This window comes from Ambystoma mexicanum, chromosome 3p, assembly GCF_040938575.1.
Source record: "Ambystoma mexicanum isolate Mex_15411 chromosome 3p, UKY_AmexF1_1, whole genome shotgun sequence".
In the NCBI taxonomy this organism is placed as follows: Eukaryota; Metazoa; Chordata; class Amphibia; order Caudata; family Ambystomatidae; genus Ambystoma; species Ambystoma mexicanum.
In genome coordinates, this window is record NC_090925.1 from 1,204,848,051 (window position 1) to 1,204,992,229 (window position 144,179).

A 144,179-nucleotide genomic window follows, 5' to 3' on the forward strand; every position below is an offset into this window, starting at 1 on the left:
AGTAGGCTCGGTGGGTGGGAGAGCATTGGGGAAGCAGTATACATTGTTCGAGCGATGTAAATTTGAAATGTTATAAGATGTACTGCAAGTTTGGTTTGTGTTTGTTGAAAATTAATACATGTTTTTTAAAAAAAACGTTTTTTATCATGATTGCATTGGATTTTTTGATAATTATTTGTGAGGTTAGGTTCAACAGTTTAGGTTACTGTTCGTTTTGCTTTTCACACTGGTTGAAGAGTAGGTTTTGATCGTCATTGCGTTTTCTTGTGATTCAGGCCTAGGGCCCCTGTGTGATGTCATGGTCTGTTCTGGTTTGCAGACTATTGGGACAGGCTGCTGATTCCAGATTGAGTGAGTTCCAGAGTCACTGCAACCGTGATTAATGTGTGCCGCCACATAGCCACGATTAGTGACCTTGGGGATTGTACAGACTGGGGGTCCAAGTGTATTGTCGCATGACTCCCAGAATTGGATGCAGGTTCCGATGCATTTGTTATCTATTAAGAGTTCTTTCTCAGCGGGACGTCACTGTAAGATTGTTGTGCATTTCAGGGGCTGTCATTTCTATGGTCGCTGCTGATGGTGGGGCCTTGTGTGTGTCTAAACGAAGGAAAGAGTGGTGGACACCACACTGTTAATCCATTTATAGTCAATGATAGTGGTTCTTTCAACAATTGTTTTGATTTTTAATTTTTAACCTGGAGCTACCAGTCCAAACTGGTCCCGTTGCACACGGACCACATAAATACCAAAAAAGAACAAATAAGGTGACTACACCTTATTAGAACTGGTGCTTCACAGTTGGCCCCTGATCCAAGGGCTGCAAATTATAAATAAGAATTTCAAAGAAAATGTTTTGCAGTATTACATCTCTTTAAGCAAATGATGAGTCCATATGTGTATAACAGGAAATGTTTATTCACATTTCTTTTATAATTTCTTAAAGTAGCGCCTTGTGTGTGTCTGCCACCGCTGTGTTATTTATGATTTCTCCATGCCATGGTTTGCCTTTGCCACTCAGAGGGTCGCTGTGGCACCCCATTATCACACACATATGCTTGGCCTACGCCAGACGTTTTTCAATTGCTGCCTGCAAGCCTGCCGTGTTTTGGGGATTTCAATATTCTCTTGGGGTTACTGGTCATTGTGATTCTGGTTGATGAATTTACTTTGTGTTGTATTTCTTCATTTATTGTGGGCATTGCCAACATTTTTTTGCTACAATTCCCCAGCGCCCTGTCCATGCTACAGACAACTTAGTGCACAGAAATACATACGCGCTTTACTACCATGCTCGGGGGAGGCCTTGATTGACAAAAACAAAACAAATGTAATCATAACAAAATGTTTCTGATTGGCCGCCCTTTCATTCTACTCCAACACTCAGAGCCTTGCATTCTATATCTGTGTTCTAGTTTCTGCTAAAGAGGCGATGCTGATGACATTTGGCCATTTTGGAGTAAGTGCCAAATATTGATTGCTGAGTTCCTCTAGTACATCTTGTGTCTTACTTTATCGTTATATTAAGCAACCTCTATCAATCCTTGCTTGCTCCTATCTCCCCTTCTGTACTACCTCTCTAGTTTGTCTTTACGCTGTCACCACCGCTAAGTACCAATTGCCGGTAGGTTGTTTACTTCACCCCTCTTGACCTACACTAGCTGCAGGCCCATCTCCCTTTGTGTCTCCCAGCTCTTTTAAATTCCTAGACTTAGCCATGGGCTCTAGGCTATCCACAACAACACTTACACCTGCAGGAGGGACCAATGTCTTCTTCGTGTTTTCAATGTATGGGGCATTCACCTGTAAATATTTGAAAGAGTGGCATTTTTTGACTCTAGTTCAAAAGGAGTTTCAGTGGCCACTTCGGGGCTCATTTCATGCGGATTACCTTGTTGTCTTGTGTGTGGCTTTGGAACAAAGAAAGTGTAAGGTGTCTGATGGCCATTGGTCAGCTTATTTCACCTGCTACAAAGTGTCTACAGACAGATTGCTTGACAGTCATACTAGATCACTGAGGAACTATCAGGCTAATCTAGAGAAGGAATTGGAACAATACAAAAATCCCCCCAAGGCCAGCCAGCCAAACAGTAAGCACACACACAGAACAGGCCTCTACCCAAGTGTTTCTGCAGACACAGTTACAGATTCCCCTTCAGAAGCACCTACAGTGCCACCTATTAGGAGAGGTGAAAAAGGAGGTAGTTTGTCTGAGTACCTGCACACCACCTACTCCGCACCAGGGGGACGCAACACCCCCTATGCCACAGTGAGCTGAACTGCCAGCCCAGCTACCAGCCGTACTACCCCATCACCCTCCCCTGCCTCTCACACACCCACCTGCATCCCCTGCTGCCCCATCTTCCTCTACCACCATGACCTCTCCATCCACTACTCAAGGAGGCTTAACAACATCTCCTCCCCCTGCCCCGCCTACAATTCCACTGCCAACGGCCTCTACCTACACATCACCCTGCACTTGCTCCCACCTCAATCTGCATCTACTCCCCTGCTTACCCCCCCAGTCCTACAGGTGCATAACTCAATCTGCCACAAATACATTGATGACTTACAGGCACTGTCCAATTCTTACGCTTTTAACTCCAGGCCAGGACAACTTACCAGGCAAGATATTCAATTATCACATTCATCCATGTCTGAGCCACCCTCACTACACACTATGGACCGCTCAGTATCCTTCACTGCTGCCACCACCCTTCTGCCTATGCGCACCTACCCTGAGGCTAATACTGATGCTGTACCTATGAGAATTCACACTCCCTGGAGCTCCACTGACGTATACCATATGGCGCAACAATGTCCAACATTGCCTGACAACCCCACTTTTTTCATGGAACATTTGAACACAGTGATTGCCTGTTAGAATCCCACCATTGGGGACCTTAAACAACTCCTACAAGCTGTGCTCAAAGACACGCTATAGACACAGAATATGGACAAACTGCAATGGCCTGAAACACTGGCAGAAGATGAGACTATTACTGCTAATATTACTGCATTTACTGCCCTCATCAAAGAAAAATACCCTGTCAAATCTGACTGGTCAAAGATTGCCGTTTGCAAGCAAAACTAGTCTGAATCTCCCTCTGACTACCTATCTAGATTGACTGACTATGTCACTAAATACGCCGGTATTGCAAATGCTAGGGAACAAGCTAAACCTTTTCTTTTTGTGAATGGTCTCCTTCCTGAAATTTCAAACAATATTCAAAATGTTCGGATTAGGTGGCAAGCTGAATCTATTGAAAAAGCACTTCAAGCAACTCAACATTTTTTTGACAAAAACAAACGCCATGAGCAAAATGGCCTCGTGACTTTGCAGATACAGCATGCTCAACAAAGGACTTCCTCTGGGGGCCGTAGAAGCCTGGGTACCACACGCCAAGCATACGCCCAACCAGCTCCTCCCACTTTTCACCAGGGCCACCAGCCACAACAGACTTTTGCACCCCTATTTTGCCTGCCCAGCAATTACCTGTTCAACAATTCCCTACCAAACCTGCCAGACTACAGCAATATGGTCCCTCTACTCCTCGCAATGATTTCATTCCTCCTGACAATTCTAGGTTCCACAATCTAGGCAAGCTGAATGTTTTTCACCTCCAACAACCCACTCACCCGGAGCCTCCTACAGAGCCTCCTTCACTCCTCACATCTGCACAAGCTACAGAGGTACAACACCTTATTGACTCAGTGCCAGTGGCCCTCTGGGCAGCACATGCCAATGGGGTAGGACACATTCTCTCTGTTGCATCACTCTCAATCCGGAAGTCCCTCTCCCACATGTGCCCCAATACAGAATATCCCCTTGGGCAGCGGAGGGTATCAAGCCTGTCATCTCTTCCCTCTCTGATCAGGGTATCCTCTTTTACACAACTAGCCCTTGCAACACTCAGGTGCTCCCAATTGAGAAAAAGGGCAAGGCAAATTCCATTTTGCTCACGATTTGCGCACCCATAATAAGGCGGTAATACCCTCATATCCCGTGGTCCCGGACCCCCTGACAATTCTCTTCTGTATCCCGCCCCACGCCACATTTTTCACTTGCATTGACCTTGCCTCTGCCTTCTTATCTGTCCCCATCCACTATGACTCTAACTATCTCTGCATTCACTTACAAGGGATGTCCGCTCACTTACAGGTCCCTTGCTTTATTGGCTCCACATCTCTCTTATCCCAGATTCTACAAGAAGACCACCAGTATGTCACCTTCCCAGAGGGCTCCACCAGGATCCAATACATGGATGATCTACTGTTAGCATCACCTTCATTTCAGGTCTCCCTCGCCAACACTGAAGTGCTCCTCACGGCTCTAGCAGCAAAAGGTCACAAAGTGAACAAGGCAAAATTGCAGCTCTGCCTACCCGCTGTCCGTTATATAGGACACAACATTTCCCGTGGCATTAGGTACCTTGCCCCCTCTCATGTGTCCTGCATCTTACAATGTCCCATGTCCACCATTAAAAGACAGTTACACTCCTTTTTTCCCGTCACTGGATCCTTGATAATGCCCCTGCTGTACCACCTTGGCAAAATATGCCCAGCCTGACAAACTCACATGGTCTCCAGACACTTCCAGAGCCTTTTCTAAGATCAAGACTGCACTTTCCATTGCCCCTGCCCTTCCTCACTACTCTAAATCATTCACCCTGTTCTGTGACGAGAAAGAAGGGTATGCCTTAGGCATACTCATACATCATGGGGACCTACAACGCCCTTTAGCCTATTTTAGCTCACAGTCAGACCCTGTTGCTTCCGCGTTTCCCAAATGTTTAAGAGCGGTAGCTGCCGCTGCACTTCTCCTTACAAAAGCTGACATTTCCCTAGCACACCACATAAACATAGCAGGACCCCACTCTGTATTGGCACTCCTCCTCAGCGGTAAAACACAACACCTATCTGCTGCACGTCTCACCAAATATGAAAAACTGCTCTTCTCTGCCACCAACATCACTCATCAGATGCGCCCCACTCAACCCTGCTTCCCTCCTACCCACACTGGATGACGGTCACCCACACGACTGCCTTGCAGCAGTTGACGTTGTATCATCACCAAGAACCGACCTCACAAATATTCCCCTCCCCAATCCAGATTTCATTCTCTTTGTTGACGGTTCTTGTCTTAGAGATTTAACAGGTAGTCTCCAGTTTTGCTGTTTGCACCTCCTTTGAAGTAGTAGAAGTTTTTCAGCTCCCATCAGTACAATCAGCACAGGTTGCTGAACTCATTTCCCTCTCATGGGCTTGCACGATCACCACACAACGCACAGCCACTATATACACTGATTCATGTTACGCTTTTGGTATCTCACATCACTACGGGACCCTCTGGAAACAGAGAGGTTACCTCACTGCACAACGTACTCCCATTCTCAATACACCCTATGTAGAAGCCCTGCTTAATGCGATTCTGCTACCCACTGAGTTGGCAAATGTGAAATGTAAGGCCCACACTCACCATTCTTAGAACACCTTGCAGGGTAACGCGCTGGCTGATGGCCATGTGAAAAATGAACCCCTCCATGGCCCTCAGGCTCCTGATCATGTGCCACTGTTTGTCCTGTCATTTGAGGACCCTCTAGCATCTCTTTCCGTCCTGGTGGGCCTCCAAGATGCAGCCCCCTAAGCCGACAAACAAGGCTGAAAAAAATCACAAATGTGTTTGTTGCTCTAATCGCCTATGGCATGATAACGTGGGCCGGTTAGTGGCCCCACTAGCTTCATTTCAGGATCTTGCATGTGTTGCTCACTCTGTGTCGCATTCAAGCAAGGGAAAGATGTCCTCAGAGGTCAAGAGACATTGGTTCTCACCTAAGTTCCCCTCCATTACTCGGAAATACTGTGCTCACTGTCCAACATGTCTCAAGTTCAACCCTGAAAAGCCTGTGAAAACCCCTCCAGGGGCACATGAAGTCCCTTATGGCCTTTTTGTGGATCTCCAAATAGACTTCATTAGCATACCGAAGCGTGCCTCCTTGGAGTACGTCCTGGTCATCATTGACACATTTTCTCGATGGACTGAGGCCTACCCCTGTAAATATGCTGATCCCATTAAAGTGGCCAAGAAACTGCTCAAAGAGTTCATCCCACGCTTTGGCCTTCCAGTTTCCATAAACTCTGACAGAGGCACCCATTTCACTGGACAGATTCTACAAAACATTTGCAGTGCCCTGGGGATCCTTCAGCACTTCCATTTTAGTTTTCACTCACAATTGGTAGAGGCAGTGGAACGCCTAAACGTCAACGTTAAGCTCCACCTTGTCAAGGTCTGCCAGGAAACCGGCCTTAAGTGGCCTGATGCCCTTCCTCTTGTCCTCATGCTATGATGTGGCATTTACAATGCGCCTGTACACATGCTTTTCTAGGCGCCACAAGACAAGGCAGGGAAGACAGTGAGGGGACAAGAAAAATGATCCTACTAAGTCTTGTGTCATTCGCAACGTGCAAGTGCAACAACGCGAGTTACAGGGACAGGAGGGGGGAAATGCAGGGGAGAGGGAATGGGGAAGTGCAGCCAGGGCAGTGTGGTTCTGGGTAAGTGTAGGAGGCAGGGGGGGCTGTAGGGGTTACAACTACAGCCCCTAAGTGTGTGGCAGGCCTAGAAGCAGTGCAGGGAAGACTGGTCATAGAGGAGCCTGGTATCCGGTGAACTTGGGGGTACCAACCAACCAGTCAGTGCAGCAGAACAGGTACATTAGCAAGGAAGCAATAGAGAGAAGGCAGAGGAGAAAATGAACTTCTTGGGCTGCATCTGGAACTTTAGGTGGTCTGGCTCAAGTCTGAGAGGGGCAGGGAGGCCAATCCAGAGGGAGACACCTGCAGAGGAGAAAGATATCTACCCCCACTCTCTGCTTGGAGAGCGTCTGTCCCTCAGAGTTGGACGTAGCTGAGGGAAGGGCTCTAGCAGGAAGATATTTCGAAACAGAGAGTTGGATGTAGTGCGGGCCCCAGACCCAGGACCCACAAAGCCTTGTGGACGTTGCAGAGGGTCTTGAACTTGATCCTTGCAGCCACCGGGAGCCAGTGGAGAGATTTCAGGGCTGGAGAGATACGGTCCCTGGGCTTGAGGCTTGAAGGATAATTCTTGCAGTTCTGTTCTGGATTAGTTGCAAAGGGCGAAGAGTAGAGGTAGACAGATTGAGAAAGAGGCTGTTGCAGTAGTCTAGCCTGGAGAGAAGCAGTGCTCTGGAGACAGTGAGCTTCTAGGGGAAAGTGAGAAAAGGTAGGATACCTCTGAGGAGGTGCTGCTGGAAGTAGGCCTCCCTGACAAGGTCTGTGATGTGAGGAGAGAGTGGAGTCGAAGACTATACCAATGTTTATTGCCTCACAGGAAGGCGCAGTTAGAGGGCCCAAGGAGGACGGCCAGGGTGAGAGAGAGAAAGCTGGCGCAGGAGTCGCAATGAGAAGGATCTCTGTCTTACTGGCATTAAGGCAGAGGCCGTTGGAGGAGAACCAGGCCTGAATCGCGGATAGACAGTCAGGCATGAGCGAGGGAGGAGAGGAGGCTGAGGGGAGACTGAAAGAGAGCTGAGTGTCATCTGCAGAACACTGAAAGTTACAGGAGAATGTGGAGATTAAGCGGGCCAAAGGGGCCAGATAGACATTGAAGAGCCAGGATGAGAGGATAGAGCCCTGGGGGACACCACTAGTGGAGAGAGTGGTGGTGGAGAGAAAGGACCCAAGTTGGACCTGGGAGGGATGGTGGAGGAGGAAGGTCAGCCACGCCAAGACCTGATTCGTGATGCCCAGGTTCTCGCAGAGTCAATTGATCAGGGTGGCTTGATTGACTGTGTCGAAGGCAGAGGAAAGATCAAGGGAGGTGAAGATAGAGCGAGAGCTGGAGTCCAGATCTGAGAGCAGATCTTCACGGATGCTCAGGCGAGCAGTTTGCTCTGAAGCCAGACTGATGGTCATGGAGACAACCAACAGATTCAGTGTGGAGAGTAAGCTGGGAGATGGCCAGCTTTTCCAGGAGTTTGCCAAGGAAAGGGTGATAGAAATCAGACGATAGTGCGCCATACTGGTAGGATTGGCAGAAGGCTTTTTAGGATGGGATGCACAAGGGAGTGCTTGAGGAGAGAGGGGAAAGACCCAGTGGCGAAATAGTGATTTCAGAAATCGGCTAAGACTGAAGCGAGGGAGGCAATGTGGTGCTTGATGGTTCTGGAGGAGCAGGGGAGCACCTGTTTAAATGACACTTTCATAGATCGGACTTGTTTAGAAACATCGTCAGGTGTTGTCTGTGAGAAGGAGGAGGAGAGGGAGAGGCTGGCCAAAGCGGGCCTGAGCGAGTTAGAGGGAGAGGAAGAGGAGAGTGAAGACTGGTTGTCCTGAGTTTTAGTGGTGAAATGAGAAGCAAGAGCCATACAAAGGGCCTGGGAGGGAACAGGAGAGGTGGAGACTGCAGTAGGATGGGCCAGCTCCTTGAAGATTTGAAAGAATTTGGCTATGATGTTAGAGGCCGCAGAGACACGAGCTTGGTTATGGACCCTCTTCTCACAGAGATCAGAGAGTCTGTATTACCTTTGGGGCAGGCGGCAGAGGATGCATCGAAGCCCTTCACTTCCTCTCAGCCAACCTGAACTTGCTTTTCAGGGCGGCGAAGTTAGAGGCATACCAAAAGTTGCACTTGGAGGTAGGCTTCAAACGGATTCTCTTGACAGGGGCAAGGATGTACAGAGTGTTGGATATAGAAAGATGCAGGTTAGAGAGGGCTGTATCAGCGTGTGAGTCAGCCAAAGGAGTATGAGGAGCAGAGAAGGTAGAGGCAAAGGTGTCCACTGACACTCGCTTCATTGGTTGAATGACTGAGAAGGAAGGTGACAGTGCTGGGGTAGGCTTTGCCTGAGGGACAAGACATTTCAGGTGATAGGAGAGCAGAAAGTGCACCGTCCAAGAGAGAGGATTGATGAGAGGGTTAGGGAGGGGGATGTCTGAGGAGATGAGAACATCCAGGGTGTGTCTGGCTGAGTGAGATGGGCCAGAGGGAAGAATGGAGAGGGAGAGGGAGTCGCAGAGGTTGTGGAAGAGCTCAGAGGGGGGATTAGAGGCATCCAGGTGGATTTTGAGATCTCTGAGGAGGATAAGTTGAGATGCAGAGGCAAGGAGAGCGAAGAGCAGAGCTCAGCCCACTCTGAGAGGAAGAGGACGACCTGGCCAGGTGGCCTGTAGATGATGCCAACAGTCAGAGAGAGGTCAGGAGAGACAGAGAGCCTGCAGACAAGGCATACAAAGGAGGAGTAGGCCTGCGTGGGAATGACAGATGCAGGGACCCACTCTGGAAAGATCAGGGACCCTCTATACCTCTGGGTTGGTTGGTCCTGGGCTCGTAGAGGATCTTGTAGCCCTCACGGAGGAGAGTGTCATAATTTGTGACAGAGCTGGCCCTGATCCATGTCTCGGTGAGAGCAAGGACATCCAGGTCAAGGTCTTCTAGGAGGTAACAGATGTCAAAGGAGTGTTTTTACAGAACAAGAATTGAAAGTAGCGACGTGCAGCCGGTTGCCCCATTTGAAAGACTTCCGGGGAGGAGTACAGGTGTGAGGTACACCCAGCGGAGGTGCAGAGAAACCTGAGAGTCGGTGGAGGCAGTAGCAGGAGGCCGCATAGGTGCCAGAGAAGACGAGGTGGGTGCTAGGGAGGCAGAGGAGACAGAGAGGTGTAAGAAGGAGTAGTAGGAGAAGGGGTGACATTTATAAGACAAAGGAGATGTCTATCAAGGAGGAGGAGGTTGGGCTGAGAACCCTGGAACATGACGGTGCCATTCAGATAGACATTGATGATGGTCTTGAAGGAATGGAAGGGGACCACAAGAACCTCCCACTAGGGGCCACCATTAATGGAAGAGGAGGAGAAAGGAGAGAGAACAGACACCATGTGAGGAGTCCATAGGTCCGGAGACGGAACGACAAAGAGGATGTCGGTGAGAATCTGTCTGGAGGAAGCGCTGATGTGGGTATCGGCAATAGGGAGGCCTGGGTTGGAGACCAGGATGTCCCTCTTGATCTTTTTCCTTCCAGACTTAGTGAGAGGGCTAGGATAAGTAGAAGTTCACGCAAAGGCCAGGCAGTTTAGTGGGGAGCAGTAGTGGCTGCTCCCACTGCCCGCACCTTTCTTACTTTACGGCCATTACTGGTCGACGTCCAAAACTGTGGCCTTGTCCTGCGCAGGCTTTGTGGCAGAGGGTCCAATCCGCAGCTCTTCATCGGTAGCATGTACATAGCGGCAACATGCTACGTGTTGACGGGCAGCGTCTCCTCCGGACCTGCAGCGCACCACACTGCAGCCTTGTCCTGTACGGGCTTTGCCGCAGAGGGTCCAACATGGACATTAGAAACACTGTAAATGGAGTATACAGCCTCTACCCCCACGAGATACTCATGGGGAGGTCCATGAGACTGCCAGTTACTCCGCCACCTTCCTCTGAACTCGGTGATTTGTAACTGAATGATGATCTTGTTGTTTCCTATTGCAAAAGACTGATGCTCGTTGCCAGTTCTTTCTTCTAGCAAATCCAAGAAGCTCTGCCTTAACCGCCTGAAACGCTTTGCCACAGCCTCCTGCTGGTAGACTGGGTTGTCCTGAAAGTGCAACAGCGAAAATCATCCCTGCATCCTTGCTGGAAGGTCTGTTCCAGGTCCTGCTAACAATCCACACTGTTATCCGCTGTAAAGGCCATGACTCCTGGATCCACGCCAGACAGTGTGTGCAAACAGTGCCTCCAATCAATGACGAAAAACAGCAAGAGGTCCAGGACAAAGATAATCCACCAGCACCAAAGACACAGCAAAGCTGCAATCAGCAGGGGTACAGGAGAAAAACACCCCTCTTTAGTTGCCCACTGGGGTCCCAGAAGTTAAAACCCCAGTGACTGCATCCAGCACTCCTTGACAACGAAGTTCTGCTACCGGTCTTGAGGTACAACTTGCAGTGGGCGGCCACCATCTCACCTGACATCAACAGGTGAACCACGCCTACCGAAAGCACGCCACTGCTACTTCTGTCTCCTACAGGTGGCACATCGCTCTCAAATGTTTTTGTCACCAAGCAGCTACAATAACGCTGCGTACCTGGAGTGTAGGTGTCTACATCCTCCATCCCAAAGGGGTTGGGAGGCCAGCTGAATGTGTCCAGCACCTCAGCTGTTTTATTACAGCTCTATGCCTTTGTCATCGTTATGCTTGCAGGGATCCTGAGCTTTTGTATCATCTCTCCTGTCTACCGGGTCCTGTAACAACTAACACTCTTTGGAACGTTTGGGCACAAAGCCCACAATCTCCGTAGGGTTGGACTGCTAAAGCTAGGAATAATGCTGCTATTGCACTATTGAGGCATTCACCTTTTACTGTCTGAATAGTTTCCCACCTGTTGCTGTTCTTTACCATGGTATTTGTGCTGCCTGACCCTACATCCGCCATCCTACACCCAGACACCAATACCTTCCTCAACATCTGTCGGGCCTATGCTGACATAATGAATGCCTTTGATTGCTATGTATGCTCCCACACTCCTATGTACACCAGTGGGGGGATTCCCTTCATCCCCATCCCGTTCAATCTTGCTGAATGGTGTTATAACCTCCTGATCAATGACTCTTCTTGTCCCGATTTGACCCACCCCTTCCCCTAGGGATTCTTCTACCCTAGCTACTCCAGTTCGTTACCTCCCAAAATGCTGACTGCATTTATTCAACATGCTTATCTATTTCACTGCGATAGGCACCCTACCTTCAATGGGTATCATACCAGCCACCCATGTCCTTAACAGAATTGCTACCACCACCTATAACGACACAGCTGTCGGTCGAATAGGACAATTTCATAGTAATGGTACACCTTGCACCGCAATAGCCCTCTTCACCCACAGAGGGTTATATTTCCTTTGTGGGGCTAGTGCCTACCAATGTTTACCAGGGTGTCCAGACATTTGGTCGACCGAAAACTGGTCGAAAGACATTTGGTCGACGCAATTTTGTCGAAAACCAAATGGTCGAATTTTTTTTTTAATTATATATTTATTTTTCGGGTTTTCGTTTTTTGAAAAAAAAGGTTTTTTAGAAAAAAATGGGGGTTGGGGGGCACCCCCCCCAAAAAAAAGGGTGAAAATAACAAATAAAAAAAATTCGACCATTTGGTTTTCGACCAAATTGGTTCGACCATTTGTCTGGTCGACCAATTTTTTTCGACCAAATGTCTGGTAACCGTTTACCAGCTACCCGGACTGGTTAGTGCACCATTGGGTTCATTCGCATGGCAATCCGCCATTTGTCAATTTTTTCAGATGCTCACTACACACCCCAACAGTCCAAACGACAGTCCAAACGTGACGCCTGGACATGGTTCAAAGGCCTCAGGATTCCTAATCCCGGGCATTCTCACTACAACCAACAGGGCAAATCTTCATTCCCTATCACTCCTCCTATAACAGGATGGAGGAGGGAGTTTTCCACAAGGTAGGGCGCTGCTGCTGCACAATAATACCAGCCAACGATGCAGCTAATGGAATTTTGATGGAGGCCATAGAGGAAATTCGTACACTCCATGAGACTATGACCAAGGAAACACATGCAATTTCATCAGACAGCTGGTGTGATTCTCTTTTTGCTTGGGTCCCGACATGGTTGGCAAACATTTTCAAAGTAACTGTCCCAGTGCTCGTTGTGGTCCTCATCACCTTCTGGGCAGGTCAGCTAATATTAAGGCACTTCAAGAACAAAGGGGGGGATATATGATGTCCTTGAATCTTGACGGGATGGGGGATAAGGCACATGGGTTAAACACAGTCTGGAGAAAATGAGCATAATGCACAAGGGGTGCTTACAATGCCACCTGCAAACGTGGAGGAGTATGATGCCTTTTGGTTGGCATGCTCAGATGAGGGGCAAGAGTGCGTGATAATAGAGTCTTGATTGGGGGAGTATGTGGACCAATGGGGAAGTATGGATAGGGTAACTAGGCTGGAGATCCCCAAGGTGGTAAGTAAAAACATGACAAGCAAGGTGGTATCAATCAAAGAGGGGAAAGCAGTAAAGGTGCTAATTCAGCACTGCCAAGTTGGGTGCACCTATCAATTACGATGAGGGGACGCAGCAGGGAGCGGAAGGGGGCACTTCCGGGGGTCATGACCTCATTGATCGCTGCACTGTGTCATTTATGTGCAGGTGCAGCCAGAGAAGTTTGTGGGGGAAGAGTAGGATTAGGGGTATATAGTGAGGCATGGGAGAGAGGGGCACACACGGTATAGTGTTAAGGAGCGCATGGGGGTGTGTAGAAAAGATAGTGTAGCACAGTGGGAACAGTACAATAGCCATTTTGGAGTATAGGCCTCTGGTAAGAAAAACGTTTGTCTTTTCACAGCCATAGACCTCATGTCCTAGGTAACCATGAATTTCTTGAGTGTTCAGCTACAGCAGAGTGCTAGAGAAATGTTGCAAGTTGGCAGTTCCCAGGTAAACGTAGCCGCAGGGGAATGCGACCAGTAGATACTGTCGAGGCCAGCAAGCATCCATGTTCCAGGGTACTCAGTGGGAATTTGTGGTGAATAAGAAATTAAAGGCAGTCAAATAAAATCCAACCATGGTGGTGGTAAGCAGTTTCAAATTACCCTTTAACAGATGATCATGGGAAGAGGGCTGTGGGTCGAGGGGATGAGCAATGACAAAATAATCACAAGGAGAGGTTTCAGTGTCCTTAGGGTGCAACAGTGTTTTGAGTCCTTGCTGATGTCCGTAGGGCACCTCATTTGGTTGCATGGTATGTGAATGTTTCCCCTTTGCCAAGCTCAGGTTGTCTAGTGGGTATTAAGTTCATTCATCCTCGTTTTTTATCTTCTCTGCTCTTTTTGCCGAAAAATACATCAACAAATAATGTGGGGGGAAGGTACCTAAGGGGTAGGGTTCGGGTGGTGTATAGGGATACATAATAGGGGAGGATTGAAAAACAGGCAAAGAATGTACACAGAACCATCTAGTGCGTTTGTTGGGGGCTGACCAATGGCAGATGAATAGCACAATGAAGTAATGCTTTGAAACATAATTGTGGGGCAGTGCGGGAAGGTGCGTGACCTCACGATGGGTGGTGTTGGACAATGGGGGCCAGAATGGCATGAGCCAATTACAATAATTTAATTTATGTGTGGATGTATGGGACTGATGTCCCACCAATCAGCTTTTGTAAGATGTTTCAAAATGTTGTGCATGCAAACTGTCGTTTTTCTATAAAAGTGCTGCCTCACTGTGGGCGGCGTTTACAGCTCACTTCACTCAGTTCATTTCCACAGGGCTGTTAGAACCGTGCTTTCCCAGCTGTGTTCTGGGCCTAAATAAATTGCCTTATTTCCTGCTTGATGTACACTCCTTTTTGGAATTATTTGGTGTTCCAGTCATTACTTGCCTTGCAGGACCCCTGACAGACCTACATTACAGAAAACACATCTATGGTCTGATAAATATCAAAATCATATGAACTTCTTGAAATCGTGCTGCACCCCAAAAATATGTTTGCAGCTGTACTAAACTTGGTGGGAAGTTCCCACCAGGGCAGCCCTAACATCTATCTTAGAACTCAAATTAGTTATTTGTAACGTTAACAGCTATGTGGCAACTAGCACAGTCATTTTGAATTTCAGCTAGACTGGGAGCAGATGCAGGACCCTCCCAATCTATGTTAATACTTAAAATATCAGAGTTTTGAGACCCTGCTTCTGAATTGAGAGAGGTCTGCAAATGACAGGTTTATGTTGCAGGTCACCTCTGCCAGATTTCCCAAATGTTTTTAACTGTGCATGTCATCCCACAACACAATTTAGGAATGCTGGTTTATGAGCCTGCAGCAAAAAAAAGTGAAAAATCAAGAAGTACATCTTATGCTTGGCAAAGGAGAAGCTTATTAGAAATGTTTGGTACAATTTAATATTTCATGCTTCTTTTTAAATCTGCAGGTTTTCACCTGCACTGCATTTGTTTGCTCATTCTCTTGCCTGCGTGCTGTGTCATACAGACCAGCTTTGTTGAAACGATTATCCAAAGTGAGCTCTTCAGAGGCCCGATTCTCTGGTCTAAAGGCAGCCCTTCTGTGTGTTGCAGGTCAGACCCGTGATTCAGGAGCCATTTGGCAGCCATTCATCACTGGCTGTCACTCACCACACAGGAATCCCGGTGGTGTTACATTCTTGGGACCAGTGAAATTGTCAACTCTTTCAAGTTCTTCCTCAGATTCTACATCAGAAACCTCCTCCTCACCTGAAGAACTGCAGATGCCCGCGGGTTCCGTTTGTCTTACTTGTCTGTGACAGCCCTTTTTTTTAATGGAGATAGGGCCTTCCTCTGAGAGAAGCCACTATGCCTGAGATGAGAACTGAGAGGCAAGTGGCTTCCTGACCGGAACAGCCATAAACGAGGGAAAAAGCCAGGCTTGACATAAAAAACACAGACCGTAGAGTGGTACGTGTCCGTGCTCCTCAAGATTGTAGGAGGGTGCAGGTAAGTTGTGTAGATACAATGTTCCAAGGTAGTATTCCACAGAGGATCCAGCAGCAAGTGCACCGATGGAAAAAGGAAGCGCAATGGATGCACGGAGGACTTGAGTAATTCCAGGTAAGCAGAGTGAACCACTGAAAGCCGAGCAGAATGCAAAGAAATCTAGGGAGAGAGCAAAAGAAGATGGAGCCTCTGAAAGAGAGAGAGAGAGCAGGAGAGATCCAGGTGGGATATGACAGAGGGAGTCTGTGAGAAGGGAGGTGGCCTATAGAGAATGGACCGAAGCGGGAGGCCGCTCCTCAGAAGAGGTCAGCAGAAAGGCTGTAAATGGAGAGAAGCCGGCAGCGGGCAGAGCGAGAGGCAAGGAAAGCGTTCGGAAAGCCGAACGGTATGCAAGAAAAACTTGAGAAGCGAAGATCCAAACAGGCTAACTGGCTTGCAACGCAACGGGCTGATGGAAGAGGAGGACTAAATAGTTCTGGCAGCCGTGAAGGAGAAAGAAAAGACTAGACTGCTATGATCCATACAGATGGAACGTAGCGGCCTGTTAATGGCAGAACCAACCCCACCTCTTCCACAAGCGTTAAAACGGGCAAGTGACCGTATGCCCCTTTCCCCTCGGGGTCTACCCGGCTTCCTCGGGTGCAAGCAGTGGAAACTCCTCACCAATCTAGGTGGATGAACAAGAGACCAGGGTTCCCATGAATCCTCCGAAGCCGGATAACCCTTCGAGCCCACTAGGTATTCAAGGTGTCTCTTCCTGTAGCGAGAGTCTTCAATTCCAAAGTGTTGGGCCGACACAGGCGTTGGACTGGCACGGGTCGAGAGGTCTCAGTAGTAGACACCGGCCAGACCAGGGAGGTGCGAAATACTGGATTTATCCAACTAAGCGCTTTGGGAAGTTTTAGTTGGAAGGTCACAGGATTGATCCGGGACAATACAGTGTATGGTCCTAAAAAATGAGGCGACAACTTGGACGGTTGCACCCACTGGGGAACATACTTGGTATAGAGCCACACCTTAGAACCAGGTACCCAATCGTGTCCCTTCTGGCGGTGGCGATCTGCCTGCCTCTTGTAGGTTTCTTGGCTGTCCAGAATAAGCTGTTTGGCAAGCTTTTGGGCTGCAGAGAGGTTGGACACAGTAGAGTCTATCGCAGGCAAGTTAGAGGAGGCCTGCGTAACAGGAAACAAACCCCTAGGGTGCTGCCCGTAGGAACAGTAGAACAGGCTCATTCCCATGACGGTGTGCGTGGTATTATTGTAACTAAACTCTGCCGTGGGGAGGAGAGATACCCAATTGTCTTGCTGTTGGTTGGTGTAACAACATAGATATTGCTCCAATGTTCCATTTAAACGCTCGGTCTGTCCATTGGTATAGGGGTGAAAGCCAGAGGATAGGGCTCTTTCAATTCCCAATAGGTTACAAAGGGACTTCCAAAACCGGGAGGTGTATTGACTACCTCTGTCTGAAATAATCCTGTCCAGTAGGTGGAAAATGTCCCATATGAACACAGTTGCCATCCCAGAAGCAGATGGTATGGGGGGCAAGGGAGAGAAATGGGCCAATTTGGAAAGGGAGTCGACAGTGACCATTATACAAGTACAACCTTCGGAGGCGGGAAGGTCCACTATAAAGTCTGTGGACACCTGGCTCCATGGCATTTGAGGTACAGTATCCTGGCATAACACGCTGATGGGTTTTTGATAACAGTACTTACTTTGAGCACACGTACAGCAGGCCTTAGTATGCTCTTCCACATCCCACCACATCTTTGGCCAGAAAAAAAGACCTCTGACCAGGTCCAATGTATTATAACAACCACAGTGACCTGCGATCTTGCTGTCGTGACACCATGATACAACTTGACGTTGGAGACCCCCCTCAGGGATGAATAGGTGATGTCTGAGAAAACATAGCCCATCTTTCCTGGACATCTGGTTCTAGTTCCTTGGTAGAAAAGCCAGAGGGTCTCTGATGATAGCCTCCTTGACTCCCTGAAGAAAAGAAGACACCTGTGATACTATCCGGGTTCTTGGGAAGAGATGGTCAGGTCGGATATCTGATGTCTGTCTGGAAACACTGCAACGGGGCAAGGCATCCGCAAGAGTGTTTTGGCTACCCGGGAGGTAGGTGATTGTAACATCATATTAGCCAAAAAAATGGGCCCATCTAGCTTGGCGAGAATTAACACATCCCATTTGGTCTAACACTCAGGTTCTTATGGTCCATCCTGATAAGGAAAGGATGGGAGCTGCCCTGTAACAGATGTCTCCACTCCTCACAGGCGAGCTTCATGGCCAGTAATTTTTTTTTGATGACAGAATAGTTCTTCTGGCTCGGGGTGAGGGTCTTTGACAAATAAGCCACTGGATGTTCAACTCCTGTGTGTTCCTGCAGGAGGGCAGCTCCTACCCCTGCAGATGAAGCGTCAGACTCCACTATGAATGGCAGCTTCTGATCCAGCTGTCGCAGGACCGGAGCTGTACAGAACAGTTTCTTGAGATGAGAGAAACCCTTCTCAGCCTTGTTGGACCACCAAAACGGAGCTGCGACTTTCTTTAGTAGGTTGGTCAAAGGCAACACAACTGCAGAGAAATCATGAATACATTTGCTATAGAAATGAGTAAGTCCAAGGAATCTCTGGACGTCTTTGACTGAACCCAGCGTGGGCCAGTCCAGGATGGCAGACACCTTTTTGGGATCCATCTTGACTCCTTGTTTTGAGAGTATAAACCCCAGGTAGGAGACAGACTCTACCATGAACTGGCACTTCTCTGGCTTAACAAGAAGGTGAGAGGTTTGGAGACGGAATAAGACTTCTGTTAGATGATTCTGGTGGTTGGAGGGAGAGGCAGAGAACACTAGTATATCGTCCAAGTATACTATAGTTGAGTGAAACTATAGATCTGAGAACAAACGGTCCATGAACCTCTGAAAGATGGCAGGGGCGTTTACCAACCCGAATGGCAAAACCCTGTATCCGAAATGACCGCATGAGGTCTGGAAAGCCGTCCTCCATTCATCTCCCTCGCAGATTCTGAGAAGGTGGTACGCGCTCCTCGGGTCCAACTTAGTGAACATCACTTCGCCTTGCACTGCTTACACGATGTCCTTAATGAGAGGCATAGGAAACCCTGATGGTCACTTTGTTAAGGCCGCAGAAATCTATGCAAGGCCGAAGTTCAGAGCAGCTTGTCTTGGGGATGAAACATAGAGAGGCCCTGGCTGGGGAACGAGATGGCTGGATGAGGCTATTCTGAAGATTAGCATCTAGGTAGCCAAACGTTATGCAAGAAAAACTTGCGAAGCACAGACCCGAACAGGCTAACTAGGTTGCAACGTAACAGGCGCCCGGAAGAGGAGGACTAAATAGTTCCAGCAGCCGTGAAGGAGAAGGAAAATACTAGACCGCTACAATCCATACTGACGGAACGTAGCAGCCCGTTTATAGCGGAACCAACCCCACCTCTTCCACAAGCACCAGAACGGGTTTGTGACAGAAATTCAGACATCACCTTGGTAAGGAAGATATAGTGAGAGGATTGCAGGTTCGTTTTCCTGCAAACCGCCCTTCGTGGTCTTTTAAAAAAATAAGGTCATGCTCAGAAAATTCCCTGTGTGCAGATTTAATTGCTGCCAGAAATAGTCTTTCATGTGAGGATTCTAAGCGGGCAAGAATCTGCTTGAAAGGTGCTCCCTTTAGCTACTAAGACAGGATTTAGGTTCAGGGTCGGCAGTATAAATGGGGAGAGGGAAATGTATTGGCAAGTCTTTCAGAAATTGTATCATAATTGCCGTAGTGAAATGAGCCTTGCTCAGCCGTGCACTTGAAAATGGAGAGTGCAACCAGGTATCTTTTTACACTGTAGCCGCTTGTAATCCCTGTTGGGTAAGGTGTGAAAGGGTGGACAGTAGACATATTGCACAGCTAAGGGTCTACGTCCTTGGCTCTGGACGAGTTGAAAACAGTTCTTGGAGTGGTACAGGGCGTTAGCCGCTGGCTTTCGGGCCAAAAACAACATCTCATGACGTTTTCGGGGTGGTCCCGTCCCAGCCACTGTATCTTAACCTTTAAGTAACAAAGCATGAAGATTGTGGGTGTTGATGCTCAAGTGGAGAATCAGGCCTCCCACTTGCCAGACCAAGTCCGTTGTCTGCTGGGGACCACAACCCGTTCACCATCAGCTTCTTCCGCTACATGCCCCAGCCCTTCAAGGACGCGTCAGTTACCACAGTTGCCTCCAGACACAGTTGCCAAAGAGTTCTTATGCTCTAAAGTGCTCTAAAGTTCTCTCTGGGCTCCACCACAGGAGGTCCTGTGAGACCCTTTTCAGGGCCTGAAGTAGGTCTATCATACTGCTAGTTATCTATGACCACTGAGATCTGAGGGCCCACTAAAGTGATCTCATTATCAGCGGGGATTCCAGCACCAGAGAAATGCAGGATGGCATGATGGGACCCAGCAAACGCAGGAAGTCTAGGGGCAGCATTGTGGGGGCTTTCTGCAACTTTGATCATCTCATGAATGTACAAAGGCCTTACCTCTGCGGTAGAAGGGGCAGGGGATCCATTCCTGAGGAGTCAGGGAAGCGTGCTCCAAAAAAGAGGCAAAGCATGGGGCTTACCACGTGTGCAGAAAAACAGACCGGGTAAACATGAAGTTGACTTCATTTATCTTATTTCTCCAATTAATAAAAGCAGATAAAACAATACCCCTGCTTTTATTCCCACTTTTACAATGAACATATGTAAAAAAAAAGAAAAGAAAAGAAAAAAATAGACTCTGGTGTCTCTTGAAGTGATGCGAGAGAAAGGGGTCCCCCCACCATGCTGGAGCAGTTAGCTATGGTGGTACTATACAAAAGAACTCCCAGGAACCAGCATTTACGGTTATTTAAAACAGGTAGAGATATGGGTCAAGCCTGGGCTCCCATAACATAATAATTTGACAAGAAAATGAATAAACACCATGAATTACACTTAATTTAACAAATTGACAATAATACCTGTCTGCAGGGATTGCCCGCCCAAACATACAAGAAAACAGGAGGCTAAAATGAGGCAACACCTTTTCTGGGAAGTGTGAAGAATTTGTTTTATATACAAAAGGGGACATGCATGCCTTTTGTGAGAGGCTATAGTAAGATGTTAATAGGAGATGAGCACTAGAGCAAATTGAGTCACCCGATTAGGAGAAAACATTAATTGTTTGCAGCATTGCATTCTTCTACTTGTTGGGCACAATGCCTGCATTTTCCGTACTCCTTGGGAACCTTACTAAGTTACTCTAATGCAACCCTTTTTGATGTATAAAGTGGCATGGCTAAGGTACCTTTAATACTCTAATGGTTTACGAAGACAATACCAATGGCGCTACCCTTTGATACTGTCCAGGGGCCCAGGTGTACATGAGTTCTAATGGACTGTCTCTAACCGGATGTGTGGGTAACCATTAAGATACTTAATAAAACTGTGTATCTTTCACTTAATTTTATAAATGATCCTGTGCCTCCATCTGCCAGGGTATAACAGGACAGGCAGGTACTGCAAGTTAATTATCCATTGTGTATACAGTTGCTGGCTCGGCGGCAAACCCCTGCTTGGAGTCCACCCGAAATAACGTTTATTTGTTTTACAAAAACATTTTTAATTTTGGGTGCCCAGATGCGCTTAACTGAGTAAATAAGTACAGAACACTATGTTCGTGAATCCAAATCAGTGTTAACACGTGGACCTCCATTATTCATTAGAAAGTAGAAAGATCACACATGTTGGTACAGATGAATGATGATTTTACATACCCTCCAAGCAAGACTGTGTTTGAGACCCTTAAATGTATAGGCAGGGTTATGGGGAGCAGCAAGTAGTGGCGCTAGCCTAGACTGATGAGGCATGTTCCTCTACTTCATAGTTCCTTCTAGAGACCGCATAATACAGTGTGACTAAGTACCCTGCCTGATAGAGGTTAGGCTGGTCAAAGGGGACATAGGCCACCCACGCCAGTGGGTCCCGGAGGTGGTGAACACGGGTTCCTCAGACCACCCCACCTGAATCCCCACACTAAAGCCGGGGGAAGTCACAGTGGCAGTCAAACCATTGCCACTTCTGATGATAGGCAGGATGGTCAGAGCGGCAGTCCCAGCAATGATCACCCTCCTCCCAACCCTTCAGCAGTGCATGGACCCCAAGAGAACAGTAACTGAGGCATTTACCCCCACACCACCCATACTCTTACCACTGAACAGAAACAGATACAGAGTTTGCCCATGCACCCTATAGAAACTCCTTTCAATAAAGTGAATACTTTCAGAATGCTAGACAAGCTCATTAGCCAGACTTAAAACTCCAGCATAAGAAGGGAAGCCTTTCCCTTTAAGGATACAATGTTACAGCACTTCAAAATCCCTTTTTGAGGGATGAAATAAATGTTTCACTTTGACATGGTAGGTGGAGGAATTAGTTTCCATTTTGACTCATACTCTTGCAGCCAGAAAAGTCCCCGAGTTTACAAAGTCACATCTGAACAAGGGAAGAGTTATTCACGTGCAATGATCAAGCAGAGAAATAAATAAGAAATAAACTCACCCTTCTCTCTGCACCACAGGGATTACACATTTGCAAATTCCCCATGGTGAAGGAAGATTAAATATAGCGAACAGCCTCAACTACTAACCAAGAGATTTTATGAATTCAGATGTATATGCTAGGTGAGTAAAAGGGTTCCATGTGATTTTATCGCGGGATGTTTTTCTGCAGGTTTTTTTTACCGCAAATTATTTAACGAAATAACCCATCACATTTTTTTGTAATTTTTTTTTGAGGGGTTTCCCCCAAAACCCCCACAAACGACCCATTCCCTTACATTTTTTTATCTATTCCCAAACACCCACATCACCAATATATAGAATTTTCTAAACCCCCCAAAAAAATCGATGGTTTTTTTTAGTCAAAAATGTTGCTGTAAAAAACCCTGGCGAAAAAACGTCCCGCGATGAAAGGACTCAGACCTGTGCAGGTAATGACACCCAGGCTTGTAGTGGAGGGACGGAAATCTACACACCTACCCATGGCCTTTGTATAATCCATGATGGCAACAGGCCATCAGGTAATCTCAGACTAGCCCTCTTCCACACCACAGGGTCCAAACACAAACAAGCACAGGCCTCTGCACTCAAGTGCCCTCAAAAGGACAGAGCATACTAATCAATGCAGCCAGCTCATGTGGCAGGGTAGGGAGCTAGAAATGGAGGAAGGAGTTTGGTGGAGGGTGTTGCGAAAGAGGATTACTGATCAGAGAGCAGGAGGGGAGAGCTGTAGTTTGGAAGGAAAGTGTGCAGTAGGTTGGAAGAGGAGGCAGGTATCATCGGATGGAGGACAGGTTTTGGAGAGTGGAGTACACGAGAAAAAGTGAGAATCATCAGGGCGAGAGGAGCTGGTGGGGAGTGGAGGAGGCAGCCGATCAGAGACAGGGTGAGAGTCAAGAGTTTGGAGAAAGCAAATCAAGGTGGTTGGAAGAAGAAGTTTATATCGAGGATAAGGGAAGTCACCCTAAGGTGGAGGAGAGCTGCAAGGAGATTGTGGAGGAGTTGATCCCACCACGAAAGAATGAATTGGAGGAGGCCCCTCCAAGAAATCATAGAGCAGGAAGGAGAGAGTGTTTAAGAATAGTGGCCAGGAGAGAATATCTAGTATTGTAGACAAGTACAGCAAGGTGGTGTCCGAGGAATCAAATCCCTGGAGCAGGGAGCTGACTGGTGGATAATCGCTTCCCTGGGCTGAGCCGGAGCTACAGAGTCTGCATCACCTTCACCTTATGGCAGAGTTCACACCCTCCAAGGTCGAGATGTGTTGACTGCAGAGTATCAGAACAGGATCTTCTACTGATAAGGGTTTGGGAAACCCATGAGACCCGCAACTCAAAGACAAAGACCAGTAGCGCAGGCATCTTTTGGTGCTGGGGGCGGATAATAGGGCACCAGCAGGAGGCTGGGGGGCACATTGGGCACCAGGGGGATTCTAGGGGGGCAGCTGCCCCCCGTCTCCCTAATGTGACTCTGACAAAGACAATGGTCATCAACCGAATATCCGAACAAAGTCAGTCAAAGGACAATTCCTGGACCTTCATAAGAGGCTCTATATTGCATTATCACTTTCCTTTTCTTTTGACACTCGCATTGGGCCTTACCCTCATCATGCTATGCTCTGAACACCAATAAATCTCTTAATTTTATAGCTAAAACTTTTCTCTTCTTGTGTACCCTAGTCGGCACATTCTATAACAGGAACCCTCGGTCGTCCTGCACAGAGGAGCCAGTGCAAGGGAACAGTGCTTAGAAATCTAGTACTGGCACCGCTCTCCGAGAGGGAAACGGTCTCGGAACACCTGCAGAATCGCTGCAGCCCAATCCGAACAGCTTTCCGATCATGTCTCTCTATAGATGAATGAACACTTATGCAGGTTGGGGTTGCAAAGAATGACAAACACGCAGCAGAACACATTCACAGATCACTGTAGAGCATCAGACCATATTGTATTTAGATGGCTCTATGCCCAACCCATTCCTGGGCACCAGTTGGCCACTCCATAGGAGCAAAGAATGTAACATAATGCAGGGGTTATTGATAAGGAGCCGCAAGGTGGGTAAGAAAGTACTTTATTGGTAGCCCGCAGAGCGCAGCACTTCTGCTGCTGGGTCACATCACAACTGACTACATTTCAAAGCAGCACAATTACAGAACAAGAATAAACTATGTCACGTTGCATAGAATACAGACATAACATATCTTCCCCCAAATGAAATAACCACACAAATAAAGCAGAGGTAAAGATAAACTAACGAGAACATTTGAGCAAATGACCAACAGAAAAGAAAAACAGACAAGAACGATAGGCAATGATGATTAACACGCACAAAACAAAGGGTCCACGAAACCAAAGGGGCCATGGTGCATAAAAAATGAAAGACAGATAGATAATCAACATTGCATAGCAGTATTCGGAATTCTCAACAACATTAACATTGGACAAAATCCCTCAAGTGGCCCGGAGCCCTCCTCACCCTTCTGCTGGTTCTAACCCCAAACTGCTCATAGCCATCTTCCAACACCAGACAATTCTTGATTGGGACACCACTGTCTCCAGCATCACTTCCCTCCACAGCATCACTCCCCACCGTCACTCCTTTACAAGGTGCCAATCTGCCCACGGAGCACACCTCACCTCCTTCCACAATCGCGACTCCTCCCCTCACCACGGTAATCTTTTTGTGGCCCAAGAACTTGCTTTCAAGACATTTGAGTCCCAATCTGGGATCCTTTACCAACACCAAATCACCAACATCCCACACACGACCTTTCACTCCATGACAGTCATCAACATGTTTCTTAAAGTGCTCTTGCCCCTTCTCCACCACTTTTATGATCTCTTCACGGTCCACACAAACTGACACTGCTGTGCCCATCAACTCAGGGCATAATCTGGTACTCGGCTAACGACCCTTCAAAGAAACAAAAGGGGACACCTGCGTTACTGTGTGTGGGGTAGTGCAGTACCCCCAAAGCATCTATCTCAAGACGGTCCACCAGGATAAACAAGACATCAGTGCTGATTGAATACCAACCTTGATAAACCTGTTGACCCATTTCACTAGTCCATTAGCCCTGGGATGATATAAGGCTGTTTGCACATATGAGATGGAATATTCTTTGAAGAACTTCATATCAGAAACAAACTGGACCCCATTGTCGGTAACTAACACTCTGGGAAATCCCTCTCAGAAAAACACATTTTCCAGAAACCTAATCAATTCAGTGGCGATTGCTTCTCTTGAGACTTCCCACTCCAACCATTTCGATTGGTAGTCTACCAGAACAAACCAGTACTTGAAATCATCACCTATTCCTTGACTCCACCCCATTACGACCACAGCAATTTTCTGCCAGGGTTGGTCAGAAGTCTTCACAGGAATTAAAGGCATCTCACGCACCACCTTACTTTTGTCGCTTATCAATCATTCTACGCACTGTCCCACTTGCATCTCCACTGCTCCATCCATGGTAGGCCACCAATAGTTCTGGCGCAACCTTGTTTTTGTGCCATTAACACCCAAATTACCTTGATGAGCCAGCTCTATTAGCTTTCCCCTGACATTCTCCAGAGACACACATTTGGTACCTCTTCTCACACTCGTCCATACTAAGGATAATTCATCTTTGATCACAAAGTAAGGTTCAAACTTCCTTTCCAACACATCTCTGCTGGGCCAACCAATAATAGTCCATTCAAGAATCGCACTCAACACCTCATCTTCCACAGCCGCACGTTCCCATTCTTCCTCATTAATTGCTCCCATCTCAATGTTCGCCACTACCAACTCTTCCCCCTTGTTACATTTTTCTTGATCAGAAGAGCCAACAGGCAACCTAGATAAGCTGTATGCTGCTGATTCTTTTTCCAGGCAGATAGCACACACAAAAACCATATCCATTTTGAAATCCTGGGAGAGCCATTGCTCCACCCTACACTAGGCATCATCTGTACAAGAGGTTTGTGTCTGACCTTACAATAAAGCGCTGGCCCCACAAGAAACATTTTAAATTGCCCATTATACAACCAATACTTCCCTCTCAACTACAGAATAGTTTCCTTCTGCACCCCTTGAAGGTTTGGAGGCAAATGCCACCACCCGTTCTTCTCCCTTGCAGTTCCTCTGAGACAAAGGGGCACATAAACCTAAAATACTGACGTCAACAGTAAGGAAGGTTCTACTCGTGGAGCAAAATCCTCCCAGACGGGGCGTAAGCAATGCTCTCCTTAATCTTCTCAAAAGCCTCCTTCCAACCATTCATCCACACATACCGAATACCCTTTTTGAGTAAAGAACTGAGGGGCGTCGACAGCACTGCAAAATGTGCCACAAATGTATGGTAGTATTCAGCTAATCCCAAGAAAGAACGTAAATGTTCTCTATCTTTGGGCTCAGTGTCTAGACTAATCACCTCAACCAAACTATGTTTTGGCACAATTCCTTTGGCAGAAGCACAATGGGCCAAATACTCCACACTTTGCACACCCATTTTACATTTGCCTCTTTGGACGGTAAGACCGGGTCTCTTCAACCGGCACAACATTTCCCTTAGTCATATCATGCTCGTCGACAGAGCTAGCGTGACCGCTTCATCACGAGTTGGGCGGTAGGAATTAGCGGCACCAATACCGCTCTGCCAGATTACGAGTCAGTGCAAATACCGCTGTATACAAAAATAGCGCTGACAACACAAAACGTGTTAGTGATGAAAACCAGCGCTAATTCAGCCGAGAAATACCTCCAGCCGGAGGTAAATGAACCCAGGTGCCAGAAATGAAGCCACAGGTGCACACAATGCACACCAAAGGGCTACGTACGATACACCCAGGCCCCAAAACTGTTTCCAACACCATGCTGCCATTGTTTTCTGCAAGCTTGGACAGGCAGCTGCTCATGCTGCCCTGCACCTTGAGATGCAGGCCAGCCAGGCCAGGGCACAGGGAGTACAGGGGGTGAGGGGTGAGGAGCAGGAGCCGGCCGGTCCAAGTAAGCCGAGCACCCATACCCAAGGTCAGGCCATCACCTGGGCCCTCAGCGACACCCCGTTGGTTACTGATTACTGCCTGAACAGGAAGACCATCACCGAGCTGCTGGCCACAATCCAGGAAGACACAGGGAGCAAGATCAATATCTGTACAGCTGTGCCCCCACTGGTGAAGCTGGTGGAAGTCCTGCAGTTCCTGGGGACAGGCACCATCCTGCACTCTGTGGCCATGATGCACGGCATGGAACAGCCCATATTCTGTGCAGTACTGGGACAGGTTTGCCTGTTTGTTTGTTTTATTATTTATAATGCGCGCCAGACCCGAAGGTATCCGGGCTCAGAAAGGCATAAGAGGGATGTTCAGCTTAGGTTACATTGCTGTGAAATAATATACAGTATATACATAGTAGGCAATAAGGGTTGTTCAGCATTGGTTACATTGCTGAAAGTGGCATGTGTTAAGTACAAGATTAAGGCAATATTACATCAAAAAAGCAAGTATGTACAGTCTATACAAATAGGGCAAGTAAAGTAGTCTGAAGGTATTGAAGTGTGAAATATCATTTTTGTTAATCCAGTTGATAAGGTTGGATCTAAATTGACGATAGGGTGAGTCTTCCCTAAGTGTCGGTGGGAGTGAGTTCCAGTATTGGGCAGCTTTGACCGGGAAACTGCTTCCGCCCGTCTTGGTGCGATTAAATCTTGGCACTAGTAGGAGGTTGGCGTTGGCTGTCCTCGAAGGCTGATTGGATGATTGTCTGGCGAATCTGGCAATGAGATATTGTGGGGCAGCATGGTGTATACATTTGTGTGTCAAGTATGCCGTTTTGAGAAGAATTGTATCTTTTGTAGAGAGCCAGTTATTGGCTCTTCTGAGGTCAGATAGGTGGGCTTTCTTGGGGATGCTTAGGGCTGCTCTCAAGGCATTATTTTGTAGAATCTGGATCTTATTGGCAATGTATTTATTACTCCCCACATATAAAGCATTACAATAATCCAGTTTGGATAATACAAGGGCTCTTGCTAGGGTAATGCAGTTTTTAGATGAGAGGAAGGGTTTAGCTGCTCTAAATAGCTTACAGGTGTATGCTGTAGCTGAGGCCATGGAGTTGACTTGTTTTTAGAAGTTTAAAGCAGAGTCTAGATAGAATCCAAGGGTTTTGACTTCCTTGGCTACTGTAATGTCATTAGTGTCTATTTTGAAATTCTAGCAGAGATGGCCTAATTTGTGGAGGTTGGCAGGGGTGCCAAGAATGAGGAGTTCCATTTTGTCATCATTCAGGCATAGACCGTGGGAGGCCATCCATGCCTGGATGATGAGGTACACTCTGTTCGATCATCAAAATGGGCTTGCTTCGTGAAGATGTTATACAGGGTGGGAGAGACGCAGGAGCCCTGGGGCACACCACATGTAATGAGTATGGGGTCGGCGGCTGCCGAAGGTGAGAAGACCTGCATTGTTCTATTGTCTAGGAAGGATTGAATCCAACCTATAGCTTCTTGTGAGAAGTGAGCAGCAGAGTCCAGATGGTTACAGAGAATCTTGTGGTCGACCAGGTCGAAGGCCGCCGAAAGATCTAGTAACAGTAGTAGTGCTGTTTTACCATTGTCTCCCAAGGCGTCTATTTGTGCTTTGAGATCGATGAGCGCAGTTTCCGTTCCATGTTGTGGTCTAAAACCCGACTGGTGCACTCCTAGGAGGTGGTTGCATTCCAGATATTGTTGGATCTGGAGGTACGCCACCTTGTCTAAGATTTTAAGCAGGAACGGGACTGTGGTGATGGGATGATAATTTGTGGGTTTGGAGGGTTCAAGTGTTTGTTTTCTGAGGAGCGGGAGGACCCAAGACTGTTTCAGGTTCTGGGGAATAGTGCCAGTGGAGAAGGAAGCATTTATGAGTTTGGTGATAAATGGGGAGAGGTCACGTGCAGCATCTTTTATGATTTGTGCTGGGCATGGATCGCCGTGATAATTGGAAGGTTTAAGGGTGAGAATGACTTTTTCCACTTCAAGGATGTATACTTTCTTGAAGTGGAAGTGGGTTGTGAGTGTAGTATGATGAGTGTTAGGCAGGGTGGTCAAAGGCACAGAAGTGGAGATTTTATTTGGGTTAGGTGCGAGGAGAAGGGTTTCTTTTTTATTATTGATATTGGCTTGGAGAGTTGATATTTTGCTTTTTGTCTTTAAGGGAGGAGTCGGGGGCTTCAATGGGCGTTTCTATCTCTTTGAGGATGGTGAATAGTTCTTTGGTATTGGAGTTAGCTTGGGTGATGCGCAAGTTGTATGATTCTTGTTTGGCAAGGATAATCTCCTTTTTGTAAAGGGGGTCTAGTTTGTTAAGGTTGTTTTTATTGGTGTCAGAAGGCTCTAGTCTCCAGATTTGTTCACATTTACCTTTCTCCAGTCTGATTGCTTTCAGGTGGGGAGAGAACCAAGTATTCACATGATTTTTCTGTTTACTCTTTCTAACTTTCAAAGGCGCTATGGTGTCTAGGGCAGATAACAATACTTTGTTGTATTCTTCTACTATGATGAGTGGATCTGTGAGGGTGGGAAGAGAGTTCAAAGTAGATATAATCAACGTGATGATTTTGTCGGCAGTGATATTTTTCTTGTTTCTGGTGGGAATGGCAGGAGCTATGCTAGTGGTTTGTGTGGGGGCTGTTGTCGCTACAGAGAAGGAGATCAGGTAGTGGTCAGTCCAGGGCAACAGTGTTGAAGAAGTGATGGAGGTCTGGCAGTTGTACTCTGCTATCCAGTCAAGGGTTCTACCTTTAGTGTGTGGGTGGCACCCAACATCTTTTGGGTGAACCCTAATTCCTTAAGGGAGTCGTTAATCTGGAGAGCGTTATGGTCTGAGTGGTCTTTGAAGCCGAGGTTAAGGTCTCCTAAAAGAAGGCACCGAGAGGAGTTTTTAAGGTTGTCAGACAAAATATTGGTAAGATCTTCTTCAAAGGAACCTAGAGGTCCTGGAGGTCTATATATGAGGTGGATGGATAGAGTTTGTGTATCAGAAATGGTCAGCTTGGCGGTGAGGGATTCACAGGAATCTATATTTAGTGGTGGTGTGAGTCTCAGTGCTAAGCTAGATTTGGCAATTATGGCCAGTCCTCCGCCTCTAGATGTGGTGCGATCTATTCTTAGAAGAGTGTAATCCTTAGATATGACAAGCATGATTGCTGGGCCGGCTGCTGGGTGCAGGCAGGATTCAGTGATAGCAAGGAAATCCATTTTTTCCGTAAGGAGAAGGTCAGCTATTTTGGTTGCGTGGGCCACCATAGAACGGGCGTTGATTAGAACTCCTTTTATGTTAGTCTGTGTAGGCTCTAAAGGTGGTGTCTGGGTGTTGGGGTAGCGCCTAGGGTGGGTATTGTGGTCTCGATTAATACGACTATTAAGTTGGAGTGGGTGCTGCATGTTGGTAACTTTGTGAGAAGGGGCTTTGGAGTGGGGCTGGACGCCCTCCTGTGCAATGTCAACCAACATATTGCACTGCCCACCACCCAGGCCAACGACATGAATGCAAGGTTCTATGCCACCGCACAACTGCCGAATGTCATAGCAGCCATTGACTGCACCCATGTTGAGTTGGCGGTGCCACCGGCCATGAGGGTGTATACAGGAACCGGAGGCACTACCACTCCCTGAACGTGCAGGTGATTTGTGGGCCTGACCTCATCATCCGCTGTTGTGCCCGCTACCCAGGTTCCACCCACAACTCCATGGTCCTATGCAACAGCACACTTCCAGGATACATGGAGAGGCACAGAGGGCAACAGACCTGGATAGTGGGTGAGTACAATCCCTGCCACATATGCACAGTGAAGCACCAGACCAAAAAGTGGGGGGGGGTGGCTGCACTGAAACGAAGCATGGCATGACAAGTGGATGCACTGGCAGCACCCAGGCAACACCCGGGCAGCACCTACACCAACGACATGGGGCATCCAAGGGAGCATGCACACGTCGGACACACCTGTAGACACACACTGATGTAAACACACCGCTGCCATCACAACACATTACACCACATGTAGCACAATGCACCAGGAATAAAGCACTGCACAGATCCACACAGCAGCACCCAACAGTATGTCCACCCCTGCCACAGCCATGTGCCCATGTGCAGTCACCTGGGAAACGCCACAGAACACTCACCCCATTGACACAGGGTGCATGTACAGGCAAAGGTATGCATGTCACCATTTACAAAGGCTGCACAGACATCACATCACACATGCACATTACATAGGCAGGATGCACACATGCATGCATATGGCTAACAATGCCACGATAAATTGTGATAGCAGACCCATGTATGAGGCAACTGACTGATTGTGTGGAACCTATGTGTGGCATGTCTGTCCCTTTGCGGTGGGTGGTGGTGTCTGTGTAGCGGGATGGTGCACTCACAGATGGGCCAGGTGCCTCTTTGTCCTCAGATGCCTCTGGCGTTGCTTGTATGTCTGTAGGGAACATAGGTGATGGCGTTAGGTCTCATTCCACCACGTGTTTTGGCATGCATGGCATTGAATACATGGTGAAGAGTGGGGCACTATGCTATTTGGATTCACAATGATGGAAACAGGTGCAGGTATGTGGGGGGAGCACATGGGGGTTTTGCATTTGGCTAGTGTGGGGATGGCAATATGTTGGTGCTGGAGCATCTCGTATCTGGCTTGCATGCTTCTGTTCCTCGTGCTCCCACGTTGCCTCCGTGGGTGTTATTTGGTTGTGGGGGTGTCGGGTACATGGTACTGGCAGGTTTCTGTGGGGCACTGTTGTGTCCTGCCATGGGTGTGTGGTGCATGGCACTTGGATGGGTCCCTTGGCTGCCCTCAACACTGCTCTGACTCACAGGGGTGGCATTGGTGCACTGGCACATGGATGCTGCGGTACGTGGCTGATGTGACACCCACTCACTGCACCCTGTCGCAATGCAGACTCATGGGTCTGTCCACTGGGGCATACTGTGCTAGGCCATTGTTGCATGCGCATGGGTTGGGGGGTTGACTCACCTGCTTCCTGGCTGCCGGCACCGGCCTCCGCACCTTCAACACCCTCAATGCCGTCCATGTCTAGCACAGAGCTGCAGTTCTCCCATGCCATTAGTGCAAGTGGCGGCACAGTCACTCCACCCGTGGTCATGCTCTCCTGCCAGTGCTGAGACAGCACTCCCTGGACCCGCAGGTCGTTCCAGTGTTTCCTGCAGTCCGGGGGACGCTGGGCACTGCTGTAACCTTCTGGCTCATTATGTGCCAGATGGTTGTGCAGCACGTTTCCACTGCCTCGACCTGTATAGCTTGTCGTGTGCCACCTCCTCATCGGCAAGCACCACAAGCTCACCCTCACTAAAGTTTGGCTTTTTAATGCGATCTTGGGCTGCCTTGCCCCTGACCCTTTCCTATGACATTCTACCTGGTTTGCTGGTGTGGATGGCTGCAGTGGGCTCTGATTTTTAATGGATTGTGATTTTCAAAATGGTTGCAGCAGTTCAGTTTCCCACTGGTGCTGATTACGCCATCAACGGGCGATAGCGCTGTAAGCGTTTTTTTTTCCGGCGGTAGCCAGTTTTTGGATGCTATTTCCGCCGGGCACAATTAGCGTTACCGCCAGCGCCTGATGCGCATGCTCACATTGTTGTGATGCAGTGCTATTTGCACCACGGGTCACGGCAGTAACGCTATTTCCACTCAGCAGAATTAGTGCGCTTTTAACGCCCAACTCATGATGAGGCCCGATCCAATCGTCTTGGAAAATATTGACTTTCTTTAAGCCTTTGAATACTTTTTCCATAACTCACTGGAACACGACAGCTGCTGAAGCCAGTCCGGAAGGCATCTTACAGTATTTAAAAGTTCCCTTGGGTTTGACAAAGGACATCGATTCTTGGCATTCTTGTGCCAGGGGCAGTTAATGGTAGGCTGACGAAAGATCAATCATTGTGAAAAGCCTTGTGTCTCCCAACACAGCCAAAAAATCTGAGATCATGGGTAGGGGATGGCGGTCAAATAAAATATTTCTGTTGAGGTCCCTGAGATCTACACAGAGCCTCAAGTTGCCCTTTGCTCTGTTTTTTCTAGCACACCTTTCTGTAGATGTCCATCAAATTCATCTCTCAACTGCTCCCGTAGATGGTGGGGAACTGGACCACTTTGGTACCACTGCGGTGGCGTTCTTCTTTAGCCTAATAAGATGCTCAAAATCCTTTAGCTTGCCCAGATTCTCAGAGAATACTTCGGGAAACTCAATGGCCCATCCATGTTGGACTTCCGTGATAGACAATGGCTCCTCCAGACTAACGTGGATGCAAATTCCGAGTATAGCCTGTTCATCCCACCCCAAAAGAGACAAACCTTTCTTTGCCACGAACACTTCAGCTGTAGAACTCCTGCCCTTGTACTGTATGATGGTGTGGAATTTCCCCAGCATCTCTATTTCAACTTCGCCATAACCATGAGGGCGACTGTTGTGTTCCAGCATAGCATATCCTGTACTCTTCTCCAAATAACATTCGTGAAAGTCTCGTCAGGGCTGATGGTCCAAGAAGAGGCACTGTCTACCTTCATTTTCAGCATTCTCCGATTGACAGTGAACTCATCCTAAGGCCCTCTCTTGCCTCCATAAAGTGAAGATATTTCAAATACATGTCTGATACTGCTTCTGTTGCTCTCTGTTTGGGACAGCTGGGCCACTTCATGTCGGACCTTGCTTCCCCTGGCCGCTGCCTGGGACGGCTATGTCACTTCTTTTTCTACTCTGGAAGGAGCCTGTTCCATAGAGCTCACTGCTCCTTCTCTACAAACTCGAGCAAAGTGACCTTTACACTTGCATTTCATACAGATCACATTTCGGGCCAGAGCGAATAAGTTCGAGGATAGATGTCTGGTACTGCCACACCTGAAGCATCTTCCCTGCTGGCTTCATTTGTGTTCCTGTTCCTTACAGCACACACTTCGTTGTTGGGTAACTCAATCTTCAAATTTCTCATACAGTGAGCTGTCTGCTCCATACTGCGGGCCAATTCTACAGCCTGCTCTAGTGAGAGATCTTTTGTCAACAGCTTTTCCTTAACCTTAACGTTACTGGTGCACCTTACGAGTTGGTCTCTAATCAAACTCGCAAGTATGACTGATGGTGCCAAGGACAGCTATATAACTCTCAACTGGCTTTAGCGGCTCTTGACCCCTCTGGACAAACTGGTGGCATTTGAAAGTTACATTCTTTTTTGGCTCATAATGTTATTGCAACTTCCTGATTGCCACAGCAAAGTCCTCAAGGTCACCAGCGCCTTCCGAATCCGGCAACCCATCAAACACACTGCTGGAAACCTGTTCTGTCTTATCATCAAAGGAAATCTGAGGAGGAGAGACGGTCAGCAGTAGAGAAGCGGGGAAGGCTCTGCTCCATAGGGAGCTCTCTCTCTCTGTGTTGTCATCCCTCTGCAGACTTGGCCCCTTTTGATCACCTAATTGCTCTTCCCTTCAGGACCAGCTTCGCTGCTTTGAGCCTCACCGCCATCCCCATGTTCCCAGGTCCAGCTCCATGCACCCTCTTCATCGATCTGGGCTCTTTCTTAGCTCCTTTGAGCACCTTACTCTTTGTGTTTACTGCCAGATGTTTCACCACCTTCCACACTTTTGTCACAGGGGGGGTCTTTCGAAGGACAACTGCAGGAGTCTCCCCTAACGGATTCTGAAATGGGACAGCATGAGAGGCAGGTGCACAACTAGACCGAAACTTCACGGGGCATGGGGCTAATGCTTCAAATCATGTGGGAGGAGCTACCCGTTGAGACTTTTCTGGACAGGACAAACTTACTTGCATGGAGAATCCCTCTTGTTCACCCCAAGAATGTTTGGGGACAGCAGTGTCAAATTACAACCAAAAGGTGCAATTTACAGAACACCAGGCCATTGGCACTGCCCAAAACATGGTACATTTTAAAGGTACAATGCCCATTTATATTCATGGTAATGTTGCGATGTGTATTTTGCCATAAGCCCATGCAAACCTGATTGGTGAGACGGTCTGAGTGTCTTTGAGTTGCCAGTGGGCACTCAGAGCGGAGGCCTCTGCCAACTGACTACAAATTATGGGCCCTAAACCTGTGCCCTGGCATAGAATAATAGATCTAGCATGATTTATCCAAACATCACATCATGAAGCACACACAACAAGGTATAAAGAGGAAAACATGTTTTGTATGGATATAAACAAATGTGAATGAATTAATATTTTCAAAGTCAAAAGCTGGGTTGGTCTGCTCGCATGTATGGCAAAAATAACTTGCTCTAAACCATCCTATCTCCGACCCTAATTGACAGCACTTCTCTTCACAGATGCAAAATGGGCCAACCAATGGCATGTGCCTATATTAAATTCCCCTAACCACCAAAGATAGACCATCACAACTCTGAGCACTCCCCTTAAACACCACTCTGCAGACATCCATACAATTTACATCACCAGTTTGGAGTGCGCATTAACCAGTACACAGGACCACTGGCAAAATATTTCAAACTTGCACACCACACAGAGTTAAACCTTTTTAAATCTGCACACATCAACATTGCAAAAAAGCAACCTCGCTCTGCCCTCTCTCCTCTTACGTTATCACCCCACCTCTTGCAGCTGCTGAAGCACCAAGTGACCATGAACATGTCAGAGGTTGTGTGGTAGAAGGCTAAATGACATATATCAGGTCATGAGTTGCTTAGGCCAGGCAGATCCATCAGAAATCGGCATGGCCCAAGCGACTTCATTGATAGGTAGCAGCCTTAATTCTGGGTGGGATTTCCAAAGTATAGGGTTGTGTGAATTAGTGGAGGCAGCAAAGACATGGACAGGACTAAGTGGCATGAAGCTAAAAGCTGTTAGGGGCGTGCCACTTGATTGCCACCATGTTCTTTAGTGTACATATGATGTTGTGTACACTGTTATCTGAAACCTTCAAGACGTCATGGAATTCTTGTAAATGGTACTTCCACTAAGATGCTTATTCAGAGGGAAGCCAGACTGGAGAAGGAGCACCTTCAACGGGCAGTGTACAATATTTGGTGACAAGCCCCCTCCCCCTCTTGCCAATGCTCCTTGCCCAGCAAGAGCCTTGATCCCCAAATCAAGCTCTCTAACAGGAACAAATTGCCTGCCATGCACCTCAGGGTACAGTCAGGCAAGTAAGCAACTCCAGCAGATGTTGAGGCCCGGGGCAGGTGGGTGAAAAGTAAATATGAAAGCACTAATTGGTCCGTGTGCTTAGCCTCAGCATGCAGCCATCATACCCACTGTGGACCAATATGCAGCAACCCACTGTGACTATGCTCCAATGTTTAGGGTTAGTAGATGAGCCTGGTGAAGCCATGGGACCACACATTGTTGTTGATGTAGTGCCAGGGAGCGACAAATGGAGGATGAGCCATACTCCCTAGCCCATCGTTGACCTGTGATGTGATAACTGTTGTCCTAGCACCCTTCCCTGCTATACCCGAGCTCACTATGTCTACAGGTGAACCCTATGGTCTGACCATGACACCCGTTCCCTACCAAAAGTCTGTTGATGATATGCCTCTTTGAAGAACTGGTACATAGGATTGCTTAAACTTGCACCAATGAATCCCAAGCAGGATCTGCTTGGCATGCATCGGTTCAGAGGAGCCAAGTGAGCGAGACATGTGGTAGAAAGGAGGAGCACAGAGTCCCACCTCTTTGCCTCAACTGGCATTAGTGCATTACTCAAAGAGATTCATCTCCTACTGAGAACCCGCATGCAAGCTTGTAGGAGAGACGTCCCGGCTGGAAAGAAGCGTTTAACTGACAGTAATAGAGGGAGGAGCTGGTGGCAAGCCATGCAAGAATGTTCTGGGATTCACAATTGTGAACCCGGACCAAAGAGATTGTTTGCGCGAACCAATCAGACAATGGGAAATGATCATTAAAATCTTACAAGCCTTTCTGAGGCACCAGAGCAGAGCATGGTTCAGTGTTTATGGTTCCCAGAGGTTGGCCTATGCTATTATTTACACAGACTTCAGATTATGCAGATTGTGGGTGCAGGAAGGTTCTAGTATGGCAGAAAGTGGAGAAAGGGCGAGCAAGTAGAGGAGAGCCAGCATGAAGGGAGCAGGGGTATACACATTTCAAGAGAAGAAGGGAAGGTGGAGGTGAAAGGACAAGAAAAGGGAGTGCAAGGAGGGGTGCTGCAAGTGACAGACTTGAAAACAGAGGGAAGAGACCTGGAGAGGGGGCCAGTGAGCAGAAGAAGTGGAAAAGTGGTAGAGGAGGAAAAAGGCTGAAGAATGTGGAGGAGGGCAGTGGAAGTAGAGAAAGACACGGAAAAGGTGGAGGAGCAGGAAGAGCCCAAAGAGTTTAAAGGCAGCAGTCTGGGATAGCAGATGTAAGGAGGGTTGAGGAAAGAGTCAGAGGAGCCAATTGATGCAGACCATCAGATACCTCAGAAGAAGAGGCAGAAGGAACGTTATAGAAGGAGAAGAGGCTAACAAGAGAGGTGACGTGACAGTCTGGGATAGCAGATGTAAGGAGGGTTGAGGAAAGAGTCAGAGGAGCCAATTGATGCAGACCATCAGATACCTCAGAAGAAGAGGCAGAAGGAACGTTATAGAAGGAGAAGAGGCTAACAAGAGAGGTGACGTGGGTCAGTTTGTTGTGGGGCGTAGAAGAGGAAAGCAGAGGAGATATGAGTGGGGCCTAGAGAAGAGTGGAGAAGATCCGGAGGTTGTTTCAAAGAGAGAGGATGGTTCAAGAGGTGCCTTGTGGAGGCGACATCTGACCAACATGGGTTGGCTACCACTGGGACAGAGTTAGATGCTAGCACCACAGAGATCCCAGCATAGCTCCCCAGAGGCAGCTCTCACAAAGCACCCTCCATGTGTGGCATCTCGTGAGATGGGCCAGGGCCGCTCGCAGCAAATAAGGACCACCTAGCAACTCAGCATCCTGACTAAAATGAGGAGCGAGGAACAATTTACAAGCCAAGAAAGAAGGTCAGGTGACACTAAAACCCCTTTAGTCTGCATGTGACTTTCATTTTGACTGCCAGGAAGCAGCACCCAAGGGAAGTGAGGTATTGTCTAAAGGACTACGATCCTTTGGTAATCTGGAACTGCTCCTCTGGTGTATTTTTAATCCCCTACATTTTTGTTCAGTCTATCCCATGACCTTGTTTCAATTGTGATGTTTAAAAAAATAAACATTTTTGTATCCCACCTTACAAGTCCTCAATAATCTGTTGATCCCCTGGATGTGGCACTACGCACATGGCCTACCTCAACCCTATCAGCTGGGCGTTCTTGTGAATGTGGCGCGCAGCAGGCATCTGCTCTCCCTTTGCACTCATCTCGATTCATGTCACGTCACATCCTACATAGAACTCTCAGAAGGGTCATCGTTCCAAAGGAAACAGAATTGACATACACCTGCATCTTTTCACTTCAATGAGCCCATGCAAGACTCACCATAGCAGTGCACATTGTCACCAGAGTAATCGGGGACGCCAACAAAGAGGTCTGAAATTGAATTATACAGTCAAAGACTCTGGCCACGTGCCTTGTCATCTAGAAAAAGTGCCACGCAGTGTGAACAAATATCTACGCGCATTTCCTGACATAAAAAGGCAACAATATCAGGAGGAAAGCATCACATGAAAAGACAAGATGAACTCAATTACATCAGGAGAAATGTACCACTCAGTGTAACAGTGTGGAAGACGAACTGTGCACCGGTCTGCTTCCAAGAGTACCCCAACACTATGCAGAGGGTGGAGCCATGAATCACAAAGCCTCTCTCACGAAGATTCTACAAAGACCTGACTGACAACCAATCCTGTGGAAAAGGTGGAAACAAGGGTCTGACAACTACTTTTAAGAAATGGATTGCAGCAATGTTCCTGCAGCATTGAAAAGGGCAATGTTCCTACACAGTTTTGGGTCTGAGGGGCAAAATGTGTGCAGACCTTCCAACCACGCAAACAGCATAGGTTAGGGGGATACATTAATTTGTGGAACTCTTAGATCGAATTTACAAACACTTCTCTTCCGAAAGAGAACCTATTTACAAAGAAGTATAATTTTTAAATGAGGGAACAATGCCCAAACAAAACAGTGAACTGATACATCACAAGTGTAGAGGAAGAGCCAAATACCCCTACCAGAAGCTCTACCCCCATGTTGTCTATATGTTGGGAACCCGAAAATTCCAACATGCGCAGTACCAGTGACGATGCCTATACCACAAAGAATTCTTGAAACAAGGTATCCACTGAGAAAACCGTATATGCATTCACAAAGAAATAATGGTCTTCTGGAAAAGGTCCCGGAAGAAGTATGAAAGCGGATGAGAAAGAGGACTTGTGACATCACGCAAGACAGAACTGATGCACCCAGAAAAGACACAAATGAAGAAGGAACATAAACATTCTATAAGATCTGAAGAGGAGGTGTCAAAGTTAAACAACAGTTCGAGATCGAAATGAAGATGCTTGTGCGAAGAAACACTGAAGAAAATGCAGTCATTTTACACTTGTACAGATGCTGTAACACAAGCAGACAATGTAATCCTGAGGCTGGCTGCTTAGTGAATAGATTGCAGCGATGCACCAATGTATACTCATAGGAATGTATAGAATCTGGATGTTCTACAATGCACTTTAGCAAAATTGAACCCCGTGAATGGAAAGGGCTTGAGTGTGGCGCAGTTGGAAAATAACTGATGGCAAAGGCGAATTCAAGAAAGGCTGGCTGGCCCAGCACCAAGAGTCGATTCCACCGTGAGCCTCGTTGTCTGTCAAGAAGCTACATGAACGTGAGAAACAAACAAACTTCTGTTTGAGGTGGAATGAAACAACAATGAAGGCGTCAAGAGTTCATCATTTAATAGTATTATATGCAACAAAGAGCTTGAAAACGTGGTCTCTAGTCACATGGTCAGTTCAAAATAGACTCTGGATCGAGCTACACTGAAACAGAAGATAAGACCATGCCACTCTCCCTTTTATTCTCAGGCACAGTGAGCTTCTACAAAGCCAAGTTCAAAGCTTAATTGAATGGCAGACCGCAGGACTGATGATTGATGTTGGGCTAATTGGGTGGGGAGACATGACCAGGCCAACCCTCCTAGTACCTGGGGTAACCAACTTGCATGCTGGTAGAATGTGGAATATTCCAGAAGGGTACAAGCGTGCCAACCAATGATAGAGAGCCACGTATCAAAAAGCCCTATAGTTTGTGTAGCCAATAGATCGTCGTGTATTTTGTGACGATAAAGATGACTTGCACTAGAGAAGGGCTTCTCTGCTGATTTTCCTTCACTTTTCCTTTTCTATTACCTTTCGCTCCACTCGTTTCTACCTCCTGTTTTTTATCATACTTCATTTGCCTCCTCATATTTCTTTTATCCCCTTCCACTTAGATCCTGCCTGCCTTTCCATTCTTCCCGGTTACGCCCTACCTCTCCTCCTTTGGTTTCTTCTCTAGGCTAGACTACTGCAATAGCGTTCTTTTGAATCTACCCTCTTCCTCTCTACAACCCCTCCAGCTAATCCAGAATAGGGCAGCGAGACTTATCTTTGGCCTCAAGCCCAGGCACCACACTGCCTCTCCCCTGCCCTAAAAACTCTTCACTGGATCCCGTTTGCTGCAAGGACCAAGTTCAAATCCCTCTGAATCATCCATAAGGCTGTCTGGGGCCCGCAACCAAGTTATCTGCAACTTGCTCTTACTAAATACTCTCCCTCTAGACCTCTACGTTCCTCTGGGACCAACTCTCTGTGTGTCAAGCGTTTTCGCTAAAGAGAGGGCCGGAGGCCGATCCCTTTCTTCAGCTGGCTCCCTTTTATGGAACAGCCTCTCCCTTCCTCTTCGTCTTGAGCTGGACCGCCTCAAATTTCGGAAGCTCAAGACTTTCCTTTCCACCTCCTTCTTCCCTTCTTCCCTCCTCTGCTAATCTGCTAATCTCACAGTCACTGTGATTGATGACCAGGACCCTTATGTGTCCTTCGGGGCCCTGGCCTCCCATATCCAATCACCTTCAGCCTCTGCCTACACACAGCACTTGCCTTGGCACTAACTGGCCTCGCCATTGAAGGCCTGCACTTACACATGTACTTTTTACAGACGAAGGTTCCCTCGCACTTCCTACACTGGGCACTTACACCTGCTGCTCACTCAAGAGCATGGGTACTCCAGCACTTACTCACTCTCCCTCTTCCCCTTTTCTCTCTCTGCACTTGCACGCTCTGAATGCTCACAAGGCCTAGTAGGTTCGTCTTTATCCTCCTGTGTATTAAATAGTTTCTATCCCATGTTCCCTCCCTGCTGCCCTGGCACAATTCACCTGCCCTGGCACAATTCACCTTTTGTATAAGCGCCTAACAAATGCACAATTAATAAATACATTTCCTTTGCCTCCTCTCTTCCTGTCCATCCTTTCATTTTCTTCCCTGCACCTCCAGTTGGGTTTTCTTTTTTGCCTTCTCTTCCCTTTCCGTATTCTTTCTTGCATCAACACCTTGCTGCATTCCTGTTATTATTATTTGCCTCCATTATTTTTCTTACCTTCTTCTCTGATCCTCTCCACCCACTTTTGTTCTCATCCCTTTCTTTTGTTCTTACCATTTAGTCCCCCTCCACCTTTCCGCCCAAGGATACTTTCTTTCTTTCTTTCTTTCTTTCTTTCTTTCTTTCTTTCTTTCTTTCTTTCTTTCTTTCTTTCTTTCTTTCTTTCTTTCTTTCTTTCTTTCTTTCTTTCTTTCTTTCTTTCTTTCTTTCTTCCTTTCTCTCTTTCTTTTTTCTTTATCCCCCTTCACTTTCGTTCGCTGATGCTTATCTCTTCCTCGTCTTCCTAGCTCTGTCCTTTGTACTTCTTTCCCAGTGGCCGGTTCTCTTCTGAGGCCTCTATGCTCCAGAGAGCTTCCCTCCCACCCACCCTCTCCCTTGTGATGCACACACAGCAAGAAGGCTTGCATTCTGCTCGGTCTGTCGCCCCTCTCCTCACCCAAGGCTTTCAGGGGGCTGGGGCCAGCCATGGCCGAGCCCCAGCAGTCCCCGAAAAGTGGGACTCAGCCAGGTCCCCCAAGTCCCACAAAACAACTTTATAGTCTTTCGTATTTTTTTTTATAATATGATGATATATTAACATAAGCTATGAAGTGAATCAGAATCACTTACAGGGCTGCAGATAAGATACAGTGCAATTAAACGATTTGCCCAGGATCCTACACTTTGGTTGTACCAAGCAGACAGTGTTGCAATATGCACTTAGTTATGTGGGCCAGACCATGCCGGTGCATTTTTACATTTTCTTCTTTAGGCCTCGGCCATCAAGGCTTAGACCACACCCATCATGCGAGCCACACCCTCAAATGATCCACCCCCTCTCCTCAATTTATTATCCCACTAAAAGCAGTGTGTATATGGGAACAGCAACAGACCACCTTAAGAGGAGAACATCCTCAAGAGAGGAGAGGAGAAGAACGTGAGTAGCACAAGATATCAGGTGAGGGGAAGAGCAGGGTCGGACTGGGCCATACAATTTGTCTTGAGCACCAATGAAAAAGTGGCCCACAGTTGCAAATAGCTATTCATTTGTTTTGTGACACTGTTTGAATAGTAATCAAGAGAGACTTTTTTGATAAAATGTGTTGCAAATTGAAGGCATTTCAGTAGACAAATAGGCCTATTTGCTGAATGAAGCAAAACAGAATGCCATATACCCGCGGAGATCAGTCGTGATCATCTTGCAAACGCTGTCAAAGTCATGTGCCTTTGAATTAATAAGGGAGACAGCATGCTTCAAGTATTCTATCTTCATCTGAATAGGATGCAGAACGTCTTTGGATGTACCCTCTGATACCCAAGAACTGGTATGTGCCAACTACCAATGAACAACTTAACAAATGCAAAAACAAGCACATTGTTCTAACAGTCCATGGCTGTCATCATGAAACAACAGTGTACGGCTACTTGCTTCTCACCACACTGACCTTATGACCACTTGCACTCACTCCGGCGTTTACAGGGCTTCCAGGAGTGGGGAAAGGATACATCCATTAGTGAATAAAGGAGGAAGGTGCCAAAGTACTCCAAGGACTGTTTTGTACACATAGTTACAGGGGGACAAAAAATCCCAAAAGGTGCGCGATTGGCGATTTAGAATCCCCTCCCCACCTGCAATGTTATCTTGATGGGCATCTGGATCCTATCAATGCTGGAGGGGTTCTGCCTTCCTCTTGCCTCCATCTACCTACTTCCTACTCTATCTTTGTTTGCAGATCTGGAACAGGGAGTGGGGTAGATGAGGGTGAGGAGGGTAACATAATACGTTCCTTTTTCAGAGATCCACCAGGGCTCAAATTCAAATGTCCTTGTAGTCTTAAAAAAAACAGGGGGCTCTGCACTATCCTATCCAAGTTAAGTTCAATATGGTTACCCCAGCACAAATGTCACCCCCCCTGCAGACATGCATTTAGCATACCTTAAAGACACATGCTTCCACATTCTGATTTGGACTCCCTACCAGTTGTATACAGAGTACACAAGTCCTCCCATTTGGCCAGCACTGTCTCACAAATATTCACCTAGCTTATCACATCAATCACAGGGTTTCTGAGAATAGACAGATTTAATTTATTTCTGTACCCAGAGGACTGACTTCTCAGAGTCCCTACCAGGCGAATCTTCATATGAATCTAACAAGATTGCTGACCCAAATGTTCTGCTGGGTCTGTCTATCAATACTCTGAAGTCGACCCTCCTTGCTGCTCAGAGGATCGTTGTGCTTGTTTATGGATTCTCTCATAGGAAAATATTTTTTTACCCTGTAGAGGCATCTATCCGGTCAAAAGGCCTAAACATCTCTCACAAGCCCTGCTCCTGCACCACCTCTGAATGCCAGCAGACCCTGGGCCATCTCCCCTCTTGCGTCCAAGTATTGCTATCCGCATGTCTAAAAAATGTGCTCATTTCCGCTTCGCCTAGTATGACAGTGGGACCAAGAGGAGTGATTCAAATGTCTGCACAGTACACAAGGGGAGTAATACACCCAAGAAACATGGTAAACTGCTCGAAGCGCCTCTTTGCTTCCAGAAGCTGGGTTTGTGATAGAAAAACAACCAAAATAAAATCAATACATTAATTGAGCTAATTGTAGAAGGATATGTAGAACAGTCAACATATAAAGGAGACCAGAAACCTATGTACATCCCTTTTCTCAACTGATCGATTGTTGAAATCTGGATTCATCTATGACCAGAAAGGGGTGAATGAGTTCCATAATGATACAGGGCTGTAACTAGTCATCCCTCCTGATATAAATGCAAAATTGTCAAATGGAGTCGATTTAATTAATAGAATAAATAACAGGTATTGAGTACTTGCTCTAATTTAGCACATTTTCACAAGCAATTACTTTTTGCATGTTGGAAAAGATAAAAACGTACCCCAACTTGAGGGTTATCAAGTAGTCGAAATGATTGTAGGTAAGCGACACACAGGAAGACAACTGTCTTTTGTAAATGTATTTCATATTCACACAATGGTCCTTTACATATCTTGGTTTTGGGGGACGTTATGAAGGAACTGAACTTGTGGCTTCAGGACTGCAATTTCCTTATTGCCACCCTGATCACAAATCCAACTGCTTAGGTGTTAATCACCATAGACACGTCTGAATGCAAAGAAGACATCACGCTGGAAAACCTGCATGTTCACAATTCCGGGTCGGACCGATCTTCTTGTGCACATCGACGTCCTAAAATTAAACTCTCTTTTGTTGAGTTTTAAGGCCTTAATCCCTTCAATTAGCAACTGCAGTCCTCATCACAGAAACTCAAATGTTCTATAGTTTGTGAACAAGTAAAAAGGCATGCCTTCCCCTTCCCTTTAAGTGACAGACCTTCGAGTCGGTGTTATGACAAATTTCCAACATTCAGGAGGATTATTTCAACAGGATGAGACATGAGCTTCAGGAAGGGAAGCTCCACCCAGATGTTGCACTGCAAATTATCAAAATCTTGTTTCATCCCTTTAAACCTTTGAACTTTTTTCAATTCTTCACAACAGCAATGCCTTCAAATTGGAATATAGATAGACCAGGATACAAACTCTCTCAGGATGCCTTTCTACCCCCATGAGACATTAAATTATGCTGTGCCTTCTGTGTGGAACCAGGAATGAGACACAGACACAGAGACTTATGGTTTTGCCCATAAACAATTATTAATAAAAGAAAAGGGGGTTACGAAATGTCTCTCTGCCCCTACTCCAAGAGGTGTTTCCCTACCTCAAACAAAGCTAAGGTGTCTGTCAAATGTCAGAATGTCCAAAGCAAAGCGTCCTGTGTCCAAAGTACTATTCTGGCCCTCACATTCTAAAAATTAACTCTAAGGTGAAAGGGGAAATGTCTTTGGCTTGGAGTAGTGTACAAATGTTCAAAAATGAAACGTGTAACACCAACACAAACGTTCCAGAAGGATAGTGTTCCTTGTTCCAGAGTGTGGTCCCCTTTTCCCTAGATTTCTCTTCACTCTGTTTTATACTTTCAAGAGTATTTGTTACTTAAATCTCTCTTATTCCACAACACAACTGGTACACAAAACAACTTGACTGTTAGTGTGTATCTTGGCAGGATACCTAGTGTACTCTCCTGCCAGGTTTTCACCCCTTTTCAATATGTTTTAACACCGCCTCTTTCCTAATCCTGATGTATCCTTCTCAGGACTTCCTTCGGTAATGTATTTCACACACTGTTAAACTTGACCTTGCCTGGTATGCTTCCTTCCAGGGTTTTCTCATATGAACAAACTTGCAACTTGCATCTGCCTAGTATACTTTGCTGCCAGGGCGTTTCTCTTGTGACTTGAGTCTGCATGGTAGGGCTTTCTTATATGTGCACTGTGCACATTTACAAACTTGATAGTATCTTAGGTTTATTCTGTTCTGTCTTGAGTCTGCCCGGTATACAGGGATTCTCGTATAGGTATACGGCATAAACTTACAAACTTGACAGTTTCTTATATTTACTTTGTCCTGTCTCTCTAAGTGATATTCACTTGCTCCCCTTTTCTTATATACTGCATTCACTGTTATTTGCTTTCGGCAGGGTTGCAAATACGCCCCAGTGTCCCAGCTTCCTTTGGGTGGACTCACCGGCTCTTGAAGGCGTGTGTAGCATCTACTGCAGCAAGCCTGTGGTGGCTCTTGGGCATTCTGCTCCCATTTGCCACCTGTGTGATAACTTCTGTGTCTCTCGTGGCTCCCGTTTGTCTGTTCGGCGTCTTTCTGGGATGGGGCGGTGTGGAGGCTGCCTTGCGGTACCTACGAACGCTCTTAAGCCTTTCTCCTGCTTCGGGCGTCCTTGCAGCATACCCCTCAGTCATCTCTCCTCTGCCTCTTCGGTGAGCCGGTTGGCCCCACAGACCTCGCACCAGCCCTGCCGTCCCTTGGTCGAAATCAAGATGACTATAGTTCTCAGCCAGCGTTCCCTTGTCAGCTGGTTGGCCGGTTTACATTTCCCAGCCTCAGGCATGTCCCTGCAACAACTAGAGCACAGCTTGTGCTCTTGGCCTCTATTAACCTTCATTACTTGGCTCATATTCTTCGTCACAGTATTTTCGCATTAGGGAAATAGAAGTTAGTTCTAGAGAACTTGTCTGCAACGTCTGGAACAGTGTTCTCAGTGATCTTGAAAGCCAAGTTAGTTCTTGATGACTTGTATGCAGAGTATGGGAAGGTGTTTTCAAGATTATTGAAAGGCAAGTCAGGTTTTGATGACTTGTATACAGATCCTGTGAAAGTGTTTTCAGTACTCTTCCTATGTGGGTGAGGGGAGGTATGACAATATGCCATTAAGGCTTGGGGTATGGAAGGGGCATCCTCAAAAGAAAATGGGGATACCATGTATCGTCTGATGATGTCATGACATCTCCCCGAGGGCTGCCTCCCCCATGTGATCCTCCCTCATATAGCCGCCCCCAGGGTCAGGATCAGGTAGCGGCTGCCATCCCCTGGCCACATGGTGAGAGGTCACCGCCAGGAAAGAAGTCATGACACCATCCGGTACATCACACTTCCCTTCCATCCTTAGTTGTTGATATAAGTACTGTGATGACAGAGGGAAAAAATTACTCAAAAACAACTTGAGGTTCTCGCCTTTTTTTTTTACCACTACAGGGATTCAGGATATGGATAGGGATTAACAATTAAGTTGACTAAAATGCCATTGTTGGAAAGGGCAACAATGGATGAAACAGTACCATGACCCTCAATATTTCCCTCTCTCCCTTATTCTGAAGCTGCCTCTTAGGTGGTTTGAAACTTCTCTTGGATTTTAAAGTGCCCCACAAAATATTTCTTGGCTTTTTTGGCAGATGCAGGGGTCTACTAGCATTGTGTTTCTGTGTTGGTCGTCTTGGACCAAGCACCACCATCCAATGCCTTTACCGTGTCTGATGGGGGTCAGGTGTCAAATACAGCATCAACAGTTAGACCCCAAGGTATTCTGCCTTTCCCATCATTATTTCTGTCATACAAGTCCTTTCTTAACTAAGGATATCTCAAAGGTCACACCTCTCAGACGCTTGTCTTTGGCTTTATTCTGCCTATCATCCCTTCTATTCCCCTCACCTCTCTTTAATTGATGGTACATTTCTTTCTCTCCCTCTCTCTCCTTGGCCCCACACATTCCTTTTCCTCTTTGGTGTCACACCCTCCTCCATTCCACACTGTTGGTAATTCCCATCTGTTCTCCTTACAGCTTTTCCCCACTCCCTTCTGCTATCTACAGATGTCTCATCCATACTTTCTCTCCTTCCCTTCTCTTCAGTATTCTGCCTTCTCCTTATCCACCTCCTCCTTTCTGTCTCTCACTCTCTCTGCTCGAACCTTGCCCTCTCTTCTCTCCACTTTCTGTTGGTTGTTCTCCTCCTTCTCCTTCCTCACCTCTCTCGTGTTACGTTCCTGTACCACTTCTTTCTCTCCACTCTCTATTGTCTTCTCCTCCTCTCCTTCCATAAGCACTATTTGATCCTTCTCCTCCTATGCTCCACTCTGTCTCTTCCTTCCTCCACTCCAACCTCTTGTTCCTCTCGCCTTCACGTCTTGATCTGTTTTCTTTTCTCCATGCAAACAACCAGACTCCTAACTCCCAAATCCTCCCCCTTAGCTAGATTTCCTTTTATATTATTGCAGGGCTGTTAATTGGGCCTGATTGTGGGAGATACATAGCAGCTGTGGGCAGGCCCAGAGCAGGCTGACCTCTACCCAAGCACCCAGAAGACTGCTCGCCAGCGCTGCACTTACCGGTGAGTTTCATGAAGACAAGAGAGAGAAACTTGGTAGCGTGCAGGTGGCTGGAGAGAGGGAAAGATTGTTGCAAGTGGCACGAAAGTAAAGAGACAGAAGAGAAATCCGAATGACGGGGAGCTACATGTAGAAAACGAAGTGGGAGCAAAACCCCTAACAAAGTTAGATAAAGAAATCAATAGGAAAGAAGGTGCAAGAGTGCACTGCAAGGTGAAAAGAGTGTGCCAAGATACACAGGAAAGAAAAAGGAACGTGCAAAAGGCACGAGCATGAACGTGCCAAGGAGAAAGAGAGAAAGAAGGAGAGGGGTCAGAAGTCAGAGTGGTCGTGCTTGGGAAAAGTAAAGAGCCCAGTGTTCTCGAAAGTCTCTGAGACCGCCCCAGCGAAGTACTTACTGTGACTTGAGAAGAAGGAAGAGAAGGGTTCATCCTGACAAACTGAACCTGTATGAAGAGCTGAGAAGGGGCCTGAGCTTGGGGAAGGGAACCCTGAGTGGTGAAAAGAACCGTTACATTTCTTTTGTTGCATTTGAAGAGTTGAAACTTGGGGAAGAGAACCCCAAGAGCCTAACACAGGGAAAGCAAGAGAGACTGTTGTAAGGAACCGGTGGCAAAGGTCTTGCAAGCAACCCAGTTTGATTGAACTCATTCTTGTGAGCTTAAAACCACGCCCAGCAAGAAGGCCACTGGAAACCAAACCTGGTTTCCTATTTTTCTGTTGAACCACTACTTTCCGTTTTTGACAAAAGACTCCCTAACACATTTTTTTCTATAGAGTAAGGACAAGCATTGGTGTAGACCCAGACGGACTATTATTTTGGGCTTCCAAACATCGACGGCCCTTAGAAAACTCATTTGAGGGAACCATCCCTTTAGAGTTAGGGCCAGTTTGGTATTACACCAACCCCAAAACTTTAAGAAATACAGGTTTTAAAATTGTATTTACGAGCCTGTGTCTCTCTTGATACCATGCCTGTCTCACAATATGCATGATGTATGTGGGGTACATTATGTGAAACTGCTAGTGGGCGTGTTAGGCCAGTGCTGGAGTGTAGAGCGCATTAAGACGGGGTTCCTCGATTCGAAATTGGATAGTAGTTGTGTAATAATAAAGAGTGGTGCTAGTCCTACAGGAGCGTGGTGCCATGCAAGAACTAGATATAGGGGGTGGTATATTGTCCTTTCCCCAGCGTGCTTTACATCGTGGAGTGCATGCATGCAGTTTGTGTTCTAGGTAAGTTATTACTGTGGTTGGGTTGTGGCTATTGTGGTTAAGTGGCTGTATGGGGTCTTTCCCCTTCTTACCATGAGGGTATGTCTTTTGGGGTCCACTGCTTTGAGATGATCCAGGGGGTCAGGAGACCACGAATGACATGCAATATTGTTTTATGAAAATCTAAGTTAGGACAAGGTAGTGTTTTTTCGAAATTATTAAATGAACAAAGTGTTCATTACATCCGGATTCATTAGCATTAGTGGGGTGATCTGGGTCAATCAGGGGGTCAATGACCAGCCCTGCCGATGGCCACAGTTTGAATAAGACTGAGGAGGAAATAATAATTCAGTTACCAGTATGGTTACTGATGGTTACACATTTCTGTATGAATAACAGGAGTTCGCTGCAGGTGCAGCCAGGCTTTATACTGCATTTCATAACGTTCATAATGTTTGTCTGTTGTTAAGCAAACTGCTGTCTGCAGATATAAATAGAGGGAATGCACCGTGCTTGATTTACTAAGGCAGTGTTAGTGGCTGCCCAATTTGGCAATTGTTTCCATGCCTCTAAAATATCTGACTAGTTGCTGTGATTACTACAGGGCCGAGAGCTTGCAGTTTCAATGTCACATTGAATCATGTTCTGACAACTACTCTTGATGGCTGAGATGGAGTAAATTATAGATTGTAATGTGTGCTATGTTTCCTAGTGGGCTACCAGTTTACTTATTTCAGAACCAGGTTGCATTTTATAATTCAGATTGAGGGAGGGGTTGCAACCCTAACCCGCTCTGTGGAGTGGAGTGTGAGTGGCATTTCAGGGGCTGGACCGACATTGATTCCCGCACCGTCCACCACCACACAGGGGATGTCCATGTTGGGCTCTTTTTCACTTTCTGTAGCAGTCTATCACCCACGGTGGTCGGACTGAGATGATCCTCCTCGCAGGTCCAAAACTCAAGCTGGCGGATCGCCTCCACGAGTAGCTGTTCCTCTGCACCTGCATCATTGGATCTTATCTGAGGCGAATGTTGAGCCTGTTCTGCCCCCTACAGGAATGATGGTAGGGCCTGCCTGGTACCTCTGTTCAGCGAACCCCCTTTCCCCCACAGGCTTCTCTCCTCGAGCTGTTGCTGGGATGGGCAGAGGAGACACACCTTTTGCTCCCCTGGCGCAGATTACCTTTGGCTTCTGTGGGCTGAGAGGCAGGGACCCCAGGCTGATGTTGCCTGCTGCTGCTGGGCATGCCTCCTGTTGGTCCAGAGCTAGCGGCCAGCGGGGAGGAAATTACTTGCACCCTTGCATGGTGCACCCTTCGCCTGCCACCCCATCTGAGCTGTTCTCTATGGTACTCCATTCCCTTAAGCGCTGTAAATAACTCATGGTGACAACAGTAAAGACAGACACAAGTGATCACAATTCAAGCATGTTTATTAAACTCTATGCAGGTTGGAAAAACATCTAATCTAAACTTAAATCTGAGATGGGAGCAAGCGTTGACCATCAAATGAAAAATAAGGCAGTCCTAGTGGCGTTGTGTCCAATACAAGGGCCTATACTAAGAAAAACCTATTGCTAAACCTTACAACTAATACAAAAAGGGTGTGGGATAGTTTTCAAGAAAAGGAAGAAGTGTTCACAAATAATATGTCAGGATGCGTTAGCCTCAGTCTCCCTTCTCCACGTTTTGAGCACGGGGTAAGGTAGGATCTTGGAGCACAGTACACTGTCGAGCTTCCGCAGCACGAGACAACAGTTCTGCTTTCAGCTATCAGGGCCGTCGATGGCCAAGTCTCATTTCTCTTGAAAGTCTTTTGCCTTCGAGGACCTGATGTATTTGCGATAACCAAAACAAAAGTTCCTTTAACAAATGATAGTTTGTTTCTTTATGTAACTTATGGTGATGATTCATCGCCCCTGGCTCCCCCTCTTCCGGGCACTGACCCTGCTGCACTTTTAGCCTCCCTCCGACGGGTTCACTATGGCTTTTCCTTAATTCATAAATCTTAAAATCTTTAGGCATCCGAAATGGAAAATTCACTATGCATGCTGGTCTCTGGAGGGCGCAGCTATTCCACGGGTGGATGAACTAATCTATTTGGGTTATAAAATCTATGCCTCCCCAGCAATCCATAAAGTGGAGACAGAGCCAAAAGGGAAAATTCTGCAGATTATATCCCAGATGTTGAATTTGTATGCCACATACTGACATTTTCTATTCTCCCCTTAATTAGATTCTATATGGCAAAAGCAGTTCCAGTGATCTTATGCGGCCTAGAAGCAAAGCCGCTGCTCTGGAATACAAACTGGACCAAATTGGAGGGCTGTTTATGGAAGAAGGTCCTAGTACTTCCATCAAGTACTCCATCTTGGAGTCTAAGATTTGAGTTTATCACTGGGCTGCATGGCAGATTGGAAACTGGTTTCACTCTATCGGGCGATTATTACAGAACAGAATGGTACGCTCTATGGGAATATTAATGCACACTCTGATAATTCTAGGTTCAAGATCCTTGCGGTATTGGAATTCAGAGTAAAGGAGAATTTAGTAAAGGTTGATTCAAACCTACAAACATAAATTAAAAATCCCCAGAAAATAAAAGGGACGTTGGAACAGAATGATTGGATTGAAACAATTGCAAGACTGCGGGACTCGGCACGGCCAAATCAATTTCTTTCAGTTGACAAAAAATGAGCTGTCTTTTGCAGTACCTAATAAAGTTCCCGGATAGACAAACCAGAAATGACTTTCTTAGAATAAGACTAAATTTGATACATACTCGGGAAGTCTTGGCAAAGCAAAATCAAGGGGACGAAGCATGCAAACTCTGCAAAATATGTACTACTCCCTCTAATCAATCGTTAAGACATCTGTTGATGGACTGTGAGGCTACCTGGGAAGTGAGAGCAGTTCTATTTAGGAAATATGTGGTTCGGGAGGAGGGGCTGAATTCGGAATTTCTGTGGGGCAGATTGATTTCTGGTCATGAAATAGGTTTAACATCTACTGTAGTGAAAGTGTTGAAAGGATGTAACATCATCACATAAAGGAATAAGCTCTGATAAGTGGAAACAATATGTGAGAGGTTAAATCTCAGTTGAAAGATGGTTTATCATAATAGGTGGAAAGGAGATAATGGTCTATGATGGTCAAAGCTGAGTTGAATTAATATTTTAGTTATTGGATATTGGAATATATATATTGTAAAAGGGAATACGGACGTGTGGTACTGGTCAGTATAGAAATGAATACCTACGCCTGTGACCTTTGTTTCTTTTATGATATTGTAGTAAATTTATTGTATGTCTCTTTTTTACTTGTTATATTTTTTGTAAAGGTTTTCATTAACCAAATACAAATGTAAACATTTTAAAAATCTTAATGTCTTTATAAACAGTTCACCATGGACATCCCTCTGCCGGGTTCACATTTGGCAACACACTGTTCCTTGGGACTTTAGACTTTGCCCCTCTTTACTGGCATCCCTCCACCGGGTTCACTCTTGCCACTTAACAATTTGTTTTGCTTGTAATGATTGCGGGATTCACTTCTCTTGCTTTCTCAACACGCTGGATTCACTTCCCTTGCTTTCTCTAAAGTTCTTAGGTCAAAGGCTTTCGACTGTACATGGATTTTGCTAGACCTCCTGTATGACCACTTTGACCTGTCTCGGCGACTCTCCTATGGCCTTCTGGAACCAGTAGTTTCACTCAACATGGGATCAACCAGTCTCTCGAGTTCGCACCCACATGGTGCTGGTTCCCTCTGCAGCTGGTCTTCCCTTTACACTTTATAGTTCTTGGAACTCTTCTCAATATTTCACTTTGTGACTTTCATATAACACAGTTCGGGTTTTCCCTCGCTCCTGCTTATCAGCGCAGCCAGTGCTCTAGAGAGGATTTTGGAGTGAGAGTATTTCACTCCCAATTTTTACAATTAGAGAGTAAATCCAATTTCAAGAGAGTAAACATGTTTTTCCTCCACAAGTGAGTAAAAAGTGTCTGACAACTATCCAATCTGTGCATAAAATTAAAACTTTATTAGAAAACATAAGTGACAAAATAGATGTATTTCAAAGTGGTTCTAAATAAATTATTGCACCTGTGGAAAACATTTTCCCCACACAAGAACTTTGTAGATGCATACTAGCCAGCTTCATCTTCATGATACTTGGGCACAAACTCTGTTACGAGTTACTACAGATGCCAGCTAGTTAAATCGGGTGAATCATAAATCAAGTCCCTCACTCTACCATCATCACTTCTCTGCCTCTCAAGCCTACTATGTGCTGCGTAGCGCTACCCGCTTGCCAGCCACTCCATGTTTTTGCTCCATCTCCCCTTCCCTTTGCTACTTTGTTTGACCTATCTCTCACTTTCTGTCACTCTGCCTCGCACCCTTAAGTGGTGCGATGCCACCTTTTGCGGTCTGTTTCTCTGTCACTCTGCCTCTCCCATCTCTGCATTCTATTGTTGCTTTTTCCCCTCCTATATCTCGCTGTATTGGTTGATATAACTCCTCTTCCTTTCTCGTGTCATTACTCTGGCTATATCTGTTTTTTCATTTTCTCGGTTGTGGTTGCTACTCCTTTTGATTTTCTTTCTTGCACTGTCTCTTATGTTATTGGCCTGCCCTTCTGTAGTCTTGCTTTTCTATTTCCATCCCTCCCCACCTGCTGTTGATCTGTGTTTTATTTTACTGTCTCCAAATGTCTTGTTTGCTCTGCTTATATCCCTCACTACTATTATGTGTTTGTCCTATTATTAACTCTGTTTCCCTTCACACTTTCTTTGTTGGCCTATCGTGTAGCTCTTTGCTCTCCCTTCCTGTTACTCGAATTCCTGTTTTGGATTGTCTAGTATGTTCTCTGTCCCTTTGCCCCCCCCCCCCTCCCTGCCACACGCTTGTTCTTCTGTATTGCTTAGGTTCAGAGTTGCTCTTCCTCTCCTGTTTTTTTGTTTGTCTTTTACCATAGCACCAATAAATATCCAAAAAGCTGAAAATCCCTTTTGTATTTAAAAATCTAGTGCAACTTTACCATTGGGTGCTCCTTTTTAGATGTGTGCACACCTTCTTTTGGCCATTAGGCTGGGAATTATAGAGTTAGATGTTTGTCTGACCAGATGCACCACTTGCTTGAATACAGATGCTTTACCAACACTGTATGCCATTGCAAGTACAAGAACCCATATGCTATTACAGGTATAGCAGCCTTAATGAGGTGTGTATTCTGAGCCATTACAAGTATAGCAGCCCTGAAGAGTTGTGTGTTCTAAGCCATCACAGGTATAGCAGCGTTGATGAGGTGTGTGTTCTGAGCCATTACAAGCATAGCCGCCCTGAAGAGTTGTGTGTTATGAGCCATTACAAGTAGAGCATCCCAGATGAATTGTTTGTGTTCTGAATCACTGAACATTTAGTAGTCCTTTTGATAAGTCAAAAGTTAAGTCAACTGTGTTACGATTAAATGTCCCCTGCATCTTAAATGCATATCTCTGAAGAAGAGTCATTAACTCACCTATTACCAGGATTTGAACTAACATGTTACACAATCTCTGCAGCAGGGTTATTGACCCACTGAACTGCCTTTCCCAACAGACTGCTGACACTGAAAGGCACATAGGGTTAGGCCATGGCAGTTCTATGTGAGGCTTGCCTGACATAAATGGCTTGTCAAAAGCTCTAAGCCTGTTTGGACCATCCTACATTAGTCAGAAGATTAATAATCAGGCTTTGAAATGTGGTAGATTTTTGGCAGTTGGACTCAGTAATCTGACATGGGAGAAGCAGAAGCTTTGAAAAGACTGAGTAGAAGGGATTGAAGTATATGACAGCAATGCCATCTTCTCACACTGTCAGAGGTTGGTGGGAAGAGCTCAGACACTGTTCTTGCTCTGTACTTTAGCTCACTGCAGAAAATGCCAACACATGTTTGTGCTTTCTTAATAGCAGCTCTGTTAAGAAATTCAGGTAACGTCCCAAAACATAGCAGTCCTGCTAAGAAATGTGGGCATGATGCAATCAGCCCTCCTGTGAATACTTGGCATTGTTCCATGACATGCGTACGGTATAGTAGCTCTGTGGATACATTAGGCTACTTTGCCTGAATATAAAGCAGTCCTGTTGAGAGGTAGAGGTACAATCTTTGCTACTGAAAATATATACAGCACTGCTTCTACCTGTCTACCTGTATCCATTATACCTTCTTTTTTTTATAAAAACATTTTTATTGAATTTTACACATATTCATAAAATAAATATACATTTGAGTGAGTAAATGAAAGGCAGCAGGGTCAAACGTTGTAATCAGCATATCAACAGTGAGGGATATTACACAGGGACACCGAGACTCGCCATTATACCTTCTTGCAGTGGGTGGTCAGAAAAGGAGGTAACGTTCAGATCACAAGCCTAGCTATGCAATTGGTGTGCTTCTTTGATGAAAAGAAGACAAAGTATGAAATGTCCATGCTGCTGCAACTGTGCTGCCTCAATAAAGCCATTTAAGCAGATATGAAGCACTTGTTTAAGACAAGTTTCATTTGACACAATACTACCTGTGTCCTAAAGCAGAGTGAAAAGCATGTTCATGATTCAAGATGCTTTAATAACACTGTAACCTCCAAAATGCAGGCAGTTGAACAAAGTTCACAAAACACAAATTCCCTTTTACAGTACTCAGAAAGTATTAGCTTGATAGAATCATTAACATAGGAGAGTGTTAAAAAAATTAAACAGACCAGGACTCGTCCCAGTTGCTTCTTTCAATGAACTGTGTCGATTACTAAAGTAAAGAGTGAATTTGCAAGCTGCTGCTAGCCAGGCTGACGCCAGAGAGCTCCATGATTTATGGGGGTGCTGCCATAAATTGCCTGTGTAAGTGGTACGCAAGGAATAATTAAAAGGGCCGTATTGACAACATTTCTGTGCATAAAAAGGCCTCATACACACCTTATCTGGAGGGCTGAGCATAGCCACGCTCTGTGTACCGTCGGCATCTGCTGAAAAACACTTGGGCTATTGTCTTTGGTCTTACGATTCCTTCTGCAGGGTTTTCCCGGGTCTGTGTCGAAAAGGGCAAGGTCGTGTCTTTCCTTGTCAGCCTCTTGATATCCGCTGCTTTTCTCCTCCTCTTGAACTGCCGTACCTGGATAGCTTTGTCGTTGTGTGTTCTGCCTTGCTTGTACTGTGCTCTCTTGCTCCATTGTTTATCCCTGTGGGGGAAAGGGAAGGGCCGTCAGCTGTGTGTGATTTAGGTCAATTGCCCGACTCTGTCTGACCCTTGTATTAGGACATGTCGGGTAAACGACTCTGGAGTTAGTCTGTTCTCTTGCGTGTTGTGCGAAAGTTTTCATGTCGGAAAAGGGAGAGTGGGGGTTGAATGTGCTACGTGAGAGGATGGGGAAAAGGTGTTGAAGGAAGGGGGATACCGTATCTCACCCGTCGGTGTCCAACTCCCTGAGGACCCCCCATCCAGGTGATCCTCCCTCACTGGTCCACCCCCAGTAACTGGATCAAATAGCAATGGCCGCATGCTGGCCACCTAGATGACAGATCCCAGGGGACTAGCTAGGGAGACAACTTCAGGTTTCTCACAGCACCCAGACTTTGCCTACTACGATTTATCCTGTCTTCGCCTGGGGGCTCCACCGACAAGGGCAGTGACTCAGTGGGCGCCTGCTGCTGGGGACCATCGTCAGGAGCTCCATTTTTCACTGCCATGGCTGGAAAGGGGTGAAAGAGTGGCAAAAGCAGCAACAGAGAAATCTAGACCCATGGAAATTTCAACAGACGCGCATGTGCACGCAGCATGCCATGGCAATTAGGGGGGTGATTCGCCGGTCCTAGTGATCAGAGCGGATATTAAGAAGGAGATTCACAGCGCTATCGGGGAGCTTGCACAGAAGCGCTTGGAAGTTGAGTCGAGTGTCGAGGAGCTGGAGACAGGGACTTGCGAATACACCTACAATCTTTCTCAGCTGACGGGCAGGGTGGAGGGATTGGAGTCCAATAGTGAGTGCTTACTTCAGCAGTCCGAGCACCAGTAGAATCGCTCCCAGAGAAACATCAGGCTCTGGAGAATAATGTGCCGGATTTCTGACACAGAGCTTGCAGAGTATGTTGAAGCCTTGTTCAAAGACCTGCTTCAGTGGCCTACAGGGAAGGCGCTTGAGCTGGATCAGACACACAGGGTTTTTTCGTCGATACAGATTTGGAACCACATGGTGCCCAATGTCTTGTTCAGGGTCCACTTCTACAAACACAAAGAGGAAATCCTGTGTGCAACTCTCTCCCGCACAGATTTCATGTCCAGATGCTCCTTGATTGCACTCCTGTAAGACCTTGCCCCCTCCACCCTGGCCAAGAGGTGGTCATTTTGAGACTTTACCCAATGACTGTGAAATCAAATAAGACATCAAATATTGCTGGTGGTTCCCCTTCGGGGTGATCCTCACCTGGCTAATATCTCAGGGCTGTTCTCATGTGCAGGGACCGAGGGGGCTTTTCTCTGGGTAGGCATGGAGCAATCAGTAACGGAATTCCCCTTGGCAACCCTCCCATACTTGGCCAGGGCAGACAGGTCCAGCAGAGGTCTATTCTCCACTAGGTCTATGCTCTCTTATTGGGACAGTGCGTTCGGGTGGAGGGGGGTCCGAGGAGGCTTGCCCCCTTTTTCTCTGGTGGTGGGTAACCCCAGGTTCTCCCTGGGAATGGAACGTGGAGCTTTTTCACAGTGGGCGGAGGGTGGTTTAAAGCACCTGGCGCAGATTATCAAGAGGGTCCCCGTTGACCTTTGTTGAATGCAAGAACAAATTATGCCTTGCAAAGGTCTGAACACTTGAGGTACTACCAGCTGCACCACTGGATTTCCGACTCTAAGACCTGTGCAGAGGGAACACAATCCCCTCCTGGGCTTGAAACTGTCCCTTCGGGATGGCGCCTTTGCCAAGACAGTCTAACAGGTTTATAGACTACTCGACACCTCAGACTCCTACACCAAGCAGGCGTATATGGCACGGTGGGAGGGCGATCTGGGGTGCCCCATCCCCGTGGAGAAATGGATACACATCTGGAGGGCGATGACAACCTCCTCCCAGTGCATGACCAACAAAGTACAACGGTACAATGTATCCCCTCTGCTGGCGGGGTTGCGGGGAGGAGGGCAGTTTCATTCACATGTGGTGGGCCTACCGTCTGGTCAGTCCTTTTGGCGGGAGGTGGTAACTCTTACAGCAGAGATTACGGGGGAGGCTTTACTGATGGAACCAGGGACCATGCTTTTGGGGGACCCAGTGGAGTCCATCTACCCATTGAGTGGCAGTAGGGACTCCCTGGTCTCTCACCTGCTTTTGGCTGGCTGCATAGCTTTGGCCATATACTGGAAATGCCCGCAGGGCCCCCAAGTGAACATATGGTGGTACAAAATCTGGGAGGTGGCAGTGGCTGAGTAGGTGGTGCCCCTACTCCATAATAGGTACGCCACACATGTCTCCACCTGGCTCCCCCTGTATGGATTTTGCTAAAAGTATCCAGCATGCTCAGTTAATCCATAAATGCTGCGTCACTTCTCCCTGATCTAGGCTGCATGCACCCACCGTTTCTGCTAAAAGAAGAGTCTATTGCATAAGAGTGGTCCTCTGAAGTTTATTGATTCCACTGTCAACCTACTCACATCTCACGTGTCTTTGTTATGTACTCCTTCTTGTAAGCGCGTCTGTGTCATTGTTTTTAATTCTTTCTGGTTTTATATTGTTCATCTGAAAAAATTAGAAATTAAGCCTTTCAAAAAGTCAGATTGAATCATGTTCTGGACAACTACTCTTGATGGTTGAGCTTGAGGAAATTATGGATTCTAATGTTTGCTATGTTTCATAGCGGCTGCCAGTCTATGCGTTACCGAATCCGGTTTGGCGATTTGCTGCCCGAACTAATAATTCTTACTGAATCTGGCCGCTCATACTGATAATGCTAAATGCGCACACATGGGAAATTCCTTACCTTATAGTGCTGTGTGGTCATTGACCCCCTGATTGACCCAGATCACCCTACTACTACTAATCAATCAGGATGTAATGATCAGTTTGTTCATTTTATAATTTCTAAAAAACGCTTTCTTGTCCTGACTTCTGGTTTTCGCGAAGCAATATTGCATGCCATTCGTGGTCCCCCGACTCCCGGGATCATTTCAACACAGTGGACCCCAAAAGACATACCCTCATGGTAAGAAGGGGCAAGACCCCATTCAGCCCCTTAACCACAATAGCCACAACCCAACCCCGGCAATAATTTACCTAGAACACAAACTGCATACAGGCACTCCATGATATAAAGCACGCTGGGGAAAGGACCATATACCAGCCCCTGTATCTACTTCTTACATGGCACCACGCTCCGGTAGGACTAGCACCACTCTTAAATATTATGCAATTACTATCCAATTTCGAATTGAGCAGCCCCGCCTTGGTGCACTCTACACTCCAGCACCGGCCTAACATGCCCAAGTGCATTTTCACATTATTTAGCCCACATACATCATGCATATACAGGGCCCTCTACTTCCCATGCTTTGGGTCAGTCACTAAACAGCATTAACTCGTTGCTATACCTTTTTCATCCTGTTTTATTTCTCTTTTCCCCTCTCTCCCCTCTGGTATTACCTTGCTATTCCGCTACTTGCTTATGATTAATGTATCATGAATGGATATATATGTCCATGACTTGTGGAAACTCAATAACATGTATTTCATATCAATTTTCACTTTGCTTTGTAGGTTGCATGTGTTAAAATCGCGGCGAAAATGGCAGTTTATACAAGAATTGCAGCAAAAAGGCAGTGGTTTTACCGCAGTAATCCATGTAATGAATGTGGGGAACACCCCTGCAACTCCCGGACCGATTATACCATTTAAGGGGAGCAGGGGACACTCCCGCAACCCCCGCTCCTCTTAAATGGTATAATGGGTAGACCTTTAACGGGTCAAACCCTGGTCGTGATTTCTTTTACAGACGGCTCTTTTGCTGCAATTTTATTATTGCATACCGCTTTGTATCCTGTCACCAGTGCTTTAAGTGGGCCGGGGCCTGCTGGGGCCAGGCCCCACCAGTCTCCAAAAAGTAGGGCTGAGCCGGGGCCCTGCCGGGGCCCCCCAGTCCCACCACGCCATGGCAGGACGCATTATACCGCCACGGCCGCAGCCGCGACAGGAAATGCGCCCGCCAGTTTAACGTTAAGCAAGTGGACAGAAGTGCCAGCCAGCCACAGCGTCGCTGAGGCTGGCTGGCACTTCTGTCAGTCACTGTAACTTCCCTGATGACCCCCCATCTGAGGGTGAAAGACGCCTTGGGCTCTGTGATCTCTGCTCAGAGCAGCGATTACTGAGCCCGAGGTGCCTGTCTCCTTTGGCAAATCTTTATAAAAGATGCCTTGAACTGTGTACGTTTCAAGCCATCTTTTATAAACGTAGAAATATGTTACCAATGTCTATGTTTATAAATGGTGGCATGAAAAGTACACAAACCATAGTAAGGGAAGCACACAAGTGTGCGTAACTTACTATGGTTTGTACACTTTCAAGCCACCTTTTATAAACATAGAAATATGTAACATTGCTATGTTTATAAAAGAAGGCTTGAAAAATACACAAACCATAGTAGTACGCATACAAACATATAAATGCTCACATACATTTATATATTAGTTTGCGCACCCTACTATGATTTGTGCACTTTTAGGCCACGCCCACAGTGGATGCCACGCCCCCAAACGAGCCCCCACCCCTCAATTTCTTAAAGCACTGCCTGTCACTTACATTATTAAAACAATATGTCACTAAATGCTGCAGCCTTCATAAAGGCCTTCTTCGTCGCAACACATGTTGGCTGTTCTACCCTTTAAAATGTTGCTCATTATGGCTCACCCTACAAGAATTCCAACTCCTTGTGAAAGCATGAGGTCTGTCTTCACTTCTCATTGCTGGGGGAGGTGAATTGAACAGAGCACCAGTGGTGAGAGTTCGGCTGATTCTTGTTTCAGGTTGGTTTAGCCAGTTTTAAAGTTCAATTTTTCTGTGCCCCTAGATTTCACATTTTCACCAAAAACACAGCACTTTATTGCACTGTCCTATCAAACTCCCATCAAAGGTCCACATTTTCAACATCTGTAGGTTTCATAACCATTACCCCTGATTTCCTCAATGGAGAATAAACACACACAGCTGTAAAAATACCAATCTGTTTTTTTCTATCTCAATGTGGCAATGTTCTCCTCAGATTCATCAGTTCTCCACTTTAATAAGTCATTCAGTTTTGTGCTGCCGTTTGTGTCAGGCTACCACAATGTTTGTAACCTGCCTGGACTGCAATCCCCAGAAGGCTGTTTGGTAGTGACGGCTGAGTGGTGACCCATTGAGCTGCCAATTGAAATCGGATTAAGTGGGGAGACAGCGCTAAGTGTGTCACCGATCACCGTCAGGAAACACGGCAAAGATGGCAGAAACCACAGAAATGTGCTCTTTCACACTATTGTCAATGCATCTTTAGGTACTTTTATCTGCCTTTCAGGTGACTTCTCAGTTTCCCAGTTGCTTTAAAGGAGCAGCTATCTGTCTGGTATAGCAGTGGCAAGTATTGTTGTCCACAAAACGAGGGATTTGGGGGACAAAGTGTGGGATGGAGTGAACACAGCCTTTGCTGCGTGGGCGTGTATAGGGGCCATCCCTCCGTGACTGTTTAGGTCGGCTCGAACAAACCACTGGGCTTATAACAGAGGCACACTTTACGAATACTGATGCCAGTACTGGTGAGCTCCAAATTGTTTCTGCCCTCAGCTGTACTACAAACAATGTATTAACCAAACACATTGGGAACATTATGAGGTCAGGAGCTGCTCTAGTCTGTGCTGAAGCCCACAACTTCCCAAAGGATCACCTGGTGACCATCTGTGGTGATGTTGCACCAACCATGGCTGCGTGATCTTAGCAGTAATTCTGGAGTACCAGCAGAACCTTGGCCATAGGAGAAGATTATGGAGGCATAGCAGGTGGAGATGACTAGAAAAGCTGTGCACCTTTCAAGGAAGGGACCAATCCGTGCCACGTGGGCCCTGCCAAATCAGATTTTACCACTCAGTTGGCCATACTGCAACTGTAATTGGTGACAAAATGTGCTGTGTGGGAGTTTAAGCCGGCGGGACACCCGAGCACATTGCATAATGAGAACACCGGGACTAAACCCAGATCTATGGGCAGGGTTGGGCACCAATTTGTTATTGTGGCCCCTTTCAGTAAGTTATTCAAAGGCTAGGATGTGTTAGTAGGTAACAGAATATGTTGGGAAAGGTCTGCAGTAGCCACGACGATGCAGGGTATGGTTCTGTCCACTACCAACAGCTGCATAGGCACAGCAGGTATACCATCCACAGATATACATTTCTTGCTTAAGACCAGTTCACAATGTGTTTTGGCCAGCTGAGAAGGTCGAGGTGGTAAGTCTACAACCAGAAATACTGTCAAACTGGACACAGGCGGTTATGCATAGGTTCAAGAATCTTTTGGAGGTGTTGCCACGTGTGCAAAAGGAAGTGAGAACGCAACTGCATGTCATAGGAGAATGTGTATTTAATGAAGAAAAGCAAGCTTTTGAAATTGCACACCAGCATGCCACCTTATGAGCTGCTTCCGATTGATTATGTGTAGGGACCGGAACTGCAAAGGATTCGCCGATACTCGCCATCGCCTTAAGCCAAATGACCTTTATTTTACACAGGTGTTTTATTATGCGGTTTCAGATGTAAACATTGTGGCAATGCCGTCAGTGTTTATGCCTCCAAGTCACCCCAAACTGAGGAAACTGGTATTTTCTTGTCTTAGAGTTGATAGTGTTTTATATGCGCACAAAGTTTACATTTTAAAGAGATTGACGCCCTGATGAAAATGTACTTTTAGTTCGTGTTGTAACGGAATAAATAAAGGTCTGTAGACCCTCTTTCCATGGAAACCTGGTAAACATCTGAAGGACCCTTCAATAGGAACACAGGGTCTTCCTGAGAACTACTCTATTGTAAACCTTGGGGTAAGGCTTATTAACAGTTGTGGAAGCAATTTTATTTTCTATAGCTTATGATTAACAGAGTTCTATTCATGTCTTGCAAATGCCATCTTGTGTTCAATCTAACAGACCCTTTATTTCAGCGGACTTTGTTCTCATTAGACATCTAGTTTTCCTTTAGGCAATGCTTGTTTTTTTCCAAACTCACCAGGGGGCATGCCCAGAGAACTACTTGCAAAACTGATGTCTGGCGGTTTTTTCGAGCCAAGGTCTTCAAAGGAACTGTTGAATGTACAAGGGGAGTTATCTCAATGTAAGGGGTGGAATAGCTTCTCAGCGAGACGACAACAGAAGACATTTGTCACGCGATACTTCCTCCGAATGTTTGTGTCAATGACAGATTCATTTCTATAAAGGTTTATAATTTGTTTTTATGGGCTGGGAGGCTCTTCTCCACTGGAAAAAAGTGATTCTGCAATGTTCTGAAAGTCTGGTTTGGAGTTGGTCACCTTACTAGTAACCTATGCAGTGGGGGATGGAGGGAGGATTAGGGTGTTGCAGTCAGGTCTTGTTACATACAGTCAGCTGTTTCTGGTCTTTGTCTTGCAAGACAAAGTTGTCTCTGAATTGTCACTACTCTAAATCGAGAGTATTCATGTTTTTTTTTTAAAACAGTAAAGGCTTGAACTGACAAAAAGGCATGAACTTCGATGTCTGCTATGTGCAGTATGACACATCAATTTTACCAGACCACACTTCAGCTCCCAGGCTAGAGGGATTTATTTCCCCAATGGCCTTAACTTGCAGAAACAATTACTTTTTGATGATCAGATCTAACGACGGAAAATATGTCCTTTGAATTCTTCTACATAAGCCTGTGAAAAAAGATGTATTAATTTTAATAGGTTTGGAAGGACCTGATGAGTTTGAAGCGAGAAAGGATTGAAGTTCGCTTCTCCGTGGCTACATCCTAAAGGCTTACACTGCTTCACATATACTGGAGGAGACAACCTTGTATCTACATATCTATGTGTTGGGTTTTATCTGGTTGTAGGTGAAAGGGTCGAATGCAATTGTTTCAAAATCAATAGTTTCGAGGCAAAAGGACCAAAGAAAAAAAAATTCGAATGTACTTTTTTTTGGTTTTCTTTTGGGGGGGGTCCCCCCAAACCCACGTTTTTAGTGTAAGAACCATTTTCTTTCCTATACGAAAGCAACAGCAACAAAAAATACATTGAAAAAAAGGCATTCGAATTTTTTTTTTCACTCCTTTTGTTTCAAAACTATTGGAATTCAAACCAATGTATTCGACCCTTTGACCGACACAGTTTTGTTTTATATACCATGAATCGAGCTGTGAAGCAACACAGTGATCTACAACAAGGTGATGCAGTAATGGAATGCACTAGTATGCTTACAATTATAAGGATAGAATCCTAGGTTTACAGTTGGAACGATATGGAGGGGATTTACAGGGTTACTGGCAGGTGATATAGGTTAGAGAGAGAAAGGCGGCCCAGTCTGGCCTGGGAAGTTTATACGTCTGTGCTCCCATTGAGAATATATTTCTGAGTTTCCACCAATCTGACATTTCTAACGGCACAGATAATTCCCTGGGTTTACATCAGTGAATCCCTTGCTTGCCTCCTTCTGCTGTGAGAGAGGAACTAAAGGTGTTACCTTTTAATTCCCCAACAAGATACCAAACGTCACAAACCACTATTCGGCTCCGCCCACATTTTGCCACCTTTTCCTATGCCGATGTTTAAAGGCTTTAAAAAGGCAAAGCTGAATTTAACATTTCGGTTTTTCTGTCAGGATGCCACACTTCTACCTTAAGCTACTTGCTTGGATTTCAAATCCATTTTTAGATTTAATCAGGAGAAAATATCAAGAAATGTCCGCTCTATGACGTCTAGGGCATGTGGGAAGGGGTTTGCTCTTACTGATGTCCTCAAGAACCCATCAACTCGAAGACATTTCGAGGGTTTTTAATTTTAATTTTCATTGGGATCCAACTATGGGCTGTCCCACTCTCTCGTCTTACCAGGGGCTTCCCCACTCTCGCCCAAACTATCTAAAATCTTACTGTCTAGAGGTGAGATCCCAAAGACAACAGCGTTATCTATATCACTCCCACCGGGTTCTTCTAGGTGGAACCTAGCCTGGTGTCCCACAAGAATTATGATGGCCTTCAAAACAGGGAATGATGCCTTCCAGCAGCCCAGGTCTCGCTCACTCTTACCCCTCTCACTCTCTCGTGTTCCTCTCCCTGATGCTCTTTCCTTCCTTTCCCTTACTTCTACTCTTCTTCTTCTCCCACACTCTATTTTCACTCCCTCTCATCTGTCCCTCTGATGTTATTCCGTTTCATGTCTTTTACTTACTTGTACCCTCCACTCTACTCTCAACTACTCTCCACTCCTGCTTCCACTACTCTCCACTTTACAATAGGCTCCACTTCGCCTTCTCTCGCACTCACCGACCCAGTCAGCTTTCTCACTTAACCTCACATATTCCCCTCTTCTCTGACCTAGTCTCACTCACCATACAGGTACCCTTATACCCTTGTGCCACTTTCTCTCACCAACCAACACCTCATCATCAATACTCTCTCTACTAGTCTCCTCCTTGTTCCGCTCCACCGTCGTCTCTTGTTCCGTCTCCTCACCCATAGAACACAACCAAACAACCCACAATCAGCCCTTTCACCTTTCTCCTTTTATATTGCTCAGTATGGGATGTAGCCATCTTCTACCCCTCCCCTCTGATCCCCCTGTTGGTTGGATTGCTCACCTGCTCCTGTGGGCTAATCTGTAACAGAATATTACCCCAGGGGTTGGGTTGTACTGGGAAACGTGCATAAAATGTCTATTAGCCCCACCCCCTTTTCCAATACAGAGCCGCCAGGACTTTGTGATGGCAGCCAGATGCCAGGATCATCGGTCTTGGTATCCCTGGTACGCTGTGGCAAGTGCTGCCCATGCACGATAAGATGGATGCTTCATAGCTTTGGTGTCTCTCTTGTTGGTTGGATAGTTTTTTGTTCGCCACCTGGATTTCTGTTCACTGGAGTTCTTGGAGCATCTCCCACTCTCTCTCTTTCTCGTGGGTCAGGTAATGTCTGGTTCACTGCACCATTTCTGAAAGAAAACAGAGCGTACTGGCCAGCATATTGTATGGCAGGCATGGAGTGATTCAAAGTGGTACTGAAACCAGGCACTTAAGAGACTGGAGCCCTCCCAACTCCATCACCCCAACTGTGGGGCAGGACTGGCTCTGGCAAATACCCTGGTAGGCCTCTTGCCCCACAGAGAGAGAGAGAGAGAGAGAGAGAGAGAGAGAGAGAGAGAGAGAGAGAGAGAGAGAGAGAGAGAGAGAGAGCGAGAGAGGCAGAGAAACAGAGAGAGAGAGAGAGAGAGAGAGAGAGAGACAGAGAGAGAGACAGAGAGAGACAGAGAGACACACACACACTTGGGGCTGGGCTGCACCACCTGCTCCATTATGTGGGGCCCATATGTGCTATGAGGGGATACCCTGGTTCCCCTACAGCACCAGGGGACTGGAACAACAGAACAGAATGGCACATGATCCATTGAAAACTCACCTGGATCGGCTATTGTGTAAGAGACGTATAATCCCAGTGGCCTGTAATTTAGCAGACTTGCAAGATCGGGGAATGTGAACTACTGAGGGGATATGATGGCCCACCGCCCAAGATACTGGCCTGAGTGAAGCAAGGGTCCCTTAATGTGGGCTGCAGTGTCATAACCGACATGGTCGGTCCGCCGCCTCCGCCATATGGCCTTTAGCACCAGCAAGTGGGTGCTAAAGGCAAAGTAAAAAGAAAAAAAAGGAAAAAGGTAACTTTATTCCATCCTGTGACACCACGTCAGGAGTACGTTATTCCTTTTTAATATACATAACAAGATACATAACCTTCTGACCATCACAAAGGGGATTTTCTCAACAAGGTTTTACCCGGATATCAACAAAACCATCACGTGCACTCATGAACGCTTTGCACGTCCTGTGCACGAACCCGGAACTAGCGCGACCCTCGTGCCACCCGGGAGATTTACCTGTACGAACCTTCCTGTTTTTTGTTTTCTCCCGGCCGTTGTTTTCAAACTATTGCATTTCTTCATAACTCAGTTCCATCACCTCTGTAGTAAGCCAGCTTTCCTTTTTTCTTGTCCTGTAACTGTTCTCAGAACCCAAGATATAGGGGGAGTAAGTCTTACCCTTGGTTTTCCTTAGGTCCATACTCCATACACCTTATTCACCAAAAACCAAGGTATTATCAGGGTACATCTGGGAACGAACTATACTACTTTTTCCTCTGTTTAAGTTAACTTGTTTCTTGTTCTTTCTTTCAGCCTTGGTTTGGTGGTGCGTGTGTTCCCCGCTCTTTTGTGTGATTTACCCTTCTGTCTGTCCAATAATAAACATCAGAGGCTCTTATCATAAAGAAGAGTTTCCTCAAGTAGAGGAGGCCTAGGTTCTGGATGAACCCCAGTTTACAAGTGGATTCCCGAGGGATTGCTATCTTACCTCTTTCCATCCCGTCGACTCGAAGTCCACGTCCTCAACGCCCGGCCAGCACGGTGGTGAGTAACAGCTCCCCGATTGGCTGGTGCCCCCGGCCCAGGGAGCTAATGGCCCAGAAAATCAATTCTTGTCTGAAGGAAAACCAACTTCCATGGTCTGTGGTTATGTGGAAACACAATAGGGGAAAAATGACAAGGTAAGTGTGAACTGCCAACTAGATATTTGGAATCTGATCTCTGGAAAGTTATGCTCAGAGTCAATACCACATTTGCATCCTACAGCACATGCATAGGATTGGAAATGAAATTCTAAGGTGGTGGACTGGCCTATTGACTGCTGGTCTGAAGGACAGACCACACAGACATTTTCCAGTGCAAGTCTTCTTTATACACATAGGGAGTGTCAGTGTTTGAAGCAGTGAAGTGAGCAGGTGAGGGGAGAAAATAAGTGCAGAGAGAGCTGAAGGTGGAGGAGGAGGTGTAGAGGGAGTGGCAGGTGCACTGAGTGTGTTTACAGAGCAGGAAGTGAAGGAGGTTGAGAGAGAGTTAAAGTGATAGGCACCACCATAGGAGGATGATGTCATTGACGTAGGGAAGGAGAAATTGAAAGGAGGAAATGTGGAGAGTGGGGTGCTCATGGAGATGTAAGGGGATGTCACAAACAGACACTAAGACAACAACTAGCTTGTGACGGACTGGCATGGGATGGGAACTAGCTGACACACAGCCAGAGGGACAGCTTCTAGGCAGGTCCCCAGAAATATGTGAGTGTCAGTCCAATGAGGAGGCAAGTAAGCTCAGGATCATGGCCCCTAGGCCAGAAATGCACTGTAACAGCTACCCAGGAAGATGGAGCCTGTCCTGGCCTATCTCACCTTTGGGAGACGATGTTGAAACAGTGCTTGGTCCTGCAATGGGAGTACTTTTTGTACCTCAAAGATGTTACATATTGTATATGGCCACAGGCAGAAATCTACTGGAATGCAGGTTGACATCCATTTTAACAAAGTTGCACCAAAAGACTGAGTGTCACCAGGGGAATACCGAAGGTGCCGCTCTTTTTCACCACTTAGCAAACCCCGCCCATCTGGTGCCTTCCTGCTTGCCGTTATGTTTCCTTACCAGCCTCTTTTCCTTTGCAGATGGGGAGCAGGTGCAAGTGGATCTAGGTCACCTGGTCTAAGCACCACCCACCTTCTTAGCCCTGCCTCTTCCTTCCTGCTCTTACCTATGAGATCAAGGGCGTCTCTCGCCCGGGCGTCTGCAGTGAAGGGCAGACGAAGAAAAGGGCAATTCCTGTTTGGACCTGTTCGGACCAGGAGGACCCAGGGCCCGACCCCCTGCTCAGACAGCAGGTAAGCATGCACCAACATGTGTTACCCCCTCTGTCCCCAGAGGCCATCCCCACCCCCTCTGGTCCAGCCGTGATGTTCACTTTTGCGCCCCCCACTTCTCGCACACAGGTGTGGCCTGCTTTGCCTGATTCTTCTACCCTGCTCCCCCTCAACCTCCTCCAGCCTACTTCTGCAGGAGTCTGTCCTGATACATTCTGGTTTCACCATCACGGTCTTGTGGCCAATGCAGGATTTGACTTTTATGGACTTCATTCATTCACGGTGCGTCACTCTTTCTCAACTCTCATGCTGGACTTCCTTTGCATCTTGTACTCATGGTGGCCCTGAATCATGCTGTTCCCATCTTCATCTTGTATCCCGACTTGCACCATTATGTGTTATTACTGACTTCTGCAATTGTATTCCCCTCCAGCACTATCTGAAATGTCATCAGGCCTAGTATGATAGTCGCTTGTTTTGTTCCTCCCCTCCCTTTCTGCACCCCTCTCCCTCACCTTTTGTTTTTCTCCGACTCTACCAGAAATGTCATCAGGCCTCGTACGGTAGTTGGCTGCCTGTTTCCATTTCCTTCCCACTCTCCCCTTCCCTTCCTTATCTATGTCTTAGCTCTTGCACTATCTGAAATGTCGTCAGGCCGAGTACGATAGTTAATTTCACATCCTTACTGTTCATGGCCTGTAAGAATGTCATTGTATTTTCCCTTGTTCCCTCACTTGCCTTAAAGCGCTTTGAAACACATTGTGTATAGGCGCTATATAAATAAACTATCATATAATATCATATTTGTGGAGAAGATACTTTTGTGACATAGAAACGACCACGATAGACTTTATTTTATGGGGAAACACATTTTTCTCTGTGGCCATCATCGTCTGCTTCCTGGAGCAGGAAGAAGAGACAGGCCAGTTGTTTAATGCCTTTGTAAGAAAATAACAACCTTCCTGTCACACACGAGAGGAAATATGACCCTTAGGGAAACAACACCAAGACTTCTACTTGCCTGGGGAATAAATTGGGAGAGTTCATCTAAATGAATCCCCAGCTGGGTAACATTGGTTGAAAGAGAGGCCAGAAAAATGTTGCCACGCACCGGGAGTGGACTCGGGAGACATACCCCGTTTATTATCAGTTGGCCATCCATATTATTGTATCTTGATAGGAAGATTCTGCATTGTTTGTTAGAGACCTAAATACAGTAAGAACTTGAATAAAAACATATCAAAACCCAAATGTGACTTGTTCTGTTTTCCCATGTGTTTGTCAGAAGTTGAGTTACAGAGCTGGACTTGTGGTCAACCCTTTTTACCTGCTTGTTGCTTCCCCAATACAACTTCTCACATACACTGCTGCTTCCACTCCCCCATCCCTTTTGAGAGTGACCCTTCTAATACCTCAATAGGCGCTGCTGTCTCTGACCAGTCCAGAGAGAATACGTCTGATAATGAAAGTTGGGGTACAGAGAAATACTATCCAGAGCCGACCCTATCAATGTTATGTCTGGAGGAGTCCCATCACCCAGAACAATCAGCCAGAAAAACCAAGTCTCTTACCTCCCCCAGAGATGGACTGCCCCACAGGGAACTCTGGAGAATTCCCAGTCGGCATCTGCACCCTGGGCCTATTATGTGTGGTAACCTATTTTATTTCCAAATGTTCTCATAGGAAAAGGGTTAGGCTTGCTGAAAATGAGTAATATGGGGGCCACTTTGAAAATTGTTTCCGGGGCCTCTTTTGGTTCACAATCTGCCCCTGACCTCCCCCCAGCTATCTCGGTCTCATTTGACTACAGACAAGACAAGAAATTCTGAAACAGATCGAGAGCCACCCACCACAGAATCGCAACCATTGGATTCGGAGGAATTTATTTTGGAAAACGGATTTCCAGGTGCCCTCTAATGGAGTCATCTCAGCCAGTGGCTGGGAAGAGCCAGCAACACTGGGTACCAACCGGAGCAAGTTTGTGACTGGACATCGGAGCATCGTACAGATCCCTCGATACTCTCCAACATGGTGTCAGGATTACGCTGCTGCCCACAGGCTGTAAGTAATCTGCAAAGCATACATGATCATTAAGAAGGCATGAGGTCATAGGTGTATCACATACTTGCAGCATACAGAGAAAGGACACGAAAAAAACAGGGGACTATTACAAAATAAATTATCTCAACAGGCATGTTTTTGCCAAGAGAGATACATTTCGCACAAGGCTTTCTGCCTCAATAAAGGCCAAGCATTGTTTAACCGAATTCCTTGCAATGATCACAGCGGATCATCAAGCTGAGCAGTGATTACACTCAAGACAATGCAAAGGTTAAAGATCTATACAAAACCATCGAAACATTGATGACCAACACTTGGTTGTGTCTGAATGCAAAAAAACCAGAACTGATGATCTCCGGATCAAACCATGTCCGAGCCAAACTAAGCCAACAATATGAGCTCCTACAGACAAATGACGTACAGATAAAGGTAGCAAACAAAGTCAAGGCGTTAGTAATCTATCTCGAGGCCTCCTTAAGTGCAGAGGCACATGTCCTACAGCTTAAAATAATTTGTTCCTATTACCTCAGACTACTTCACAAAATCCGACCCTACCTGAATTAAGCTAATTGCGCCACAGTTGCAAGAGCAACCATTCTCTCCAGGTTAGATTAAGGGAATGCACTCCTACTGGTAGCCAACAAGGGCCATACAGCAAAATGTCATAAAATACAGAATCATACAGTTAGAATCATAAAAGGCAAAAAGAAATCAGACCACATCAGCGAGGACAGAAAAAATCTCCATTGGTTTACAATAGAGGATAGAATAAAATTCAAGGCACTGGCCCTGTCCCATCGCTGTATTTACGGCTGTGCACCTGCATACCTCAAATCCAAACTGACCTTGTATGTACCAAAATGATCCCTTAAATCCTAAACAGAGGTTCAGCTCGAAATTACCAAACACAAAAAAGCAAACGGACTCTGCTCTGCTTTCCATACGATTGCGGCCACAATATGGAACGACCTCCCACTGACTGTCAGACTTGAGACCTTCTATAGCTTATTTCAAAAGAAGATCAAAACACTGCTCTTTCCATAAAGTTTCACCTGACTAAGACTAGACCAGTCCTGACCAGAACATACATGTTAAGTGTTTCTTGTAGCCTTTATGTCTGTTTGCTTCCTGTGTCCATGTTGTGCGCCCTGAAACCTGCGGGCTACGGCGCAATACAAATAAATAAATAAAATAAATAAACTGCATTCTTTTGTAGAAAAAAGATAATCACAGCCATCATTTAGAGGAAGATTGCTATATAAAGCCATGGCCAAGGAAGGACTAAGCTTGGCATTCGCCTCCTTTGGCAATATCGACTTAACCATCTCTTCCATTTTCAAGTCTGCAAACGACCACTTCTAGCTGGATTCCAATCCCAAGGAGAAGATTCAGACTTGCAAAAGAAGAACACACAAGTAAGAGTAGCCCACTATTCCCAAAACCACTAACCAAATCAAGATAGCTCACCTAGTAATCGCCAAGTTCTAAGAACCTGATTCTGCATGAAGAAAAGCACGGTCCCAAGAACTCTGAAAACCTGATAGTGCATGCAATAGTGAACAGTTTCAGTTCACCCCGCTATCATACCTGTGCATGGAAATAACTTGGGAAGAGCTTTAACCCAATGCTCAGGGATCCCACGCTTGGACATTTGTATAACAGCCCCAGAACCCCGCTATTGAACATTTGTTTACCCTTCCATTAAGACTATGGGTGGGTTTTCAGGGTAGTCTTCAATGAGTGAAGGAACTCATCCTGCATTATGCCTATACCACACTGGACCTTTTACTACACATATGGGATTGGTTAATACAAGATAATTCAGGGACGGTTGGGACAGTCTAAGATACAGGTCCTTTTCCCACCATCTCTTTACAGGGTACATGTTGAAGCTGAGAATACATGCAACATAGGTACAGAAGCAACCATTATATGGGGAAGGCACTCCAAATAACACACTCCTTTTGGGAGGTTCCACTGAATAGTAATTCTTCTTGGGAGGTCGAGGTGGCCTCACAAAGGTGCATGGATAATCCTTCGGAGACAGAGAGTGGCTTCACTGTGTCCTTTGGGAGACAAAGCCCTATAAGGTTAAGACATTGCAGGATGCCATGCCCACATGTGTCCATCCACCAGACGCTGTGGGCCATGGAGGCATTAGCTACTGTGTTCAGCGAATTAAAGGCTGAGCGATAGGCAAACCGCTGAAATCAATGCATAAGGGTGTAGTTAACACCAGGAAAACAAGCAATGCTTTAGGGGTCCGTATGAGTTTCCTTTATTCCCAAATTATTGTCACTCCGTTGAACACAGCGGGGGATGGGGCTTGGGCACCGAAGGAAGGTCAGGCCCACACTATCCAGGTGGTTACCCCAGTAAGTAACTTGTTATCATCCTAGATATGTTTTTTGGGGACCCCACTAAGTATGGTATATACTTCAACCAACATTAACTTAATTTCCTGTGTTGACTCTGGGCCTTCATTTGTTTATTTATTTATTGTTAGCTTATCAGGCGCTTATACATCAAGTAAAATACAGTTTCATAGCGCCCACAGGGCGGGTGGGGGTCGACAAGGGAGTGAAATATATTACAAAACCAAATAATTTATAAAAGCAATGGAGGGAAAGGGAGGAAGGGCCAACCTACTATGCCTTGTGAGTATTCAGAACATGCAAGTGCACCAAGGAAAAGGACAGAGGGTGTAAGTACTAGGGAGTGCGTGTTCAGGGGTAAGCCACAGATGAAGTGCTAGGGTTGTTGAGTGCTACATGGCCAAGGGGCACGTTAGGAGTAAGTGCGATCCTCCAGGAGGGAGGGTGTGCCTAGGCAAGTGCTGAGGGAAGGGAGGAGCTAGGCCGATTGGGTGTGGGAGGTCAGGGGCCCCGAGGATGCATAAGGACCTCTGAACACCAATCACAGCAACTGTGGGATTAGCAGAGAAGAGAAGAAGGGAAGGAGGAGGGGAAGAGGAAGGTCTTGAGGAGCTTCCGGAATTTAAGAAAGTCATGCACAAGGCACAGAGGCAAGCAGAGGCTGTTTCATAGGAGGTAGCCAGCTGAGGAAAGTGATCGACCACCTACCCTCTGTTTAGCAAAATGCTTTACACACAAAGAGTTGGTGTCAGAGGAACGTAGTGATCTAGAGGGAGAGTATTTAGTAAGATAAATTTGAGGATAGTGTGGTCCCCGGGCCCCGAAAGCCTTGTAGATGATGCAGAGGGATTTGAATTTAATCCTTGCAGAAACTGGGAGCCAATAAAGTATTTTTAGGGCAGGAGAGATGCGGTCCCTGGGCTTAAGGCCAAGGATAAGTCTTGCTGCCCTATTCTGAATTAGCTGGAGGGGTCGCAGAAGGTAGATTCAGGAGGAGGCTATTACAATAGTCAAGCCTAAAGAGAACCAGGGCTCGTATAACATTGAGCCTCTGGGAGAAAGTGAGAAAGGGGAGAATTCCTTTGAGAAGGAAGAGATGAAAGTGGACTTCTTGCCAATGCCCTGCGTCTGAGGGAGGAAGGAGAGAGAGGAGTTGAAGATTACTCCAAGGTTTCTGGCTTCAGAAGAAGGAGCATGGTGAGGGTTCAAGGAGGAAGGCCAAAGTGAGGGGAAGAAGGAGGGAGCAGGGGTCCAGATGGGAAGGATATCAGTTTTGCAGGCGTTGAGGCAGAGTTTGTTGGAAGTGCATCAGGACTGGATGGCAGATAGGCAGTGTAGGATGGTGGAGGATGCAAGAGGGTCAGCAGGAAGTTTGAAAAAGAGTGGTGCGTTGACTGCTTAACACTGGAAGTTGGAGGAGAAGGAGGCATGCAAGCAGAGCGATGTAGATGTTAAAGAGCCAAGGGGAGAGGATAGAACCCTGGTGGACACCACAGGTGGAGAGGGAAGTAGGAGAAGGTGCCCAAGATGATGTGAGAAGAGCGGTCAGAAAGGAAGGATGTCAGCCAGTCCAGTGCCTGTTCCGAGATACCAAGGGTATTGTGGAGCCTTTGTATGAGGATGGAATGGTTGACTCTGTCAAAGGCAGAGGAGAGATCGAGAAGGATGAGGACAGCAGGGGAGTTGGAGTCCAGAGATGCCAGCAGTTCTTCACGGGTGTTCAGAAGAGCCGTTTCCGTGCCTCTGGATGCTCAGAATCCAGATTGACAGTCGTGGAGACCATCAACAAGTTCGGTGTGTGAGTTGAGTTGGGATAATGTCAACTTCTCCAACAGCTTTCCCAGGAAGGGGGTGATGGAAATAGGGCATTAGTTGGCAAGGCAGGTACGGTCTGCTGAAAGTTTTTTCAGGAGTGGGTGCACAAGGGTGTGCTTAAGGGAGGAGGGGAAGATCCAGTGTCAAGAGTGTTTACAGAATTCAGCGAGTGCAGGGGCAAGGGAGCCAATGTTATCCTTGATGGTTCTGGATGAGCAAGGGGAAACCTGTTTACAAGAGACTTTCATGGAGCCGATAACTCTGGTAACTTCTTCAGGTGTGACAGGGGAGAAGGAGGAAGGAGGAGGATGAGGGGTCAAGGGAGGCAAGGGGTGATGGATGGGTTGGGAGGGTGGCTTGCAAGGGTGTTCAGGATGTCTTGAGTTTTGGTGGTGAAGTGAGTGGCCAATGTGTTGCAGAGAGCATGGGAAGGAGAAGTGGAGGAGGAGACTGCAGAAGGTTTAACTAGTTCCCTGCAGACCTTGAAAAGTTCAGCTGTGTTGTTGGATGCACTGGAAACCTGTGCCTGTATGTGGGCTCTTTTCTTGGCACGGATGGAGAGTCTGTATTGCCTTTAGAGCAGGAGCAAATGATAGTGCCAAGGATACACATGTTATGTCATACTCGGAAGGAAACGCAGCCAACTGATGAGTCCCTACAGTAGAGAAAGACAACCTCTTTCTACACTAATATCAGGGTCTCATGGGAGAACTTGAAAATCTGTTTGCAAGACAGGCACATGCCCAGGCTTTAGATAAGAAATGGTGCACTATGAGGCAGGGTAGCAAGGAGTTGATAACATACATACAACTTTAATCGCCTCATTGAAGAGAAAAAGTGGGCCAAATGCAAACAGACATCCAGGCCCGGCTGAAGATGTGCGGAGGCCCATTTCAACATGATGGTTGGGGACCCCCCTTGCTTAAAGTGGAAAACAGTCTGAGGTACCCATGGGACGCATACAAGAAATACACCCAGCAGTTAATAGCCGCCGATTATAAAGGGACAGCCAGCCAGCAGGGAGCTGAAACACTAAATGCACACTGATTATCACCTTGTTGCCTTTTAACACTGGTTTCTCATCAGACCCCTGCTGACAAAGAAGGATGTATGGTTTTTCAGTGGGCATTTAGTGTTTCAGCTCCCTGCTGGCTGGCCGTCTAGTGATAATCAGTGGCTATTAACGCCTGCGTGTTTTTGTTAGCTTTAAATGTGTGCTTTGCAGCGCTCGCATTACAAGCTTGATTTTCTGGAGCCCTTTAGTCTGCCACTTCCAAGTGAGGGCCAAAAAGGCTCCAGCAAATGAAGCTTTTAGTGTGAGCGTTGCAAACACACATTTAAACCGACCGGACAAAAATAATTTTGAAAGGAATCTTTTGCAGCATTAGACGACTAACGACTGGTAGCATGGGGCCAGTTGCTGGGGGCCTTTCAATTGAAATGGTCGAAAGGCCCTGACGGCGTCCCTGCAGACATCATTGTTCTATCGAGGTCTGAGAAGCAAATTGAGGGATATACTAGCACAAGTGGTTAACCCACCAACTACCTGTGTAGAATGTATTGAATTAGTGGTCCAATTAGATCATCAGTTCTCTGAAAGGAAGGGGGACAGACCTCAAGACCACAGAATTCTCTTCATGGTTAGGTGTAACAGAGCCCTTATAGACCCAACAGGTGAGAACCCTGGGGATCCTATGCAGTTAGGAGGGATCTGAGTTGCTATCAGTAAAACAGAGCGAAAGAGATATAGATAGAAACAGCAGTGCCTGTATTGGCGATCTCTGTGATTTCCTCACAGCCATTTCCTCGCATTTTTTACCACTATTTCCTGAACAAAATTCGAGGGGAGATGTGGGGCACAGTTCGCACCTTTTAAAATATTTATATCGAGCCACCCATCTATATTTTGCAGTAAAATGTGGTCAAATGGGCTGCAAACAAACTGGCCTGCGAGGAAATGGGGTATTCACCCTGTATTGTGGGCACGCTGGGCATTTCATCCGGCAATGTCCCTCATAGCCTGCAACTCTATAAGCCCTCTAGCATTCTCCAATGAAAAACCTGACCTAACTTAAAACGATAATGCTCGATAGTTCAAGAGGCCAGGCTCTCTAGTGTATGCCCCATAGAGACCCCAGGGGAAAAGCTTAATTTCTCATATACACCTCACAATCCCAGTTACATTCCAGACTGAATAAGGGCCCACCGATTGTTAGCAAAGTCTTCACAGACTGTGGGGCTACTGGGAACATTCTTGACATGTGACATACTCAGAGATTGAATCTGCCAACACATGATAAAACACACACAGACAGAACATGCTAGGGCGGTGGATGGTTTCGATTTAACCTCCGGGACATTTGGCCACCAAACTCTGCCTCTAATCGTAACATGCCCGGGTGGCGGGGGTGGCACAAGGAATAAATAATCCTTGTTTTTATTGTCGCCCTTCAGTTCAGAGTTATGCTCGGAATGCCCTGGGCCACGAAGGACAACCCATAAACTGATAGGGCCAAACGTATGCAATCATTCACTTACGATGATTGCGAACTGCTTCCCTGAAGCCCAGATAATCATTCAATAAAGGGAGGCAGCACCAGATTCAGCCGATCGAAGCATCACAGGAGCAGTATGAATATGAAAAGGAAAGGGAGGAATCGAGATGGAGGCCAAGATTTCGAGCATGATCAGAGATAGGGAGATTAGAGTTAGCTTTGGCAATCATGATTGGTGGGGCGGCAGGGACTTAGCCATCTCTTCACTAATGCTTCACAGAAATTCTGGTATTCAAGTGACAAAGTCCCTGCCGCCCCACCAATCATGATTGCCAAAGTTAACTCTAATCTCCCTATCTCTGATCATGCTCGAAATCTTGGCCTCCATCTCGATTCCTCCCTTTCCTTTTCCCACCATAGTTCCCTGACCTGCCGCACCTGTCGGACCTGTCGCTTCCCCCTCTTTAACATTCACAAAATCTGTCCCTCTATCACCTTCTATGCCACCAAACTCTTAATCTCCTCCCTCATCTTCTCTCGCCTTTTCTATTGCTCCACTCTCCTCTTTGGCCTCCCTACCTCTCATCTTGCTCCTCTTAAATCTCTCTATCATTCTGCCATTCGTACCCTTTGCCTCCTCTCTCCTCTTGACTCTATTTCTTCTTCCCTCTCTCAACTTGGCTGGCTTCCCTTCCACTCTCAACTTAAATTTAACTTCCTTTGTCTCATCTTTAAATCTCTTCATGATCTCGCTCCTCCCTACCTTTCTTCTCTTCTCTCATTCTACTCCCCTCCTTGCCCCCTCCAATCTGCTGATCTCTTCCTACTCACTGTTCCCCCACCTCCTTGTGCCCCTTCTTGTTTCCGTTCCTTTCAGCTCCTTGCCCCCCTACACTAGAACTCTCTACCTCTCTCTATCAGCTCCATTTCCTCCTACCCCTGCTTTCGTTCCTACTTGAAACCCTATTTCCTTCATTCCCCGTCCTGTTAACCTCCTCACTTTTCTCTCATTCTCCCTGCTCCCTTCTTTCATTCACAGCCCTAGGTAAATTGTTCTTTATATTGTTTTGATGTTTTGCATTATGCTTCCATTTATTCAATGTACTTAATTGTTGTAATGTAAAGTGCTTTGGAGTAAAGCGCTCTATAAATTCAATAAATAAATAACTAATTCCAGAAGCTCCCATACCATGTAACCAGATACTCTCCCTTACAGGACCTGAGAATTAACACTTAAGAACATAGTTAGACCATTACTTAATGATTGGACTATTCAGCCATTCAAGTCACTGCAGCTTCACCCCTCTTCTTCGTACCCAGGAAGAAGGGGGGTCATCTTACCTGTATAGATTACCACACACAACAAAATCACTATCAAAAAATGTATCTCATGTCTCTAATTCTGGTATTTTTGGACCAGGTTAAGGAAGCCCAGGTATATACTATGCTGGACCTCTGTCTGGGGGCATGCACCTTGGTGCAGGTTGACTGGGCAATGAGTTCAAGATGGCCTTTTCGACCTGATATGGTTTGATTAAATATCAAAAGATGCCCTATGGGCTCTATAATGCCCCCGCTGTGTTCCAGTACTTCATGAACAAAGTACTGAGGGAAAACCCGAACGTGCACATGGTGGTTTACATCAACAATGTTCCCATGTATACCAAGACTTTGGAAGAACACATAAAAGATGTGTAATCAATCCTTTACGAACTCCACAAAAATAAGTTGTTACATAACTAGAGAAATGCTCTTTTCAAGTGTCCCGAGTATAATTCCTAGGGTTTATTCTAACTCCCTAAAGTATTGAGATGGACAAAAAGTAAACTGATGCAATGACTGTCATCAACTACCATAAATGAAATTCAGAGTTTCCTTGGATTCGCAAATTCGGATGACTGATTCAATGGGGGAGTCTCCGAAATTGTTGATCCTATACCCAGCTTGCTGAAAGAAGGGTAGAAGTTCAATTGGAAAGCAGATGCAGAACAGGCTTTTTGGATTCGCAAATTCGGATCACTGAGGGAGTCTCTGAAATTGTTGATCCTATCTGCAGCCTGCTGAAAGAAGGGCAGAAGTTCAATTGGAGAGCAGATGTAGAACACGCTTTTTATGATCAAAAGAGGAGCGTTAACCGAGCACCCACTCCGCACCGTTCAAAAATCGGCACTGCCAAACCTCGTTGAAACAGATGCATCCATCCTTGCCATGAGAATAGTGCTTTCCCAACGAGATCCCGAGACATTGGAGATGCATGCAGACACTTTTTGGTCAAAGAAATTCTATCCTGCTGAATGAAATTATTCAGGTATGGACCAATAACTTCTAACAATCAAACAATCCTTTTGTGAGGGGTGTCACTCTCTATTTGGGGCACAAAATATAATGACCATTTTTACAGATTACTGCAACTTAAAGTTCTTGGAATCTATAGGGATTTGGCAGTAAGACAACTAGGGAATACCATTTTGTGATTACATACAGGCTTGGTGTGCAAAACAATAAAGCAAATACCTTATCATGACTAGGCAACTACAACTCTCGGTTTGAAAAGACCAAAGGACCACACACATTTCTCCCCTGGCAGATGGGCTTTCTGGACTTGAGAACAACCAAAACAAATGGTTTTGCCAAAGATTACCCTATTAAGGTTCTCAATTATACCTTCCCACAAAGGAAATGCAAATACATTCCTTGCAAGAACCACATGACTCTCTCCTGGCAGGCCATCCTGGTATCAGAAAAACAATCCTACTAATCCAGCGCTCCTATTGGTGGCACACCATAGCACAAGATGCTCAGAAGTATGTCAAAACCTGTAGGGTCTGTGCTCAGAATAAAATATCAAACACCTCCTGGCAGGTCTATTACAACCACTACATATGCCACCTCGACCATGGCATACATGAGATTCAACTCCCAAAGTACTATGGTTTTGACACAATCTTGGTCGTTGTGGGTCATCTGAGATGGCTAATTTCTTTCCTCTAATGTTCTTCCAGCAGCTAGGACACTGGTAATAGTGATAGTCCAACATGTAGTAAAGTTGTGGGTGCTACCTACCATAGTGGTTAATGACCCTGGAACTCAATTTGTGTCCAAATACTGGCAGGCCTTCTGTAAACTATATGGTATAGAGATTCTTCTGTCCACCAGCTGTCGGCCCTAAACAGATGGACAGACAGAGCTCACTAATCGGGCCCTTCAGCATTACCTGCATTGTCTGTTATCCTACAAAGGGAAAGACTGGCTAGATTTCTTATGGCAGCAGAATTTGCCTATAACAGTGCTACACATTCATCCTTAGGATATTGCCATTTGTATGTCTTGTCTGGTTTCCACTCAACAGGCTCTGCGCTGGAATTCCACAACAAGACCAATGTGGCCTTCTTCCAAGAACACTATACACACCTAAGCGACACTTTGCAAACTGCTAAGAAAACCCTGAGTCATGCCAGGGTTTGTTACAAACATTACACAAACAAACACCACATGGCGGCACCTGAGTACCAAGCTAGCCACACAAAGTTTGCACATTAAAGAGGAGTGCAAATTCCTACGCAAGTACATTGGCCCATACGTCTTATTGACTTGGTTGGGTTCCACAGAAGTCGGTCTAGTTCTGTAAAATAACAAGGTGCTCTACATGTTTCATGTTCCCACCCTCGAACCTGAGCATCTTGGCCTAAGACACTCTATACCACCACCAAACCCAATCAACTTCGAGGGGGAACTGGAGTATACGATTTGTAAAATCCTGGACTCCAAGTGGGTTAGCAGCGACTATTCTACTTAGTAGATTGGAAAGGCCACAAGATTGGTTTTGGGATTCAGAATCACAGGTCCATGCCTCCAGACTAGTGAGATAATTCAGTCACCAGTACTCACATAAACCGGGGAGGGAAGGTCAACCCTGAAGGGTGTAAGGAGAATATTAGACCCCTCCCCACAGGCAGTAAGTCATCTGCAAAGCAAAAATTAACACAAAGAAGACATGAGGGTTACAGGTATCGCGCACACAGCATACAGGGAAAGCAAACAAAAAGAACAAGTGGACTATTGTAATGTGAAAGTGTCTCAAAAGGCATGTATCTGCTAAGTGGTCTACATTTCCCATATGGCTATCTGCCTAGAGAATGTCCAAGGATCTTCAAGCCAAGTTCTGCAAGATTCCAATCCCTCACAGGAACGATGTAATCTCAGCTGCCATTTTGAGGGTGATTCGTATTGTCTCAGACGGCACAGAACACACTCAGAATCACAAGAACAGTTCAAGGAGTTGTATTAAGGTATTTGTGGGGCATATGGCCATCCCTCATTCTCTCGTTTTGCCACAATCCTCCTCCATAACCCAGGCATCCGTAACCCTGGCTAGGGCTATTGAATGTTGACCCTTACTGTCTAATCTCGGTCTTCTCTCTGTCCTCTACTAATGATGGTACCCTGAATGCTGGTTATCTACCTCCCCCAGGGACTTCGTAGTTTTCTTTCATCTAATCAAAGGTTAGTGTTCTAATGGGAATTGGGGTAGTGCCTTGCCTTGCACTCACTCTGTTGGATTCAGGTTATTCCAATCGTGCCCACGTTCAGCTCTTCCTTTCTACTGTTATTACTACCGCTCCTCCTGACTCCTCACACCAAACTTCTGTCTCTGTGCTGACTCGCTGCGTAATGAACATGGCGGCATTGGAAGTTCAATTTTAAAGTTGGTGTTTCTGGGTCCGCTTCCGCGGACTGTCTTAGTAAGTTTGGTGAATGGTCGTTTTTCCTCTCTTAGTCCTGGTGGTCTATGTGTCTGTTCCTTTCTGTTGCAAGATTGCCTATCGACTGTGCCAGTCCCACGTGGTGGCTTCCCCCACTATAGCGGTGCGCGGCTGCAGCCTGTATCCCTATCTCTCTCTCTCGATCGTCGGCTGCTGCGATCCGGTCTCTGCACCGCTGTGGCCGTACTTGGTGTTTCGTTCTGTTTGTGACCAGCTGATCTTGGTTTTCTGGTTTTCTCTTCTCTGGCTTCCGTGAGTGAAGGAGCTCATCTGCATTAAGCCTATACCGTAACCTGACTGAACCTTTCACTACACCCATCAGATTGGGAAACACAAGGTTGCAGGGAAGTGTGGGACAATCTAAAATGCAAGTCCTTATTTGTTGTACCATCTCGTTACAGTGCTGAGGTAGAGACACACAGGGAGGTCACTCCAAAGAAGACCATCCCTATGTGGGGCACCCGTTAATACCCAGTCTCCTTGGGTGATCAGCTTCACTGTGTCCCTTGGGAGACAAAGCACTATGCAGGTAAAGAGTGTCCCTGATTCAGAAAGTTTTAACTGGCAATAACCCAAAGCATTCTTTCAAAACTACCAGCGCCTTGCTGAAGTAGCACATTGTAGGAAGACTTTCTACTCCAGTATATAGTTCTGCATGTGATGGGGGAACTACAGGCCTTGTAGCCTTGTACCAGGTTATGAACGCCGAAGAAAAGACCAATTATGACACCATCAGAGATACCATCCAGGAGTGCCTGAATTTCATCAGAGGCAACTGTGGGAGATAAAATGACTTTCCTCAGAAATCCTCAGCCAGATGATACAGAGAATCCAATCTCGACTTGAAAAATGTCTGGAAAGAAAAGTTTGGCCGAACTAAAGGAACATGCTCTTTCCCCTTCCCTAAAAAGATCCTTGAGACAGCTTCACCAGCCGGATGTGGATCTAGCCGGCCAAACAGCCAAGGTTTCCAGAAACCCCAGCGGCGCCATCAATTTACCGACAGTCAACCCACCGAAAATCTTCTTATTGTGCCCCCAATGAGAACCCGAAGTTACTCAGAAGAAACTTGAAGGAGACAAAGTGCAAGGATGAAGAAGAATTCCATTACGTCCGGTCTGTTTTTTCACAGGGCCTTCGGTGTTGATAGTAAGAAGGTGCTGGAGCTGGGAAAGGCCTGATCTACTACTTTGCCTGTGGGAAAGAGGACATCTAGTGAACACTGCCAATCAGTGCCAGAAGCCGAGCCAATGGATATCGGCTACTGTGTCCCTCTCCTGGAGGACCAGGAATAGGGAGATAAAGAACCTCAACCCCAACTCCTTGACAATGTCCAAGCTATGTTAGCCCAGGGGGAGAACTATCAAAGATGTTATGTCCCGTTGGAGACTGCTGGAAAAACCACAAGAGCCTTACTGGATTCTGGGAACTGACAGTCTGTAGTTTGAGCAGATTTGGTATACACTGAAGAATGTATCCCAAATAAATATGCAGCTATCACTTTCGTACACAAAGACCGAGAGGTCTAATCTAAAACCTGCATCAATCTGAAAATCCGGTGGAGAACCAATGCAAATATAAATGTGTATCGTGCAGGGACTCCCAGGAACAGATGTGACAAGTTTCAGGATTGGTTTTAGCAATCCAGACAAGAGGACACCATGCCAGTGAACTTGAAGGAATTGCATTCTGGTCTATGGCAACAAAGGGGTAACCATTGGGAGGCGATGTGCGTGGCTCAGAAATTTCAGTTAGGAGGTACCCCAATTCCCCAAGCCCCTACCTGTGACATCCCTAGATGAAGAGAATGGTGGTGGGGAGGAAGTGTCAGAATTACCACACCCCAACACCATGAACTTCCCAAAGGGAAGCCTGAATGAAGGGGGTGGTATTTAATGATGCCCACTGTTTGGCACTGAAGATTTGTAGGGGTGATCCACCTGCTCTGTTATTTGGGGCCAGCAGCAGGTGGTATAGCGTCCCTCTGCCCCCAAAACACCAGGGGCCTTGAACAGGGATTTGCTACATGAATGCTCCAACTCCTGAATTCCCCCTAAATCAGACCATCTGTAAGATAAGGACAATCGGCCATGGCAGGAGGTTACACAGAACTTACAGATCATGAAATGGGAACGAATGCCCATTTCAATAGATCCTTGCTTGAAGAAAAAGCACCTGCTGCAGTCAGTGGTATATGGACCTGCAAGAGGGGAAGAATGATAGGGGAAGTACAAAATTACCAACCAGAACCCTTCCCAGCGCACTGCTGCAGCAGTTGATATTTAGGTGCGAGTGCGTCTTTAACCATTTTATAAAGCGCGCATCAATTACAGAATGGTCTGTTACAAATTTTAAGAAACGTTTCCATTTGTGCCCATCCAAATTAATCTCATACAAGCATGAACGTTTAAAGCCTAGTTTAGGCACATCAAGATGGTCCTTCCCAATCACAACCAACCCTTTGGATAATGATTTGCTTAACAAGGGCGCGACAACAAAGATAAAATTGGGAGCTTTAAAAACAGTCCAGTATCTGTGAAAGGCTAGGAGGAACTGGGAGAAGTCAGTAAACCCGACTCAGCCTCTTATCTCATCTGAAAAAAAACCAAATACGATTCTGGTGGAAAATATTGTTTTATTTCAGATGAGATAAGAGGCTGAGTCGGGTTTACTGGCTTCTCCCAGTTCCTCCTAGCCTTTCACAGATACTGGACTGTTTTTAAAGCTCCTGATTTTATCTTTGTTGTCGCGCCCTTGTTAAGCAAATCATTATCTGCATTTTCCAAATAATTTAAAACTAGTCACCATATAAGTGGAGCAGTCGGCCAGATGGGAGCAGGGGGCCAGAGGGGAGCAGGGGGCCAGAGGGGAATGCTGAGCCAGAGGGGGAGCAGTGGGCTAGAAGGGAGCAGTGTGCCAGAGGGGGTGCAGAAGGGAGCAGTGAGCCAAAGGGGGAGCAGGGGGCCAGAGGGGAGTGGTGAGCCAAAGGGGGAGCAGTGGGCTAGAAGGGAGCAGTGTGCCAGAGGGGGAACAGGGGGGCATAAGGGAGCAGTGAGCCAGAGGGTTGAGCAGGGGGCCAGAAAGCAGGGTCGGGTGGGCCTGAGGGAGAGTGAGGGGGGATACAAGAAAAGGGAGCAGTGGGCTGGAAAGAGATGGAGCGGTGGGGCAGAAAGAGGGAGCAAGCTGCAGATTGAATGAAAGGATGAGGGACGAGCATGATAGACTGAGAGAAAAGTTGTGAGATGGAGGAGTGAGAAAGATTGGTAAACTGTAGACTGCAGGAGGAACAGAAGTGTGTAATGTGTGAGTTTAGGGCACAGTTTAGAGTGTAGCAGGTACTAGAGAGTGTGATGTGTGGCTTGGCCGTGTGACTGAGCATGGAAGCATGCACATGATTGACAGAGTGAGTGGTTTGCAAGTGTAAGTTATGGTGGGAAATTGGTGTGGGTGTGCGTCAGTGCTTGGGGGTTTGGAGAATATACATGGGAAATATGTGCAGCATTACAAATGATAACGATCAATAAAGTTATTAATATAAAATGGCTTGTACAATACACCATGAAAGCAGAGCCAAACAAACACTGTTCGGTCAAGCTGGGCCATCTGGGACGCTATTAACTTGATAGAATTTAGCTACATACAAAAGGGGCAACTAATGAAAATCTGGCTCTTTTGCAACCCCACACACACACTACCTCTTTTGCAATTGAGTTCTCTAGCACCCTTCAATACACAATGAGAAGCAAAAATGCTTCAACAAATACACATTTGTTTTTATGTCGTAAAAGGTTTAATTTCATGCCAAAGAATCCTGGCGGGTCTGAATAATTAATTTACATTTTTCCCAGTGGAAATGCAGATCTACTAATACCAGGCTTGAAGGTTAATGTGGCCCTGGAGGCCGTGAATGGTGTACCCTCATTTGAAATTGGCATTGGTGAAAATGAAAAACACAGACCACTAGTAAGCTTTTTTTCCCAGCACTTCCTCCTTCCCCTATTTGATGGCTCTGGAGTAGAAAGTCCCTGTCTCCATGTTGGTCAGGTGTGAGTGGTTCATCCTGTGCGTCAGCTAGAGTTTCGCTTCATTCTGCTATTCATAGTGTTGCTTCAGCGCGGCAGAGCTTTAAGCGATAGAATGCAAAGAAGGAGGCAGGCCTGGATGCACTATTCACACGTGACACTGCAACAATGAAATGTGTCTTTAATCAACATTGCTTGCGTTTTTCTTTGTTGAAAACAGGCATCCGCCGCTTTGTTGCGTGTAGGTGTACATAAAATGTGCAGTTTTGCCAAAAAGCATACTTTTTTTTTTAGCTTTCAAACAAGCAGGCACCTTTGTAAATTTCTTCAAAAAACTGTTCACATTTTCTTTCACAAATACACCAAATAGCTGGTGAGACTGTTTTCTGGGCTTTACTTTAAAATGCATATGACCCATCAAAATTAACAGCCCCCAACATTGGCCCTTCACATGAAGAGTAGGAATTTTGCAAATGAAAGGGACACTGAAGGTGAACTTGCCACCATGACCCATTTCCCATTAATTGCTGCCTACAGGGAAGCCTTTATCTGACAAAGGAGTTGTAAATCACAGGTCCAAGGAGAACACCACACAATTCATATGCAATTGACAGCCTGGCTGCCTAAGACACGCCCCTTAAAACTCCAAAGTCTGCCTTTAATTGCTGCTACGCCTAAAGCGTTCTTTAAACTGAGACTGGGCAACGGGAGAGATGTATTTATTGTTTACAAACCGCCACAGATCTAAAAATACGGGCAATCCGGATGTGTGACAACTTTGCCGACAACGGCTCCTTAATATAATAACCTCTCACATAATTTGGGAGAACCAGTGGGCCAGTACCGTGCCTCGTTCCCAGGATACTTAGGGATCACTGCACTCATTGCCGCACCTGTGACCTGAGGCTAAGCCCGGAGGTCTTACTCTCCATGGCACCATCACAGCAGAGACTCCGGAAGTAGGCTTCAGGGTGCCACGCTCTCTTTAGCATTGCAATGGCGGCTGCGCGGCGGCGGCAGGCAGGCATGCTGCAGCTACTCGTCGACTTGTTACCAGGCCCCAAAGGAACGCCAGAGAGTGGACACCCCCGAGCCGCCTCGACCAGTACTTTTGAGTGCTGAACCTGGGTCCAAAGTTTCCACTTTACCGAGTAGGGATTGTACGCTGGCCTGTCCTGTACCGAACGGTGGCTGCCTCTCCTCTGCTGGTAGCAGTTTCTTTCTAGCGAAATAAAGCTGCGTGCCACATGCTTTTATTTTTGCTTTATTCCCCGCTTGTCGGAGCTTCAGGGCACCACGGCCACCTAAGCTGGGCTCCACACTGGCACTTTTCCATTAAGTACCTAACGGACACCAGACCCTCACAGGTGCATCTAGGTCTCTTCCTTTTAGGAAAGTGTGCTCCCTCCCAGATCCCACTGCAAACAAAAATTACTTCCTCCAAAACGCACTCACAGATAATGGGCCTCATCACGAGTTTGGGATACCGCCCAACTGTATTTGTGCTACCGCCCAGTGGCGCCCACCCATCCGTGTCAGTATTACCACCGGGTCACGGGTTGGCCGGTAAACGTTATTCCCCATTGGGAATTTTCGGGGCAATTACTTAATTGTGCCGAAAATCGACATTTTTCCAGCGTGTTTATCTCCAGTTCTGAGCGGGGGTAAACATGCCATACTCATGATTGGGCGGACCCTTAAATGTGGCGGTAACCCTGTGGGCGGATCCTTAAATGTGGCGGTAACCCTGTTACCACCGCATTTAAGGGCTACCGCCCAACTCGTGATTAGGCCCAAAGTCAAAAGATATGTGGGTGTCCTATAGGGTATACAGGTGAGAGTTATTTCGTAGCCACAGTAAACAATTGCAAACATTACAAAAAGTACCAGACATAGCAGGCCAATGCAAGGATTATAAAAACGTTCTAAACGTTGCATCACGTTTAAAACGTGGCATGATATAACACAACAAAGCTAAGAATTGCATATGAGATGACAGATGGTGGCAAGGAAGCTCTCTGTGCACATACACGCCCTTCCTCCCTCCCTTCTCTGTGTCTCCAGCAAGTAAATGCATTTGTTCCTCCCCTCCCTTTCTGCACCCCTCTCCCTCAACTTTTGTTTTTCTCTGGCTCTACCAGAAATGTTGTCAGGCCTAGTACGGTAGTCGCCAGTCTGTTTCCATTTCCTTCCCACTCTCCCCCTAACTTCCCTATCTATGTCTTAGCTCTTGCACTATCTGAAATGTCGTCAGGCCGAGTACGATAGTTAATTTCACATCCTTACTGTTCATGGCCTGTAAGAATGTGGTTGTATTTTCCCTTGTTCCCTCCCTTGCCTTGAAGTGCTTTGAAACACATTGTGTATAGGTACTATATCAATAAACTATCATATCATTGTACTAGAAGACACAATTCGTTGACATGTTGGGGTCTAAAGGTATGGCAATCCTGTTCTGGATCTGTGGTGGCGCTTAGGCACAGACTGGAGCTCTCAAGAACATTTCCAACAGATCCCTTCATTGGAAGAGACTTATATTTGAGATCAGAGAATCTGAAAATGCTTTCTAAAGATTTCCCTGATGAGAAGGACCGGCATTTGCAGCTCTGGTGATTTGTGACTATCTTAAGCCTTTTTTTTTAACCAGAAATGATGTTCTCCAGTTTGGCTTGTCCCTTGTTGCCTGTTGTGACCTCCCTACAGAGAATGATGCCCACTCTGCCATTGATTACTCTGGCATATCACTCATCATGACCATGGCAGCAGGGCTCTGGAAAGTACTAATGACTTGGTAGTGCCTTCTTTTCTTATGTAAACCATACCTGCCTACATTTGAAAATCAATATTCCTGAGATGTATGCCCCGCCCACAGCCACACAAGACTCTGCCCATTTGCACACGGCTCCGCCCACCTGTCAGTGGAATGCCCTCTTATATTGAATACTGCACTTTGGGCAGATATTTGAAAAGTACTGCACTGTTGGGAAGATAACTTTTGCCACGGCTCTGTATTCAGAAGGGAAATTAGCTATTATCTCGAACAGCTTAAAGTTTGCCAACTGAAACACGAGTGGACAAAATAAAGCATGGCAATTTCTTCACACGTTCTACTTCTATCACCTCGTAAAAAGAACACCAAAATTCCTAAGATTCCAGGGTCTTTCCCGGAGACCCAGAGAAATGATTTAAATTCCTGAGTCTCTGGGAAAAATCCAGAGGTTAGGCAGATATGATGTAAACCACCATCATACGATACTGTCAAAACCCTCATACTTTCGTTGGTGATTTGATTAGAAAGATTGTAGGGCTCGTCTCTCAGAGCATTTATGTGGAAAGGGTTTCTTATTTCTGCCCAATCGCCTTTGTTGAGAAGATCAGTTAGATAGATTGCCCAACATTGAATCTGTCCACAGCCTTGCTTTGCTTCTTGAAAATGAACTCCCTACAACAGATGGTTGTACATTTTAAACTTAGAATTGCCTTTACACTGCATACCTAATTCACTGAAAACCCACACAACCATTTCTCGCCCAGCAAACCGCACACACTTCACCACACCGGAACACCAACAAACAACACATAAACTGCATCAACAGCACACAGTCTTGCTCCGATCCAATACTTACACCAAAGCTCAGCGCACGGTGGAAACCGAACTGTAGCCGCCAACAGCACACCACTTTTCTCACTTTCCTACTCCCTCTTCACCCGACTAACCTTACCCCCCGCCCCACCCTCTTGTTACAGATCCGCCTGAGCGCCTGGGGACCAACTCCGTTGGTGACGATACGCAATATAAATACCTTTAACATTAACATTAAGTCTGATTACAGTGAGGTTGGACTGTCACAAAGGTCAGTGCCCGGAAGGCTGGAACCAAAGGCCATTGTGGGGGTGGTTTTGTGCTCGTGTGGACCAAGTTGATAATTTGGTGCTGTGTGAAGTTAATAGTTTTCACAATTTCTACTGGCCCAATATTCTTTCAAATGTCTAATTTGCCACATATTGTCCCACATATTCATCCTCAGGCATAACTTGAAATTTCAGGAATTGCTTTTTGCCTTGGTCGCTCACCTAGGACAGTGTTTCAGAGTGTCTGTTGTTTTGCAGAGCGAGAAGTAGGAAAAGAACTAGAGACCCAAGACCTGCATTGGCCAAACTTACTAGGCCTTTTGTAGGGAAGAAACAAAGAAACAGAGCAGAAGGTGACTAAGCCAAGTGAACCACACTGTAGAACCGGCCAGGATTAGAGGGAAGTCTAAACAAGAAAGCCTGTTAGAAGCCTGGGACAAAGACTGCCAGGGGCCAGGGCTTGATAGGAGAAGCTTGAGAATACGAGCCTGCTTGAGATCTATACAACATACTGGTGATAGCTGCTAAGCCACCAGCACCAAGTAAAGTAGTTTCAATTATAAGAGATACCCTTGACTGGAGGAGGGGTGGATCATAATCACTGCAGCAAGATAAATACTTAGTTGCGGGGGAGAGAGCATCCTACACAAAATAACCTTTAGGGCAAGAGGCGAAGGGACAGTTCTTGCACCTGGAACACATCAGACAACCTCAACGGCAAGAGGGGGAACTACAAGTATTTCCTTGGTAAAGCCTATTAAGTCCCATAGGGATAATGATGCAGGGATTGCCCAGAGGTTCAAGGCTACAGCATCCCATGAGGATAGACAGCATTGGGATCATCTGAGAAGTCCAACGACAAAAATTTGTTTTCTTTTAAATCTCTTTATCACATTATGACAAGCAAATAACATAAGGAACTACCTTCTATCCCCCTCCACCTCATCCCCCACCCGGATCCAGCCCATCCCTTGCCAAATGAACAATGAAGTCCACTCCACCCGCGCGTGTCTGCCATTGTCTACCGAACCATGTCTCCGAGCCGCCGGCGGTCTGACCATTATTCCCATCCCCTCCCCAGTGCGTGATGCTTCCTGTGCTTCAGGGGGGTAGATCATCCTGAGAGGTTTGTAAATCATTCAGAAGCATGTTCCATGCAAGTCCTTTGCTCTCACTCCCGTCCCTCCTCCCCAGGGCTTGCACTAACCGCTGTTCTGCTGCTACCCATTGCTGTGCGTCGGCCAGCCACTGTGTCAGCACAGGACCTCGAGGATTTTTCCATGCAATTGCCAACCTACGTTTCGCCAGTAGCAATAGGAAGGTGACCATCTTTTTCCTCTGACTTCCTCGGTTTCCCCATGGCACCACCCCCATCAGACATGTTCTGGGGGAGCAGTCTAGTCGGCCTCCCACTAGGGCATTAATCCTCGCCACCACCTCTTGCCAGTACTGTATTTTTGGGCACATCCACCATGTGCCAGTAACCTGCTGAGTCTTGATTGCACCTGCGGCAGTTATGCGGGTGGTCTGGGCATATAATGTGTAGTTTCTGCGGGGTCATATGGACCCTATGCAGGAAGTAAAATTGGATCAGCTCAAACTGCGCGTTTCTGGATATCTTGCTAATTTGCATGCATATTTTCCCCCAATCCGACTCCTCAAAAGTTACCACCATGTCCCTTTCCCGTTTGTTTCTAGCTTTGAGCTTTGGTAGGGAGCCGCTGTCCGGCAGTGCCGCGTAATCCTAGGTATGATGTGCCTATCGTTCCCGATGGTGAGGAGAGTATGTAAAATCAGGGTAGTCGGTGGCTCCTCGGGTATCGTGCCCCATTTGTTTGTGAGCGCACTGGTTAGTCTGGCATAATTAAGGAACTGCCCCCTGGGCATCTGAAACTTCCCCGCCCATGCATCAAATGGCATTAATGTTCCTACCTCAAAGAAGTCACCTTGCACCTGGTGTTCACTTCGCATCCCCTATGTCCCTTACTATCTCTGCCACCTTGAAATCGGCCCTCAAGGGAATCTCAGGGCTGTAGCCTAGTGCATGCCCTTTTCAATGCCTGCCTCACCACTTTGCTTAGGAAATATCCTTCGGATTTCCCCATTTCCCACCATAACAGCTACATGCCCATATGATGCCCCTTCACCCCCCCCCACCAGTAATTGGCGGTGCAGTCCCCCCTCTCCTACCTCCCATCTAGTAGTGTGCTGTAATTGGGGCACTAGGTATAACTCGAAATCAGGGAGAGCCAACCCCCCCTTCCCGGTGTCTCCTGCGTAGTGTGGCCAGTGACACCCTGTGCTAGTGCCCACCCCGCAATAAGTCTGCAATGTTATTGTTTAGCAGCTTGAAGAATAGGTCCTTGGCCATGTAGGGAATATTCGCGAAGAAATAGAGCATTATGGGTAGTATAAGCATCTTGCAAATAGCTATCTTGCCCATTAAGGAGAGAGGCAGTCTATTCCAGAATGCATTCCTGTCGTCTATCCCTGTGAGTGCACTTCCCACATCATGCTGAAAGTTGTCCGCTGTAGAGTGGTGTACCTGGACGCCCAAATAACTGAAGGACTCCTCCTCCCAGCGCAGCCCAACCTCCGTAAGTCTTGTAGCGCCCTGCCCCTCAGGGAGCCCAGTGGAAGCACCAATGATTTTTCCACATTTACTTGGAATCCTGTTAAAAAACCACCGTGTTCTGCAGCACCTCCATAATGTAGGGGATATGTACCCTTTGGCTATGCACATAGAATAGGACGTAGTCAGCATACAACAAAGTTTTGCATTTATGTTATGTATTTATTTATTGGTCACTTGTTAGGCGTTTATACAATTAGCAACAACTGTTTCAATGCGCCCACAGGGCAACAGGGTGGGCACAGGGGAAGGTAGACAATGAATTACAACAGGATAAATAATTGAATTAATAGTACAAACAAATAATGAGAATAACAGGGAGGGAAGACAAACCTACTATGCCTTGTAATCTTCAGAACGTGCAAGTGCAGGGTGGAGGGGGGTAAGGGATAGGTGCTGAAGTGCTCATGGCGGAGTGTTTAGGGGGAAGTGCTAATAAGAAAAGAACCTAAGTGCAACCTCCTGTGGGGAGGGTGAACCTAAGTAAGTGAAGTAAATAGGCAGTGGCTGGGATGAGAAATATGGGGGGTCAGGGCCCCGAGGATGCATAAGGTCCCCGTCACGCTACTGTATGATTAGCAGGGAAGAGAGGAGGCGACGAGAGAGGAAAAGAGAAAGGACTTGAGGCTTTTTTGGAACTTAAGGAGGTCCTGCTCAAGACGCAGAGGGAGAGGGAAACTATTCCACAGGAAGGAACCCGCCGAGGAAAGTGATCGACCACCAGATCTCTGTTTAGCAAACCATTTCACACGCAGGGAGTTGGTGCCAGAGGAACACAGGAGTCTAGAAGGGGAGTATTTGGTCAAGAACCATTGAAGATAGAGTGGTCCCCAGCCCCAGATAGCCTTGTGGATGATACAGAGGGATTTGAATTTAATCCGTGCTGAGACCGGGAGCCAGTGAAGGTCTTTGTAGGGCAGGAGAGATATGGTCCCAGGGATTGAGGCCAAGGATAAATCTTGCTGCCCTATTCTGGGTTTGCTGGAGGGGTTGCAGGGTGGACGAAGGAAGATTGAGGAGGAGGCTGTTGCAACAGTCTAGCCTGGAGAGAACCAGAGCACGGGTAACATTGAGTCTCTGGGGGAAGGTGAGGAAGGGTAGAGTTCCTTTGAGAAGCAAGAGCTGAAAGTGGGACTTATTGACAATGTCCTGAATATGAGGGATGAAGGAAAGGGAGGAATTGAAGATGACTCTGAGATTCCTAGCTTCAGAGGATGGGGTGGGGGTGGGCCATGGGGGAAGGCCAGAGTGAAGGGAAGAAGTAGGGTGCAGGGGATCCAATAGGGATAATCTCTGTTTTGCTGGCATTGGGGCAGGATAGGTGATGGCGTAGCAGTTGGAGTAGATTGGGGAGATGGAGAGGGCCATCTTAGAGCGAGAGGAGAAAGTGAGAGGCAGAGAAAAAGCGAGGCGGTGGTGTGAGTGTTGCAATGTACCGTTCTGAACCTGAAACAGAGTTGGCCAAGTGGATGATAAGAGTTCACAGCAAAATGGCACACCAAAATTCGATTTTTTCACTTACAGACACAAACTATGGAGGATAAAGGCACACCTAAAATCGAGTTTTACACTTACAGACACAAACTATGGAGGATAAAGGCACACCTCAGTACAATTTTTGCCCTAACAGACACAAGCTATAGAGGATGACACAGGAATTGCAGCACAGCAGAACAGAGATGGGGTCAGTGGAAATGTAGTTCAGAGAGTGAAAGCCGAGTGAAGTGTCACCATAGTTCAGGGGACAGCTGCAATGTGAATGACCGGAGAGGCAGAGGGAATGAATGAAGCAGCCACCAAGCAATAGACAGTACTCACATGATGGCCAGCAGAGGATGTCAGGGTCTAGAAGTGCGTGGAAGGAGTATCCTACATGATGGGGCATCATCGGCTGTTGGTAAGAAAGTGGGGCCCGGAAGCCTGGCCAGGCACTGACAGGAACAGATAGGGCCTTCGATGCGGGCCTTAGATGAAAGGGCTGGCTCCCACCTCCCGGTTGCTGTAACTGGCTAAATAGAAGTAAGCCAGCCAATGGGAGGCGAGCAGGCTTAGGCCACATGGGGCTTCAAGAGGTCCATAAACTGCAAGCAAAGCAGTAAAAAAGATTATGATTTTCTTTTTTTAAAGATGCGTGGCAAGGATACATTCAGAATAAATGCTGGTGGAATGCTGGTTTCTTCGTAGATGCAAAATAAAAGAGATTAGCCTCTGTGAAGCGTGCCACTTCTGGAATTACAAGTATGCTTACCACAAACAAAATAGCCACAGGTGGGTCAGGCCAGGAAGACAACACAGGGTTGCTGGAGCGCGGTCGTCAGCTGTTTTTCATGCTGCAGCTGCTAAAGAGAGACCACATTCCCCGTCTTCACCCACGCCAACGGTTCTTGGTACAGCAGTTGGATCCACTTCAGCATATTCAGCCCTAACCCATTTCTCTCCAGGACTTGGAAGAGACACTCTCAGTTAACAGAGTCGAAGGCCTTGACCGCGTCCAAAGAGACCCCTGCCAACTCCTCCCCCAACCCTTGCACCTTTTCAATAAAGTATTGTAGCCTCCTGAGGTTCATCGTTGTGTTTGTACCCCAAACGAATCCGCATTTGGTCTTGATGGACCAAGCGAGAGACCTCCTTGGCCACCAGCACCGTACCTAGCATTTTGATGCCCATGTTGAGCAACAAGATGGGTCGATATGATCCGCTGTGGCACATATCCCTGCCTGGTTTGAGCAGGACTACAATGACGGCTTCCTGCATATTTGCCGGGAGCCTCCCCTCTTGAAAGACGCAATCATAAAGTTATTGGAGACACGGAACAACCAGGGCAGCATATGCCTTAAAAAAATTTGGCTGGGAGGCCATTGCCTCCAGGCGTCTTCCCATGACCTAATCACTATATGGCGCTTCTAATCTCATTTTCTGTGAGGAGGTCCTCACTCAGCCTAGGAAGGGGTGCCTGATCGAATACCTCTTCCATATCCTGGGTGTGCCCTGTCTCTCTCTGCTCTTGTACAGCTGTTCATAATATCTTTGGAACACTGCATTAATGTCCTCCTGTGTGGTGGCTGCAACCCCATTCTCGGCCTCCACCTGGGTGATCAAATTCTGGGGTTGGTCCTGCCTAAGAAGCCAGGCCAGGAGCCGGCCTGCCTTGTCCCTCTCCCCATGGATCCTCGTTAGATGGTGCGCATAGTCATGTTTGGCCAGGCGCTCTAGCACCTGCCGTCTGTGCACCCTACCCCAAAGAAACTCTGCACCACAAGATGACGCCTTTGCCATGTCTCCCTCTAACACCATAAAGGGTGGACAGCAATGTTGAGAGGACCCCATGTGTGGTGGCTATACACTTGCCCCTCACTCACACCTCCCACGCCTCCCACATAACACCATAATCACTGACCGAACCTTAATTAATCTCAAAGTAGTCCCCTACGGCTCGCCTATGCTGTTCTGCATACGCCACAACTGTTAAGGCCCCGGCCCACAACCGCCAGGTAGGGGACTCCCCGCACCTCCTCCCCATACCTTGGTGGCTCTTAAGGGGCCATGGTCCGATACTACCCTCACCATGCATTCAACCTCCCGTAACTGGCCGAACTGTTCCCTCCCCACGAAGATATAATCTAGCAGCAAATATGTTCTGTGTGGATCGGAATAGAAGAAATAGCCCCTCTCATCATCCTTCCTCTCCCGCCAAAGATCAACAATATCTAGGTCAGCCAGCATGCGTCCTCGGGATTTAGAGGCCAATGGCTTATTGTGTTCCTTGGGGTACGACCTATGTAACTGCGGTTGGAGTGCACAATTAAAGTTCCCCCCCATATCTGCTCCCTATGCATGTTACCCCCTATCATGCCTACTTCTCTAGGAAAATAGGTGTCATTGTTGGTGTTAAAGGCATACAAGTTTGTTAAGCATAATTCCCTCCTGTCAAGCAGCCCTAGTACGATGAGAGTCCTACCTTCTTCATCGCGCTGAACTTTAGTTTCCTTCAAGGGGACCCCTCCTGCGATCCAAGTTAGCACCCCCCTAGAGTAGGTGGAGTAGGTCATGCCATGTTTTTCGCCTCCTCAGCTTGCCTTCACCTTCTCGAGTTCTGACCTATTGAGGTGAGTTTCTTGGAGCAGAGCCACCTGTACCCACACCTCTTGAGCAACCCCAGTACGTCCCTTCGCTTGGCCCCAACCCTCTCACATTCCATGTGAGGATCGTCAGTGACCTTATGGTTCCCATTGTGGATTCCCCTTCTCAGATGCTCCCAGAAAATGCTGTTGTCCTGCATGCCAACTGGCTTGGTTCTTAAGCTGGACTCCACCCACCCTCCCCAAAACGCCCCCCTGAACAACTACAAAACCATCAACAATAAACCTGGTAAACACATAAACCTCCCAGTTGGAATACCTGCAATGTGGGTACCCTGCATCGGCCCACCTCCCCATCAACAGGGAGCCAAACTCCATGCTTGTGCCGGGGGCGTGTGGACACATACAATTCTACAGGGGTAGCGAGTCTCTAATATGCGCCCTGGGGGTCCAAGGTGTAGAACGCTCACTCGTTCTGACACCTCCGTACACCCCCACTGTCCAAGTTCTTGTTGCAGCAAATACGCTGTCCTGTTAGTTAGGGCCCGCGCGGTCATCTTGAGCATCAAGGGCCGGGGTGGTGTTCTCATTTTGCGGGGTTGGTCCGCGCGAAGCCCCTACAGGGTCCTCCACTGTGTTCTCAATCTCTCTGCATAGTTGGAAGGATCTGTCCTCTGATACTGTGAATCTGTTGACTCCCATGCCGTTGGCCCAGGCCGACTCACTTCTGTCCCCGGCTGTCTCGTACCTCCACGCCGACCTCTTCTCCCCGACCGCGAATTTGTGGACAAGCTACCCTCTGCCTCCCACCATGCCCACGCCTCCTGTGATTTTAAGTCTGGTGGGGTACAGCAGGATATAGTGGATATAATTGTCGCCGAGGACCCGTTTTATCTCCTCGAAGATCTGTCGCTGTTGCTGGACCTATCTCGTATAGTTCAGGAAAACCATTATTGATGAATTGGAAAATCCAATCGAGCCCCTTCTTCCGGCTGCCTGTAGGAGGACATTGCAGTCTCGGTAGTTAAATATCCTGGCTACCACCAGTCTAGGGCTGGCCTCAGGTACTGGCTTTGGTGCTCGGACCATGTGTGCAAGCTCCACTACAAACCACTGTGAGAGGCCATTCTCGCCCAGATTTACTGGCAGCCACTTCTCTAGGAACAGCGCCATGGAGTCGCTTTCTGCGGATACCGGGAGGCCCACTAGGCGTATATATATTGTTCCTTCTCAAGTATCCCTATGTGTCCTCCGCCGAGCCTCCAGGACCTTGGTTGTTTGCAGAGTTGTGGCCACATGCATCTTGAGGGTGTGCACCTCCACCTCCGTTGCCGTGACTCTTACTTTGGTTGCCTTTTGCCTCTCTGTCGACATTTGCATGTCGGCCCTCAGGAGGTTCAATTCCTCCCCAATGATTCTAATCTTGGATTCCAGAGCTGTCCTGGAACTCTATACCGCCTTCAGGACTTCAGCAATTTTCTCCTCCAGTTTGGTTGTCTGCACCTCTTGCTGTTGGAGGGATGGCAAGACCCCTGGAGGCTGTGGCTGCATGACTGGGGCTGTGTATTTGTCCATCTTCTGCTGCCTACTTTTCCCTTCCATAATGGTGCGCTCACACGCCTGGACTTCTGATGTGGGTCGATCGGTCTGGGTTGTGGTCCCCTCCAGCTGGGTGGTCCCACCTTCGCTGCCTCAAGAAGGGTAGTGTCACAGGCCTGGCCTGGTTGGGGAAGCTCCAGCAATCCCTTATTCTTTAGGTGCCTGCAGACGTCCGTGGGGTCCTCGCTGCCTTCCGGTTCACCCGGTCAGCACCGGCACCCCACAACGGAGACCACTAAATTGCCAAGGATCGTATTGTCCCCAGTTGCCTGCCTGCGCCCCCAGACTTCTCATACCGCCCTCTATGGGGCCTCCTGACCTTAGCTCCAAGCCCCACCATGTGTGGGGCTCCTTGCCTGCAGCGGTGTTCTCGTGGGGTTGCCCACGTCCGTCCTCCAGTTGCCACCTTGCACCTCCGGCTTGCGGGGTGCAACCTCTCAGTGGCCACTTAGGGTGTTTGCCCCCCTCCTGGTGTCCATATGCTTTCAGTCCTCCTCCAAACCTCCACCCCTAAGAGGGCCTTGGGCTCCAGGCATGCTGTGTGACAGGGCTGCCTGCTTGTGATCTGCTTTTGATCTCACTGTCGGGGCTGCCATCCAGTTATGCAGCCTGCTCCGCCCCTGCTCCTTCATAAGTGCATCCCTCTCTTGCCGCTCCGGATTCTGACAGCCGGCCTGCTGTCTGCATGCGTGTGCAGGCGAGTCCTCCCAGGGCCTGGGTGTCTCGCCAGTCAGCCAGCATTCTGAGCTGTGGAGGCTCGTGCACAGAAGCTCGTGGGGGACGGGGCACCCACTCTCGTTCACCAGCTCTCAGGGCAGTGATACGGTGCCCGTTCTGACACCACCCTGAAGTACCCCACCAGTAGTGCTGCTCCTTACTGACCCCAGCCTCTGTCTCTCCCATTGAGTGGGCTGCGTGGCTTGCGCCCTTCTATAGGGCACCCTTTGATGCAAGGCTGCAGCCAGCGGATTATGGGCACTACAGCGCGGCAACTGCTCCCTTCTGAGTTCCCTGTCCTTTAGGCTCCACCAGCGACCATCCAATGTGGGTCTGCTCTGTGCCACCTGTCCCTGCCAGGGCTGCCACTCTACGCTCTCTGGAATTGTTTCGGCAGGGTTAGCTTCTCCAGACAGCTATCTGGGTTTGCCTCCAGTGCTCCACATGCCTTTCCCTTTTGCTGAATTCTCCTTCAAATCATAGGTCCCGGCTGGAGTGGGTGGCCCCTCCGGGTGGAGCCAGATTTCCACTGTACAAATCTGGTGCTTGGGCTGGTAATTAGCACTGCAACCAGGATATCTTCAGGATGATGTCGGGCAGTGGCAGGAGTTGCAGGATTCTCCCGCTACATCAGACGCCCACCGGCCACGCCCACAAGCTAATGACAAAGATAAAGAAGTATGCTGGGGCACTTACAACTGCCCTAAGATTGTGTGTGACCCATAGAATACTTCCCTGGATGCAGATGCCCGGGGCACTTGTAATTTTGTTTAGGGATGAGTCATTGGACACAGAGCACTAGGTTCTCCAGCATTGGATGTTTCATAGATTCACATGCTGTGCATATTCCCCGTCGTCAGGCTGAGAATCCTCAGTAACAGGGCAGTTTAAACTTAAACTGAAGCTTCAGTCACTTTAGTGCTCTAGTACAGTCATGTTGGGTCATACTGCCCACAGCCAATTGGAAGAGCTCCCTTTATTTGCACTCCTGGAGGCCATCTTCAGATTTTATTACTGCGCGGTTCGTGTTGGGAGTCCTCTGGAAAATCTCTGTTCATTACTCAATGTTTTTTCACTGTGTTATATGAAATTTCTACCTACCAGCGACTACCTGAGAATCGTGTATTCCGGCGACACCTGAGGTCTCACTCGGGTTGAATAATATTGACCCATGGTAGCACAATGGCAGAGTTTGTTTGTTTGTTTGTTTGTTTTGTTTTTATTACTTATATTGCAGACCCAGGGGTAACCGGGCGCATTTTATAAGACAACTTAAAGCTTAGTTACAAGATCACATGGCAAATAGAGTAACAAGAGACATATAAAGTAATAATATACAACAAAATATACAGGAATATACAACAGGTGAAAATGAGGGAGCATGTATTTATAGTCCTAAACAGAAACTCCTAGGGATTGAATAAGTCCAGGCAGTGGATGATCTATTGTGTGTCTACATTTTTGATCCACGTTATGAGGTTGTGTCGGAAAGTGAGGTAGGGTTGGTCACTCTTCAGGGAGGATGGTAGGGATTTCCAGAGTTGAGCTGCTTTCACCTGAAAGCTGCAGCCACCGACTTTAGTCAATTTAACTCTGGGTATAGATATGTTGTTGGAGTTAGCAGATCTGGTAAGTCTTGTTGGTTTTAATCTCGTGAATCTCGCAGATAGGTGCTGCGGTGCGGCGTTGTTAAGGCATTTGTGGACCAAAGAGGCGACTTTAAGTTGGATTTTCTCCTGAGTAGAGAGCCAGTTATTAGCTCGTCTGAATTTGGTGATGTGGGCACTCCTGGGGATGCTCAGTGCTGCTCTAAGCGCATTGTTCTGCAAAATTTGAATTCTTTTAATGACTTCTTTATTAGCCCCAATTTAGAGCGAATTGCAGTAGTCCAGCTTTGATAACACGAACGCTCTCGCGAGTGTGATGCAGCTATCGTTTGATAGGAAGGGTTTGCCTGCTCTTATCAATTTATAGGTGTAGGCGGTTGCAGAAGCCATCGTATTGACCTGCTTGTTGAAAGAGAGGATGGAGTCCAGGTAGAAACCCAGAGTTTGTACCGCGTGGGCTGTTGAAATTTGGTTGTTGTCAATATTAAAAGAGGAGTAATTGGGGCCCAGTTTTTTGAGGGTGGGGGGTGTGCCTAGGATGATGATTTCAGTTTTATCATCATTCAGGCATAGACCGTGAGTGGCCATCCATGCCTGGATGATGAGATACACTCTGTTCACCAAGGCCAAATCCTTGTCGTAATCACCGGTAAGTGGTAAGAGAATCTGGGTATCATCTGCATAGTTAGTGTAGGTGATACTGAGAAGGTCCAGATCATCAAAAAGGGGCTTAGTGAAGATGTTGTAGAGTGTAGGAGAAACACAGGATCCCTGGGGGACACCACATGTGATGGGGATGGAGTCTGCTGCCGCCGTGGTGGAGAAGACTCTCATGGTCCTGTTGTTGAGGAAGGATTGGATCCAATTTGTGGCTTCTTCTGAGAAGTGCGCGGCTATATCCAAGTGCCTACAAAGGACCTTGTGGTCAACAAGATCAAATGCAGCTGATAAGTCCAGGAGGAGGAGTAAGGCTGGTTTGCCTTGATCCCTTAGCTCGTCAATTTGCGCCTTTAGGTCTAAGAGGGCAGTTTTCGGTCCCATGCTGGGGACGGAAGCCCGACTGCCGTGCTCCTAGTAAATTGTTGGTTTCAAGGTGTTTCTGTATTTGTGAGTATGCCACTTTATCTATGATTTTTAAAAGGAATGGCACAGTAGTGATTGGGCGGTAGTTCGTGGGTATGGCAGGGTCTAGCTTCTGTTTCTTGAGCAAAGGGAGTACCCAGGATTCTTTTAGGTTACTCGGTATGGACCCTGTAGCGAATGAGGCGTTAATGAGTTTTGAGATAAAGGGAGCCAGGTCTCTAGCTGCGTCCTTTATCAGTTGGGCTGGACATTGATCCCCCTGGCAGTTAGATGGTTTGAGTGACAGTATGATTTTTTCTGTCTCAATAATAGATACTTTAGAGAACTTGAAGCGAGGGTTCAAATGAAATAGTCTCTTCAAGGCCTGCGCCTGCTGCAGCCTAAGGGATGTCTTTGTGGAAGATCTCCACGACAACTGATAATACTGCCTGCAGCCGAATCACATCATCGAAGAATGTGACATGTGCAGGAGGTTCTCAAATAAGACTCTCCGAGACTGATAGCGTGGCTTGATGATGCCGGGGGACCTCTTACTCGGCCTCAGTCTGTAGTCATACCTCACTCAGGCAAGGCAGAACAACTCAGCGTCCCACCTCTAGTCAGAGTTAGAGGTTGCATGAGGAGATGTCAGGAAGCAGGAAGAAGGTGCATACATCCCCTTCTACATCGTCACAGAAGAAGACCTCCTCTCCATCGATGATCTCACAAAATGCTCAAAATCATCTTCGAAACACTTGTCGACGCCCTCATCTATGTGCACAAACTCGTCCACCACAACAAAAACTACAACTACGTTGACGATTTCTAAATCCTCGTTGACAATCATCACAACTCCATCCACCTCAAGAACCCCATTGAAGATGACTCCATTGATGACGCCAAGAAACTCGTCGATGGCCACGACAATGTCGACGATCACCTGAAATAGCCAAGCACTGTTTTGACTACGACTCTGTTGATGACTTCATCAACACCTTGAGCTCAACTGTCTGCTTTAGCCGCATTGCCTTGACCAATTTGAACCTTCCTGCTTGGAATGACTGTGGACAAGGGTCATTCGTCCTCAATCTCACCGGAAGACATTCTCCAACCCAGTGCAGACCTGAAAGACCTTTCACCAGTCTTTTCAGATGACGACAGAGCAATAATGGAGATCGCCTCCAGCCCTAAAAGGACCATGCCTCCACCAAAGCCACGCCACCCGTGTCCATATTACCACTTAAAGACGTCTCCTTGGACATTTTAGACACTTCGAAATTGCTGGTGTCAGAGCCGCAACATAGGTTACCCCAACCTGCAGCACCTCAACCAAGTGACAGTGGTATACTGCCCCCTCCACGTCATATAAGGGATTACCGCTGCGCTGTGCAGCCACAATTGACGGACACAGATTCAGAGGGAGTACTGCCCCTGGTGACCAGGTCTCTACACAAACAACCAACACAGACACAGATGAGTTTGACAACATCAAACCGGCTGACAGTGAACCTGATGAGATCACCGTGCAGGACTCTTCCCCGGAAGAAATGGGCTCTATTCACGCCTTAATGGGTAGAGATCCAAAGATGTTCGGGTTAACACCAGAGGAACAGAAGAAAGATAGAAGGCTATAACAGAGCAGAGTACAACACCGCAAGTCAATAATAGTCATGCCCTACTTGATGGGAGGATGGCTTGCTAACAATGACAAATCCATCCTCTGCACCTCCCAAGAAGGAAATATTGGATAAGAAATATAGGGTGGGTGGCTACGAGGGCCATGTAGGAGGACGCGATCTGGAGGAGCTCCCGAGATCCTGCAACGATCCGGGCAAAAAAGTGCGTGATGACGGGCCGTCGACCGCTGAAAATACACATGCCGGTGTGTGAATGATTGGGCTACGCATGGTGAACTTCTGGATGGTGCAGGAGGAACGGCGGCAGAGATCGGTGCGGAAGAGATAAGGAGCACCGGAGACGAAAGACGACCCAAATGGCCGACCAATGTCCGGAACAAAAGAAGAAGCAGGCCGCACCGTGACCTAGCGAAAGGGGCGTACTGAGTGCACATTTGTCACTTGTGCAAAATACAGGTCCTCTTGGTCATGTCGAATAGAACGGTGAGGCCGAAGGCGAAACAGCCCACCTTAGACGACTTCGCTACGACGTCCCCGGGTCAAGACATTACCAAGAGCAGGGACAAGCTGCCTGCAAGCGGCATGACGACTTCGGGCGCCAACCAAGAAATCCTGGCTGCGATTGCGGACCTAAGGGCGGCCTGGGAATCAAAACTCGAACTAGCCGTCACTGAACTAAAAACGGCACTGGACCTCAAGGTCGGAGAGGTGCAGGAGGACGTTAACCTACTCCGACAGGATGTCAGGGCCTTGGCGGAGCGCACGGAGTCCCTTGAGAAGGAAGTTAGCCCGAATACTGCGGATTGCGCCTCCCATAAAGCCGAATTGCACGCCCTGATACAAAGAGTGGGCAACTTGGAGAGCAGGGCGGAGGAGGCGGAAGGACGAGCCCGATGAAACAACATCCGCATCGTGGGCCTGCCGGAGGGATTGGAGGGCCACGATCCCACGGAATTCATTGAATCCATGCTACTGCAAGAGATACCCGGAGGGGCCCTATCCCAAGGATTTGCAGTGGAAAGGGCACATAGAGCCCTAACAAGGAGGCCGCCACCGGGGAACCCGCCTAGGCCTGTGATAGCCAAAATTCTTAATTACCGTGACCGGGAGAGGATATTGGAACACTTTTGTAAGGGAGGAACGATCACACGAGGAGCGGCAAACATCACGGCTTACCCGGACTACACCCTGTCTGTGCAGCGTAGCCGCATGAACTTTGGGACGGTAACGCGGAGATTGAGAGAGGCGGGCCACACATATATGTTACTGTATCCGGCAAAATTGAAAGTCATTCATAAACCTAAAACTTTGTTTTTTGAGACCCCGGAGGATGCCATGGGATGACTCGATGCGCAAGGATGTCCCAAGGAGTCAGAAGTTCGGACGGAGAAAGAGCTCGGAAGAGATAAGTGATGCACGAAGAAGGTGCCGCAAGATGGCGCGGCACGTGCGACTTGAATATAGTCGCTTGCGCAGCCTTCAGTAGAGAAGGTCAGACTATTGCACTATATGTCATAAACACTGTGGTTAATGTTGAATTAACGGGAGCCTTACGGAGCGATTCTCTCTACCCCACAACAGTTTTAGTTAAGTGGCCATTAGGGCGACTTCACCCTACTGAGCTCTGTGCATCATTTGGTGCTTGCAGGGCTAGATGTGGGGGTGCCTGAGCTCCGAGAATGGAGCTGGGAAGCAGTTGGGGTGTGTGATGTTGGGGAAGGGACGGGTGGGGGGAGGGGAGGGAAGTTGGGGATTTATCGTGTACATAGTTATGGGGAGTTTGAGCTGGTACGAGAAGCTACAAGCAAACATGGAGGGCTGTATCTGTATCACGTGGGCAAAGGGGAGTCGCTACATGTGAGGCAAGAAGACACTCATGAGCCATGGGAGACCTTAAGATCGTAACATGGAATGTCAGGGGACTTAACAGCTACTTAAAAAGAAACAAAGTCATGATGTACTTAAAAAGACAGAGGATCGATATTGCGCTGTTGCAGGAAACACATCTGACCCAGCAAAAATTGGAACTGGTGGGGAAGAAGTGGGGAGGTACTGTAGTGGGCTCTCCGTACTCTGCCTGCACTAGGGGAGTGCTGGTCTGGGTGGCATCGCACGTTCCGCTCCAACTTACACAAGAGGTGGTGAACACGGAGGGTAGGTTGGTCATATTGAAGGCCTTGGTAGAGAATAAAGAGGTGTGCATTATAAATACATATGCCCCCAACCAAAACACTGCTACGTATTTTAGAACCCTATGTACTCATCTGGGCGCGTGTGTGGGGGGAGGGGTTATCTGGGGAGGGGACTTTAACTGTGTGCTCGACCCAAAGGCAGACAGATCTGATGGGAAGATTGATAGGCCCACCCCAGCGGCCAGGGTATTACAGACATTACTAGATGACTTTGCGCTGGCGGATGTTTGGAGACTGAAACACCCTAATGAAACACAGTACTCGCACTATTCAACTCCGCAGCACCTGCACACGAGGCTGGATTATTTTTTTGCCACGCCAGATGTGATGATAGAGACCACCCAAATAGAATATAGAGCGAGGGTCCTGTTGGACCACTCGCCTCTGGTGCTGACCTGGCAGCACTGCCGCCCCAGGGCGCGGATACCGACTTGGCGCCTCCGGGCGGAGGCACTCAGAGACCCAGTCTTCAGGGAAGATATCAGGGATGCGATCTCACAGTACTTTGAGGTAAACACAGGCAGCGTAGATTCAGCATGCACACTCTGGGAGGCCTTTAAGGTGGTGTTGCGGGGTGCTGCTATTGCTAAGTCAAAAGGCCTACAGGGTGGGGTCCTAACAGAACTAGAGGAAGCGGAAGAGAAACTGGAGCGCGAAAGCAACAGGGCAGGAGGGGACGCAGAACTTGTACTCGAGTTGCAGCAGAGGTGCGCGGAGCTTTGGGAAAGGCTCTGCAACCTTAACTACAAAAAGTATGTCGAGAGGCAACATGCCACTGGCCGCTTGTTGGCGTGGTTATATAAGAGCGAAACCCCCAGGGCCCCGATTAGGATAATAACCAGAGAAGACGGGGAGGTGGTTGACACCCAGGAAGGAGTCAACGAGGCATTCTTGGACTATTATAGAACATTATATGAGGACAGAGGAGGGGACAATCAGGAGGAGATTAGAGAAACACTAAAAGACATGGAATTACCTAAGATTAGTGATGAAGAAAGGGAGGAACTAGACGCACCGATTACCCTGGAGGAATTAGAGGAGGTGGTGAAACAGCTGCCCACCTGCAAGACCCCAGGTACGGACGGATTCCCGGGCGAGTTTTACAAAATATATAAAGCAGAAGTACTCCCCCCTATGCTAGAGATGCTCAATGAGTCTTTTGAGAAGGGTCGGCTACCGGACACGCTCAGAGAAGCACTAATCGTGCCGCTCCCCAAGCCCAACAAGCCAGGGCATTGCTGCGGCTCCTATAGGCCGTTGTCAATGTTGAACCAGGACAGCAAGATCTTGACGGCGGTCCTGGCTAATAGGCTGCGAAGGGTCATCAGTAAACTGATACACCCGGATCAGACAGGTTATGTCCCCAACAGAAATATAACCCACAACCACAGGCGACTCCACGGGTGATTGAAGAGGGAAACAGGAGCGACAGGGAAATGGCGGTGGTGTCCCTAGATGCAGTCAAAGCTTTTGATTCAGTGAAGTGGCCATGGTTGCTGGCGGCCTTGGAAGAATACGGGATGGGGCCGGGTTATGTTAGGTGGGCGAAATTGTTGTACAGTGAACCACTGGGCAGAGTACGCACAGGATCGGTGATATCTGAGAGGTGGCAACTCAGTAGAGGCACCAGACAAGGGTGCCCCTGGTCCCCGATGTTATACATTCTGGCCCTAGAGCCCCTGGCAGTGTACCTCAGACAACAATATGACATGGTCGGTATTGAAGCAGGGGGAGAGAAACACCTAATATCCTTATATGCTGACGATTTTCTACTGTATTTGAAATATCCGGAAGAAAATCTTCAGTATATTCTAGAGGTCATGGAAAAGTATGCAGAACTGTCCGGCATAGCGGTGAACCCCCAAAAATCGAGCATGTTCCCATTGGGGAGCTACATAGGTGCCCCTCTGGAACGGTTGCCAGTGTTGTCCGTACCTTGGGCGGCTGATTCCTTCCGCTACCTCGGAATAGATGTATATCATACTGTGGAGGGGGAACACTTGCATACCACCGAGGTGGCTGTGAAAAAAATCCGCACAAATATGAAGTTTTGGGAGAAGCTGCCGCTGGCGATGATGGGACGGGGGGCGATGCTCAAAATGGTGGTCCTGCCTAGGCTGTTACATTTCTTCAGTAATATACCATACTTGATACCCAAAAAGTTTTTTGTCAAACTGAACAGCACGTGTAGGGACTTCCTATGGCACGGCACTCGCAATAGAGTGGCGCTATGGAAGCTACAGAACTTCCATGATAGAGGGGGCATCAAGCTGCCGAACTTTGAGGCCTATTATGTAGCCAGTCAGTTGCAATATGTAACCAAATGGCTGTCTGATGAAGAAACTCCTGAATCTAGGCTGTTTGGGCAGGACTGCACCCCGTTTTACCTAAAAGAGATTATCTGGGTTCCTAGACTTGAAATGAAAGAAAGCCCTGGTATGCTGTTGCTTGGGTGGAAGATGTGGCACAGAGTATGCCAACTGATGGAGAACCCATGCCCGTGTTCCCCACAGGTGCCACTAGTTGCCTTAGCTAGGGGAGACAACCAGCTCAGGATGATAATCAGGACCTATTGGGAATCGGTTGGGCTGGTCACATTGGGAGACATATGGCAAGAAGGGGCTATTAAAGATTTCGAAGAACTGGGAGAAGAGACAGGGTTACATGGAGGCCAATATGTCACGTATCTTAGGCTAGTGCAGACTATTTGCAAAACCTGGCCAGAGACTGTACTGGCGGAAGAGCCAGACGTTCTAATGGGAACAATATATGACATATCGGAAGGAGGGCACGAGATCTCTAGACTATATGAGATGGTGATGACCCGGGTGGGGAAGGATTTGACTCATCTGAGGCTGGACTGGGAAGCGGAGGTGGGGGCACAGATGACCGATGGAATGTGGGAACGTGCTATAGGATACCACAAGAAAGTGTCCAGAAATTCTAGATTGCAGCGGATACAGTTATACATAACGCATAGAGCCTATATGACCCCGAAGAGAATATCTAAGTTTGCAAACGCAGGAAGACAAGCATGCCCAAAATGCGATGAGGAAGACGCTGATATGACACACATGTTCTGGTCTTGCCCAGTGATTGAAGCTTTTTGGGGGGAAGTGGCACGGAAACTAGCGGATAAAGGGGTCTCGCTCAACATAGATACAGCCTGGGCCTGCCTGTTGGGAGGGTTTCCCAGACCACGGAACAATAACACGTTGGGAAACTGAGGGACCTGGCATATGTGCTTGCTAAAAGAAGGATAGCTATGGGCTGGAAGCAATGCCACAAGCCACGGGTAGAGGTATGGTGGCGGGACTTGCAAAACGAGGCTGAAACGGTGGTGTGGCAGGAGGCATGTAGCAATTGCGGGGAGGAAGATGTGGGTAACCTGATGGCTTGGAGAATGTTAATAACAGGACTGTTTGGCACAGTAGTGGATCCTGCAGCTTCGGAAGGAAGCGATACCCAGCCACACGCAGCGGATACAGAACTAGAAATGCAAATAAGCTCTTGAGGGGGGGGGGATTTGGGGAGCAGTAATGGACGTTTATTGATGTTCACGAGTTTATTGTAAATAATGCTGTAAGTTTGTTTTGTATTGTTTATTTCTCAAAATAAATTTAAAAAAAAAAATATATAGGGCCCCAGATGGCCCCTACATGCCTCATATCTCAGCCAACGGCAGATTACGTTTTATTGGCTTCAGCTCACAAGTGCTCCGCCAACCCGTCCTCTTCCTGTTCAGTCCCTCCAGACAAGGAAAGAAAGACTTTAGACGCATTTGGAAAGAGTGTCTAGAAAGACAACCATCAAGGTGGCAAATTCCATGGCTATTCTCCCCAGATATGACTGGGAGTTATGGTTCAAGATGGGTCCGATCCTGGAGTTCCTCCCACAAGACAAGAAACAAGAGGCTTTTGCCCTTCTTCTTCCAGAGAGGGGAAGCATCTGATCATCCCAGATCAGTGTTAGTGGACATTACAGACGCAGGGTTGCGGCAATTAGGAAATGGTGCTGTACTGACCAGAAAAGGTTGGTTCAAGGCGTCTAATTTCAGGATCGAGGTCCAGTCAAAGGTGGTGGACATGCCCTTCAATGCCAATGAGCTCTTCGGCATTAAAGTGGACGAGACATTTCAGGCAAATTCGGATTTTGAACTATGATCGTGTTAAAATGGTATAAGTGGATTAGTGAGATACTATTCTGTATAGGCATTGTACCCAGAACAGATATGACTATATATATGTGAGTCTGTCAAGTAACAGAGAGTACTCTCCTTCTGATTCATGTCTTCTGACTTCATGGTAGAAATATGCCATATAGACACATAATATGAGTTTAGCACGTAACACAGAGGCTCCCTTATACGGCAAATGCTATTGAGACTACTACTCTTCATCATGCAGTTTTAAATATTAATTTGTAATTAGTAGTAATAAAGCACCGTTATCATAAAGGTCAGGCACTTATGTGGGATCTTACTTTGTAATCTGAAATGATAACGTCACTAGTGTGACGTCATCATGCAAAGGACATCTATGTTGTTCGCGCTGTATAAACAGTGACCATCATGGATCTGAATCTGTGAACACGGAACGGAATCTACATGAAAATTGGTGAAATAACAGAACTTTTATTGCTCTGCACCCTTATATATTTTAAACACAACATTTGCAAAGCCATTTTTTATTTGAAATCACTTGCAAGTGAGCAATTTAATTTGAAATCAAGAAAGTTGACTTTCTTTGCATAAGGAACATGTTTTTGATCCTTATTACTTGGATTAGGTCCAATTTATACTGACACATAATTTTATCTTTCTACGACAGGGTCAACACTGATTCAATGATCCCGGCCTTCCCTAATGCACCTTCTATAGGTGAGTGATAGACACATCACGTTTGCCTGAAGGACTAGAATTAGATTTACATTCAGTGGCCCCTACTTGGATGCTGCACGTATCCTATTTTGTTACAGATCAATAGGCATGTCCGCACTTAGCCATTGCTGTAAACTGTGTCCCAAATGATTGTCCAAGTACTCTGAATTGAAAATGAGTCTTTTTCTCCTTTTTGAAAGATAGATAACTACAGCGTACATTAATATCACCAGTGTGTTTGGACAAACACCATTGTTTTAGCCATTAAAGATAGAGAGTATCGGATTCCAAGATGGCGGACGGTGGAGGAGGACATTCGTGAGCGTCTCTGCCCACCGGGCCACATTAAAAGCATCAAATAAAGCAACATGGAACAGAATGACGAAATTCCCCTCTGTACCGGAACGAAGAGGTGGACTGAGGCTAAAGCAGGCGTTCGGCACTAGCAAACGCGCACGAGCGAAAACCGCTACGATTCCCACTGCAGGCTGGGGCTGACAGGCCCCACAACAAGGAAGCCTCCGGAGCCGGACGTAAGAAAAGACAAAACACCCCAGCCTCAGGGAGCTGAGTAGACCATACCCCGAACACAGGGTGTGGGCGCCCCTCGAAGACGAGCTAGGCGCTGGGGGGGAGCAGAATGTGAATCGCCGGTCTGACAAAAGGGGGAAACACAGAAAGTGCACCCAGCGAAGAAGGAGGAGGGGAAGGTGGCCTAGCAGAGTGACTCCACTGACCAGGCATGGAGGAGCGCAAGGAAGAGGACCAATAGACAAAGAACGGAACCCTGCAAACAACAATGGAGGCTCGGCAGGCGAGAAAAGGCCCACCGACTGAGGTGAGGATCAGGAGAGGGTGGGCCCTATGCAATGAATGAAGCCACAAGAAAAAAGCCTGGGAAAACAAAGGAGAGGTCAGAACAAGGAAGAGGGCCCCTTCCCAGAGGATCAGAGAACCTCGAAGGGCTAGGACCCAGAAAAGGCTAGACACACGCCAACGAAAATAAGTGCCTCCCAGAAGTCGAAAGGGGACAGTGAGCAGGACAAGAACTTGGGGTAACCACTGGGAGAGACTCTAACGTTAATGCAGAACTCAACCACGAAACAAAACTGCAGGAATACACTGGGAAACCATATCGGAACCCACATGTCCAATACAAGGGGGAAGGCAGCGTTGGTGACCCAACAGACCCTCAAGCAACGCAAGAACTGAGTATTAAACAGTTGGGGAGTTCAGAGAACGCAACACACTTGAGGAGTGGTGGAACCAGTCACAACTTGCAAACGCCTGGGACAAGACCAGAAGGAGTAATGGTGCTACTCAAAGAGGACATGCAGAGCTGGTTTAAAGAGTTTCAAAACCAGTTTATGGCCTCCTTCCAAGAAACAACACGGATGGGTATCCCCTTCATCGCTGACACCGGGGAAGGAAACATGAAATGCCAAAGGGGAGTTGTGACAAACGGAACTCCTCAGTGCATAAATTGAACAGAACTTTGAATGATCGGCTATAAACAATTATAATAGAGGCATAGCTGAAAACACATGTTTACAATAAAACACTTTTAATTGATATCAAATAGATAAAAAACATTTAATATATAAATTAATTTAATAAAAACATCTTGAACTTTCATGATAGAGATAGAGCACTAATGGCTAAGGTGCTAGATAATGTGCTGTATATACTGCGCGTATATCCAATATATGGTCAACACCAGAAAGTGGGAACCAAGAGAACAGAACTTGCGCCAGGTGAAGGGGATCACGTGGCGAAAGGCTGGCACTCCTAATCCCACCCAACACTAAACTTCATAAGTAAACATGAAAAATGTGCATTATAATATTCATAACTTCACACATAGCCAAAAGCGCATGCAAAATACAAATTCTAGCAAAAAATAGCATCAATTGTGCTCCAATGTTGCAAGAGAAAAAAGAAACCAAGAAAGAACACGTGGCAAATAACCATTCTGTCAACAAATAAGGTGCAAATAGTCAACTACAGATTACCGGGGACATTTAGACATGAATATACACAGTGTCAACCCAGAAAAAGCTTGTTAGGCAGTAAGTAGTTTCGACAGCATAATGCGTCTAGCTGGACCATAGCTGATGCCGGTCTTCATCAGGACGTCGCACTCCAATCTCGTCAAGGCCACATTACTTAATGGAAAGGGGTCCATTTCGACTCATTTGTGACTCCAAGATTATAGTAAACGTGCTTCTTTATATTGAGCACAATAAGAAATACATATTTATACATTTCTGTCTCGGCTTGCCCTATCACTCTCGTTTTGCTAAGAGAATGGCACCATGCAAACCGCACGTGAAGTTCCCAAACCAGACAATTCACCAGTGCGCGCAGCACATTAGATGTCTCCATGCTGTGCTGTATATAGTAGGGCCATCCCAATGAATCTGACGTCCACAGCAGCTGGCCGTACGAGGTAAACAGTCCTCATGGTCTGTCGGACGCCTTTGTAAAGCCCAACTCGTCTTGCAAGGAACAAGACCAAAAGCAACGCCCTTGGCCTCCTTCCAAACACAATTCGAGACTCTAAAAGAAGAAATTAAACAGTTGGTGCAGGAATTGAGAATTGATGTAGCCAAGCTGGAAGAAAGGACAGACACACTGGAAAAGGAGTTCCAAAATATGGAGGCAGACGCACAAAAAAACAAGGAAGCTCTAGAACATCTATCTCGCCTATCACACAGTTTGGAGATCCAGTGCGAGGACCTAGAAAATCGCTCATGAAGATCCAACATCAGGATAAAAAACCTTGAGGAAACAGTGGAAGATAAAGACCTGAGAAGTATAGCTAAACAATTGTTTACAGACATCCTGGCAAATGATGCAGAAGAAGTGGTGGAGATTGCGTGTATCAAGCAAGCCCATGCAGAGCAGGGGACCCGGGCGCACATCCAAGAGATGCACTAGTGGCTATAACCTCCTACAGCCAGAAAGAACAAATTCTGCGGAAAGCGAGGATGGCGGGTCACGTTCGAATAAATGGGGAGGAAGGACATCTCTATCAAGACCTCGCACAATCCACACTGAAAAAGGGGAGGCCGATGGGCCCTGTGGTGACATTTCTGGCAATGAAGCAAGTAAGATATAAATGGCCTACTCTTTACATGGGAAGGATGACAACATCGAATCCCCGTAGCAGAGCTGCCTCATAGTATCTATGAAAGTGTAGGAGGGTTAGGCCCCCCTTATTCTTTGGAGCTGTTAGTGTGGACATTGGTCAGCCAAAGGGTTACATAAAATATAGGCACAACAAGATAGGGCGGTAGCGGGATCACCCCTTCAGGGCTGGCTCATGTGGCTAAATAAGCAAATCAGACACCCTAATGTTAAGAAAAGCAAGATAGTTGGGGTAGGTGTGGAACTATGGGACTCAGCAATTGAACGAGGAACGCTCACGGTGAAACCATCCCCATTCTATCCGATGTGCGGGAATCCAGAATTATGGCCAGGGATGGAAAAGGAGGCGTTTGTGAAATGGAAAAGAGTAGGCTGCCAAAAGATATGGGATATGCACCAGGGACAGACCTTTAGGACTGTGCACAAGAGTTTGATTTGATGGGAAATGACTGGTTCAAATATAACCAACTGAAACATTGACTAACTACCTCAGCTATTAAAGAGGCAGCTACGAGACAGCTGACATCATTTGAAAAATATATAATGACCCATACAGGATCAAAGAATTTAGTGTCAAATCTCTATAGATTTTTGAATGATCAGGAAGAACTTATACAATGGAACTACATCAAGAAATGGGAAAAAAACATTAAGGGAGACAATTTCAAGGAAACAATGGGAGTATCTGTGGGGCTCTATACCAAAACTAACTTGCTTCATTCAGGTGAGGAAAATGTGGATCAAAATCCTCTTACAATGGCACTACACACCCGAAAGGATCCATGCAATGTTCCCCCAGGTGTCTGATCGATGCTGGAGGGGATGCAAGGCAGCGGGGCCTGGGCACATATTTGGAGGAAATGTCCCATGCTACAACCATTCTGGGAGGGGGTGAGCACCCAAATGCAAGGCATGTTCCAGCGAGTAGAGAAGTTGGGGGACAAGATCTGGATGTGTGCGATGTGGGAACCGCGATCGAAAACACCCACAAACGGACAGAAATGGGGATATATGATCTTAATAGTAGCGGCATGGTTGGGGATAGCGCAACTGTGGAAACAGCAGGCACCACCAATGCTCCAAGACTGGCTACATAAAGTCTGGAACTTTGTATCATTGGAATGGGTAACATACAGGATTTAAGGAGATCAAGAGAGATTCAATTATATGCGTTTCCATTTCCGTTAAAATGGTGAAGACACACATCTTTAACTAACTTTCCCTACAAAGGATCCTACAGCTTTCATATTACCTGTCTGTCCCGTCTTCTACATGTTGTACTCTGTGTACTTTTATCTGCGCCCCAAAACTTGCGAGTTACCGGCGTGATAGAAATAAACAAATAAATAAACATGACTGGGGGTCGGTATTGAGATATCTGCAAAGCGACTAGATGATGCAATGGTGCCCACACAAAATCAGGATACTGGACATATTGGGAATCTAAAGGAACCCATTCTACCTAAAAGATGGACTCTACTTCTGGCGGGAGACGGTGTGGGGCGAGGGGTGGGGCGATTATTTGATTTCTTTTCTTGTATTGTACAGTAAGAAAACAATAGAAATATGTTAAAAAAAAGATAGAGAGTATCTACCATGTCAACCTCACATTAGGTGGAGTGATTTACCAACCACAAAAAGGAAAGGTTAATTGAAGCACTAAAGGGAAGACACCTGCTGGCCTATTTCCTCCGTGACGTCAGTCAGGTGATTAAAGACAACACATTAGAGAGACTATCTCATAACATTTCTTACATATTAGTTCAAAAGTAATTTGTGCAAAAAATGTATGCATATTTTTTACTTGTTCCTCAGATGTTTCATGATTAATGAAGTAATGAGATACGCACATTGGGCCTCATTACGAGTTTGGTGGTAGCCATGCCGTTTTTAGCGGCATGGCTACCCCCAAACTCGGGTCCGGGTCCCAGAAAATGGGAATTACCGGGCCATTCTGATCTTTGCGGGCCCGGTAATTCCAATTCACGGGACCCGGTACGTCCTCATTCCCATTGGGAATGGGGAGGATGCTAACAACGGACCCGTTAATGACGGGTCTGTTGTTAGCATCCTGTTCTGCTAGCGGGTGCCGCTCTGCACGTCTGGTCTGGTCTGGCCAGGCGTACAGAACGGGACCCGCTGCAGAACTCGTAATGTGGTGGCCCAGTATGAACGGTGCCGGTCCCTTACTGGCATCGTTCATACCGTGGCCGCCACAGTCGTAATGAGGCCCATTGTGTTAAAGAATGTTTGCTCCTGACAAAGGGTTGAACCCAAAAAACATATTGATCATTGTTTTATTTATTGTTTATTAAAATAGAGCTATAAATGAACACGTTGTCATTGGCATTACAAATGTATTCCAGCAAATGATTGTAAGATATTTGACAATAATTTAATTATTGACAGACTTCAGTATTTATGGGGTGCAGGGCACAGGAATGTCCGAAACTTAAGGACACTATTTACTTCTTGTGTTATAGTAGCGACTTTGTGTGCCAGAGCTGTATTTTTCTCCCCCGCACCTGAAGTCACCATACAAGACTCTGATAAATTGCCAAAAATATGTAACCTACTTCACTTACATTGGTGTTCATACCATTGGGGCTTGTTTGACTATTTCAGTTGGCCAGCCTTTGGAACTCTTGCTTTCTAGCATCAGGAGTCTCACATCGAGACCGGGATTTATTAGGAGTAGGGACCCTATGAAGAAGGAAGAGAAGACTTTACCCTATGTGCACTTTTGGTTATCCTGATCCTCACATTCTGATTAGAGTTTATTTAGGATCGCTAGGCATTCTCATAACCCTACCATAACAAAACATATAGTTTCCCGACACTTTTCTGAGTCTGGCGTCTCCCTGCTCAGCCTACCACACTGGGTAAATGACACATGACAATCACTTCACAATAAACACCCAATTCAAGGGGAATACTCTTAACTGCCCAACATAAGGCATCAGACAAGTAAGTATAAGATACAATATTGCATTTAACTGGAGCACTTTAGTACCTTAGCTTAGCACCTTTAGTACCTCAGGCTTTCTAGAATCTACAGGAACTCTTACCACAGAAAAAGAAGATTTCAGAAGTACAAAAACGAATCAACATCACACAGATAAATCATGATACCGAAAAAAGTGCATTCCAGGCTGCACATAAATGTTCCATCTTATGCACGGCGGGAGATATCCTATACATTGCAGCAAAATCAGTAAACCAGCCCTTGCATTCCCTATGGGCAATTTTATTAATGATAATGTTCATTTTAGCTGTTGAGCTATAAGAGTTGCCAATCAACAAAAATCATCACACATCTATATAAAACCTGAAGGAATATAAATTAAACAATGCTCTGGTAATAAAAGGATTTCTCCAAGCCTTGAAAGTCAAATTAGGGTTCTATGTCGTTTTACTGGCAGTCGTTTTTTCGATTGATGTTGTGCTGAAAAAATTCCATCGAAAAAACAAATTGATTTCATTGGGCCCCCCCCCAGGCTCCTCACTTCCCTATGTTATTATCCCCACCCGGCCCCTTCCCCATCCATTTCAACCGCTTACCCATCCCCATATATATTTCAATGAGTTTGTTCAATTACATTTTTTGTGTAAATATTCCATCGAAAAACTACTGTCGGCAAAAGGATGTTGTACACAAATTAATTGTACTATGTGTATATAAATAGTATAATATTTCATTCAGCAAACCATGTGTAGGCAGGGTTAGTAAAATAAAGGTCTGTCCACATTGACCCGGTTAGGGATAGAAATAATAATTCTGTAAAATGTTAAAAAACAAAAGTATTTTTATGGTTTATTCTGCATAATGTACAAAAGCGGGGGAATGTGAACGCAAAATGTACACATGAACAGCTATGAAATAAGGCGTCAGAAGAATAGTCATGTTCCACCTTGAAATAATGCACAAGCGAGAGATGGCAGGAGACAGTATTGTAATATTCTGTCTCAGCTAAGTGAAGGTGGCAGAGCAGTTACAGCCAGCACACCTTCCTACCCGGCTAACTACCGCCCTATCTTCACTACCCCCCTTCTTGGGCTAACTCTTAGAGAAGTTGGTCTTCTCCCAATTGATCCTTCACTCTGAATCTGTTGGCTGTCTCCACGATCACCAGTCTGGCTTCAGAGCAGCCAGAGGCATGGAAACTGCTCTACTGAACACCCGCAATGACTTGCTCTCAAACCTTGACTCTAACTCTCCTTTCGTTTTCATCCTCCTCGATCTGTCCTCTGCCTTTGACACGCTCAATCATTCCACCCTTATAAATAGGCTCAGAGATTCCCTGAGCATCACGGACCGGGCACTGGATTGGTGACCTCTTTCCTTTCAAATCGGCCCTCCCAAGTACAACTGGGCCCTTTCTCTCCTCCAACTCACTCTCTCTTTGCAGCGTCCCTCAGGGCTCTTCTCGCCGTGGCTTTTGAACATTTCCCTAACCCCTCAGGCCCATTTGAACACCACTTTCTCCCCTCATTTCCAGTGTTACGCTGATGACACACAGCTCTCCTTTAAGCTTCCCTCCTCTTCCTCCTCCCCTTCCCCTTTCATTACTGACTGTTTGACTGCTATTCAGGCATGGTGTGCTTCAAATGATCTCGGCCTTAACTCCAGTAAGACCGAGATCCTTCTCATTGAGACTCCTGCCCCATTCTTCCCTCCTACTCACTGGCTGCCCTCCATGGGCACCCTCCCCTCTCCCTCGTTTAAAGCAAAAACCTGGGTGTCAACTTCGATTCCTCTCTCTCCTTCTCTCCTGATATTGCTTACCTTGGCAAAAAGGCCCATTTTCAGCTTCACCTTCTCAGAGGCATTCTCCCTTTTCTCATCTTCCCCCAGAAACTCAATGTCTCCTGAGCTCTGGTTCTCTCCAGACTGAATTACTGCAACAGCCTCTTCCTTAATCTGCCTCTTTCCTCCCTCTGCCCTCTTCAACTAATCCAGAATAGATAGGAGTGCAAGATTTATCCTTGGCCTCAATACCAGGGACTGCATCTCTCCAGCACTAAAAGATCTCCACTGGCTGCCAGTGGTTGCAAGGAACAAGTTCAAGACCCTCTGCATTATCCACAAGGCTGTCTTTGGCCTGGGACCCCACTATATCCAACTTTCTCTGCGTAAATACCTCCCCTCTAGAGTTCTTTGGTCCTCTAGCTCCAACTCTCTGCAACTCAGACGTTTCTCTAAGCAGAGAGTGGGGGGTGGATCTCCTTCTTCGGCAGGAGCCTCCCTCTGGAATGGCCTCCCTGCCCCTCTCCAACTTGAACTGGATCTCCTCAAGTTCCGGAAGCTCCTCAAGACCTTCCTTTTCCCCTCATCCCTCTCTCTATCCCTCCCTTACTAACCTCCGCCTGGCGCTGCGACTGGTTGCCTGTGTTCCTTATCAGTCCTACTTCGGCCAGGCCCTCCTTCAATCAGTCTTCCCCGGCACCCCTCACCAGCACTTGTCATCAATTACCTTTCTCTGACTAGCCTACCGAGTCTTGTTTACCCCCTTGCCTGCACTAGTTTACCCCTACCTGTTCCCTTCTGGGCTCTCCTTAGCACTTGCCCAGCCCCTTGGGCCCCCTCCTCGTGCATCCCTTCCCCTTTTCCCTATCCCATACCTTTGCCCTGTCTCTCCCTCCCCCTGAACTTCTTTTACTGCACTTGCACAATCCGAATGTGAAAAGGCCTAGTAGGACCGTTATTGTTGTTTTTTCCTCTGATCTCCCCTCCCCTCATCTTCTTTCTTGTGGCACTTGGAAGCACTTTGCGGTATAGGCACCATACAAATGTTCAATAAATAAATAAAAATATAAAAATAAAGTATCTTTACTTCAGTGAGAGGTCATTAACAATGAGCAGGCTAAGAGCTTCTGTTAAGCACACCCATCGGATTTAAACTCCCATCGTGTCTACCCTAGTTGTCACTACCTGAACCCTGACACGCATTCATTCCGGTACTCATCCACAGCATTTCACTGGCACTCCAAGCACACTGATGCACACCCATGCATGAAGGATGCTACACACCCTCCATCCTAAAAATAAAAACATAAATAAAGATCAACATTCAACCAAAATGCAACCACCAAACAGGCTGGACCTTCAATAGTGTACAAATATCCCCAGGATAAGAACAAGGTCTCAACCCCTAGCAACTCTGCGACAAACACAAACACTGTCTATGAAAAAACACTTGCAACAACAATAAGCAGGGAAACCAACACCAGCAGAGCTCCCATAGGAAACCAACATAGACAAGGGAAAGCAACACATGAACACTACAAAGGACGAAGATTTAAGCATCCATGTCAACAAGAAAAGATAGAACATCCATCTCTGCAATCAAACGACCGACCCATCATAGGAAAGTATGATAAGTACCAATCTCAGACCACCACTCCCTCCACAAAACAGTGAAAGGAGTGGAAGGCATGGGAAAGGCAGGGGTTAACTAGACAAAAGATCAAATTCAAGACAACTTTGCTACTTCAGAAAAGCATGTTGACGTAGGGCAATTACTTTCAGGCCAGCATGAAAATGAGGTAAGTAACGAAGTACAAATAGGAATTGAAGGGGAGACCACCGGCATGCATACTTTAAAATGAGTTCACCTTCTTGCATAAGTGCAGACAACCACAATACAGCACACACATAAATCATTGTAGCCACAAAAAGATACTTCCACATGCACACTTATCAAAAATGCAATGTCGCCAAATTAAATAGATAATGTAATAATAGTAAAATCATATCAAGAAACAATACTACATGGTAACATCCTGTACGCAAATACTGTATACTGCATACTATGTAACTGCATCCTGCATAAGCTTGTGCAGTCAACACATCGGACGTGAAAGCGAACATAGCTTGTCAAACATTCTTTATTTTACTGTGAGATCAGTAGTTAGCAGTCACATGTATGTTTGACATGTTTTAAACCTTGACCATTTTGAACACAGTCTTCTTAATATGTGTTGAGGGCCGGATTGCTCTATCGTGATCGACAGAGTTAGTAAACAGTCTACCTGGATATAAATTATACACTGTTCTCGAGTTCATTACCATGGTTGCAAAGAGCATATTTCCCCCTGAAGATGCCCCAGCCACGTTGATGTCAGCACATCGAATGCTAAAGAGAATATATTGTCTTCGATTATTTTAACTCCTGTGGTTTGTTGTAAGATCAGTAATTAGCAGTCATTTTTATGTTTGACATATTTTCAAACTTGACCATTTGGACTACTTTATACTTTTTGAGATTTGCTAAGGGCAAGATTGCTCCATTTTGATTAAGCAAAGGAGAGTTAGCAAACAGCCTACTTCATTATTAATTATAGTCTGATCTCGAGTTTTATTAAAACGGTAGGTCGGAGCATGCTTATTCAGCCAGGAGAGGCTGTGGCTGCGCAGCAAACACGTGTAGCGGGAACTGTGGCAGCGCCCCGAAAGCATGCAAAAGGCAAGCCCATCTGTGACTGGTCTGGACCCACGGCCAGAACCCCTGCATCACTATCAGGGATTTTGGTAAAGTTTCCCTCAGCTCTAGACTTTGATACTATTACAAATTTAAACAAGGAAAAACGGTATCAGCATGTTCCCATGTCTGCATAACCCTCTGGTAAGTTATCTGGATTGGAAAAACTTCCCATTAATATGGACTCTCCACCTTCTTTACCCCATTTAAAGTGTGCACTGCTTAATGTGAGGTCAGAGGTTAAAAAACGCTTTGCCATTCATGATTTAATCCTGGGTGAGAAACTTGATGTTTTGTGCCTTATGATGCCCATTTCGGAGCTTGTCCTGGTAGGCTATAAGATCTAGGTTCAATCCTGCCCAGACACATCAAGCAGAGTTGCAGCAATTATATGCTAAGAATATTTAACTAAATCAATTACATGCCCCTTGCCTTCCTTCAGCAGAGTGCCTCCTACTTAAATTGTCTATTAATAATGGATTAGTACCTAACATGTTATTAATATATCGACCCCTAGTCCTCAAGGATAATTTTGTTCATCAACTTGCTGAGGCGAGTGCAGAATTACAAATCGCTGAAGCCGAACTCAATGTTTTGAAGAACCTTCATTTTTGGTGTAAACACATACTAATCCAGAAACTGACACTGCTGCTCTTGATTTGTCCCCTAATTCTAGATTCTAGATGTACATTATTCTAGATATTCTAGATATTCACATATCTAGAATATGGGTGTATTCTAGATCACATCTTCTCCACAGAGTCGTGTGTACTGCTGCCCCACTATGGACTACCAGGTCTGATCATGCTTGATTCAGATTAGCATTTCTTTTTTTCTTTTTCTTTGTCATTCACAATTTTTTATTAAGAATCAAAAACATGCGGGTCAACACAGCAATAATAAATGTCAAACGCAGAAAGAAAACGGGAAATTAGCCATCAACCATCTCTCATTTACAAAAATATTTATCAGTGAACGTTTGCGCAACGCCAACCAATCATTTCTTGGATTTAAAACCGCAGTGATTATTCAATTGAAAAAAACAAGGACAGAAATACCAACACAGATAATTGTAGCACTGGATACAATTTAACTTTCACAGCAGCTAACAAAAGAAATGAAAGGGTTCCATTCAACCAAAAATGTGGACATTTCACACTTAAAAGCGGCCTCAATTTTCCTCATTGCTGCAATGAACCATATTTTGGCGTACCATTCTCTTATTTCAGGGGTTCGTGAAGCTTTCCAATTACAAGCCAATACCACCCTCGCTGAGACCAAAAGATGGGTAATCAGTTTGGAAGATGGTCTTCCGGACCGTCATTCCCGAGCAACACTACTTGCGGGTCAGCGGGAAAATCCGCTCCTGCGATCAATTTAATCTGAGCGAGTACTTATTTCCAATAGGCATGAATAAGATTGCACGTCCATCTGATGTGAAAGGTTGTGCCAAGGACCTGGGTCATCTCCAGCAAAGGGGTGATATCTCCGGATTTATTTTATGGAGTTGCTCAGGGGTAAAATACCATCTCCACAGTATTTTCTCGATGTTCTCCTTTAGTTGGACACACCTAGAAGATTTTGCAGCTCTTGACCAAATATTGTACCATGCCTGCTCGTCCGTCGGGAGCCCAAATCCGCTTCCCACTGGGCCATATGGGGATGCAAATGTTTAAAGCAGCTTACATTTAGGATTCTATACAACAAGGACACTTTCCGGTTTGGGGGATCCCCTAAAAACAAGTCTTCGAACTGGGTGGTATTCCTCTTAGCCTGTTTTGCTTCTTTAGCCTCAGTTGGATGTACCTATATTTGTCTGCATCCCCAACCATAAACATGTGTATACACTTGTCAAATATTTACGGTTGCTCATCCTTGAATAACTGACCCACTCTCAACAAACCACCCTCCTTCCAGTGCTCAATCGCCTCACCTGTCGACATAGGGGAAAGTCTAGAGGATGCCAAATGTGTGTGAGTGGTGAGGGGAAAGTGGTCAGATTTGCATTTCTTTTGAAAAAAGTATTGACCTCAAACCTATAATGCCTTATGACCGTAGCACTCATATCTTGAATACAATTGCTGAGAACATTGCAGCTAATATCAGCCTTAGCACCACAAGATCGTACTGCAAATGGTCAGACCCCAATGTTGAACCTGCAAATGTTAATGACCACATTCTGGCTATCTTTGTTGCCACCATTCCCTCTGTCACCTAGGGAAAAAAGCAATTAATCTTCTGTGGCACTTGCTATAAATCTTAAAAAGGATATGCAAACATTCCTACACCCAAGAGGCTAGAAACAAGACAATATGCAACCATGACATTTTAAAAGTAAAAAAGACTTATTTTTGCAACAAGATCGACAACGGTCTGATATCAAAGCACAGTGCTTTTGACTATTTAATGTGCTTATTTATCCGTCCTCCGCTGTCTCCAGCATCAGACCTTCAAACTCATTAATGAATGACCTATTAAACGTTTTTATGCAAAAGACTGAAATAAATGTGTTATGAACTGGCATGCCTAGATATGGGAAACACCCCAATGGACCCTAACACTTGTTCCAAGTATGGAGAAACACTTCTTTTAGATAATTATAAAAATTCCAACACTGGAGAAGCAAAGCATCTTGATTGCCTCCTCAAAGGAAATAGGCTCCCCACATGACCCAGTGCCTCCCAAATTTGCCAAAACTATCTATCCTGTTTTTCGTAAAGACATTCATTCAATATTCATTTCTTCCATGTACCCCAGTATTGCTGCCATAGTATGGAAACAAGCCATACTAAAACCACTGTTAAAGAAACCCTCATTAGATTCAACAGACCTAGAAGTCAACAGACTTCAGAACGATTTCTCAACGTCCTTGCCATGCCAAACAATTGGAAAGAAAAGTTTTTCAACAGCTTCAGTTGTTTGTAGAGAATAATATTCTTTTAGACCAGGCACAATTCAGTTTCAGACCGTGCCCACATAGAGATCACTATGCCAACTATTATCAACCACCTTTCAGAGGAGGCCGATGAGGAGGGCTGTAGCTTTCAAATTGTTAGATCTCTCTGCAACCTTTGACACCATCGTCCATCAAATCTTGTTAGCAAGACTTGACTTACAGAACCTTCAGAGCATGGATCTTGATTGTATCTCTTACTATCTCACAGACCTTACTGGATCAGTGCAACTGGGCTGTTATGTTTCTGATAAAAAAATCACTGCCATGCAGAGTTCTGTAGGGCTCTTTATTTCCTTTGTTTTTCAATGTATACATTAAGTCCTATGTATACATTAAGTCCTTGGTGGATTTACTACACAATACTGGCCTTTTGCATTCAAACTACACTGATGATACCATAATTCTCGAATAAATGTCTGATAATCAAGATCTTATGACTAAGTTGGTCAGGAACTATCTTTGTGCCAACAAACAGTGAATGGATCAAAACTCTAACATTTTAAGAAGGGTATGGTCCAACATGTAATTATACCATGCACCTCAACATTTCTATGTATAGAAAAAATAATGAGTGCGTAGTTGAAAAACACAGACAAATACTGCAGACATTCCTAATGAAAGGAAAATAAATCATGACATATGGCAATATTGACAATGTGTGTCAGATGTCATATTGACAATATGTGTCAATACAATAAAATGAGAATGCAACATATAAAGTTCTAAAAACACGGACAGAGTGAAAATACAATGAGAAACAATGAGCAATAACTAGATAGCCCATAATGCGCTGTTATCGATTTGAAACCTGCATGCAAATAAAACATATGACATGACACAATATCTTACTAATAGTCCAAAAGTCAAACAGTCTACCTGAAATAAAAAAGAAACTACAGGGAGCACACTAAACAGAAGTGCATGCATGCCAACAAAACTCTGCAGTGAACATAGCAGGCGTTTGTGGCTGCAAAATCGAGTGGGAGTCTGCTTTCCACCAACTGCTACGTGCAAGGAGTTAGCAAGGAGTCTATTTTCCCTGCCATTTGACCAACAAGGATGAGTCTGCCTTAAAAACACCCACCACAGCGGAGCGGGGCGGAATGTTTGGCAGAGTGTTCGGTGAGAGGGTTCAATACTGTACCCGAATCTCTTGCTCCAAGTCTGTTTACACTGATTGAACGAGTAAGGTAAGCAGACTATATTTCTTTCTCCTCTGCATTTGTACTGTTAAAGCAGAAGCAGTACGCCTATCACAGGGATAAAACAGCATCTGACAGACTATCACTTGTTTCTCCTTATACTGAAAATTGACGAAGTGAAGGCTCTATTCCTCACCCAGGCCACTCCTACCTTACTAGTCGCTGCTGGTTGACGGCTGGACACTGGCTTTCCCTGCTGACACCTGCAGACACGAGATGGAGCGGCCTCAGTAGGAGCCGCCCTTTGCCACGGGCCCTTAGCCGCAGGGGCTGCCGAGCAGAGGGCTGCCCTGGGAAGGTCAGTTATAACCTTCAACACACCAATCAGGGGAGGTTGAGCGCGCTGGGAGGCGGGTGGGCTCGGAATCAGGAAGTGGAAGCAGGTGGGGGAAGTGAGGCAGAGGGACACACAATGGGGCTGATAGAGGATAACTTACACCCAAAATCAAGGAAAAGGCCCAGGAGGAATTTTAGTTGCTGCACTCACTTTGCACAACGAAGCAAAAGAGACAGCTTACCTGCTGTCTGGGCAGAAGTTTGGGCCCTGGGTCCTCCTGGTCTGAACAGGAATTGCCCTTTTCTTTGTCTGCCCTTTGCTCCGGACAATGGAAAATGCCTCGCTGTCCCTACCCTAAGAGGTATTTTCCCTACCTAAACCAAAACTAAGGGTCTATCTGATGTCAAGATGTCGAAAGCAAAATGTGCGGTGTTCAAAATCCTATTCTGGACCTCACATTCTCAAAGTACTTCTAAGGTGTGACGGGTAACGTCTTTCGCCTTGAAAGTGCACAAATGTTCAAACTCAAAAGGAAGATGTAACTCCAACACCAAAGTTCCCAATGGATAAAGTTCACTGTTCCAGGGGATTGTTCCCTTGCCAAGGTTTTTCTCTTATAGATATCCAAGCTCCTATGGGCAGGAGCCTTACTTAGACATCTCTGTTCAGCAAAAATGATTTGTATGTTAAACAACTTGGCTGTTAAGCTACATTTCATAGGATACGTGGTGCCTTCCCTTGCCAGGTTTCTTCTCCTCTTCAATGTATTCTTAACACAGTCTTTAACTATACCTGATGTATCCTCATATCAGGACTTCTTCATGCGATCTACTTTACACACTTGCCAACTTGATTTTGCCTGGTATAATCTCCTACCAGGGCTTTCTCATGTGATTCACTTGACACACTTGCAAACATAAATCTGCCTGATATACTCTCCTACCTGGTCTTTCTCATGGGCTTCACTTGAGACACTTACAAACTTAAAAATATCTTGTATTCATTCCATTATTTCTCCTTTGGAAATATCGAGTCTCACATTCTGTCTTAAATGCTTCATTTATTCTTATTTGCCTTCGGTAGGGTTGCCAAAGTGCCCTGGTGTCCCAGCTTCCCTCTTGTGAACTCATTGGTTCTCTGTGGCATGCGTTGGTTCTCCAGCGGTAAGCATTGTGAAGAATCTGAAGGAATCATCAACCCTTTACGGAAAGCCTCTTTCCCTGGATGTAAAAGTACTGTGACAAGGAAGCTGAACCGAGTAATGAAAGTCGATAGAGGTGAGAAGCACAAGCTGCACTCGTGGTTGCGAGCGAATACTTGATACCGGGACATTTAAACCTTGAAGCTAGCTAACACGAGGTAGACGCTTGCTGGGATAATCTCGTCCTGTCGGCTCACGGAGGAGACCACGGAGAGCAGACTGCAAGAGCCGTTCCGCTGCGAGGATGCCATGAGAGGAAGAGAACAGAAAACATTCTGACGTACGCAGGCACCGAAAAGCAGCCTCCATGCCACTCAAGTACAGAGAGCCGCAGGAGACACAGAAGCCACAAAGCAGAGTTGGCAAACCCACGAAGAAAGAAAGGGACACCAATGAGCCACTGAATGTTTACCGCAGGAGAACTGACGCACGTCATAGAGAGCCGGTGAGTCCACCGAAGGGAAGCTGGGACACCAGGGCATGTCGGCAACCCTAACGAAGGCAAATAAGAGGAAATGAAGCATGTGAGAGAGAATGGGAGACTCGATATTTCCCAAAGAGACATAACGGAATGAATACAAAATACTGTCACGTGAGATCCAAGATGGCCTCTGGAGAGTGAAGTTGCACTCTCATGAACTCCTGGCCAGGCCCATGAAAGGTGGAGAAAGTAAAGCATACTAGCGTGATAGCAGGGCTCCCAGAGAAGAAAGCTCTAACCCAGAGGCACAGCTGAAGCTTGCGAAAACCCTCGGGGAGAGGAACAGCTGGATTCCAGCCTTTAAAACAGAGGACCATGCCGTGCCGTGATCTGCGAGAAGATAGGCACAGACAGAGGGGCCCAGCCAGGGCGTTGGAGCTGCTGCAGCGAACGCATTGAAGATCTGGAGACACTGCGGATAGGGGGAGGTGTTCTCACCCCCCCTCCCGTGGGGAACTATCAGAGGAGAATTAGCCCACAAGAAGCCTCAAGCTGCACCCTAACTGAGGGAGAGATCTGTATCTGACTCACTGCCTCGCGGCTATACAGCCTGACTGAGAGAGGTGAGAGCTGTGCGCTGGGGGAAACCCGTTGTGGACACTGCAATATCCAGAGGGCGGCCGCGCGGACCGGGGGAGAGGAGGTGTGGGAGGAGCCCAGCCGCTACATAGATTATACGCAGCAACCCGCATCGGGCGGCCCCTATACCCCTCGTAGAAAGGACAACACAGCGGCTCCATACTCCTCTCACCCCCAGGAGGTTCCAGCAAAGCAGGGAAGCAATTGGGCCTGAGGAGGGACAGTGTCCTTCAGCGTTCGGTACCGCCCCCCGTGAGTGTGCTCGCATACAGCACAAACAGAGAAGCCTTGGGGGTGGAGTTGCTGCCCCCAGTGAAACAGAGGCCAATACACAGGCATTATAGGAGCCTCACAGCGGAATGGGATATACATTGACACAGGCAGGGTAATGCTGCCAATCCATGCACAGGGGAAAGGAAGCTGGCAAGCCCCAGGGGATCTATACATTGTAGAGTGCAGGCAGATGCCCGGAAATAAGGGAAAGCAGAACCCAGCAGTGCAGGACGGGAAGAAAAACACAAGAAGGGACCAATTGGAAAAGTGCTGGCAAAGGTTCTCAGAGGAGACAGTGCCTGGTACCCAGGGCTGACTACAAGAAGGAGGGAAGCCCCCTCGTGCCACACCTGAAGAAATGGCCCTTAGCAAGGACGATCTCCTAACGTGCTTGTAAGGAATGGAAGAGAGGCTGATTGCATCCTATCAGGAACAAATGGCTAATCTAAAGGAGCACATAAAGAGCTCACTGAAGAAGGTCAGGGATGAATTCTACTCCTTGGGAAACAGAGTGGATCTGACTGAACAAGGCCTATTGGAATTGGACAAGGAGTTGCGGCAGAACTCAGAACTACTGGAGCAAATCGTGATCCCCACGCAATATCTGGACATCCAGTCCGAGGATCTAGAGAATCGCTCTAGATGGTCTAACGTTAGAATAAAAGGATTAGCAGAATGTAACTCTGACGCAGACCTAAAAGCAATAGCGCAGCAGTGCTTTGCAGCACTGGTAGCGGGCTCGGCTCCTGCGGGGATTCGGATCGACAGAATACATAGAGTTGGCCTTAAGAGGAGCAGTGAGCGAACCAGACCTAGGGACGTGCTAGCTGTATTGGCCTGCCAGGCTGAGATCCTGGTGTCTGCGGAAGCTGCTGAACCCCCGACAATCCACCCAAAATGTGGCACTCTGAGCTGATAATATATATAACCGCTCAGGTTACCTCACTTCCAGGGGAAAGGGGGAAGGGACAAATAAACAAACACCAGGCTGGAAGCTATCAACTCGCTAGTTCTTCACCTGTAGTGAAAAGATAAACATGTAATACACCTCATTACTCAATGGGTTACTATACTAACCTTAAAACTCTATATCCTTTACCAAAATAGTCAAAAATCATACCTGGTACTTCTCTTCAGTATGCCCAGAGAAGTGATAAGCAGACAAGACTTCCTTACTTGTTGACCAGAATCTTAAAGATCATTCAGCCTTCTCAGCAGGTCCATGAATGTAATATTTAACTTTGTAGTTAGTCTTCTTAACCTCAAGATTCTTGAACAAGGTCTAAAGTTCTTCAAATAAGTTTTAAGGAAGTTCTTTTAAGTTCTTGTATTTATATTTTTATATTTTCTTTTTAGAGTGTCTTTTACTCTGGAACGAATTTAAAACTTGCGATGAAATCTTCACGTGGAAAAATCCAGCACACGCGCTAAAATCCAAACCGCGGGTAAAACGCATACGCGCTGTAAATGCAAACCGCGGGATAAAACACACGCGCTTTAATCCAAGTCGCGGGAAATACGCACACGCACTGAAAATCCAAACCGCGGGAAAAAACACACGCGCTTTACTTCAAGTCGCGGGAAATACGCACACGCGCTGAAAATCCAAACCGTGGGAAAAAACACACGCGCTTTACTCCAAGTCGCAGGAAATACGCACACGCACTAAAAATCCAAACCACGGGAAAAAACACACGCGCTTTACTCCAAGTCGTGGGAAATGCGCACACGCGCTGAAAATCCAAATAGCGGGTAAGACGCACAAGCGCTTAAGTCCAAGACGTGAGTTAAACACACTCGCGCTAAAGTTCAACCCACGAAAAAATACGCATATGCGCAAAAACCAAATCGCGGGAAAAAAGCACACGCGCTTTTATTTTATCACGTGACACTTCTGAGAGCTCGCGCGGAAGCTCCACATAGATTTGTTCTTGCGCACGCGCAGATACGAAACGCGTAATAAAATACACACGCGAACTCACGTAGCGAAACCCTCGCGTATATGAACAGTAAACGCGAGTCCAAAGTTCACGCACGCGCTTCACTCTCACGCGCAGAGTCACATGCGCAGGCTCAAGGTAACGGAAAAAAAATCACGCGCTAGTTTGAAATGATACGTAGGAAAGAAAACAAACGTACGCGCTTCAGTTTTTAGATACAGGTTTGCGATTTCAATCCTTTTAAATTAATATAACCTTTTTACAAAGTTCATCAAAACATGGAAAGTCACTTATCTTGTGATTGAGTCTTGAAATCTTCTTTTCTCAGAAAATTGGAAATTTCTCACTCCTGTCCTGTGTCTCCACCAAACTCCATACACGACTCCTGTTATATTTTCAAAGATGCCGCTCGACTGCTTGTAACTTGACACCCTTGAACAAGTTAAGCAGGAGCAGCATAGCACACGACCTCTCAGCTGGGCAAAGACGATGAAAGGCAGTTTAGAATGTTCACTGTCCTCCCTATAAACAATTTCCAGCCAATTAGAATTTAGACTGAGAACCTCCATCTTGGCTTGGGGCATTTTCCATAGACTCCAATGAAGGTTAAGGGCAAAATTGGCTGTTTAAAAATATAACCCATAATAACTTCCCAAAACCTTTCTATACTAAATATGTGTCTCCCCTGACCCAATGTAAATGAGTATATGATACTGTATGTAAAAGAATATGTCGCTCCAACCTGACAGTACCTGACAGTGCCTCATATGAAGAAAAAGAGAAGATACTCAGGGCAGCCAGGAGTCAGTTCACAATATCGATCAACGGCTCACAGGTGAGCCGGTTTCAAGACTTACCTCCCTACACACTTCAGAAAAGAAGGGCTATGAGCCCGGTAACAAGCATCTTAGTGGGGGGAAAAATCCCGTACAAATGGACCTTCCCCTTTGGACGCACGTTCTCATGTGAAGGGAAGCAACAGAGAGCCACTACCTGCTCTGAGGGTCTGACAATTCTGGGAATGGAAGAAGGTGAAGATGAACCCAGTGAACAAAGACGCAGGACACAACAACAACAAAGAAGCAGGCCATTGGAATGGTCCACCGTACAAGGAAGGAAATGGACTAAACTGAACGGACTCCAGGGAGGAAGAAGAGGAGAGAGGAAATGAGATTGATCTAACACTCTACAACGTACATGAAGCGCCACATAAAATAGAGCTTATAAAGTGAGGGTGCACTGCTGAGAAGAGGGAGTGAAAAGAGGACATCAAATAGAATTACGCTGCCTGAACGGGGAAGGAGTGAGGCACTGCTTGGATTTCCTAGGTGGTTGATATAAACTTAAGGGTCTGGGTAGAAATGTGAGCCGATCCCCACCTGTCGGTGTGGCGTTCTTGGATACCGTGCCCTAACTGGATAGAGGAGGGCAGGAAGGGGGTACAGGTTGGGGGAGGGGTAGAAGAAGAGGGGTGTTGGAGGCCCACAAAGGCAGAGTTCAAAAATAATTGAGGGCATGCAACCGAGAAAGGATACAAGCGGTAGGAGAGAAAACTGTATCAATGAAACCACTATTAATCTTGTCACATAACGTCAGGGGATTAAACACCCCTGTAAAGAGTAAAAAGGTGGCATCAAGAATAAAAAGGGGCGGGCGGACATAATAACATTGCAGGAAACACATATTAAGAAAGGTGACTGCCATAAACTGCATATACACCAATTCTCACAGATCTACCAGGCGAACGCGTGGAATAAGACGGCAGGGGCACTAGTGGGTCTGAAGGATTCCTTGGGGGCAAAGGTACTGAAAAGAGTAGCGTTACCAAATGGGAGATTTATTTTTCTTCACGTCCTGATGGAGAGGAAAGTGATAGACACCATTTACGCCCCTAACTTGGGACAAAACGTGTACTTACATCATACTCTAGGGAAACTAGAAAGCTTTGCCGAAGGGGAGATCCTCCTTACAGGGGATTTAAACATAGCTTGGGATCCTGAAGCGGATAGGAGCAGCCGGGCCATAAATAAAGGGCAACAGCCATCTAAAGCGGTAAGAGATCGATTGGCAGGTATGGCAATGAGAGATGTTTGGCGTGAGAAAATGGGGCAGGAATCGGGATACACTTGCTTCTCCCATGTGCATAGAACATTCTCTGCATGGGGTACCCCGGGAATACTAGGAGCACTTTTAGACTTCAAGGTAGACCCGATTGCACTATCCGATCATGCACCCGTGCAGATCTATCTTAGGGGACTCAAACTGAATAGCCCATTATGGTCCTGGAGATTTCCGAGCGAGCTGTTCAGAGACAAGGTACTACACAAAGCAGTGAGGGATTAAAATTGCAGACTATTTCACGTTGAACAACGCATGGGGAATCCCCTGGGTAGAGTATGGGATACCTTAAAGCTGTATTAAGGGGGGGAAGCTAATCTCCCTTAGAGCAGCAAAACAGAGAGAGAAAGATATATTGGAAAAATACCTGGAGGCAGACTTAGGGAGGCCCAAAAAGAATTAGCAGAGATCGTACAGGCTTTTGCTGCATATTATAAACAACTCTACTCATCAGAGCACCCAAATGAGTCTAGGATAAAGGCTTTCTTAGATGAGGTGAAGCTTAGCAAGATAACAGAGGAGAACAGAGGAAACCTGGATAGGGAAATCACGGAAGATGAGGTGGAAAGGATGATAAAGAGCCTCCCATATAACAAAACAACTGGCCCCAATGGCTACCCAGGGATTTTTTATAAAACATATTGCAAAGGGGCGTGGCTTGGAGCCAAAATGGTCGAAGCAGCTCTGTGAGAGCTCCCGGCTGTCGCCACGCATCCGTCAGAAATGTCTCAGTGAAAAGCGACATCCACTTCAACTCGTCGGAGTCCCTGATGGCGGAAGCAATCCCGCACAAGTAGAGCTGGCCCCGACATCTCCACGATCCCTGGGGCCTGAGCAAACCTAGGAGGACGGCGGTTACGGGGTGCAAGAGCGAACTCCCAAAATGGAGGGCACTTCCATAAGGCCCGCTTGACAAGCGACCGAGCCGACGCAGCACCCCAGTGCAGGGATCGCGACTTATCGAGCCCAGCACTCCAAGTGGGCTCCCAGCTCAGAAGCAAAGATGCGCACCAAATGTGCCTTTGAATCGGGGCCAGAGGCCAACACACTAGAAGAAGCGGTCCTGGCGGCCTGCAGCCTCGAGATCGCTCCGTCCCACCACCGCAGTGTCCTCCACAGGAGAGAGTGACTGCTCTCGGCATGCAGCCGGACGGGACCTGATCCCCGAGAGGAATGCCGACAGCTGCGCAGCTGGCCGGCCCACAGTGGAAACAGTAAGGTGGGGGCCCTCCCTGCCACCCCCTGCTCCATATCCCCCGGCCCGGCGGCCCCCTGTCGTCAGGCGCTGGCCAACATGGGCTGGGCTGGGGCCGCTGCACTCCCCAGAGGGAGCGCCTGCGGCTGCGCACCGACTGTCCTGCAGTGGGGGTGGTCGGGCGGGGAGTTCCACTGCCTCCCCCCCGCTCCGTGTCTTCTGGCCTGGCGGCCCCCCACTGCGGACAGCCTGTAAGCCTGAACAGATTCGGGGCCGCTGCGGGAGATCCGGAGGCCTGGCGGCTGCAGCTCCTCGCCAACTCAGTTGGGCCTCAGGCAGAGATCTCTGATCTGCGCCATCACCGCGGGGAGTCCGGGGGCCCGGTGGAGGCAGAGCCTCTCCAGCCTAGCGACTTTCAACAAGCAGTGGAACCCGACCCTCGAGGAGACTGTTGACTGCCCAGCCACCATCTGTAACCAGAAGCCTGCAGTCCTGAGCAGAGCCGGAGCTACCTGGCACATGAACGCAGCGGAGATGGGAGGTTGCCCCAGAACTCTCCACCCGAAAGAAGGTAGGGCGGCACCTGCCGCACCGCCCCTAGGCCCAGCAGAACTGCGGCTGACCAGGGGGGCCCACGACCAGCCTCGACCAGGGGGGATCAGACACTGCCCCTCCCTTTCGCCTCGGAACAACAAGAGCTGCCCTAGGGGCCCTGAGATCACACGGGGAGTGCCCCGAACAACCATCCTAAGCCAGCTCAAGAGGGAGCAATAACACAGGGGGTGCACCCTGCCATCCAGCCCCTCCCAGGAGCGAAGCGGGGAGCCCGGACCTAGGAGGGACCCTCGAGGAATGAACGGGGGATCCGAGACAGGGACTGCCCCGGGGCCCCCCCAACGCTGCCCGCATAAGCACAGCTCAGTAAAGAGGAGGCCCGCTCTGTCAGAAACCCAGAGCATCAACAGTGCTAAAGGACAGCTAACCATCGCAGTGACCAGCTGCAGTGACCTACAAAACATCTCCACCTGAGCCGGGTCAAGCCCAATCGGGACCTGCTAAAACAAAAGAAGCCCTCCCCTAGAGCATCGGAAGGGCAAGCCCCCTCCTTAAGACGTCAAAGGCCCTTAAAGCCACGAAGCAAACAGACAGTTCCACTCTATTAGCGACCCCGAACACAGACAAACCCAAGAGGGGAGATCGGCCGGGCTGTCACGACCCTCGTCCAAAACCCCCTCTGGCAAACCCATTGGCCAGGTGGAGTCAGGACTCGGGCCTCTAGAGCCTGGCATCCTCTTCAAAAGCCCTCATGGGGCCAGTCCTCGCGCCTATGGCGCCAGGAATGTGTGTGGTGAACGCTCACAACCTTCCTTTGTTAGATAACTCTTATGGTTAAAACACTACTAATTTGGAATTTAAAGAAGGGTGCAAACCCGCTGGAAAAGGTGCCTCCGTGGAACGGCACACAACGAAAACAGGGGGTAAGGACCAAGGCCGTTAAGCCAGCGGTGCGGGCTGCCCTCCCAAACACCACTCGTGGTGTATAGATTCAATGTGGTTCAAAGCACAAAATAATTAACTTCTGTCAGTTTACTGCAAAAAATGATAGTTTAATACCTGATTTTCGTCATCAATTTAAGTAATTGTACATCTTAGAAAAAGCAGATGTGCAGGGCGAGCTCAAACAATTGGCCAATGCATTTCGGAACACTGTTTCTTCGTCAGGGCCAGCTCATTCACAAACTAATCAGATTTGAGTGCTAAAAATTGAGCAAACGAATCTGTTGGATAACCCACAATATGTCAGCAACATTAATTAATTGAACATACAGTAATTATAAAGCAAATCCACAGGGATCATAACATAGCAAGAAAATAAAGTCATCAATGTGTACATCATCATCATCATGATTTAGGAGTTTTTCAAGCATGCCGGGTGTGGATACATTATGCCCAAAGTGGCCATATGGATGCACATGTTCAATGACAATAACCGCAATGAACAACACGATTTCAACACATACCAGGAGAAAGGTTACATGTAATAAAGAGTCCATACATGTCATGAACCATAAGATTACCAACGGATACCAATAGTAAAAAAGTAAAAATAATGTAAAAAATACGTAAGTGAAATCCCATTTTATGTGCGTGATGATAAAGCGTGGAATTACAGCAAAGAAGGAAGAAAAGAAAAAGGTAGAAAAATGACCACCAACATGCCATATATCGTTTTATCTAATAGGCATCAAGTAATGACGTGACTATTTCAACACTGACCTTGTCAAAGATACAGCATGGATTTGAATTTCACACCAACACTTCCAAAGTACACGTGCTTGACTGGCGTTTCTATGCGTGTGCCGGTGTTTTACTTTGCGTGCAGACTCTTGCCTGGAAGAGACATGCAACGCGATTAGCAGTGTGTCAGAGTTACCATTTAACTAAAGACGCACGGACGCCTACGAGCATAGTCGCTCATAAGAGAGCCATGCAGCGCGGCACCTGGCGTGTCATTATTTCATCTTATAACAAAGGCTCTAAAGTTGACATGTAGCGTGAGACGCGCCGTGTCAGAGTTCCATTCCATTAGAAGGGTTCAGATGCCTACGAGCACCATAACGCTCAATCTTGCTTCTTACCTGACAGTAGAAAGAAGGCGAGCCATGCGAAGACGCCACTAGGACGCGTTCGCGGTAGCCATAGTGCTAAATGTTGTGTTTGTGTCACGTTGCCAAGCAACACATGGAGCCGCAAGTACTGAGAAACGCCGGCGGCCATGTTGGAAAGGCTGCTGGTGTGTATCCCGAGTATTACATGTCTGATAAGTTGTACACTCTACGTGAGCTCGTAGTAATAATGGTTGAGTTCACATTGCGAAATAAAATAGGAGCGTAATTACATAACATTTCTACATGGATGAAAATAATGACAAAATAATAATATAGAACATAAAAAAATCAAACTGGGAAATGTGAAACCAAGCATAATGAGGAAGAGAAAAATTAAAGAATAAAAAATAAATGAAATCAACACCATTTCTGTAGTTAAAAATACGCGTACCTTGTCTTGAAACCTATCGCCAAAGTGTGCACTGGCACAGGCGAGAGTAGTTTGAGCTGTAAGCTCCCCTGTAAATATCCTTAGTTAGAGGTAAAAGAGGTAAAAAGAGAGTAAAGAGCAGATCAACGCTGCGAATGCCCCGGGTACTATATCTAAGATTATCATCAGGTGAAATAATCCTATGAAAGCAAGAAGGAAGAAAAGAAGGAACTTAAGACAAAATTCTCCGACAGTATGGAGATGATAGCCTGGATGAATCCAAAGCGAGTATACAGTACCTTATTGGTCATAAAGGCCATGTTGTATATCTTTAGAAATAAGTACATTCTTGACCACACCCCTGTTGGCATATCCTAAGTGAGCCTAGGACTGGCTCAATGTCATGGTAAATTCTGACATATCATACATTATCAACTCCACAGTATATCATAATACAGTTACTCAAGCATCAAAGGAAACAACTGAGGTCCAGTTCCTCATTCATTCCATTCGGTGACAGCGAGTCGAGTTTGTTGATCCAAAAAGCCTCCTTCTGTGCTCGCCACTGTTTGATGTCTCGAGATTGTCCTTTGGGAAACATAACTTCTAGCACGAGAAATCTCAATTGGCTCACCATGTGCCCATTGTCATTGAAGTGTCTGGCTACAGCTGACATCCTGTTGTTATTCCTGATGTTTGATGTATGCTTGTTTATCCTGATCCTGATTTTGCGTGAGGTCTTTCCCACGTAATACTTTCCACAGGGACACTTTATCGTGTAAATGACATTCTCAGAAAGGCATGTAGCATGTTGTCTTAGTGCAAACCTTTTGCCAGTTCTTGGATGTGTAACTGTGCTACCTTTGATGATGCTGTTACAATTCCCACAGCTCATGCAAGGATGAGTCCCAGGGAATTTGTCTGGTCTCTTGGCGGGTATTTTCTCTTTGGTTTGTACTAATAAGTTCCGCAGGTTACTGCTCTTCTGATACGCAAATGTTGGTGGAGTAGGAAACAGGTCAGCAGTCCATTCGTCACTTGTGAGAACATTCCATCTGTTGTGTATTATGGCCTTAATTTGCTTACTTTGTATTGAATATTTGGTAACGAAAACTAATTCAGGACTGTCTTTCACCGGTTTCTTCACCAACAGTTGCTGCCGTTCTTGTGCATCGGTTTTGTCACGGGCAATAGCTAAATCAGTCTCTGGATATCCTCTTGCTTGCAATTTCTCTTGTAGTTTCTGTAATTGCAAGCGGCAGTCCTCAGGGTCACTTACAATCCTTTTAACCCTTAACATCTGCCCATAAGGCAGATTCTGAAGAGTTTTGGGCGGGTGAAAGCTGAGCCGATGGAGCAGATTATTACGGTCTGTAGGCTTTGTGTACAGCGTAGTGGTAATTCTATTGGCTTGGATGACTGTTTGTACGTCAAGATAATGTACATTAGGATTACCTATCTCATTAGGAAACTGGATACATTGGTCGATCCCATTAAGGAATATCAGAAACTCTTGAAAATCTTGTCTACTACCTGACCAAATGCCAAAAATGTCATCTATGAATTTGACCCATGTCTTCAACTGGTGTTGCCATCTAGGATTGGATAGCACATGCGTGGTTTCAAAATGGTGCATAAAGCTGTTAGCATATACTGGTGCCATTGTTGCTCCCATTGCTGTCCCCGATATTTGATTGTAAAACTTTCCATCATACCTAAAGCAGGAATTCTTGGAAATGAAGTCAAGCAAAATCATTAAGAATTCTTTGTTAGCTCCAATTTCTGTTGTACTGAGCAACAGAGATTCTACTGCTTGTTGTCCAAGATCATGCGGAATGCTCCTATAGAGGCTGACTACGTCAATCGTAAATAGGATGTCTCCCGGGGCCAAAGAGATGGTGTCTAGTATTTGGAGAAAATGCGTTGTATCTTTCACATATGTACTTGTGGCTTGAACGATTGGCTGCAAAAAGAAGTCTATATATGTTCCAAGCGGTTGTAGCAAGCTCTTTGTGGCCGCTACTATGGGCCTTCCAGGTGGGTTAATCAAGCTCTTGTGGATCTTAGGCAAGGTATACAGATGAGGCATTACTGGAAATGTGGTTGATAAGTACGCCCTAGTTTTCATACTGATCCATTCTTCTTCTACAGCGTTGTCAAGAACTTCATCTAGTTTCTTCTTGATCTCTGGAGTAGGATCTTGCGGTAGCAATTTATAGGTGTTGGTGTCTGAGAGCTGCCGTAGACATTCTGAATGATATTGTGATACATCTTGGATCACCATTGCTCCGCCCTTGTCGGCCGGACGGATAGCTATAGTGTCATCGCTAAACAAGGCCCGTATCTGTGAAAGTTCTCCTCTGTTGAAGTTAGTTCTTTTTGGTGCTTGGAACTGAACCTTCTTGAGGTCACTCAGTACCATTTTTTGAAAAATGTCTATCGCCGGTACTTGTATTGGTGGACAAAAAGTACTGTTCGGTTTGAACTCAACATACTCTGACTCCATTGTTGCAGCAGATGGTGCACTTTCAGCAAAAAATGCTTTCAACTTGAGCTTTCGAGTCAGTTTGAATAGTTCAATCTCCGTCTGAAATTTATTGGTACTATAAGTGGGTACAAACTTCAGCCCTTTCTCTAGGGTTTGTATCTCTCGAGAGGAAAGGGCTCGCTTAGATAGGTCAACCACTAATTGCGATTCGCTTGCAACCTTGTTTGCATCCTTTGATTTCCTCTTTCTCCCCCTCCTTGTCCTCTTCCTCTTTCTAAAAAACCAGTGTTAGTAGTACGTTTGGGTTGCGCTGGCCTCGTTTCTTGGGCTGATGTACTGGCTGGTTGAGGATCTGTCGCTGCTCTGTCTTCCTGCTCAGGGATATCCGAATCGGAGCTGCTATTGCCACTTGTGGTCTTGTTCGGGCGTGTGCTTTGCTGCTGATACTTGTCAGCCCACGTATAAACCTCGTTATTGAGGTAATCGAAGGTATCTCGATGAAATTTACGTATTTTCCAAGCCTCCAGATCTTCTTGATAGCTCTCAAGCTTCTTATTGATATCAGCTAGAATCACGGCAAAGGATTCGGCATCAGTAATGTCAGTGATATCTTTAGAGGATTTTCAATTTCCTTCTCAAGCTGTTCTACGTTGCTAGATAGTTCCTGTATGGTCAATAGGATCAAGTCTAGGGAGCATCTATTGAGAATTTGTTCCCATTTCTCAACAAACGTCTTGTTCTCTTTGCAAAGAGTGGGTCGTAATGGAATCCGAAGACCTCGAGGAATCCTTTGTGCTTTGTAATACCTGCTCAGGGTCACTGCATGTAATTTACGATTGATTAGCTTTCTGACATTGTACTCAAGCTGTTTAATCTTGCTGTGCGGGTCTGCCCCACCTGGGGTACGTATTGTTTCCTTGATGAGACCCAGAATCGCGTCTGCTTCTTCAGCTGAGAAACCCAGCGTTGTCGCTCTATTGTCTGTGATATGCTCAATTTCTTCATATGACATCTTTTCAGTGGCGTGCCACGTTCAAGTGAATCCACGGATGGGAACAAGAACAGAAATGTGTGTGGTGAACGCTCACAACCTTCCTTTGTTAGATAACTCTTATGGTTAAAACACTACTAATTTGGAATTTAAAGAAGGGTGCAAACCCGCTGGAAAAGGTGCCTCCGTGGAACGGCACACAACGAAAACAGGGGGTAAGGACCAAGGCCGTTAAGCCAGCGGTGCGGGCTGCACTCCCAAACACCACTCGTGGTGTATAGATTCAATGTGGTTCAAAGCACAAAATAATTAACTTCTGTCAGTTTACTGCAAAAAATGATAGTTTAATACTTGATTTTCGTCATCAATTTAAGTAATTGTACATCTTAGAAAAAGCAGATGTGCAGGGCGACCTCAAACAATTGGCCAATGCATTTCGGAACACTGTTCCTTCGTCAGGGCCAGCTCATTCACAAACTAATCAGATTCGAGTGCTAAAAATTGAGGAAACGAATCTGTTGTATAACCCACAATATGTCAGCAACATTAATTAATTGAACATACAGTAATTATAAAGCCAATCCACAGGGATCATAACATAGCAAGAAAATAAAGTCATCAATGTATACATCATCATCATCATGATTTAGGAGTTTTTCAAGCATGCCGGGTGTGGATACATTATGCCCAAAGTGGCCATATGGATGCACATGTTCAATGACAATAACCGTAATGAACAACACGATTTCAACACATACCAGGAGAAAGGTTACATGTAATAAAGAGTCCATACATGTCATGAACCATAAGATTACCAACGGATACCAATAGTAAAAAAGTAAAAATAATGTAAAAAATACATACATGAAATCCCATTTTATGTGCGTGATGATAAACCGTGGAATTACAGCAAAGAAGGAAGAAAAGAAAAAGGTAGAAAAATGACCACCAAAATGCCATATATCGTTTTATCTAATAGGCATCAAGTAATGACGTGACTATTTCAACACTGACCTTGTCAAAGATACAGCATGGACTTGAATTTCACACCAACACTTCCAAAGTAAACGTGCTTGACTGGCGTTTCTATGCGTGTGCCGGCGTTTTACTTTGCGTGCAGACTCTTGCCTGGAAGAGACATGCAACGCGATTAGCAGTGTGTCAGAGTTACCATTTAACTAAAGACGCACGGACGCCTACGAGCATAGTCGCTCATGAGAGAGCCATGCAGCGCGGCACCCAGCGTGTCATTATTTCATCTTATAACAAAGGCTCTAAAGTTGACATGTAGCGCGAGACGTGCCGTGTCAGAGTTCCATTCCATTAGAAGGGTTCAGATGCCTACGAGCACCATAACGCTCAATCTTGCTTCTTACCTGACAGTAGAAAGAAGCCGAGCCATGCGAAGACGCCACTAGGACGCGTTCGCGGTAGCCATAGTGCTAAATATTGTGTTCGTGTCACGTTGCCAAGCAACACATGGAGCCGCAAGTACTGAGAAACGGCGGCGGCCATGTTGGAAAGGCTGCTGGTGTGTATCCCGAGTATTACATGTCTGATAAGGTGTACACTCTACGTGAGCTCGTAGTAATAATGGTTGAGTTCACATTGCGAAATAAAATAGGAGCGTAATTACATAACATTTCTACATGGATGAAAATAATGACAAAATAATAATATAGAATCATAAAAAAATCAAACTGGGAAATGTGAAACCAAGCATAATGAGGGAGAGAAAAATTAAAGAATAAAAAATAAATGAAATCAACACCATTTCTATAGTTAAAAATACGCCTACCTTGTCTTGAAACCTATCGCCACAGTGTGCACTGGCACAGGCGAGAGTAGTTTAAGCTGTAAGCTCCCCTGTAAATATCCTTAGTTAGAGGTAAAAGAGGTAAAAAGAGAGTAAAGAGTAGATCAACGTTGCGAATGCCCCGGGTACTATATCTAAGACTATCATCAGGTGAAATAATCCTATGAAAGCAAGAAGGAAGAAAAGAAGGAACTTAAGACAAAATTCTCCGACAGTATGGAGATGGTAGCCTGGATGAATCCAAAGCGAGTATCAGTACCTTATTGGTCATAAAGGCCATGTTGTATATCTTTAGAAATAAGTACATTCTTGACCACACCCCTGTTGGCATATCCTAAGTGAGCCTAGGATTGACTCAATGTCATGGTAAATTCTGACATATCATACATTATCAACTCCACAGTATATCATAATACAGTTACTCAAGCCTTATATGATAGGTTATTTATATGATATGTTATTTATAACGCGCTTAATACCCAGAGGTTTCTAAGCGCGGACCCAGGAATCGAACTTGAATTGCTCCGTGTCGTCTTGTTTCCAAGTTGAGCACGCTGCCGCTGAGCTATCCTCCTGGGACGCATCAAAGGAAACAACTGAGGTCCAGTTCCTCGTTCATTCCATCGGTACTACTTTACCTGGGCTATATAAACCACACCCTGACTGCAGAACATGCTTCGTGTTACTTTGCAGCTTGCAACGTGACGCTCACCGTGTCCAGCTATTCCCTCGAACCTTGGAGAAGCAGAACCTGCAAGGAGACTAAAGGAACATCATTAGCAGCAGCATCTTACCTGCAGTCTTCATCTTTAAATACCTGCAGCTACTGAGAACAGCTTCCTCGAATCTGCACGCCTCCCGGACAGAACGACCTGAAAGAGGAAGATAGAGGCAACATTAAAGAAAGCTGTAGAGACATTTACAAATTACGAACTGCTCAAAAGGCTTACCTGGCTGGTCGCCTCTCGGCTGGCACCACTCCGAACATTCCACTCGCGCTGAAGAACACCGCGACCTACAAGGAAGGAAAACACAGGTTAGCAAAGGCAAGACTTTGCAGCACTGCACATAGCGCTTACTTACCACATCATAGCGCTCTTAATGCGCCATCATTTACCAGCGGGACTCAACCAAGCCAGTTCGCTGCGCTGAAGCTCTGCATACTTAAGGGAGAAAAAAGAGACATTTTAAACAAAGAAAGGCATGCAGGATAGCAACAAAACTAAAGAACAGCAATAAGACCTACCTCAACAATATGAAACGGGCCGGCGTCAGTGAAGTAACTGGACCTCACTCGCCCATGAAAGACAACGCGCCCCTGCAAAGAAGGCAGGACGGAGAGCCCGCCTAATTCTTCCACAAGGCAGAAACTTCCCCGCAGACCACATCAGGGCAAAGCTGAGAAGCATACCAGCAAGTAACCCAGCTGGGTGGCGTCCCTGTGGATACCAGGTGAGCGTAACAGAACACAAAGCCTACCATAACAAATCCACCTGGGCGCCATGGAAACATCAGAAATGGACCAATTGGCCCAATTACTAGGAGAGCTTCATGCTGAGGTTCATTCTGCCCGGCAAGAGACTAATGCCCACCAGAGAGACCTAATAGTGACCAAAGAACGCACTGAAGAGATTAACAGGCAATACTTGCAATCACAGGCAGGACAGACGCCTCTA